Here is a 101850-nt window from a genome sequence, read left to right on the forward strand (position 1 = left end):
CGAGACACAGAGAGAGAGCGAGACACAGAGAGAGAGCGAGACACAGAGAGAGAGCGAGACACAGAGAGAGAGCGAGACACAGAGAGAGAGCGAGACACAGAGAGAGAGCGAGACACAGAGAGAGAGCGCGAGACACAGACACACAGAGAGACAGAGACCGAGTGACCCATGACTCAGAGGGTGACCTCTGACCTGGAGAGAAGGGTCCTACACCACTCCGACAATCATGTGAATTTGTTGGCTCATTGAGTTTGCTGACAGGCCAGAGCTGGGGCTGGATTAAGAGCCTGGAGGTGACCACTAGGAAATGGGTTCCAAGTCTAATTTGCCTTGTTGGGTGGTGGTGGTGGTGGTGGGGGGGGGCTTACCAATTGAGTCTATTACATTGATATTAACAAACCCTGTGTGTACTACAACTCACTCACTCATGGCACTCATTGCTGAGTATGCCCCTCATTGTCCTCACAGACCCTGGGCTTCACATACTCAAACTTCACTTCCAACCTTCCAACATGTACCCCCCCCCCCCCATCCGATCAACTCCACTGCCAACCACAGAACACAAGTCTCACATCCATAATGTCCCCTTGAATACAAACATATTCAATTCATCCCCTTGTTCAACATATCCTTTCAACTCAATTCATCCAAATTCCTGAGATCACACAGACAGACAGACAGGATAGACAGCGCCCGTCCCAGAGTTTCCTGCACAGGACCTACCCACACCACCCAGAGTGTGTAGGGAATAAGTCCAGCCTCACGTGATATAAGATTATAGGAACAGGAGTAGGCTACTCAGCCCTTGTGCTTGTTCCACTACTCCATAAGGTCATGGCTGATCCAAGGCCTATTTCCAAATCCCTTATTACTTTTGCCAAGAAAAAAAGGTATCTCAGATTTAAAATTAACTGATTCAGCATCCCCGCTGCTGTTGTGTTCCAAACCTGGACCCAGCCTGTGTGCATAGAAGCACTTCCTAACATCTGGCCCTAATTCTTAGCCAGTGCCTCCTAGTTCTAGAATCTCCACCCAGTGGAAATAGTTTCTCTTTATCCACCCTGTCTTTTCCTGTTAATACCTCAGTAGCAATATTAATATATCATGCAGCTGCTGTCACTGGAAATCTCAGTCTCTTATTTGGCACCTCATCCCAAATGGACATGAGAACGTTTCTCAATCTTTCTGACAGTACAGACTGAGTCTTGGTTCATCTGAAAGAGTGCATTGCTGACACTATGGCTCTGTCTCAGCGATTTACTGAAATGTCAGGCTGCATTTTGGAAGATATTTATTTTTATATGGAATCCGGAACATTAGCTACTGAGATACACCGACAGTATAACTCGTCACAACCCCAGTAGGTATCAGTGCTATCTGATCAGTTCCAACAGATATGGAGGAAAAAGTTATTCAGTAGAATAGAAACAGGTTGCTCTTAAAATGATACGGTGGTCTTTAAGTCATGAAGGGATTGGCCAGAATTAAGAAACTATCTGCTAGCAAAGTGGTCAGTTACTAGAAAATAGAGTTACGATAATTGATTAAAAACAGAGGTGATAAAAGACAATTACTTAGTGAGCTACTGGGATCAGAAAGCAGAGACTGAACGGATGGGCAGGGCGTGGCCTGGGATGGAGCACCCTTTCGTGATGAGGAGAGGCTGGATAAGCTCAGGCTGTTGTTTGGAGCAGAGAGCCAAAGGGGGACCTGATCAATGTGTAAGATTACAAAGGGCATGGAAACAAAGCAGCTGATTGCCCAAGTTGAAGGGTCACTAACAAGGGTGTACCATTTTAAGGTGAAAGGCAAGAAAATGGAGGAAAATGTTTTTCACCCAGAAGATGGTGGGATTCTGGAATGCGCTGCATGGGAGGGGAGTTGAGGGAAACCTCAACTTTTGACAGTATTCAGATGAATGTCATAACATTCAAGACTATGGGCCTAGTGTTGGAAAGTGGGCCAAGTGTGGATTTACAGTAATCTTTGTCAGAACAGAGTCGATGGGCTGAAGGGCCTTTACTGTATGATTCTATGAGTAGAGCAATTAGAGCACATCCAAAAATCCAACACAGACTCAATGGGCCAAATGGTCTGGTGTTGCATCTTGGATTTTGAAGAGCAGACTGCCTGTTGCAGTTAGTAACTGTCAATCATGTGCATAACAAAAACTCTGACTCCTTAGCAAGTTCCCAGTATTACTAACATCTTGGATTTTAGTTTGCGGAATTGTCTATGACAGAACTGGAGTCACTGGTCACAGCGAAGGAAATAAAAAAGGTTACTTTCTCTTCTCCAAGTAGCCCAGGCTTTCCAGATCTTTCACTTTGGACTCAGATTTTCTGGGAGTTCACCGAAACTGCTTATCTGCTGTTGCAAGGACACAATGCAGTAGAGAGCCAATGTGAAATATTTTTAAAAAGTTGTATTGAAGTAGACACCAGGATTTATGGTGCGATTGCTGTCTTATGTGGAAGAATTCACTCTCTGATAAATGGCGCATGTCACACCGACTGAAACTTGATGGCAATGGCAGGTTCTGTTTGAATGTAATCGAAGTCTGAGTGGCAATGTAAACATTCTGGACTGGAAATGGGAGTATTAAGTGAGAACAACATGATGAAACAGCAAGTGGGAGAAGCATGTTGGAAAGATTGAGGATGCACTGCTTTTGTTGTGTGTGGAGTGACTGGGAACTGGCCACCAACCACTTCAGTCTGCTCAGTTTGGCTGAAAACTCAAACAACATTCAACCATTTCCCAAGGCAACAAATACTTTCTTAACTCAAAAATATTCAACTTTAATGTGCTTATCAGATGTGAAATATAATGTAATCTGAGTTTGGCAGATTTTAAATCAGTGATGGGCCATTGCAGCTCACAATTCGACCCTCAACTGGTTTTGTTGAAAGGTTTTATGGTTGATGCTGCATGACAGAATCTGCACACCAGAGGGCAGTGTTACTCCACAGGATGAACAATGCTGTCCAGCCACAGAATGGCCATCATCAGGTTCAAGGAAAATGGTCCCCATTAGCAGCTATCGATTCTCAGTCCTTTGTTTGCCCAGCTGCTGTTCTTAGTCTCTCTGGTCTCTATTCCCAACTATTATTTACTCCCTCCACACCACCTTCAGTGTTTATACCAACCTTATCCCTACTTCTGAGCCAGGTTCAAGTCCCATCTGCTTCCGCGAGGGGTCATGACATCCTTGAACAGACAGATTAGAAAACATCTCCAATGCAATTATTTACTTTGCTGTTTAAAAGCCAGTGTCCAGTCATTCTCTAATTGAATCAGAACTATAAACTGTTTTCAAAAAATGGCCATGGACTGATTTCACCGTCCTTATGTGGAAGGGGAGAGGTTTTCAAACAAAGGCTTCAGTTTCTGAGCAGCACCATTAAAGATACTGTCTGCACACCCAGGTTAGAGAGAACACTGACCCTGCAACATCTACATAAGATGCGAATGGCAGTGGGCTAATGGATTTGTTGCTGGATTAATTAGTGCAAAGGTACATGATCTAGGGTTCAAATCCTTCCATGGCAGCTGGGGAATCTAGATTCTATTGAAAGCTCGTATGATTAACGGTGAGCAGGAAACAGTCATTGATTGTTGTAAAAACCCACCCGGAGTTTATTAGTGTCCTTTAGGGAGAGAGATCTGCCATCCTTATCCTGATCTGGCCTATGTGACTATAGTCACACAGCAACATGGTAGACTTTTACACAGCCCTCCGAAATGGCCCTGCAAACCACTCAGTTTAAGGGCAATTAGGGATTAACCTTACCAGTGACAAAATCACAGCACTTACTGTCACTGTGAAAAACCACAGAACAACGGATTTTCAAATCATCTCTTTATTTCTGTATATTCTAAAAGGAAATGTACATTCTACAGTTATAAAAGAACCTGGACATGCACATCAACCTATACAGCTTCCTGTGTACCAGAATTTTTCCATAGGAATTTCACCAACATTTACAATTCATAGTTATTACTGTACATACAGCTCAAATCATTGCAAACCGTTATGTCCACCTTGTCTTTACACTGTGCAAAATCCTCAATAGATGCATTGGCAAAATAAAGCAGAAATAATAATAAAGATCAGGTTTCACCTCAAGAATCTGAGTAAGACATTTAGATATTGGTCCCTCACCCCCCAAATTAGCTTAGGTTTGTGGATACAGCATCACTTTGGAGACCAGCTGAACTGGTGCCTGTATTGTTCAGAGATAGTGGTTTCCTAAATGACCAAGGCCATTTCAGCTCCGTTGTGTCTCGAGAGGTGGTTGCATCCCTGCTATTTGGCTCTGTATGAGACTGACCACTGGCTTGATGGGATGTGGAAAATGGCAGTGCCCGAAATGCCGAGAACCAATGATGCTTTACTGAACGGGCTTGGAAACCATCCAAACCTCCACAAAAAAAAAACTAAACAGGAAACAAAACCCAACATTCACCAGGATTCCACCATTGGTCAGAATCAGAATAGTTACATCAGTTTGCAATCGCTTTCTGCAAGTCCCTGACAGATTAGCTGACATAAGAGAAATTTATAAACCCAGCACAGCAAAAGATAATTAACCTGCAAAGAAAAACTTGATATTTACAGATTCTTCTCTAATATAAACACAAATCACCTCGGTATAAATAAATAAACATCAATGTATTCTCTGTGGAACTCTCCAGAATCTAGCGAGCAACAAATCATCTGAATGACTGATTAGTTTCATTTTATTTTGAGAAAGCCAAAATTAGACTGATTTTAAAATGTTCAGAAAAATAAAAGTGGGATCCTTGGCTCAGTCTGAGTGGGAGCTTACCAAAGGTGTTAATGTGGTTGGGAACATCAGCACTTTGGCATGCATGAATGACAGGTCAGGAAGGCTCGCTATCACTTTGGCTGCTTCTGTACTGAGAACTTCCTCCTTTCTTGGTTTCCTAAAGAAAATAAATAAGTTATTATAAATTTGAATACTTCAGCCAAGGAATACTAAAAAACATTCAACATTATTTTTGAAAGTCAGAGTAATGCATAAAGTCCAGAAGTCAAATATTCAAAGATCAGTGTAAAACAACATCAAAAGCTTTACTCCCTTGAAAAAGCTGGAGATTATAAACGGTGTTTACACAGCACCTTCTCCATGCCAAAGCAATTCACATGCCCGGATAGAAGGCAGTCTCTCCGATCCAATAACTCAGTCACAGGGATAGATTTGGGGGGGTGGTGCAGAAAAGATTAAGAGTCCAAACAGGTGAATTTACAGGAGTCAATGGTGGAAGCGTGATCCAAATGGGATCTGCTGCATCAAGGCAAAACAAGAAGAATGGAGAGATCAGAGGCTGAGGGCAAGAAAGAATGAGAGAGTTTTAAAATCAAGCCACTGATGATCTGGAATTCACAGGTCAGCGGCGGGGGGGGGGGCATGGAGAATCAGGAAGGAAAGGCAAAGGCAATGGCCTAGGGGCATTATCACAAGACTATTCACCCAGAAACTCCAATCATCTCCCGGCCCCAGTCCCCACCAGATGGTGGAACTTGAATTCAAAAAAAAAAATTCTGGAATCAAGAATCTACTGAAGACCATGAAATCACTGTCGATTGTCTAAAAACCCATCTGGCTCAATTATGTCCCTCAGGGAAGGAAATCTGCCTTCCTTACTGGATCTGACCTCCATATGACTTCAGACCCACAGCAGTGTGGGTTAACTCTTAATTGCCCTCTAGGCAAATGGGGATGGGCAATAAATACTGACCTAGCAGTGACACCTCATCCTGCTAATGAATGAAGAAAGGAGCTAAGCAGCAAAACATTGGATCAACACAAGTTCACACTGGGTGGGAAACAGGAAGCTGCCAGAGAAAGCTTTGTAATAGCCAAACCTAAAGGAACGAGGGAAGGATGGACAAATGTGGCAGAGGCAGGTGATGCTGCACCTACTGGGACACTCATTCTTACTGATGGGGAGGATACCGAGATCAAAAACATAGCTCAGGGCCTAAACAGCTTGGCATGGCCTGGGACAATGACAGAATTATTGACCAGGGAATGGAGATCAAGGAGAGTCAGAGACTGGGCACACTGCACTGAATAACTCCCCAAAGCCTGTCCACCATCTGAAAGGCTGGTGTACAAATCTGGAATACACCCTCCTTGCTCCATCAACACTCAAGCAGCTTAATACCAACCAGGACAAAGCAGCCCATCCACAAATATCCACTCCCTCAACCACTGACACTTAGGAGGAGTGTGCACCACTTTCAGGATGCCCTGCAGAAAGTCACCAAACTGTCCTAATAGCAGGTTCCAAAACCCACCAACTCTATACAGAAGGACAAGGCAGCAGATACATGGGAACCCCACCACCTGCACATTTCCCTCCTAGCCACTTACTTCGCACTATGTCATGCTCAGTCAGTGTCAGTGGGTCAAAACCCTGGAGCACCCTAACAGCATGCCGGGGTTACTACAGCTTATGGACTCTGGCAGTTCAAGGCAACAGCTCAGCACCACTTTCCTGAAGGAATTCAGGATGGGGAGCAGATGTTGGCCCAGCCAGCAATGCTCATATGGCAGGAATTAATCAGAAAAGGCAATAGTCTTGGCCTTTTAATGTGACATAGGAGGAATACTATATTCACCCAGGGCTGGAGGCAGCCATGGTGATATGAGAGAGATAGCAGAGGAACCGAGAGCTGCAATGAGGGATGCGACAGTGGCAAATGTTGGCAGCTCTCTATGAAACCTACTGAGTGGGCAGTGCCATGGAAAAGAGGCGGGGGGGGGGGGGGGGGGGGAGAAGAGGAGGAAGGTATAAGGGAAGAATGTTGTAGTCAAGTCTGTTTAAACGTAAGTGACAGGGGGTGTGTCAGGAACAAAGAGCAAGGATAGTGCACTGCGATCACAAACACATCACAGATTACTGCTGAGTTTTAAATGTAGTGATGAGTGAGGTGAAATAAGCAGAAAAGGGATTGAAGGATTCAAACTGAAATAACAGCAGAGGCATTCGACCTCAAGGAAAAGGTCAGAAGTCATGTGACACCAGATTATAGCCCTCCAGGGGGTTTATTTGCTGCTTCTTCACGATTTCACCTGAAGGGACAGTGCTCCAAAAGCATGAGAATTCAAATATAACCTGGTGTCATGTGACTTCCAAAACCATCCACCCCAGTCCACCATTGGCATCTCCACAAAGAAAAGGAGAGACACAAGGCTATAGATAGGAAAGAATGTGAAATATACAGGTCCCATCTTCAGAGCAGCTACAAATATTGGAAATGCAACGGTGTCTGAATTGGATGGAAGATGATCCCATTGAAATAGTTTCCAAGACAGCTGTGCACTGTCAACACGGAGTTACATTGGAGAGTCTTTGTTCAGCTATTCACAAAGAAAATCTCCAGTTCAAAGAAAATAAACTGGAATACACTTGAGACACTTTCAAGAAGCAGTTCACTGTCAAGGTTCTATTTCTGGGGAACATGTAGATTAGGCACTTTAAATATTAATACAAAATTATATTTTAATTTTTAATCAGATACCCAACTGTTGTGTACAATGCACCATCCCTGGTAAACCTACCTGCTGGATGGGATTTCAAACAATGCGATACCTTACCTGGTGGATGTGCTAGTCTTCTCTGCTGTCAACATGAGCCGAGCAAACGCATCAGTCATTCGGTTTACTGTACCAGAGTCTTCCAGTTTACATGTAGTCAGCTCATACAGTTCTGGGTCAACACCTGCAAGATAATGTGGAACTGAATCAGAGGAACCTTCCTATAGCCACATGGAACTCAGCTACACAGCTACCAATATAGCTCCAAGCCCAGGGTTCTGGTTTCTGTAAACATCTGAAATACTTATATCAAAAGTACCAAACTGTTAACAAGTTTCAATCCTTATTATGTCAGCTGCAATCTCACTGAAGTTTCCAATCGCGCACAGAATTAGCCAAGTCACCGCTGAGGAGTTTAAATGGCGACATTGTTTTGCATGACAGAACAGATTCTGTAAATGTGGTCCATGTTTGCACACACAGTGCGGATTGCTTGAAATTTAAAGGAAACTCTCAATATTGAACAGTTTCCACATTGCTCTCTTCCCGATAGATAAATACTATTTTGGTTAGTGATAGTCTTTGCAACTTAGCTGCAGCTGAAACCTGGCCTTTTAAATACCTTGTACAATATTGACTAAATGATTTGAAATACAGTCAGAGTTGTACAGCACAGACATATCCTTTGCAACTGATAGCAAATGAGTTCTTCCTATTTTGCAAACTCTTGATCCTGGGACTACCACTAAAAATGCAGACAATAAATTTTACCTGGCAAAGTATTACATGATTAATCCAAACTACAGAAATGAAAATTACTGCTGTCAGCAGAAGCAAATTTATAATCTTTGAAAATGGGTCATCTAAGATTAGAACAGTACATCAGAAAGAATATAAAGTGACAAACTGTAAGAAAGTTCAGTCACAGAAGCCAGAGTTACAGGCTGACTTGAAGAAAAGTCAGGCTATTCATGTGTAAAGTCCAATATTTGTAGAAACACAAGAACTAGGAGGAGAGAGTTGTTCAGCCTCTTAAGCCTGCTCTGCCAGTTCAGGAGGTCATGGCTGGCTTCATTTCAGCCTCAACTTAACCCTTTAATCCTTCTCCAATTTCCCGACATCCCAGCACATGCCACACACTGTGGGGGAGTGAATCTCACATTCACATTGCTTTGAGAATCAATTGCTCATCATCTTGGTCTTAAATCCGCTATCCCTTATCCTGAATCTATGACCATTTGTTCTAGATTGCCCTGAAAACAAAGCATGCTGGGTGATCACAGCAGATCAGGCAGCATCCATGGCATTGCTACTATCGATGATTTTTCATCAGAGCCCTGAACCATAGACTCAGAACATTAGCTTGTTCTCTCTCCATGGATGCTGTCTGACCCGCTGTGATTTCCAGCACTTGCTATTTTCAGTACAGATTCCAGCATCTGCAGTAATTTGCTGCTATGTTCCAGATTGTCCCATGTAAGGGAACATCCTTTCTGGGTCTTCTTTAGAAATCTCCTTTCCGATTTTATATATGACGAATATACTTCCTCTCATTCTCCTAATTTCTAGACAGTACAGGCTTAAACTGCCCAATCTCTCTTCATAAGAGAAACTCCTCTTCCCTGGAAACAACTTAGGGAATCCTCTCTGAGCTGCCTCAGATATGAATACATCCCTCGTAAAGGGGGTCAAAATTGTATACAGTCCTCTGGGTGCGGTCTGCCTGATGCCTTGTACTCTCTTCCTTTAATAATAAATGCCAAAATTTCATTTGCCTTCCTTATTAGCTGCTGTAGCAACATCTTTGTTTTCGGTGAAGAATGCATGAGTACATCTATTGCACAGAACCACTCAAGTTTCTCCCCATTTAGACAATAAATGGCAACAGACTATAACTGCCAAAATGAAACATGTCAAATCTCAGCTCACTGTGACTTGCAGAAGACACAATGTGAAAAAAGTTATTAAAACTAAAGGCTACAACGTGTACCCAGGAAACAGAAACATAAAAATATTCAGGTTCAAAGAATTCAATAGTGTCTTACAAGCAGGTTCGAGTAAGCCCATTCACTGAAACTGTGTGTTTTTCAAAGTAAAGAAAGCAAAGAAACAGCTCTGACCTTTTCAACCTACAAGTTCAACGTGTTGTAAATCATTTGTTAATCCTATTTTCCTGGGAATTTATGTACACACACTGGCAAACGTACAAAACCATTAATTTTGATTCATCACAGTCTTGAATATCTGAGTCTGCAACTTCCAATGGAGCAAATAATTTCAGAATTCATCTCAAGGTTACCAGTCTGCTTTCAACTTCATTAAACTAAATTTGCTGACGAGACAAAAATGTGAACCTGCCCCAAGATGAAGATCACTTCGACTAAACTAAGCTAGAAACATAAGCAAGATGATGGCCCCTGGAAGTGGCAGAAATGCTCTTTGAAAAATAGTCAAAATGTTGTTATTTGAGTAGACATATCCACCATTTAAAATGGTACAGTTTTGTACAATATCTCCTGGTTAAAACAACAAATTGTGCAATCTGTAGCTCAGCAGACTCAACTCCTTAGTCAGCAGAAGCATCACTTGATATTGCGCAGTCAGACTGAGACCCAAATGGGCCCAGCTTGTACTCCCAATATCCCACAGTAAGCAAGCTGATCCAAGACATGGTTCTGGCAGAAATACCTCCGTGCCTCAAAGTGAAGGAACAACAAAAGAGTAAGTTTCTACTTCCTAAATTGGAGACAAAATTTTTCAAATTGTTTGTTTTGCCGTCATGGTACGTACTCATGAGTGTCTGGCATATTTTTTCCCCAACTGTTTCTCTGTACCCCCCCCCTCTCCGATCTACCACAGAAATATCCGTCAGTACAGAATAAGAGGAATTGATATAAAGGATAATTATATTCCATTTTTAAATATGTTTGTTCCTCTGAGCTACTTAACACGAGACCTAACATTAAACATTCATGCCACACAAATACCAGCAATGACCACCTCCAATAAGAGATAATCAACCATCAGCTCTTGGTAATCAACTATGCTCCCATTACTGATTTCCCAACATCAACATCCTGGAGATTACCATTGAACAAAAACTGAACTGGATTAGCCACTTAAATACTGTGGCTTCATAAGCAGGTCAGAGGATAGGAACCCCGCAGCAAACAACTTACCTCTTGACTCCCCAAAGGCTATCCATCATCTCCAAGGTACAAATCATTTGCCTGAATGGGTGTAGCACCAACAACACTTGAGAAGCTTGACAATCCAGGACAAAGCAGTCCACTTGATATGGCGCCACATCCACACATTCACTCTCTCCACCACTGATGCTCAGTAGCAATAATGTGTACTATTTACAAGGTGCTCTGAAAATGTTTAGACAGCATCCTTCCAAATCCATGACCACTTCCACATGGAAGGACAAAAGGCAGCAAAGGTCACTCAGTGTTTAGCACTGCTGCCTCACAGCGCCAAGGACCCAGGTTCAATTCCAGCTTCGGGTGACTGTGAGAGTTATTTGCACATTCTCCCCAGTTTCCTCCGGGTGCTCCGGTTTCCCCCCTCAGTCCAAAGATGTGCAGGTTAGATGGATTGGCCATGCTAAAATCGCCCGTAGTGTTCAAGAATGTGTAGGTTAGGTGCATTAGTCAGGAGTAAAAGTAAAGTAATAGGGTGGGTTACTCATCAGAGGGTCGGAGTGACTTGTTGGGCTGAAGGGCTTGTTTCCACACTGTTGGGATTCTATCAAATACTTGGGAACACGACCACCTGCAAATTCCCTCTAAGGCACTCTCCATCCTGATTTGGAAATATATCGTCGTTCTGTCAAAATCCTTGGACTTTCTGCCTCATAGCATTGTGGGTGTCCCTAAATTAAATGGAACTGGAGCAGTTCATGGAGGCAGTTCGCCCCCCACCTTCTCAAGGGCAACTAGGAGTGGGCAATAAATGTTGGCCCAGCCAGCAATGCCCACACCCATGAACAAAGACAAAACTATGTCCAAGAAAGGTGAAAACGAGTGGACAGTGGCATATCATCACTGATCCCCTTTCTACCTTATTTGTAAGATCACCTGGTCAACGTTACCCCTGACAAAATGCCAAACATGAGCTTCTTGACATGGCAGTGTGATGCTTCTCTGCAAACACTTGCAGCATGCTGTGGTACCTTGAAAGGAACAGACTGCTGTTTGATTGTACAATCAAGCCAAATGGCCAAGTCAGAAACTGCATCTGTATATTGTTACTCATCTCTCCATCAGGAGATGGAGCATTCAGAATAAAGAAGTGTTCACTGTAAAGCTGCATGACTGCTCACACTGGTAAATACAGAGCATTCATTCTCAATATAGGTCTAAAAATAGCTATGCTCCAAAAATATTCAAAGAATTAGGCCATGTACAAGAGCAAGTAAACCCAAAACCAGTAAAGCAGCGGCAGAACATAAAGATCAACTGCCAACTGTAGAATTTCTAGATTACTGAGAAAACTTGAAGATAATTTTGCCTCAGCATCCAAAACCAAAAGGTTAGGTAGTGCAAATTACACTGAATTGGAATGAGCTAATAAAGTAAGTTCAGTTCAGAGAGAATGACCTTAAATCAGCTCCTCCAATAGCTTGCACGTGTTTCTAGTTAGCTGCATGGGTAAATCACATGTATCTGCCCAACAGCATGTAATACTAAAAGGTAGTTCAGGTTTAATTTCAACCCTTATGAACATCTAGAAAAGTTCTGAAATATTTCAGCAGCTATATGTATTCAGACTTTTCTCCAAGTGCAAGGCTATTATCATTTCTACATAAGCAGCAGTGACCAATTGTAGTTTTGCATCAAATCAAAATGGCACTTTTCAATTACATGACAACAACTAGCTCAGGGGAATTCAACATCCTTTTGAGATTGCATTCACAGAATTCACCTGATGAAGGAGCGTCGCTCTGAAAGCTAGTGCTTCCAATTAAACCTGTTGGACTATAACCTGGTGTTGTGAGATTTTTAAACTTTGTACACCCCAGTCCAACACCGGCATCTCCAAATCTTCACAGAATGTGGTGTTGCATTTAATTGCTCACCCTAATTACTTTTAAGTTGTAATACAGCTCAGTTACTTGGAAATAATTTCAGCGCAGTGAATAACATATCGGTGTGGGACTGGAACCTCTATCCTAAATAAATGATGGAACACACAAAATCAGAACATCTACCCTTTCAGAATCTTGAATGTTTCAATGTTCATTCAGCCTATCACAGAATAACCCTTATGTGTAGGGCCAACCTAGTGAACCTTCACAGTACAGTCTTTAACATAAGCATATCCTTCCTTAAATATAGTGACAAACACTGAACACTATTCTCATTGTCACCCTGCAACCTTCTAGGGAGGCTTCTTTATTCTTGCATTCCAAGCCCCCTGCAAACAAACAGCAATATGCCTCTAGCCTTCCTAACAGGACCTGTTTACTAGCTTTGTTTTCCTTGTACATTGTTTCTGAACACTTATGATATCTCAATAGGAAAGTAACTTTTATTTTGCTAGATACAATAACATTTCAGAAAGTTAATAAATTAAATAAACTACAGAGACTATTCCAAAACTAATCCTGGATGATGATCAGGGGTTATATGGCTTCTTCCTACTCCCAATTCAAAGGGCTTTCATTGGTGCCATGGTAAAGCCATTGCATTACTTTCATAATACTCAAAGCATCTCATTTGTAAACCCCATACAGAGCATGGTTTCCAAAATCATCTGTTGTATTTGAAGCAGTAGTTCCTAATTCTGGTAGCGGAGAGAAAGATAGGCTGCCCCTTTGTAATAGCAGTAGAGTTTGTGGGGCTAGCTCTCAAACACTAACCACCTGAATCAGTAGCCAGGATATAGAATGAATCATTTTTTAAAATGGAAGCATGTAGGTCCATGACATGTGTTTTAAACTTGAATAAAGGCCATCATGATACTATATGACTACAGTGACCAGGAAAACTAGGTCAAAAAAAGATAGGAAAATAGATTTGCTATGGAAGACTTTTAAGGAGGTATTTAACTACTTTCAGTAAAGATTTATCCTAATTAGAATGAAGGAGAAGGATCCATGGCTAAGAAAGAGATCAAAAGAAACACTGTACACATTTCCAAAGATGAAGTGGGTGAGAGAATTGGACAGAGTTTAAACAAACTAAGCCTGACTAAAAAGAGAATAGAGAGACTTAAAACAGACTGGGAGAGAAAGCAAACAAGTAATAAACATATTAAGAGCTCCCACAGGACCAAATGGCTAGCATCCTAGTGCCTTAAAAGAAGTGGCTGCACAGAGAGGAAATGAATTGCTTTTAATCTTCAAAAATTCCTTAGATCCTGGAGTGGCTCCAGCAGATTGGAAAATAGCAAATACAACCCCTTTATTGAATGAAGGAGGGAGGCAACAGTCATAAGTATTAGAATCCAATGCTGAGGTTACAGCAGAATACTCAAATTTACAACATTATCAGAGTCAACGTGACTGCATGTAATAGAAAACCGATTTATCTACTCCTTACAGTTTTTTTGACAAAGTAACATCTGATGAAGAGAGGGAAACTAGTGGATGTGGTGTACGTGGATTTTCATTAAGTGTTTTAAAATATATCAAAGGATTTTGCACAAAATAAATGCATATGATACAGAGTATCATGTTTGTTACTACGAGTTCATTGGATGTGGATATTACTGGTTAGAATAGGTACTGGCATTTACATTTATTCAGGGGTAAGTTAAGTTCAGAGCTATGAAGAACTGACAGGAAAGGTGGAGATTATGTCACAACTAGATCAGCTCGGATCTTATCGAATGGCCAGCTCCTGCTCCCAAGTCTCTAGATGTTTGTAAGGAATGAAATTCAAACCTGCTAACTACCTTCAGTATTGCACGCTGTAGGGCAGATATAGGTGAGGGACCCATGCAACTAACTAGAAACAAGTGCAAGCTTTTGGAAAAGCTGATTTAAGCTCATTCCTATTTTCTTGAGCTAAGGCTAAGGCTAAAAACTTATGCAGCTGTTAAGCAATAGTATAATGCTATTTTGCAATGGGAAAATGTAATTAATTGCAATTTTGAAAGATGTCACATTTTTATTACACAGTAGTTATATTTCAGTAAGTGAACAAGATGGTAATGCTAGTTTCAATCACAATGCATTTAACTTCCTTGTATGGGCTACATTTCAGTGAATTATCCAAAATGCTATCCCTACAATAATTCACAATTGACTTTATCATGAATAATGTTTAAAGAAAGCATCAGCCAATTGTTTGACATTAAAGTGAGTTGCATCTTCAATTACCACCCTTCTTTTGAAACAGGAAAACCTTTGAGCAACATTTTAACAATAGATTTACTTCAGTGCCACCTTTTAATAATTTTTCAGGGAAACATTGGCAAAATAAAATCCAAAAGCCTTCAAGAAACTATGAGCAAGAATGATACAAAGATTTTCTCCTTCCCTACAGTTTTGTTACCTAACTAAACAAACTAGACAATTCGCTGGAGTTGCATTGTAAGATTTAACTGATGTTATGGCTCAAGAAAAGGGGAATCATTAGCAGAAAGTCTGGGAATTAGCATGAGAATGTTACCAATTCTCTGGCCTGCAATGTTGAACAGCAGGCATGGGATAGGTGACGGAAATGGATTTACAATTAGTATCTACAGTATCACTAGAAAAGATTAACTACAGAATGACTCTTTTCAAACTAGACATGTTTTTGGATGGTCATCAAAGAATTGGCTGATTTCAACAAATCATGATAGTGAGTCATTCCAGTTAATCTTCTGATAGTGCAGAGGAAAAGGAGGCCTAAATACATTTACAGTTGCTGCAGCTGAATGCTACTTGTTCGAGATATACATAAGACTAAAATGCTGCCTGTGTGCTACAGTAAACACAGTGTGGTGAGTACATGATAACATGATAGTTAGTTGGTTCACTGGAATTACACTACTTCATTCCAATTAATGTTCCCGTAAACAAAGCACAGAAACCAGAAATAACGATAAAAATGTCTTAAAACAAAATTTCAAATGGAAAACAATTAATGATTCTGCCATTTTGAGTTAATTAACTGTGTTGACTTTTGTTTCTCAAACACTGATATAAACCTCAAACTATGATGGGTCTATTTGAGATCATACAATGATAACAGCATAAGAAGTGGCCAGTCAGTTTGTCATGACTATGCTGGCTCTCAGTAAGAGCAATTCAGCTCAACTTCTAAAGAAATGTAGGTTGAATGTTAGGAACATATGAACACTGCTGAGCTAGTGGCAATGCCCATCACTGGAGCATCTGAATGAAATTTCAACACTTGCTCAAATCTCCCTCTTGCAGATGTTTACAGAATATTATGATCACCAACTAGAGATGGAACAAAGCTTTCAAAGGGTTTTTCCCCCCCCCATTCTACACTACTTCAAAGCTGAAGCCTTCAGTTTCCAAGCTCCAATCCCTGAATAGGACTGATCCAGTATCTACCTCGCCCCAAGATAATTTCTTCAATACTAAAAAGCATGGCCCCCACATTCAATTGTTGAAAGTTAATCATCTCAGGTTAAGAATGATTCCTGAAGTTTAGAAACTTACTGTTTTTAAACAATGAAACAACTAAGATCCTGTTTCGTTATAGCCCTAAAGAGACGACAAACCATCATAGGCAGTGAATTAGATGCTGCAAGCTAAGCACTACAGCACAGCACAAGCAGCAGCCCTTCCCTTAGAAGTACAGTCCACATCACTTGAAATGTTTTAAAGAGATGGTTATTTCTATCAGCTGAAAAGAGAGAAACATTGACCCTTTGTGTTAATAATAAGGTATTAATAACAAGGTTGCACGGTGTTCACTCATTAGTTCATACCTCAGGCGCACTGTACATATTAAAACAGCTTTCTAATTCTGAAATTTTCCAAATGTGAGCTCATAATTAAACAATTATGAAGCCATGCTATTCCACTAAAATAACAAGGTGTTATGTAAATGCAGTGACCTCACCTCTTGCTTTTGACACACAAGAGAGACAGTGCTGAAGCTCAAAATACAAATTGATTTGCTTATAATTCCAAAGACATCTAATGTGAGTTAAGAATGAATGTTAATTAATGCCTGACAAAACAGAACAAGAATATTACTCTCATTAGTACTCTTCATTCCAAGAAAAAAAATACCTGTATTGGATAAAAGATTTTTAATGTTAATATCTGCCTGTGTGAAGTTTGCACGGGTTTCCTCTGGGTGCTCCGGTTTCCTCCCACAATCCAAAGATGTGCAGGTCAGGTGAATTGGCCATGCTAAATTGCCCCATAGTGTTCTGTGCATTAGTCAGGGGTAAATACAGAGTAGGGGAATGGGTTTGGGTGGGTTACTCTTCGGAGGGTCAGTGTGGACTTGTTGGGCTGAAGGGCCTGTTTCCACACTGTAGAGAATCAAATCTAATCTAATCTAAAAAAAATATCTCTGCTGTGTTGTAAAGGCCATAACTTGTAGTAGAAAAATTGAATTTGTATGAATGTACCTGTTATAAGCAATGGGGACTGTATGTCTAAAAAGATAAGCCATAAGCACAAAGGTTTTAAAAATAAACCCATCACATGCAGAACAATAAAAATTTCTAAGTTTTCAGGAAAGAAGTGACATGACTGTCACAAAACTACTGCGGACTGAAATCCCCAAGATGCCAAATAGGACAAAAAAAATCACATGTTCTGTTTTCTGTTAAAGAACATGTGTATAACATTGCTGCATACAGCATCTGAAAAGGTGAAGGTGGTGTGGGGACAGGGGAAAATAAGATGTTTATCAGACAAAAGTCACAAAACACATCAAGAATGAAAGGAACTGAATGCATCCCAAAGAAAAGGGACACACTTGAAAATAATTTTTTTTGTGTAGCTTTCTCAGAAGTGGAGTGGAAAGAAATCCAAAACCTTTTGCACCATACAAGGGCCACACTGAACATTTCCAACAAGACAGACTCTAACCATTGCTCCTTGATGTTCAGCATGACAATCGTAGAACACCCCAATATCCTCATGGACTTACATTGACCAGAAACTGAACTGGAACAGCCACATATATACAATGGGTACAACAGCTAGGTCAGAAATCACATGATGCCAGGTTATAGTCCAATAGGTTTATGTGAAATTACAAGCTTTCGGAGCACTGCTCCTTAGTCAGGCTGAAAGCTTGTGATTTCAAATAAACTTGGACTGTAAGCTGGTGTCGTGTGACTTCTAATCTTGTCCAGCCCAGTCCAACACCTGCATCTCCACATCACAGACACAGCTAGTTAGAGGGTAGGCATCCTGCAGCAAACTGACCTCTTGACTCCCCAAAGCCTGTCCACCATCTGCCTTGTGCTTTTGTAGGAGTGTGGTGGAATACTCCCCATCTGCCTGAATGGGTGCAGCTCCAACAACACGCCAGAAGCTTGACACCATTCAGGACAGAGCAGCCTGTTTGATAGGCACCACATCCACATTTAATCCATTTACCAGCTATGGTCAGAGAAAGATACATTGCAGAAATTCAAGAAAGGATCCTTAGACAGTACCTATCAAACTCAAGACCATTACCACTCGAAGGATAAGGGCAGCAGAGATATAGGAGCAGCAACACTATACTGACTTGGAACTACATTGTTGCTCCTTCATTGGTGCTGGGTCAAACTCTGGAACTCCATCCCTAATAGAATTTTGGGTCTACCTACAACAAATTGACTGCAGTATTTCAAGGCAGCTGCTCACTGCTACTATCTCAAGGGCAATAGGGATTGGCAATAAATGCTGGCCCAGCCAGCAATGCCCACACCGCTGAATGAATTATAAAAGGAAATGGTTACAGACAGCATGTCCTACAACTTAAAATAATGGAAGGAGAAAACATGTATCCAATGCAAACTGCAGAAACTTCAGATAGAAATAATACTTTGAAATAGCTATAAATGTAGTCAAGCTATTACAAAGGACAACTGCACACCAAATAGAAAAAGAACAGGCTATAGAAAGAATGTTATGGCCCTATAAGTAATAGGTGTGCACTGCAGCCCCACAATATCCAGTCATGAATAACGTGGTTAACCAAGAAACAGCTGAACGCTTCATCAGCACATCCACCTTCAACTTACCATGTGGAGTACAAAGACTAAAATGTTTCCAGGTATTTAAGATCAGATTGCCTATTCTAACGGTTCCCTACTGTGATCAGGATATTTTTTCCCCTTTCACTCCATGCAACAGGAAGGTGATCAGCCCAGCTAGTGTATTGTAGACCTAGGCACAGGAGCTAGTTAGCTAACTTACTTCAGTACACAGTTAGGAAACTGGTATCTACCTGGCAATGTAAAAGATTGCCAATGTCCTATGCAAAAAGTAACTGCTTCATTTGACCATTGTATCGTTCGCCCTTTCCCAAACATCAGTCAATGAATAAAGGAGTCATTAACAAGATCTTAAAGTGACACCTACTCAATGCTCAGTACAAATGACACCAAAGACATTTGGTTGCAGATCCTGTCACTGACAATCTTAAAAAGTCATTGTCTCTATATTAAGACAGCATTTAATGTGATATATATCATAAAGGGGATCCGAGCAAAGCTACTGAATGAGGAGTGTCAAAGGTAAACCCTCCAGTTACGGAGTCATATTAGACACAAAGGAAGATGGCTGTGGTTATTAAAGACCAGTCATCACAACCCCAGGACATCTTTGCAGAATTTCCCCTGGCAAACATCCCAAATTCATCCATCTTCAGACATCCCCAGCATCACAACATTAGTAAAGCTGTTTATTAAAAATTGCAATGTTCTGCTCCAATCATAACTCCCAAGATACTGAAGCAACTCATCGACCAAGAACAGGACTTGGAACAGTATCGAGGTTTGGGTTAATACAGGATTACTAGCACTAGATTTTGAATATTTTGATAACAGAAAGTCCAGAGACCTCACTTTTAACTTTCAATTGTATTACCACAATGACAGGTCACCAGCAACCACAGCCTGAAATCAATCAGGAAGCTTACAAGAATATTTATAGGAAAGTGTACCATGAAGGCTCACTTCCTGACCCCTTAAAACCACTCTTCCATCCACAAGGGTCAAGTGAAGAGTGTGACAAAATACTCAGTACTCATTTGGAACAATTCAACAATAACATCATTCGGGACAGAATGTCTGCTTTAACTGTTGACCTTGCCACCAAGTGATATAATTCACTCTCTCTCTACCATTGGTACACTGTCTGAAGTATGCATGGTACTCAGCAAGAAGTAGCCAAAGGTACTTTAATAGCAACTTCCTCTTCAGGATTGTCTGAACCTAAAACACTAAGAAAGGCAAGAGCAATAAACCACGGAAACAACACTGCCTCCTGAGCTTCCCTCCAGGTAATGCACGATGATCCTAACCTGGGCAGGTATCCTCAATCCTTCACAGTCATTTGACTGGTGCCCTGGAAATTCCTATCTAACATTACTGTGAAAGCATCACTCTTATAGGTGTGCCAGCTGTTCATAAGGAAAGCCCATCATTAACTCCTCAGACAACTCAGGATGTACAGGAGGAATAATCATCCCATTCCAACAAAAAAGCAGCAAGCCAGGAATCAGAAAGAAAGCCAAGATCATCTAAATTTTCCTGGTCTCCGAAGAAATACATTGCTAAAGTAAATGGACTTCAGCTTAAGAATACTGAAACACACAAATAAAGACAAAAGGATATAAATGCCTAAAGAAAGCATTATGTTGGTTGATTTCTGATTTGCAACACTTAAAAATTAAACTGTCGTAATTGGATGAAGGATACCATTGCTTTCAATAAAACAGATCTGATTCCAATCAGACAAACCTGGTTCATGGGAAAAGAGTCACGTGATCACAGTGTTTGAGGCCTAACCATGTAGTTAAGAGTCTGCTGACCTGGGATTATGTAATTGTTGCTATCCACGGGTCCAAAGAAATCGAGGGGTTTAGAACAGTGGAACCTCCATTAGTAACCATGTTGGTAAGTAGTCATACAGAGGGTTAACCAGGGAAAGGAACTGATGAACGACAAGGGGACAAGACAAACTTCAACATGCAGATTCTCATTACCACATACTATAAACCTAAGCATTCAAACATAAGGATTAATTACCCAAGCTAGCTAGTCAGTCAGTCAGTCAATCAATCAGTTCTACAATGAATATTAGTTACAATACATAAGCAATAAAATGCACAAAATATTGCAGCTTAAATAACAATGAGGGAATGCACTTTCCTCAACTATGTGACTGACAGAATTTAATTTGAAATGGAGCCTGACAAACAAGTCACAAGCACAAGGAATCAATCATGAAGTAAGCAGGAAGATTTGACTGGGTTGTTAATGGACACCAAAACAGAGAGGATGACCAAAGTGGTCTTTCCACTTTTAGACAAGGTGTTTGTGGGATGGGACTTGGATTTGACCCACATGATTAAGCCTTGGAGCACTATAGGAAGACCAATAAAATAATTCTCATTTTAACTTTAGCAGTTTACTAAGTTATGATTTTATAGATCTACACGTTCAGACACACAATACTTCAAAATTTATTAAACATTGTCATATTTGGAACCTAAATACTTCAATCACCTATGAAATTCAGTATTCAACAAGTTAAAAAAGATTACACATGTAGTACTGCCAAATCCACACGAACTTCTTTCTTAAAATCAAGCCAAATGTTAGCAAGTCTTCTATAACTACACAAATGCTTAAATCGGTTTTGATGTGTTAGGTAGTATAACTGACATTAGGTACCATGCAACATTCAAAAACTAACTTGAGCAAGCTGGTCGTCTTATTCTATTTGTTATAGCAAACTTAATCTTTCTTGCTTAAGCAATTGTGCATTAAAAGAAATGTAAATAAAATGAGATAGAGAAAGTAGTCTGCAAGAGAAGTCCTCTTGCATGTGAACTTTTAAGTTTTCAGAGATTAGCAAGTCTGACAGTCAGAATAATTTATTATAACTTGCAATAAATTACAATGATAAAAAATGATTCATTGAACTTGCTTTTGTTCAGTTAAGTAACATGAATTTTTTTTTCCTACATACATACAATTCTTTAAAAATGCACTCTCTGGTTTAGGGCAGGACTTATTTTAAAAAATTACAAGTAAACACATTGCAGCTCCCCACAAAAACTGCAAACATTTTCATGAGTTTGTTAACGGGAAGTAAGCTTCCAATGTTGATTCGGCAAACTACTATCGTTAATGCAGTTATAAAATCAGCTATTTTAGGTAGTACAATTCAAAACATTAATACTGCATAGTTTTGTATGATTATTATAGGAGGGAAAGAATTGAAACTGTGAAAGCCAGGATGCAATGTTAGCATTATAATGCTCATCTACAGTATTTATTTTCGTGTCGAGGCACTGTCATAATGCACTAAACTAGATTACGAAAAAGCCAGGATTTCCATAGTGAGAAATAAATGGAAAGCAAAACAAAAGAAAAATCAGGAGAGAGAAGTCTGTCTGAACTTGGTAAGTTTCTTAACTCTAGTTCTGGTGCTAAAGGCTCTATGCAGGGACGTACCATCAAGAGGATTAGTAAGGCCACTGCTACTCCAGTCAAACTGAACAGGTGGGACGTGCTCCTATGGAGAAAAGAAAACATGACATTACACAGGAACGCTGACGTGTACTGAGAGGAAGAGAGTATCCGGCTGCAAATTAATATCAAAGCAGATAGTTTTGGTATTTCTTAGCTCCATTGCAATTGTGCATAATATTCAACTCTCCAAGTTTTACATAGTGTTAAACAAAGACACTGCTATTTAAATCAGTAATGAATATGACAAAGTAAACATCTCCAGATGAAGCCACCAATCGGTTTCCCAACCTCTGTCTCATAACTGCAGAGAGTTCTCAAACAAGCAAGGTATTTCCCATGGACAGTGAGATGACCAGATAGCAATGTCATTTGAGCAGACAGATGCAGAATAAAATAAATCATCGTTTTCAGATTTCAATCCACCATTCAGCAAGGATGGAATAAAACATTAAGCACAGTGGAAAGTTTATTAAAAGGCTAGGCAATAATTAATTTATAGAGCAAAGTTTGCCTCGTCAATCTTCCTTCTGCTCCCTACAACTTACTACCCAGCAAATAAAGCTATTTACAAGCAAAAAAATATAAATCATTCGATATCCTTTAGTAATGAAACAAAATAATTTATAATTACTTGGATTTCATCAGATGCAGAACCACACATTTCTGAGGGGGTCACACTTGCAGTTGAAATTTGACCTATTGACGCTATCTTCTCTGCAGCCGATATTGGTTTTACTGGTTCTTTAGTGGGTTCTAACATGCCCTGAAACAAAAGAAATCAAGATACATAAAGCAGGTATACTCTAACTGGCAAATTTTGAGATCATATGCTCTTGGAATTAAGCCTCACCAGGTGCAAGTGCATAATTGGAAAAAGTGGGTGCAGAGCCCAGGTTTTTCTGCTTAGCAACAGAAATTCAAAGTTGTTCAACGCACAATTTCCTGATTATACTTTCAAAACGTGAGCACTCATGTTAGCAGCATGCACTTGCAAAATTAACCTTTTAGGTTCTCAGCCAATGACTGAAGTAAAACTTTAAGAGCAAATGAAAAATATACTGGGTTATATTACTGATGATACTTAACCTGACTACTAAACATTAACGATTTCCACACATCACTTAAGATACCACACCATGGATTGCAATATCGTACCTACATAAGAGGCTTGAAGTGGGGAAAATAAACAAAAACCAAATGTTGTGAACTCCAAGGCAACAATGGTTACTGTGATTACGTTAATAGCTACAAGGTCCAGTTTAAATCCTTGCCTTTATTTGTAAAGGCTTTGTACATGGTCTAACTGGGGACCTGACAGGGTAGATACTATAACATGTTACCTGTGTGTGGGAGAGACTGGAACAAAGGCGACTCCATTTAAGAAGAAGTAGTCTCCTTTTCAAGACACATGGGGGGGGGGGGGGGGGGGAGAGAATAGTTTTTGCTCAGAGGGTTCTTAATTGTGAAATTTTCTTCTCCAGACAGTTGAGAAGCCCAGGACATTGAACTCCCTCAAGGCAGAATTAGACAAATTATTGATAAACAAGGGAGTCCAGATTGATGGAGGCCAACAGGAATGTGGGGTTGCGACACTAAGCAGATCAGCCATTCTGTCACTGAATGTGGAGCAAGCTCATGTGGCCAGATGGCCTAACCCTGCTCCCAACTCCTGTGTTCCTACGGTTGGAATGGGTGGTCTGATTCTTGTCCTGAAAAACCCAGTGGAAAAAGTAAATACCTTTTTCTTAAATACTGAGCAGTCTAAAGAGATTACCCCACTGTACACCCATAACCCTGGGGTGACCTGCTGTCATAAGGCCACATGGTAAGATTTGGGAAGCCCATACTACGTTAATGGTTCGAGGAATGGAGCACCATCACTGTAAAGTGCAATACTGTATTGCAATTAGATCAGCAATGATTAAAACCAGATAGACCAACTTGATCCTTATTTCTCATGTCAATGAAAGCTTTCAGAATGATTAGTGATCATTTGTAGTTCAATAAAAGTACTGCAAATAATGATTTGGTCAAAATCTGAAGGCTTCATGATCATAAACAGGATCTGAACTGAGAATGAGGGAAAACAAGATTTGTTTGTTATTTGCTTTTCATAATACAAAGAACATAGGGACCAAGCTAACCCAATGCAAGAATAAAAAAAATCACTTTCCATCTTCTATATGTACAGCTAAACAAGCATAATAATTACCATGTATATTCTGGAAATCAGCCTGTTAAAATGAAATTTATCATGAACAGAAAATGTACTTTACACTGTGGGCAATTTACACAAGATGATTCTGTCCACTACTTTAGTTTGATAGACATTTTCAGTTTACAACCAAATCTACCATATCAGATTGCTAGAAGATTTCTGCATCTAGTTTGCTTGAAAATTTGAAATACCAATAGGATAAAATTTGTTGGATCCATCAGACTTGCCAAATACTTCTCATTATATGAATGTTTAGGATATTTGAACAATAAAAATGATAGAATTACATGTGCAGGCCATTCTTGTTTTTGTGCTTCCATGCATAGAGATGAAATGAAGGTTATTAATGCATCATAATATACAATTACTGTTGGGACTTACCAGACCAGATGCGTATGCAGGAACAATGACAGGTTGCTTCCTCTGCCCTGTAAATAACTTTCAAAACAGAGACAATTACAATCATTTGGTTATTTTATTAAACCTGAAATGAAGTGAAAATATCAGAGTTTTAGTGATAACAGTTTGCAGTTCTGTTTCTAAAGTACAATTTAAAATCTGACCTTTGTTTTGAAGAATTAGAAATTGGCATTGCACTTAAAGTTCTGACAGCTTAGTTCAGTTGGTGATAATTCTTCCACTTGGTTATGAGTTTCAGTTACATACAAATGTTTGAACTCATAATCTAAACTGAAATCTCCCTGCCGTACTCAAAACTCACCACCCTAATCAGAACTCAAACTTTAGAGGACAAAAGGCAGTTTCAAAAACAAGGTAGCGCTCCTTTCCCCACAGCTACCACCAAATGTATTAAATGTCTATCTCACAAACAGCAACCAGAACATTGCTACCAGAGTGACTCATTTGCCCTTACAAGAGTCAGCACGTTTCAGAAAGAATGAATTAATGAAATATAGTTGTTTATTGGAAGTAAGCCAGTTGCATCAAAAGACAGTGACTTCTTTCATTTAAAAAAAATCTATTCATGGAAGGTGAGCATCACTAGCTGAGGCCAGTATTTCCTGCCCATCCTAATTGCCCTGGAGAGTGTGGTGCTCTGTTGCCTTCTTAAACTTCAACAATCCAGGTAATTATAGGTATAGCCACAATGCTGTGAAAGAGAGTGAATGTACAGCAATATATATAAAGTCATTTCCAGGTGAGAGACTTGGAGGGGAACTTGCATGTGGTGGTGTATCTACTGTTACAGGTTTGTACAGCAGGGAAACAGGCCCTTCAGTTCAATTCGTCCATGCCAACCAGATATCCTATATTCATCTAGACTCATTTGCCAGTATTTAGTCCACATCCCTCTAAACCGTTATGATTCATATACCCATCCAGATGCCTTTTGAATATTCTAGTTATACCAGTCTCCACCACATCCTCTGGCAGCTCATTCCATACACACCCCACACTCCACAAGAAAACATTGCCCCTTAGGTCTCTTAAGTATTTCCCCCCCTCACCCTAAACCTATGCCCTCTAGTTTTGGACTCCCCGACCCCAGGGAAAATACTTTGTCTATTTACCCTATCCATGCCCCTCAATTCTGTAAACCTCTATAAGGTCACCCCTCAGCCTCAGACGCTCCAGTGAAAGCAGCCCCAGCTTGTTCAGCCTTTCTTTATATGTCAAATACTCCAACCCTTGCAACGTCCTTGTAAATCTTTTCTGAACCCTTTCAAGTTTCACAACATTCTTCCAATAGCAGGGAGACCAGAATTGCACGCAGTATTCCAAACGTGGCCTAACCAATGTCCTATACAGCCCAACACCTGTACTCGATACTCTGACTAATAAAGGAAAGCATACCAAATACCTTCTTCATTATCTTATCTACCTACAACTCCACTTTCAAAGAACTACGAACCTGCACTCCAAGGTCTCTGTTCAGCAACACTCCCCGTAACATTATCATTAAGTGTATAAGTCCTGCTCTGAATTGCCATTCCAAATGCAGCATCTTACATTTATCCAATTAAGCTCAATCTGTTATGCTTCGGTCCACTGGCCAACCTGATCAAGATCCCATTGTACTCGGAGGTAACCTCCTTCACTGTCCACAACACCACCAATTTTGGTGTCCTCTACAAACTTACTAACCATACCTCTTATGTTCACATCCAAATCATTTATATAAATGATGAAAAGCAGGGAATCTAGAACCGATTCTTGTGGCACACCACTGGTCATAGGCTTCTAATCTAGAAAGCAAACCCTCCACCACCACCCTCTGCTGCCCTTGCCCTTCTAAATGGCAGTAGAGTCAGAGATGTACAGCACAGAAACAGACCCTTTGGTCCAACTTGTCCATGCCGACCAGATAGCCCAATCCAATCTAGTCCCACCTGCCAGCACCCGGCCCATATCCCTCCAAACCCTTCCTATTCATATATCATCCAAATGCCTCTTAAATGTTGCAATTGTACCAGCCTCCACCACATCCTCTGGTAGCTCATTCCATACACGTACCACCCTCTGGGTGAAAAAGTTGCCCCGTAGGTCCCTTTTATATCTTTCACCTCTCACCCTAAACCTATGCCCTCTACTCTGGACTCCTCAACCCCAGGGAAAAGACTTGGTCTATTTATCCTATCCATGCCCCTCAATTCTGTAAACCTCTATAAGGTCACCTCTCAGCCTCCGATGCTCCAGGGAAAACAGCCCCAGGGAAAACAGCCTCTCCCTAAAGCTCAAATCCTCCAACCCTGGCAACATCCTTGTAAATCTTTTCTGAACCCTTTCAAGTTTCACAACATCTTTCCAATAGGAAGGAGACCAGAATTGCATGCAATATTCCAACAGTGGCCTAACCAATGTCCTGTACAGCCACATGACCGCCCAACTTCTGTACTCCATACTCTGACCAATAAAAAAAAAGTATATCAAACGCCTTCTTCACTGTAGCGACGGGTCTGGAAGGTGCAGTCAAGCTCTAACACAATTCTCCTTTATCACCCAATCCCATTAACTTACGATGTTTCTGGTATCAATTCCCAGAGAAATTAGAAGCTTTTTGTTGCTGTGAGAACCACCCCACTGGTATCTCAGGCCGTGAGCATCTTCCATATCTTGTAGCTCGGTCCACAAAGATAACAACTCCCTGCATGATCCACAAGAAATAATAAAGCAATTCAGCACAATAAAACACATGACTCAGCTGATTAAGCACTTTGATTAAAATATGCTGTTTAGAGTAGAGTTTGTTACAGATTTTCATTTATATTGGCTTCATCAAGCACACATTTGGATTTAACAAAGTTTTGTTGCTGCAGTATGCAAAGAACATTTCAGTTGAATCTTCATCAGCTCAACTTTTAGAGCTTTTATTCATAATAATAAGATTAATCAATCATTTTCAGTGCATTTAACCATGTTTTTACCAATCTATTTCAAGTGAACCCTCAGCAATTTATGTACTTGTTCACAGTCTTACCCATTGTTTGCCTTGACCTGGTCTCCCTTCTCCAGTCCAGACTGCAGCAGTTGCCCTAGGGAGCAGATTTCTTCTTTGGTGACTTTAACAGCTGGCACTGGAGAAAAACAAGTTTGGAAAACTCGCTCCAGACGCTTTAGCAAAGACACCTGCATTAAGCAAGCAACAGTTGGCATTAGTCTGAATTATCTTCTGCTCTGGTATAACCAGATGCACAAAGTACATTTTAATCCAGTTAAGGGACAGGATGCTTCAAGCCCACTGTGGAAGTATAAAGATAATAGTGAAAACACTCAGCTTGGTGTTCAGGTGGCACATTTTTGGTGTTTAATCATTCTGCCTTTCACACTTCCCCAGGACACATCCTTCACTTCCTTGCTGGCTCCATTTCCATTGTTTTTGTATAATTATGTCATTTTACACCTAATCACAGATACTTTGTTTGGTTCGTTTCATTGTTGAAAACCTAATACATTTCTAACTTTTACCAATTCTGATGAAATTTCATTAACCTGAAATATTAACTGTTTCTCTCCAGCAACTACCAGCCTCAGGAGTATTTTCAGCACCTTTTTAAAATCGTTTCATATTGGCAGCATCTCCAGTCTTTTGCTTTGGTATTGCCAATCCATGGCAGATTGAGTGTGATTGGTTCACATTTTCCCAGCCATTCCAAGTACAACTTCCATTCAGCAAAGCAAGAATACAATATCAACACTTTAGCAGTGGACTCAATACAATCAGGCTCAGAGTTACAGTCAATTTGTTTACAAAAGGACAAAAAAAAATCCACGATCAGATACAATACAGATTCCTGATTTCTATGCAAATTAGATTTTCTGGAAGCAGATAAGAAACTATGCACCACAAGTGAGTGAGTCAATTCTCAACAGAGTAAGAGTCATTGTGGCACAGGTGGTGGTCATTTGGCTCTTCAAGCCCTTGTGCTCATAATGAGCACTGCTTACTTTGGCAAGAGATCAAGGAACTATTGGTCATTTGCATCACTTTACCTCCAGATCTATCACCAACTCCAGGGCAAGAGTCAGGAACCACACCCTGGCATAAATTAAAACCAATTCAAAACAACTCAAACAGCTAAAAACAACATACCAGCCTCTATTTCCATATCTCTGATGGGCTGGAACCAAAGGAGTAAAAGAATAAGGAAATATTTCTACAATTCTATGGAGCATGGGTGACACCACTTCATGAATGTAAGAGACTTTGATATCCATACTTAAGGATATACTGTTATAATCCTAGCTGGGCAAGTCAGCTCCCAATTAGATCATTGGTCACCCTTACTCTTTGATAAAAGCATGGGTTGCTCACTGAAAAAAAACAAAGATTGTTGAATTGGTTTTAATAATAAAACATGCTCATTACACACAACTAAAAATGAAATTAAACATATCAATCTACATTTGGAAGATTTCAAAAGTTCATTGCTTTTAGAAAAAAAAATTTTGCTTTTCAAAGAAAGCAACAGCTAAAACAGAACTGATCCATACTAGGAGGGAAATTCTTCATTGGATGGCAGATTCAAAACATATTTTCCTCTATTCATTAGATTAATAGAAGTGAATTCCCATAACCAACTGAGAATAGATTTCAAAAGAAAAAGACCTCCTCTAAGAACTTCTGTCTAACTTTTTCCAGCTACCACACTGGTTAAGTTCGGATGACTCCCTGTACTTTCAGATTAACTCGCATGGTGCATGTGCATTTTTGCCTTTAAAATCAACTTAGTAAAGCTCAATCTTAATTTTGCTCTTTGCATATCAAATATTTCCATTCACTTCTGTTACCCCAACAAAAATAATTTGCTTTTCTTTGGGATATGAGGGACTGGAGTTAAAGGACATTAAGAAATTAGAGTAGGCCATTTGGCCCATCAAGCCTGCTTCACCATTCAAGACAATCCTGGCTGATTGGGTAGAAAAATGGAATTAAGAGTGACAATCTCCACATCCTCAATGTCCTGAAGGGCCAAAAATCTGCCTATTTCAGCCTTAAATATATTCAGCAATGTAAGTACACAATGCTGTGGGGTACAGAACTCTAAAGTGAAGTGAATTTCATCGAGTGAAAGACATCCCGCGATTTAGACTCCCCATCCAGGGGAAACGCATTTCAGTACTTTAATTCGCCATATAAAGGACCTTGTGGGTTGCAATAAGATCACCTCACTCTTAAATTCTATTAGAGGACCACTGCTCTGGCATGGCCATTAACCGACTTGTCCTCTTTTTAAAATTTGGAAGCTAAAGACATGCTGTTGGAATCTTTGTTTTGCTGCCATCCTGGATTGTGCAGTTGAGACTGATGGAATGAACAACCACCACAAACTTAACACTCGGGCTTATAAAATGTTAGAAAACTAACCTGCACCAAGGAATATTCATCTTGGAGGAAAAACTATGATGGCAAGCAGAAGGATTTTCAAAAATTAATTATGGCAATTTGCCTCAATTTTACTTTCTTGTAATTATGGATATGGAAATTTCATTTTTCTACATAACATTTTCTTATGGCTTTAGTATCTGATTAATACATTTCTTACTTCTTCCTCTGTTACTACTTTGTGAACATGAAATTTAAACACCACAACTGGAACAGACTTGTGCGTATACAGATCCCAAAATGTGACACAGGAAGTATGCCTCATACAACACTGTACGTTTTCGCAGAACTCTTGGGCATTACAATCAACTAAAGGATGCGTCACAGACACGCAACTGTTAGCTGGCATTGAAGGAGGAATCTTACCATCTGTCGTCTTTGTTTAGCTCCTTTTAACTGGGAGCTGGTGGGTGTTTGGGGGAAAAGTGTGCTGCAGAGAAAATCAAGCCAGGTGGCCCAATGGAAGATGCAGGGCATTTTGAGCAACAAAATTGGATCAGCAGTACAAGGGGAGTTAAGGTTCTCTCAGGCTGCTGGTATAGGGTGAAAAGTGAATTATCAAAAGTCAGGTCTTGGGTGTCTAAAGCTGTTTAGTAACACAGGGCCTTTTTAAAACAGAAAGGTCTGCAATGTCCATTCATGAGGGCCAAGATTCAATCCCACATTGCCAGCCCACCCGTCCCACATTATGTAAGACCTCAAACTCCGATCTACTGCAACACACTGCACTACTGATTGCTAACCTCTTCAGGCCTGTATTTTGAACATCGAACAGCACAGAAACAGGGCCTTTGGCCCACCATGTCTGTGCCAAGCATGATGCCATCCTAAATTAATTCAATCTGTCTGCACATGGTCTCGATACCTCTATTTCCTGACTATACATCTGTCTAAGTGCCTCAAACTTTGCTAATGTATCTGCTTTGGACTCCTCTCCTGGCAGTGATTATCAGGTACCTATAACCCCCCCCCCATGTGTAAAAAGTTTCCTTGCACATCACCTTTAAACGTTACTCCTCTCACCTTAAACTTATGCCTCTAGTATTTGACATATCCACGCTGGAAAAAAAGACTCCTAACTCTCCAGCCTATCCATGCTGGTCATAATTTTATATTATTCAATCAGATCACCCCTCTGTCTCAATACCGTAGCGAAAACTATCCACGTTTGTCCGACCTCTACTTCAAGCTAATACATTCCAATCCAGACAATATCCTGGTCAAGCTTTTTGCACCTGCTCACTTGTCATGATCCAACATGACAGTCCTCAAAGGGTGCCAGAAATGACTTACTGAGCACTTCAGCACCTGCAGCAATGTAAAATTTGATAAATCTTCATTTTTCCCTCCAAGATTTTCTCAATTCTGTTTTCTCTTTACAGTTCCCTATCTCATCAGATCCAACTCTACCTTATTTGCTTTCCCGCTTACAGCTAGATCAATGCACATAAGATAAAGATTAACTAGGGCAGGTTTCACCAGTAGGCAGTGGCAAGATATGGCAGATTTAGGGTAATAGAATGTTAAGAAAAGGATGTTACTAACTTTAGGATACAGTAGACAGAAAACATGTTTGCAGTTTGTTATTGACAGGGTGGTAGAGAAGTCTGAGAGGGAGAGGGTTGTAATGGGGCAGAAAACAGAAGAGGTCACAGTGATGGAAAGGAATGGATATATACCACAGGGCAAAAGTTATAGTTGGGAGAAAGGCAATGAAGATGCAATTAGGCAATACTTAGGATGCATAGGATGGGCACAGTCGAAATGTGGAGCTTATTCAAGGAACAGCTACTGCTGATTGCCAAGCCTTTGGTTTTGATCTTTATGTCATCATTGCCTACAGGAATAGTGCCAGAAGACTTAAGGATAGCAAATGTCATTCCCTTGTTCGAGGAGAGTAAAGACAACCTTGTATAATTATAGACCTGTGAGCCTTACTTCGGTCATGGGTAAAGTGTTGGAAAGGGTAATATGAGATAGGGTTTAAGATTATCTAGAAAGGAATAAGTTGATGAGGGATAGTCAACACAGTTTTGTGAAGGATAGGTCGTGCCTCACAATCCTTACTCAGTTCTTGAAAAAGGTGACCAAACAAGTGGATGAGGGTAAAGTGGTTGATATGGTGTATGTGGATTTCAGTGGTGTTTGATAAGGTTACCCACAGAAGGCTATTGCACAAAATACAGGGGCATAGGATTGAGGGTGAGTCAGCGCTCACCTCCACTATACAAACACTTTTCAAGTACAAAACAGCATATCACCTAGCTTTTGAAACCAAATACTGCCAGATACAGTAAGTGGATTGAGCCATATTGGGGCATAACAGTATAGGAAGGGTCCTGGGTCCAGCAACACAGATGGTAACAGACGAATACTGAGATTTAGCACAATAGGACTCCTGACATCTGATAATACAAGCAATGGATCTTACAGTTAGCAGTTGGACTTGTAGCAGTGAAACAAGCATCTGATCCCAATGGGTTAGTCTGACTCAAGGTGGTGTCGTACCTAACTAATGAATTGCAAAGCATTTCTCCAGAATCAGTGAATTAAGTGTTCTCATTAAAATTAATTTATTAAACAAATATTATAATTGCAAACTATTAATATTTAAACGGTTAGCAGAATAGTTAGCAATTTTTGCAATGTTTGGGCAAGTATGTAATGTTAAGAGATTACATTGGAATATCTCTCTGGATATTCATGTACTATTAAAGGGTTAAACTGCACTGACTGAACATTCTGGAATTGGGTGGGGATGACATTCAGACAGGAATGCAGATGACTTTCACTCCAGTCATTTACTACTACTCCCCTATTATTAGGGGAGCACGGTGGCACAGTGGTTAGCACTGCTGCCTCACAGCGCCAGAGACCCAGGTTCAATTCCCGAATCAGGTGACTGACTGTGGAGTTTGCACATTCTCCCCGTGTCTGCGTGGGTTTCCTCCGGTTTTCTCCCACAGTCCAAAGATGTGCAAGTCAGGTGAACTGGCCATGCTAAATTGCCCATAGTGTTAGGTAAAGGGGTAAATGTAGGGGAATGGGTGGGTTGCGCTTCGACGAGTTGGTGTGGACTTGTTGGGCCGAAGGGCCTGTTTCCACACTGTAAGTGATCTAAACTAATCTATTATCAAATCAAATGACCATTCAATCTCTTCCATTCAGAAATGCTTTCATCACCATCCCCCAAAGCTAGGGCATACCACACCGGCATTGTTTTGGGGAATCACTGAGTCAGGAAATCGTCTGCATAACAATTCCCCAGGATTAGGGCATTTACATTTGTATTATCTCAGGAGGACAACCTTATCCTAGCATTGTCCCTGGGGTAACGTGGTGGTGGTGTGTTGGTAGTGGATGAAGCAGAGTTCCTGTGAGCATTTCCAACTGACCTGTATAAATCCTCCAACATTCTTGTAAATCTTTTCTGAACCCTTTCAAGTTTCACAACATCCTTCCCATAGGAAGGAGCCCAGAAATGCATGTAATATTCCAAAAGTGGCCTAACAAATGTCCTGTACAGCCACAACATGACATCCCGACTCCCACCTCTCACCAATAAAGGAAAGCATACCAAACACCTTCTTCACTATCCTATCTACCTGCGACTCCATTTTCAAGGAGCTATGAACCTGCATTCCAAGGTCTCTTTGTTTAGCAACACTCCTAGGACCTTACCATTAAGTTTATAAGTCCGACTGAGATTTTCTTTCTCAAAATGCAGCATCTCACATCTATCTAAATTAATCTTGATTTGCCACTCCTCAGCCCATTGGCTCATCTGATCAAGATCCTGTTGTAATCCTGAGGTAACCTTCTTTGCTATTCACTACATCTCCAATTTTGGTGTCATCAGCAAACTTACTAACTATACTTCTTATGCTCACATCCAAATCATTTATATAAAATGATCAAATGTAGTGGGCCCACCACCGACGTCAGGCTCACTGACCTATAGTTCCCTGGCTTGTCCTTACCACCCTTCTTAAACAGTGGCACCACGATAGCCAACTGCCAGTCTTCCGGCACCTCACCTGTGACTATCGATGATACAAATATCTCAACAAGAGACCCAGCAATCACTTCACAAGCTTCCCAGAGTTCTAGGATACACCCGATCAGATCCTGGGGATTTATCTACTTTTATGCGTTTCAAGACATCCCGCATATTCTCCACTGTATTAAGTACATTTTTCAAGCTGTCACCACATATTTCCTGACATTCTATATCTTCCATATCCTTTGTCACAGTAAGCACTGATGCAAAATACTTTAGTAACTCCATATATCCTATTGCTCCACACAAAGGCTGCCTTGCTGATCTTTGAGGGGCCCTACACTCTCACTAACTACCCTTTTGTCCTTAAATGTATTAGTAAAAACTCTTTGGATTCTCCTTAATTCTATTTGCCAACACTATCTCATGTCCCCTTTTTGCCCTCCTGATTTCCCTCTCAAGTATACTTTTACTTCCTTTATACTCTAAGGATTCACTCGATCTTCCGGTCTATATCTTACATATGCTTCCTTCTTTTTCTTAATCAAACCCTCAATTTCTTTAGTCATCCAGCATTCCCTATACCTACCAGCCTTCCCTTTCACCCTAACAGGAATATACTTTCTCTGGATTCTTATCGCATTTCTGAAGGCTTCCCATTTCCTGCCTTCCCTTTACCTGCGAACATCTGCCCCCAATCACCTTTCAAAAGTTCTTGCCTAATACCGTCAAAATTGGCCTTTCTCCAATTTAGAACTTCAACTTTTAGATCTGGTCTATCCTTTTCCATCACTATTTTAAATCTAATAGAATTATGGTCACTGGCCCCAAAGAGCTCCCCCACTGACACCTCAATTACCTGCCCTGCCTTATTTCCCAAGAGTAGGTGCAAAACTTGAACTTCTCTAGTAGGTACATCCACATACTGAATTTTCAGAAAAATTCAAAAACTTTTTTTCTACACACAAATTCCTCTCCATCTAAACCCTTAACACTATGGCAGTCTCAATCTATGTTTGGAAAGTTAAAATCCCCTACCATAACCACCTTATTATTCTTACAGATAACTGAGATCTCCTTACAAATTTGTTTCTCAATTTCCCTCTGACTATTAGGGGGTTGAAAGTACAATCCCAATAAGTGAGCATCCCTTTCTTATCTCTCAGTTCCACCTAATAACTTCCCTGGATATATTTCCAGGAATATCCTCCCTCAGCACAGCTGTAATTCTATCCCTCATCAAAAACGCCACTGCCCCCTCCTCGCTTGCCTCCCTTTGTCCTTCCTGTAGCATTTGTATCCTGGAACATTAAGTTGTCAGTCCTGTCCATCCTTGAGCCACGTTTCTGTAATTACTATGATATCCCAGTCCCATGTCCCTAACCATGCCCGGAGTTCATCTGCCTTCCTTGTTAGGCCCCTTGCATTGAAATAAATGCAGTTTAATTTATTAGTCCTACCTTGTCCCTGCCCCCCGATGTTTGACTCACCTTTGTTCTCAACTCCTCCCATACACCAGCTCCTCAGCCATACATTGATTTGCTCTATTCTCCTATTCCTGCCCTCACTAGCTCATAGCACCAGGTGTGATCCAGATATTACTACTGTCAAGGACCCCCTTTTTAAATTCCTGCCTAACTCTCTGTAATCCCCCCTCAGAATCTCAACCTTTTCCCTTCCTATGTCATTGGTTCCACTGTGTACAATGGCCTCCTGCTGGTCCCTCTTCCCATTGAGAACATTCTGCACCCTGAGACATCCTTGATCCTGGCACCAGGGAAGCAACACACCATTCTGATTTTTCACTGCTGGCCACAGAAACGTCTGTCTGCACCTTAGACTAGAGAGTCCCCGAACACAATTGATCGCTTAGAACCCAACGTACCTCTCATTACATTAGAGCTAGTCACAATACCAGAAACTTGACTATTTGTGCTACGACCCCCTGAGAATCCATCACCCCCTACATTTTACAAAACAGCATACTGTTTGAAATGGGTATATCTACAAAAGATTCCTGCACTAGCTGCCTACCTCTCTTACCCTTCCTGGAGTTAACCCATCCATGTGTATGTGAGGCTCCCCCCCCGCCCCCTTCCTATAATTGCCATCCATCATACCCTCTTGCTCTTGTAAATTCCTCATTGCCTTTAAACAGCCTCTCCAACGGATCCATTCAATCTGATAGGATTCACAACCAAAGGCATTTATTGCAGATACAATCCTTAGTAACCTGTAAACTCTCCTGTAACTCCCACATCCGACATGAAGAGCATATCACTCTACTAAAGGCCATTTTTGCTTCTTTAATCTACAGACCCAGAAAATAGCAATCTCATCCCTCTACAAAACACTGCTCCAGGCTAACTTAATACTTATGGCTTATATTTTAAGTTTAATCAAGAGACATATTTCAACAAAATAATCAAGGAAGAACCCAGTCTACTCACTACTGCAGACTTATTTTAAGGCAATGCTTATCTACTTCTGTGCTGTGACTTCTCCCAGACAGGTTCCTCCAAGATCAGTTGAAAACATCACTTTAATTTTCCTAGATGCACTCCAATGTCCAGCGACACATGAATTCAACAGCAAAGGCAGTAACTGCTAACTCTGTCAGTTAACAATGTACGTTTCTTTCTCTCTCTCTCCTGCACTGACCTCACCATGTGCTTCCTTAGTCTGTTCTTCTCCCTTTTAAAAGTGCTGCGGTTTTGACTTTTTTTTTCTCCAAAGTTTCAAAACAGTGCAACAGCATATAAAAAACAGTAATTGCTGCTCCTAGAATTCAAGGAAATCACCTCCAACACCTAAAATACCACAAAATAAAAAACAAAAAAAGGAGCAGCTGTTACAGCCAGAAATTTTTCCGGTCCTCCATCTTGGGTTACCCAGAATCCTCCCAGATATACAGCACAGAAACAGAGCCTTCGGTCCAACCCGTCCATGCCGATCAGATATCCCAACCCAATCTAGTCCCACCTGCCAGCACATGGCCCATATCCCTCCAAACCCTTCCTATTCATATACCCATCCAGATGCCTTTTAAATGTTGCAATTGTACCAGCCTCCACCACTTCCTCTAGCAGCGCATTCCATACACATACTACCCTCAGCATGAAAACATTGCCCTTAGGTCTCTCATATCTTTCACCTCTCACCCTAAACCTATGCCCTCTAGTTCTCAACTCCCACACTCCAGGAAAGTGACTTTGTCTAGTTATCTTATCTATGCCCCTCATGATTTTATGAACCTCTATAAGGTCACCCCATTGCCTCAGACGCTCCAAGGAAAACAGCCCCAGCCTATTTCAACCTCTCCCTAAAGCTCAAATCCTCCAATGCTGGCACCATCCTTATGGATCTTTTCTGAACCCTTTCAGTTTCACAACATCCTTCCCATAGGAAGGAGACCAGAATTACATGCAATATTCCAACAGTGGCCCAACCAATGTCCTGTACAGCCGCAACATGACCTTCCAATTCCTGTACTCAATACTCTGACCAATAAAGGAAAGCATACCAAACACCTTCTTCACTATTCTATCTACCTGCAACTCCACTTTCAAGGAGCTATGAACCTGCACTCCAAGGTCTCTTTATTCAGCAACACTCCCTCAGACTTACCATTAAGGTGTATAAGTCCTGCTAAGATTTGCTTTCCCAAAAAGCAGCACCTCGCATTTATCTGAATTAAACTCCATCTGCCACTCCTCAGCCCATTGGCCCATCTGATCAAGATCCTATTGTAATCTGAGGTAACCTTCTTCGCTGTCCACAACACCTCCAATTTTGGTATCATTTGCAAACTTACTAATTGTACCTCTTATGCTCATATCCAAACTCATCTATATAAATGACAAAAAGTAGACAACTCAGCACCGATCCTTATGGCACTCCATTGGTCACAGGCCTCCAGTCTGAAAAACAACCCTCCACCACCCCCCTCTGTCTTCTACCTTTGAGCCAGTTCTGTATCTAAATGGCTAGTTCTCCCTGTATTCCAATGAGATCTAACCTTGCTAACCAATGTTCCAATGGGGAACCTTGTTAAACTCCTTACTGTAGTCCATATAGATCACATCCACCACTCTGCCCTCAATCATCTCAGCTATTTCTTCAAAAATGAAATCAAGTTTGAGAGACATGATTTCCCACATGCAAAGCCACATTGACTATCCCTAATCAGTCATTATCTTTTCAAATACATGTATACCCTGTCGCTCAGGATTCCCTCCAACAACTTGCCCACCACTGATGCCCAGCTCAATGGTCTATAGTTCCCTGGCTTGCCCTTACCACCTTTCTTAAACAGTGGCACGTTAGCCAACCTCCAGTCTCTGGCACCTCACATGTGACTATCAATGATACAACTATCTCAGCAAGAGGTCCAGCAATCACTTCCCTAGCTTCCCACAGAGGTCTAGGTAACACCTGATACTTTGCTACTTTTTTTAAAAATGCATTAATATAATAATCTCACAGTCACAAAGGAAATCTGATATACTGCGCAGGAGTTTCCTCCAATTTCTATGCCCAAAATTACAGTTAAACATTTATGGATCAGTCTGGAGCCAGGCTATTTACTGGCGTTCCTCAGGGATTTTTTTCCCACTATTTTCCACTTTTTATTGATGATCAAGTCAGTAAATTAACTGCGTGATTTGTGAAAGGTGAAGACTGTAGTGTGTTTTGGTGCAACACAAGAACAGGCTATACAAGGGCAAATAGCTTTTACCCTGTACAATGCAGTCAGACATTCATACGAAAACAGGGAGCTATAACTGAAAGTTCTTAAGATCATAAGAAATAGGAGGCTGCTTTTCAACCGAGCCCATTCCACCATTCAATAAGATCACAGCTGATTTGATTTTGGCCTTAAGTATAGATTTCAAGCTATCCTGATAATCTTAGACTCTTGTTAGTCAGGGATCTGTCATGTCACTGACAAGCAGTCTCAGTATATTGCAAAATTGAAAATATGTAACATTTGGCTGTGAAACAAACACCTGACTTTTGATTGCGATGCTTTCACAACAGCTCAAATTTAACCAGCTTACATTATGTCCTAAGATACTAAAACCCAATCGATTTTGAATTTTACTGTTTTGCCAACATTGAACCAATAAATGATCTGATGTCTGGGGGATAAAGAAGCCGGAATTTTGAGAGTTAGCCAAAGAGAGCAACCAACTACCATCATTTGAGTAACCAACAGCAAAACACACCTTTTTCATATGAAACATCCTACAGCAAAAGACCAAAGACAATCCAGGGAGATCTACAGCCAGGGGAAGGAGGATGCTGGAGACGATATTAAATTGATGTAATTTTAATTCCATTGGTTATTGGAACAGTAGGTGGTTATAGAGTTGGAGGCAGATAACAAGCAGTCAGGAGACAGGAGGCTTGGAGCTATAAATAGCTGCTGTTTAATGTTCACTTTTAAAGTTAAAGAATAAATTGATATTCCTTCACTCATGCTTGAACAAACAGATTACGAGGCGAGCTGAACTCTTCTGGATGTTTGGTTTAATTAGCAGAGGGGTTAACTGCCATGTTGTAACAAAATAAATGAAACCCCAGCATTAATCAGTTTGGCACTGAATTTGTGACACCCTGCCAACTCAAAAGTGACTCATTCATGCCTATTCTTTGTAATCTTCAGGCTAAGTGACCATCTAATTATTCATCCTAATGTACGCACCTGCACGAAGAGTTTTTATTTTTGTAGTAAACTATGCTGTGGCACTTTTATCAAATGCCTTTGGAAATCTCGGTATAGCTCATACAGTTTCTCCTTTATCTACATTGTTGGTTACTTCCTTAAAGAATTCTAATAAGTTAGTTAAATATGAATTCTTTCAGAAAACCATGTTGACTCCTTTTTAAATAATAGACTCCAGGACTTCCCCTATGATTAGATGTGGAGTTAACTGCCTGTAGTTTCCTTCTTTCTGGTTTCCTCCCTTTGTGAATTGGGTAATTTGAGGCTTTTCAATCCCTGTATAGGGAATTTTGGAAGACTAAAACCAGTACAACTATTATATCGGCATCAACTACTTCTCTAGGATGGAGGTCATCACTTTCAAGGGATTTATCAGCCTTTCAACCAAATACACTGTATAGTTTTCCCAGTACTTTAGATCGAGTGATTGTGATTGCTCCAAGTTCCTCCCTCACTCTCTCCCCACTCCTGCTTTACTACCATTCTTAGAATACACTGTCATCTACTATGAAGACAGATAAAAAATACTTGTTTAAAGTTTGTCATTTCCTATTATTAATTCCTAGTTTTACTCTTTAAAAAAGGTACCCACTCAAGTCTTTTATTCTTGCATTTTCAAAAATTATCTGCTAATTTTTTTCTACTTGGTGAAACTGCAGTTATTGTCCATCCTTAAATGCCCCTAAGAACAGAAGTGAATTTTTCTTGAACCACTACAGTCCTTAGCATCCAGATTGCTGGTAGGAAAAGAAACTGAGCTAGCTACAGTGAAGAAACAATATATTTCTCTCTCAAATGGATGTATGGCTTGGAAGAGAACTTACAAATGGGGGTATTCCTCTGTATCTGCTAACCTGTTCCTGCTAGGTGGTCGTGGAAGGGGGTTTGGAAGGCACCAAAGGACCTATATTTTATCCTGTTTCCAATTCCATTTTCATGCATTCATATCCTTGTAACTGTCTTCTAGAGTAAGGCATTATTTTCCATATCTAAATTTCTCAACTACAACCTGAATGGCTTTTACCTGTTCTACATTCGAGCAAGTTCTGATCACTCTTACCACAAGGATCTTTCACCGAGGTAAATAACTAACCCAGTTATCAGTTAGCAGGTCTAAAACAACTTGTTCAAGTAGCTCCAACTACACTCTAGGAACTCATTTGATTGGAAGATTTCTACTCTGTCCTACAATGTAGTCACTTGAAGAGCTGTATTCACCGAGGTAGGCTAAAAGAGTTCTACGCTTATCTGGAAGAGTCCAGTTCCAGCCAATTCAAGCTACTTGACATCACTCAGGACAAAGTAGCATACTTGATCAGCACCTGAAATATTCACTCCCTTCGTCACCAGCACACACGTGTTAAGGTTCCACCAATAGCATCTGGCAAACTCTACCATCTACAAGAACAATGGCTACAGACTACCCATAAACTCCCCATGTCACTTGTCATCCTTGGCTGTCACTTGGAAGCAAATCACTTTTTAGTAATTTTTACTGGGTTAAAAATCCCTAATAAGAGTCTGGGCATAAAAGTAGCACCTCAAGGTGTCTTACCACCATCTTCAAGGACAATGAGGAATAGGTGATGAATGATGGCCCCGCCAGCCACAATCAGAACCCATGAAGGGATTAAACCTTAGCCTGTTTACTTCAAAACAGCACAGATTTAGAGACAATATTAGTTAGCATAATTTGAAGATAGGAGGTGTAATATTACTTGAAATAGTTACCCAATGATGGCTAACTACATAACAGCACAGGTTTTCAAATTTCTGATGGCAAAGAGCATAATCTGCAAGAGGAGCAGCATGGGAATCGGAGATTAATGGAAATCAGGACATTAAAAGACAGTGGTCATTTAGTTGGATCAGAAAACATTAAACCTTTAACTTAAAAACAAAAATTTAGAAAACTATTTATGGAAAATCTGCTCATAAATACCTAAAGTATTTGATTCCAGGTGGAAAATACTTGAAGCTGAACTCAAGGAAGAGACTTAATGGAAATAGACAGAAGTCAAAACGCAGTACATCTCTAAAAATACAAAGCTGAGCTTTAAAAGAAAACAGCAGCAATAGAAAGTGTCAACAACCATAAACAGCGCTAAACACAAGCAGACAATACTAACTTGAGTGGCAGAGATTTCTCATCCAATGGAAGTTTTGGAGCCAGTCTTTTAGCAACTATTCATCTGCCATTCCACCATCCTCCCTCAATTAGCTGCAAATAATCAAGCTTCAACTCCTTCTCTTTGAGAAAGTATGTGTCCCATTCTCTGTTGAATAAGACTTCGGCCCTTTACTTTCAGCCCCTGACAAGCATGATCCCACATGCTTGAAACATATCCAGGTACAAAATAAGGGAATAGAAATGGAGTAAACAGTTGTGGACTAAAAGTCAAGAAAACAAAAAAGAGCTCACAAATATCAGCAAGGGTCCCAGGGAAAAATGAATGCATGAAAAGAACAGGAGATATAAAACAAAAGCACCCATATGTCCAAATGAGAAAGAAGCAACTTCACTCCCTATCTTCAGCCCTCTAAAAGGAGATGGTACTGTCCTCCTGGTCCAGATGCAGGGACATTACCATGCACTTGAAGAGCCCCTGCCCCAGTGAGCATTTGTTGCTGCCCTTAAGCCACATAACTGACCAGGAGTGGAATCACCACTGGATTCCACCTACCCAATGGTTGCATTTGCCATTCCAATGCCTCCAAAAAAAGATTAAGCACTTCGCTGCCAGCTAGACATCAGAACCCAATTAAAGAACCACAGGTTTTTGTAGAAATCAAGTTCCATCTTCACAATGGAGAAAGTGAATGTGCCCACTTTCACAATGACAACATCTGCCAACCTTGCGATTTGGAACTCAAACCTGGGCAGGAATGAGGGGCAGTGAGTAATCAGCAACATTAACCACAACCTACAACCATTCCATGAATTACTTAGTGACCATTCTTTTTAACTCCTCCAAAGCTCTCCACAATCTCAGACGCCAATCTTCAATGAATTTAATTCCCACTGTGTCATCAAGAAATGGCAGAGTGCCTTCAACACAACAAAAACTATGGGTCCCAATCACATCCTAGCTGCAGAACCGATGATACCCCAAGCAGATTTTTGCAGTGCAATGACAACACTGGTTGTCACAGATAGTGTGGAAAATTGCCCTGTTGTTACACTCAGTCTACAAACGCAGGAAACCTCCAAAATGTTGATAGTGGGAGTCAGTGTTGGTAATACCATAGAATGTCAAGGGGCAATGGTTGGAATGTCTCTTTTGGAGATAAGCACTGGAGCTATTTGCCCATTCCTTCAAACATTTGCCATTCCCTTTTTATTGGCTTTGATTTTTTCATGTGATTAGAATAGCAAGGTTGTTGTTTCTGACTGGTATAGACACATATAAGCCAAACAAACAGTCATTTTATGTGCTGCAGATTACCACAAAATACAGGACTTGGGAGGTCATGTTGCAGCTGCATAGGACATTGGTTAGGCCACTTTGGAATAGTGTGCACAATTCTGGCCTCCCTCCTATATGAAGGGCATGGTGAAACTTGAAAGGGTTCAGAAAAGATTTACAGGGATGTTGCCAGGGTTGGAGGGTTTGAGCTAGAAGAATAGGTTGGGGCTATTTTATCTGGAGTGTCAGAAGCTGATGGGTGACCTTATTGAGGTTTATAAAATCATGAGGGGCATAGATTTGGTAAATAGACACTGTCTTTTCCCTGGGGTGGGGGGATTCCAAAACTCGAGTGCATAGGTTTATGATGAGTGGGGAAAGATTTAAAAGGGACTTAAGGGGCAACTTTTCCACATAGACGGTGATACGTGTGTGGAATGAGCTGCCAGAGGAAGTGGAGGAGGCTGGTACAATTATAACATTTAAAAGGCAACTGGATGGGTATGTGAGTATGACTATGAATAGAAAGAGTTTAGAGGGATATGGGCCACGTGCTGGTAAACGGGACTAGAGTTATATAGGACATCTGGTTGGCATGGACGAGCTGAGCTAAAGGGTCCGTTTCCAAGCTGTATCTCCCTAGGACTCTACAGTTAAATTTTAGTACAACTTGTGCTGAAGAATTCTATAACTTTCCTATTTATGTTTCCAGCATTAATGCAATATTTATGATCCCGTTACTAATTTGACAATCTATACACACCATTTTGCTAGATTTGAACTCTTCAAGATCCTGTGAACCTTTTCTGCCCCTTTTCTTAGCTATAACTAGTCTTCCATAAGAAAATGATCAAAAATAATCCAGCTGCAGTTTAAACAATTGAGAGATTCATTCTAATACCCTACCTTTCTATTCATTACCTCTCAGCTGCAAAATCCTAACTCCACTCGTGGTTCATACCTCTCATCTCACTTCTTATAGTGCATTTAGAGTGCAAATGCAAGATCGATGCAAAGTTGCTCTGCTTCACATTGTCTCAGCAGTCAGCATTAACTGAATCTAAACTTCAGGGTTTGTAGCTGTCCTGACACTTTAGCAAAGGCAGATAACATTCCCTGAAGCAAGCACTCCAACTCATTCTTGACTCAGTGGAGGCCTTAACTTCAAAATTCACAATATACAATTAGAAAAGTACAAAGCAGAAAACAATCAGCAATGTTATAAACTGTAGTCTAAATGAAACCTCAGACACATTCCTGCCCCACCTCTGCGCATCAAAAACATTGAAGCCCACAAGGCAGGTACATTCTCTGTTAGACTGATTATTCAACAAACAGCTTTATCCTAACTGACATCTGTACATCTCATATTTCAGAAGATCTGACCCATAAAACATTACAAAATACCATGGGTGATGTTCTCAAACATCTGGAGACTTTTGCTGGCTCAATTCTCAATTTCTAACAATACTACAAATGACTAATTAATAAATCTTCATAATGCATTTGGAGACACAGCATGTCAGTGCAGTTTTGTAGTAATCCACACTGGCAAGATGAACTTTGCATCCACAATTCTCAGATCTTAATTTCCCTATTACACAAATAGAAGTCAAACAACCTCTGAAGAGTCATCTAGACTCGAAACATTAGCTTGCTCTCTCTCCATGGATGCTGTCTGACCCGGTGTTATCTCCAGCATTTGTTTTCAGTACTCTCCCTCAGGAAGTGATTAAAACTATTAGGTGAACTATTCTCAATTACTGTTGCATAGCCCCTCATATTCAAATATAAAGCTTAGCTTTGGGGCCTTTGTACAGGTTGCTCGCCAAACTGCATTTAAAAGCAAAAGAAACTGATGCAGAGTTTTAAAACATTAATATTTGTATGTTGTGGTTCTGTTCACCGAGCTGGGAATTTGTGTTGCAGATGTTTTGTCCCATCTAGGTGACATCCTCAGTGTTTGGGAGCCTCCTGTGAAGCGCTTCTATGTTGTTTCTTCCGGCATCTATAGTGGTTTGTGGCTGTCCTGACACTTTAGCAAAGGCAGATAACCACTATAAATGCTGGAGGAAACAACACAGAAGCACTTCACAGGAGGCTCCCAAGCACTGAGGATGTCCCCTAGACAGGGGACGAAACGTCTGCAACACAAACTCCCAGCTCCGCGAACAGAACCATAACAACGATCGCCCGAGCTCAAATCTTCTCAAACTTTGAATATTTGTATGTATCAATACTTTAAAACAAACAAAAATCAACAAAGTTGACTAATTTGCAGTTCAAGTGCCAACATTTCAAAATCAGCAACACTTACTTGTGACAGAGGTTCTTCAAATGAACTTGTATTTTTAATTGTCATTTCTTCTCCAATGTGTTGAACAGGAGTAGAGCCTACCCAGCCAGTTAAATGTTTAACAGTTGAAAGGGCAACTTCTGTCCTGCTGCATTGGCTAATTTCTTCTTTAAAGGCACCAACAGACTGTTCTTCACCAAAGGATGCCCACGATGTACTTTCAGCCATCGAATCCCCAAAAGCATTCCACTCAGTGTTTTGCTCAGTTGTAAAGTCTTCATCACTTTTGAATCCTGCAAACTCAGACTCATTGTTAACTTCCTGAATAGACCCAAATTCTCCAAAATCCTCATCATCTGCCTTTGTAATTGTGGTGGTAGTTCCATGCTCACTAAACTCCAGGCCATCTTCATGATAAACAGCAAGTTCTGCGTGAACATCCTTTTTTGCTGGAGATTCAGAAAAATTAGCAAATGTTTGTAGGGAGTCAGCGCCCGTACTGCCAAAGTCACCAAATTCATCTTTAACACCAGCTTCCTGAAATGTAGCAAACTCTTCTGTTGCCAACTTTGAGGATGTTTTGTTGTCAGAGTTTCTACAATGCATAGTAACTGTTCCATCATCATCCACAGCAGCGGAATTCAACACTGGACTAAAAGTAGCAAAATCAACATTGCGTAAACACTTGCTTCTTGAAATTTCAAAGTGATCTGACTCAATTTCCTCTGTCCTTTGCCCATCAGTCACCAGTGGCTCACCATTGACTGCATGGTCTTGCTCAATCATGGAGGTTCTATGTGCAACACTGTCTGAACAAACACCAACATCTTCCTCATTCGGAGTACAGGTTTCCAAATCTATTTCTGCTCCAGCTTGCTTTTCACTATCTGATTGATTTGCCTTTAATTGAACCTCCGAACTTTCTATGTTAATGGCTTCTTTCACTATTCCCAAAAATTCATGAACTGGTTGTTCAGCATTTTGGTTCTGAATTTCAATATGCTCCATTGGTTCTGATGAACTCCAGTCATGATTAGGAAAGCTTGCATCAGCTGAAGTACTAGGGTCAGAGGAGTGGCACTGGGTGTGTTCTATGGCTGCATTTGTCCCATTCCCACCCATGCCATTTGAAGCAACTTTCAGCTTATCACCAGCCACTGTAAAGTTCGAACTGACTTGAACATCTGGTAGTTCCCCCAAAGCTGAATGATTGCCAGCAATATGTTCTCCTTTGAGTGGCACTTTGCTGATAGTAGATAGAGATATACTTGATGTTTCTCCTGTTAAATCAGGTTCTTTAACATTTGAAAATGCAGAGAACTCTGTAAAGTTCTCAATTGGTCCAGGCATGGACTCTGACCAGAGATTGGAAATGTGAGCATTTGTAGCTGTTTGTGCATTTTGATCATTTGTGTTGACTATACTTTCTATTCCCTGAGAGTGTGTTATATCATTTGTTGGGTACCCATTTGTCAGAATTTCTGGATTGGCCTTTTTATCATTGCTGAACTCTTCTGATTCTAAGTCTATTGCACAAGCATCCTTGGCCAGACTATCAAATCTAGCAGCTACTTCTGTCAGTTTCATGGATTCCATTGTTTGTTCTGTTGCTGTACAATCAAAAACATTTATTGAAGGTTTCGATCGAATTACATCCTTATCAGTACTTATAGTCATGTCATTTAACATTTCTTCTGCAGGTCTGGCGAAATCTGAAAGAAAGACTTTGCTTTTACTGGTACTTGCTGAATGAAAGTCAGCAAACCCATCTGGATGACTGGAATATGCATGGCCAGGCACAAAATGGTTCGGGGGCATAAAATTCCCACGGTGATCTTCTAAGTCAAAGTCAGAATAATCAAGCGTTGAAGTACCAACTCCTGAAAAACCACCAAATTCACCAAACTCATCATCAATTTCAGTTCCATCGTCTAGTGGCGGAGGTGAAGAAGAATACATTCTAATCACATCTGGCTCCATGATGTTTCCCCTCAGTTTGTAACACCTAAAGAGAAGGAGAGAAGTTAAGAATATTAGAAACCTAAAACTTCATATCTGGGATAAAAATATTACATAACCACTGTTACCAAAACCAAAAATTGCTGGAGATCACATTGGGTTAGGTAGTACATGCATGGGGAGAGACAGCAAGCTAACATTTCGAGCCAAGATCAGAGCTCTGATGAAGAGTTATCTAGACTCAAAACGTTAGCTTGCACTCTCTCTATGGATACTGCCTGATCCGCCATGATCTCCAGCATGCTTTGTTTTTAGTACAGATTCCAGCATCTAGAGTACTTTTCTCTTCTATAATCATTGCTAATCAGATCAGTATAAAACATAAGCATGCTGGAAGTTGACAGCACACAATATTGATATCCCACAATACACTTTCCATGTGAAACTAGGGACAAATACGACAACTAAAAACACTTACTTTTCCATTTAAATAAGCAAATGCACAACTCTGTTTGAAAGAAATAACTGAATTCTACAAGTAAATCCTTACAGATAATTACTGATCTTCTGCAGAATTATACACAAAAATCAAGACTAATACTAGTTTTCAGGTAGAGTTAAAGGATGGATCTAACTGGACAAGAAAAAAAACAATTTTGTCTAAGATATTCACTATTAATATTCATAATTTAGCTACAAACATAACACTAACAAAAAAGCAATGTTAGTTTATTCTAGTAAATAAAACAGATTAACAGAAAACAGACTAATTCTGTTTTAACATATTCAAAACAGTGCTTGGAATTAAAGAAAATCTTCAGAGAAACCGCAAGAAAATGAAATATAAAGGATGTTCTGACAGAACTTCTTATAACCCTGCATTTCTGTTCCAGAGCTACCTGCACAGTTAGTTTGCCAATTCCCATTCCAACAGTCAAGTGAAAAGCACTGGAAAGGTGCATCTTGCCTGCACAAACATGTCCAAACTGCAAAACGGAGAGCAACAGTGGCGACAAAGCTCAAAAATATGGTCACTCATTTGATAGGAGACTAACCAATTATAAACATTACAGTCAAGAAAACTTGACAATGCTGAAGTGATAATAAATAATGTATAAACAGTCTGAAGTAATTACACTTTATAAAAGCAGTCAGGTTGGACTGGACTCTTAGTTGCGAGAAGATACTGTTAGAAGGTAAATGAGATGATAATGCTCGCAAATTAATTCAAAGTGATTTGAAGCATTTAGAGCCTAACTAATCAGAGAAAAGCAAATTAGGATGAGCAAAAGATTTTAAATTGAACAAGATTGTCTAATTTTAGTTTACAAGGAGCAATTAAAATACAACTAGTTAGTGTAATGGTTAATTGCTCAATTCATATAAAATGCTGAATATCTTAGTTGCGCCGCCTACACTTTTATATGAAATTTGTGGGTTTCTGCTGTGCTACAATGCAAGTGGGAGACAATTTTACAAAAATGTGCCAGAAGTGCAAACTACTCTGCAAATCAGTAAAAAAAATCCAAACATCAAAATAGCTCAAACACTTCCTGTGGCAAAAACAGCATTTCAGCTTATTCAGTATGGTTATTTCAGCAACAATGTTAGAAAGAAATGCATAAACAAAGTACATAGATTCTATGAAGGCAAACCCCTTTTTAATTGAATATCCTGAAATGTTACAATGCACTTTATTGATGTGATTTTATCAGTTTAACAATGCTAAACTACATATTCCTACATTTTCTATGTCTTTTCTGCAATTAGAGTCAGAGTCATAGATGTACAGCATGAAAACATACAACCCACCGTGTGAAAAAGTTGCTCTTTAGGTCTCATATCTTTCCCCTCTCACCCTAAACCTATGCCCTCTAGTTCTGGACTCCCTGACCCCAGGTAAAAGGCTTTGCCTATTTACCCTATCCGTGCCCCTCAATTTTGTAAACCTCTACAAGGTCACCCCTCAGCCTCTGACGCTCCAGGGAAAACAGCCCCAGCCTGTTCAGCCTCTCCCTGTAGCTCAATCCTCCAACCCTGGCAACATCTTTCTAAGTCTTTTCTGAACCCTTTCAAGTTTCACAACATCTTTCCGATATGAAGGAGACCAGAATTGCACGCAATATTCCAACAATAGCCTGACCAATGTCCTGTACAGCCACAACAACATGACCTCCCAACTCTTAGGAACCCAACACATCTCTCATTACATTAGAGCCAGTTTCAACACCAGAAACTTGGCTGTTCGTGCTACGTTCCCCTGAGAATCCATCACCCCCTTCATTTTCCAAAACAGCATTCTTGCTTGAAACGTGGATAGCCACAGAAGACCCCTGTACTAAGTGCCTACCTCTCTTATCTTTCCTAAAGCTAACCCATCTATGTGACTGTGCCCCAGGCTTTTTTCCCTTCCTATAACTGCCATCCATCACATCCTCTTGTAAATTCCTTATTGCCTCTAACTGTCTCTCCAACCGATCCATTCTCTTATAAGCTTCGCAACCAACGGCATTAATTGCAGATATAATCCTCAGTAACCCGTAAACTCTCCTAAACTCCGAAGAGTATATCACTCTACTAAAGGCTATTTTTGCTTCTTTCAATCTACAGATCCAGAAAATAGCACTGTCTTATTCCTCTACAAAACACTACTCCACGTTAAATTGATACTTATGGCTTGTATTTTTTAAGTTTAATGAAGAGACATCTCAATATAACATTGAATCAAGAACCCACTCTACTCACTACTGCAGACATACTGTAAAGCCATGCTTAAAATATCCACTTCTGTTTCTCTGCTGTGACCTCTCCCAAACACGTTCCAAGATTAGTTGCAAATTTCACTGTTTGTTAATTTTCCCAGACAAACTCAGAAGTCCAACAATACATGAATTCAAATCGTAAAGGCAATGAATGTGCATGGTTCACTGCTGTGTCATTTAGCAATGAGCGTTCTCTCCCTCTCTCTCACCTGCACTGATCTCATCAAATGCTTCCTTTGTCTGTTCCTCTTCCTTTTAAACATGCTGTTTTGATTTTTTTGTCTCCAAAGTTCCAAAACAGTGCAACAGCACATAAAACAGTAATTGCTGCTCCTGGAATTCAAGGAAATCACCTCCAACACCTAAAATATCTTTTAAAAAAGCTGCTCTTACAGCCAGAAATTTTTCCTGTCCTCCATCTTGGATTACCCAGAATCAACATGCACAGATTTCTGCACATTTCTGATTTAACATGCGCATGCTCCGTTAACCCAGATGGCTCAGAGCCTGAGTAACTGAGTCAAACAAGAAAAATCTCAAACTCAGCATTATGCCTGTACACAATCTGGATGACTGCAGGTGGTGCAACTTGCCTCAATGCCCCTGCAGCAGGTTAAGGAAGGGGTTAATGTTTACCAAAATGGCCATTCTGATTGCTACTCAACAATCCATTGGGCATATGCACAGCATTGAGAACAAGATCAGCCTGGCTGTAATAGCCCATTCCTTAGGAAAGCACATGTAGATGCATTTGAAGTAAAACGATAAAACCAGGATACCAACAGGCTGTTAAATTTCTAAATATTAAAGATATCAAGGTATATGGAGATGCAGTAGGGAAATGGTATTCAGGCTGATCAGCCAAGATCTATTTGAATGGTAGAATAGGCTCAAGGGGTTGCTTTGCTCTTGTTTCCTATGTTCCTTCTATAAAATCAATTATTTATACACTTGCTTGTATGTTTTACATTGTTATGCAGTAGAACCTGAAAAAAACACATTCAAATTTACACAGTGAACTTTATAATACATAAAATGTAAATTACATATTAATCCTGATGAAAGTCAATGCAGACAAATGCATTCTTTCTTTCAGAAGAAAATTAGATGACACATAACTTCATCCTTATATATTCAAAGAGTAAGAGGCAATTGCATTTATATTAAAGTGAAAGAACAAACTTGGCTTTCTATAGTTTGGTTCACATTTGTAGGATCCTCTGAAGTGCTTCATGGCCCATACTCACTTCTGAACTGTGGTCAACAATGTAATCCAAAGAAAAACAGCAGCCAATGTATATGCAAGATCCTCCCAACAATATAAGGATAAACAACCAGATCACTTCTTGTTTCTCCTGGTATTGGTAAGGAATAAACACTGGCCAGATAACAGGAATACTCCCTATCTCTTCTTTGAAGAGTCATGTGATATTCTGTTTACAAACTGTGAGCTTCCTTACATCAACTTTGGGCATCGAGTTTCTTGTTGACAGCTTTATGCTGATTTGAGAGTCTGGTTACAGGTTCAAGTTTGGCTTTACTGTGACTGAGAAGGTTGTGTGCTCATGCCTCATGACAGAACTCAGTCCATATACCAACCTAACAATCCTGCAGTGGTAAGGGAGTGTGGCATTGTTGGAGGTAGCAAACATTTCTGTGCCTTCACAGACACAAAAGGTTTTGGACCGTGTTTGAAGAGGAGCAGGAAATTTTTTCTACAAATTTATATGGCAGCTTTGTATAGGTGTTGCCTTCAACTTTGGCACAAGAGGCCAGAATCAGTTGAGTGCATAAGTGAGCCTGACGTCGATGGTGGGCAAGTTGTTGGAGGGAACGCTGAGGGATATGATGTACATGTATTTGGAAAGACAAGGATTAGGGATAGTCAACATGACTTTGTGCATGGGAAGTCATGTCTCATGTTCTTGATTGCATTTTTTGAAGTAACAGAGGATTAATGAGGGTAGAGCATTAGATGTGATCTAGATGGACTTCAGTAAAGCATTCGACAAGGTTCCCCATGGGAGACTGGTGAGCAAGGTTAGAGCTCATGGATTACAGGGAGAACTGGCCATTTGGAAACAGAACTGGCTCGAAGATAGAAGACAGAGGGTGGTGGAGGACAGAGGGTGGTGGAGGGTTGTTTTTCAGTTTGGAGGCCTATGACCAGTGAAGTGCCACAAGGATCGGTGCTGGACACACTAATTTTTGTCATTTATATAAATGAATGTGACCATAGCAGATGACACCAGAATTGGAGGTGTAGTAGACAGCGATGAAGATTACCTCAGATTACAACTGGATCTTTATCAGAGGTGCCAACGGGCAGAGGAATGGCAGATAGATTTTAATTCAGAAAAAATGTGAAATGTTGCATTTGGGAACAAATTGTCGCAGGACCTAAATACTTTATGGTAAGATCCTAGGGAGTGTTGCTGAACAAATACCTTGGAGGCATATTCATAGCTTCTTGAAAGTAGAGTTGCAGGTAGATAGCATAGTGAAGGTGGCATGAGTATGTTTACCTTTATTGGTCAGAGCATTGAGGAGTAGGAAAATTGACTTTTCGGGCAAAAGCTCTTCATCAGGAGAGGAGGAGAACTTCTTCAAGGTAAGCATCCTTGCAAGAGGATTCGCAGTAAGGTTAAAATCAACTAGACAAAAAAGTGAGGACTGCAGATGCTGGAAATCAGAGTCTAGATTAGAGCATTGAATACAGGAGTTGGGAGGTCATGTTGCAGTTGTACAGAATGATGGTCAGGCCACTTTTGGAATATTGTATGCAATTCTGGTCTCCTTCCTATCGGAAAGATGTTGTGAAACTTGAAAGGGTTCAAAAAAGATTTCCAAGGATGTTGCCAGGGTTGGAGGATCTGAGCTATAGGGAGAGGCTGAACAGGCTGGGGCTGTTTTCCCTGGAGCGTCGGAGGCTGAGGGGTGACCTTATAGAGGTTTATAAAATCATGAGGGGCATGGATAGGATAAACAGACAAAGTTGTTGGAGTCCAGAACTAGAGGGCATAGGTGGAAAGATATAAAAGAAACCTAAGGGGCAACGTTTTCATGCAGAGGGTGATGTGTGTATGGAATGAGCTGCCAGAGACAGTGGTGGAGGGTGGTGCAATTGCAACATTTAAAAAGCATCTGGATGCGTATATGAATAGGAAGGGTTTAGAGGGATATGGTCCGGGTGCTGGCAAGTGGAACTAAATTAGATTTGGATATCTGGTCGGCATGGACAAGTTGGACCGAAGGGTCTGTCTCCTTGCTGTACGTCACTGCGACTATATGACTCGGAGGCAGAAGGGGCATCAATTTAATATCTCAATCTAAAAGTCAACCACCAGCACCAGTTGGTGTTTTCTCGGAACTGTTCAGACTGTACACTCAAACCTTGTGCATGGGCTCAAATCCCCAACTTCTGACCTTGAAGAGAGCACAACCTTGAGCCAGGGCTAACAAAGCTGACAGCATTTCAAACACACAAAAGATGCCAGAGGAAATTAAGCATAAGCTAAATTAAATCTGAGCCAATGGAGATAGCCATGAGCGAAAGAATTGGGGGTAGGAACTGGGTCTCAAGGAAGGATTCAATAGAGGTGAAGACGACTGTCAAGGAGCGATTTCTTGACTATATTAACCAGGTGACTGAAGGCATGGCAGCCAACAGTGGAGCAAAAGTCAGGAGACCAGGGATCAGGATTCCACAAAAAAGTTAATGAAGCAGAATGTTCAGTACTCTTACACAAAGACACAGTTAAAGATCACAACACCAGGTTATAATCCAACAGGTTTAATTGGAAGCACTAGCTTTTGGAGCGCCGCTCCTTCATCAGGTGGTTGTGGAAGACAGTTATAAGGCACAGAATTTATAGCAAAGATTTACAGTGTGAAGTAACTGAAATTATACATTGAAAAACACCTTGATTGTTGAGTCTTTCATCTGTTCAAATACCATGATAGCTTCATTTCTTTCATGTGTAAATCAAAACTTTTCTTAAAAAGTTGCATTGTCAGTTAACTGTAACAATTGGTGTTAGCCAGACAATATGTTGAAGGTGTTAGCCCCCTGTGTTCTCTGTCTGTGCTATAATATTTACATTGATTCTAACCTAAAAAGTGAATTAACAGAGTTTTACATGAATTCATGCAGTTTTTGAGCAAAGTACAATGTAACTCTGCAAGTACAAATTTACCCCACAAACGTATATGTATGCATGTCTGTCTGGGCAGGGGGGTTTGAGAGTGTGAGAGAGAGAGAGTGTAGAGTGTCTTAGGTCTGTGAAGAGGGTGCATGAGTGAGTGTGGGAGTGTGTGTCTGTGTGCTGGTCCATGTGTATAGGAGTGCCTGTGTGTGTGTGGGTATAGTGCAATGGTGGTCACCTGTAGTGTAACATGAACCCAAGGTCCCAGTTGAGGCCCTCCCTATGGGTAGCGAACTTTGCAATCAGCCTCTGCCCGGCCACTTTTTGTTGCTGCCTGTCCTGAAGTCCACCTTGGAGGATGGTCACCCGAAGGTCCGAGGTCGAATGCCCTGGACACAAAGACCCACATGCACACATATACATATGCACTGTTATTTCTAACCTAAAAAGTGAGATAATAGAGTTTTACATGAATTCATGCAGTTTTTGAGCAAGTACAATACAACACTGCAAGTACAAATTTACCCCACAAATGTATATGTAGGTGTGTGCGTGCGCGTCTGTCTGCGTGTGCCTGTGTGTGTACATGCTTTACAATTGTGTCTTCCACAACAACCTGATGAAGGAGCAGCGCTCCAAAGCTAGTGCTTTGGACTATAATCTGGGGGGTGTTGAGATTTTTAACTTTGTACACCCCAGTCCAACACCAGAATCTCCAAATCATGACAAAGACGCAGAGGAAGATGCAAGTTTTCATGCAAACCATGATTTCATTAAACTCTTACGTAGTTTACCAATGGAAAATGCTAGATCACACATTTGTACTTGCACACACAATATATGATGTTCTTTTATATCACACTAGAATAATTCTATAGATATATAGAAGCATAATCCCCACACTCAGGTAATTCTGCAAAGTTTACAAATAAATGAATAGAACCATGTTGTGTTGTCCAAAAATCTGCACATACATCATGAAAATCTGACTTAAAAGTCTTACAAAAATATTTAGGAGGTACTACATTGCATTATTCATCCTTTATTGCAATGAACAGAGACAGAAGGACCATGTGCGGGACTCCACATAAACTATCAGCAAAACACTTGACAGAAAAAGTGCAGCATGGTAAAATCTATAAGAATCACAGCATTTACCTGATAATACCTCAACAGAAAAACTACAAATTCACTTTGCACTGTAATCTTGCTTCCTTATGCATTAAATCTGGAATTCAAAGTGCCCATGCCAAACAGTCACTTTTAAACTCAGGGAAACATTTCAGATCTTATTATTTCTTCCAAGTTCTTACATTGAAAGTGGTTGACGATGTAGGCTTCAGCTAATGTTACTCAAACCCCAACAAGAAAATACCAATGTACATTCCAACGTATCTACCCAAATCCTCCTTCCTCCCTGTTCAAAGACTTCAAAAGACAAACAAAGTAGGTTTTTAAAAAAAGTTACTTTTTCTTCCTCAAATGCATCAGGGAATTATTAACAGATTCCCATGAAAAATGTGTCATAGCCAAAAGGGGTGAAAAGAAATCTCAAAAAATACTATATTTTTCTCATTTCCCTGTTTACATTCAACTGCATTTCCAAGTGAACCACCTTACTGGACTCAAATGGCTGAGCCTGATCAGATGAGTATTACTGATTACATGATTATTTCCAGAAACTTCTGAACCTCCTGCATTGCATGGACTTTCCAACTAAAGCTGACAAAGGGACTGGAGATGAGAAATTTGTCTCTAGCCAGCTCTGGATAAAAGAAAAACAGCAAGACACATTGGCTAAAATAGGGGTCAAGGCTGTACCATCACATCACAATGGAATCTCTGATGGAGGAGGTAAAGCTACACTGTTAACTTAGCAACTTCCAAATGAGCCCAACAAGATGGACTCTCAGCACATGAAATGCCAGTCTTTAACACATGACAAACTTCATGTTGTAATGCTTGATCACATAATTTGAGGATTTTTGTCACTTGTTGGGAAATGAGGATTCCAGGCTGCATGTGCAGGCTGCCTCAGACCTCCATCATTGTTTTCAAGCTGTTATCTGAAAGAAATCTACAGTTGGCTTGCCAGAAAGGAAACTACTAGATCCAGTTCACTGAGAAAATTGTTAATGGACACTGAACACGAGACGTTGCAGTTCACACAAACTGACTTTTTTTTAAACACACCTCTGCATTTAACAAAATTTGTAATTTTATAACTTCTCTCTCCTCTTCTGCCCCATCTTCCTTAGTTTCTTGAATGCTTGTATGTGAATGGAACAACAAAGCAGTTTCCTTGAGAGCTGAATGCCTTGTTAATAAATTCCATCTTTGATTTAATCTTAAAAGATTGTGTTGGGGATTTATTTCAAAAATAGGAGTCCAAAAGCCAGTGTTTGTGGGAACCTACCTTAGGAAGGGATGGAGTTTGAAAAAAAATAAAAGGAAGAAATAAATCAAACAATAACTAGCTGTGCCCAGATGGAATTTCACATTGGCCCAAAGATCCCGTACTTCCCGCAGGAGACTGTGCTCCACAACCTCAGCTGCCGTCAGAGTTTTAGTTTTGCCCCTTTTAGGGACATAAAACAGCAGGCCCTGTATAAACTGCTGCTGCACACGGTCCATCTCTTTTCCCTCATCTAGAGCCCGGACACGCCTTGGCATGCCCATTTGCCACCGGGCGGTGGAGATCCCCAGTGAAGGGCTCTGTATGCAGTGGTCCTCCCCCTTTCTCTTGGGGATCTGGGGTGGAGGGTGCTGCACGCAGCGATCCCCTGCAACCGCAGAATGCAATGGTTCATGGACTCCCAGCCCAACTGCTTGTTCTGTGGTGCTGTGGAGTCCAGGGACCATGTATATATTGGGTCTGGGCATTTGCACCTCCTTTTTGACTTTCTTAAAAATCTTCTCCTCTGCTTTTGGTTGCACTTCAGTCGCCCGCTCCTGATCTTTGGGCACCCGGTACAGGTGGGGATGGCAGGTTTGAGGACCTCCTCGTGGGTCTGCTCCTGCACCTGGCCAAACTAGCCATAAACAGGTCCAGACCCTGCCCTCCCCTTCACTGTTTGATCACGCAGCACCGCCCTTTAACGAGAAGGGTACTGCTCGTCACTGGCCACTCGGGTGTTTCCTTTCTTCCTGATGGTGGAATATCAATAAAGATTTACACACTTCTTGTTCTCCACTGTGTCCTACACCTGCACATACACTACAGGGGTGCTGGTGAAAAATAAGCATTACCCCAGTTAGGTGGTAGTGTGGGGTAAGAAAAAGCAGACATCCTAACATGTTTGTTTCTTAATTACGTTAAAAAATATTTGCTGTCTCGGGCTTAAAAGAGGAGAAAAGCAATCAATATAAATTCAGTCCCCCCTTTATCAGTGACAAATACACAAAGATTAAACACATTTCTACTGTGTCTACAATGGAAAATAAGTTCTACACTTTTTAACCTGTCTACAACAAAAAATTCTAATTTGAATTAGATACAAACTAAAAAGTACTTGGATGAATAGCAGGTAACATGCCATGCTTGGATTACAGAAAATATAGAATGAATTTTAGAACAAGGTAACAAAGTTTACAAGAAACAAATATTCATACAGCTGAATTCAACCCACAACACCAAGGAGTTTGCAGCTACTTTTAATGCTTTCAAAGTATAGTATAGCTTCAGGTCGCAGACAATGATGAGTGCTCTGCAATGGTGACAGAGGAATTGAGAAATTCAGATATTACATATGACCACAATAAAACCACCATCCTTCTGAACCCCCAAAATAATATGAGGGCATGGTCATTTCCAAACATCTATGTTTTGATTGATGTTTGTGGGTATTGTTTCTTTCAGCAGAGATGAGGAGTACAAACCGATGCGCCATTGTATAATCAATGCAGTCATTGCAGTTTTACAAAATAGCAACCAACCATTAATTGACTATATATATACACACACACACGATGTATAATAGGCAGTAAACACACTTGCACGAAGACACTTGTATACTCAAATAGGTATTTCAACTGAACAGAATGGTGTGCAACCTGTCACAGCGAGAACGGAGGGCTACAAAACAGAGGAAAACACTTGCTTAAAAATTATGCAGACTTCTTGTACACAGACATTATAAAAGATAAGATTTCACTTTAGAAATAATTTCAACCTGTTAGATCTGACAAAGGGCAAGGTGAGAAAGGCCCAATTGTACTCAATCGATCAGTCAAAGTGTACGTAATTATTGCAGCATGAACTAAAAGGAAGCAGTGGGGGGGGGAAAACAGCTGTATGAATACTTCTTGTAAACTTTGTTACCTTGTTCTATATTTTCTGTAATCCAAGCATGACATGTTACCTGCTATTCATACAAGTACTTTTTAAGTTTGTATCTAATTCAAATTAGATTTTTTTTGTTGTAGACAGGTAAAAAGTGTAGAACTTATTTTCCATTGCAGACACAGTAGAAATGTTTTTAATCTGTGTATTTGTCACTGATAAAGGGGGAATTGAATTTATATTGATTGCTTTTCTCCTCTTTTAAGCAGAGACAGCAAATACTTTTTAATTTCTTAATTTCAGTTAAGACAGTCTCCAACTCAAGCACATTCCAACAAACAATCTAGCACCCATTTCACCTCTTAGCCTCACTCTTCTTTCAAACCCAGCATATATCACATGAAAACTTACAAGCATTTAACGCTGAAGATTGCAGTTATTTGTGACATATTTAATTGGTAAACTGTGTCATAAAGTTGCAAGTATCAGAGTTATTATCTGGGCTTAAAATCTGGCAAGTGCTCTGGCCTAAAACATAATGGCCAAATTAAATTTCTATAGCGAGTTAAGAGCAGTTGTACCAATAAAAATGGTTTACCATTAAATGTAGTACAGGAGACAGGCTACTGAATTTCCAGTTGTGGAAACTGGGAGACAATTGTATGTCGCATGACCAATCATATCAAACTTAGAAACTTTGACAAGAATACCAATGACTTTTTGCACCACTTGCAACACCAAGGAGGGCAAACCATATATTGGCAGCTTGATTGTTTGTCAATTCATTTTTGTAAGGAATTGATATGACCGACACTATAGAGGAAGGGTGCTACCTCAACAAACACATGATGTATCAACTTATTCTTTCATGGAATGAGCGCATCGCTTGCAAGCCCAACCCTTGTTAGCTGCCCTAACTGTCCTAGAAAGGAGTAGCTTGCTGGATCATTTCAATGGGCAATTATATTCCTGAAGGTCAGGACTCTCATGCACACCTGAGCATACAAAGACACTATTTCCATCCCTAAAGGACATTAGAGAAATAGATGTATTCTTATGGCAAACAACAACAATTCCATGGTCACCATAACAGAGAACAGTTTTCAATTCCACATCAAGTTTGAATTCCAACAGCTACTCTGGGTAGGATTCGAACCCATGTCCCTAAATTATTATCCTGCACTTGAGGATTGCTAGGCCAGCAACATCACCCACACCACCACTTCCCCTGACTTACTGAGATGACAACCATTGCTGGTGCAGCATATTGTTTAGATCTGGTCCCATAAGACAATGTACTTTATGACTGACAGAATTACTCAAATCTAAGGAGCAATAAACAAGAAACTTCCAAAAGAAATTAATTTTATTCAAAATTCCAAAGATAGCATTTCCAATGTCTGAAAATCTTATGCTAATTACTTTAATGATGCACAGCAAAGAATACACTCAGCACTTTGTGGCTAACAACCAAACTGTACAATCAATTTTCATTATCAAACTGTGGCCCAAACAAGAAATGGGTCCGCTGAGAAACCTTACCACATATGATCATTTACATTTTTCTTGTTCCTATTTTTCACTTTTTGCTGAAACTTCTGTAGGTTTTTTTTTACTGCAGCCTCCTTCCGAGCCCTTTTTCCTGTATTCCCATTTTTTAAAAAATGGCTCTCCTTAATTTGATCTCCCCACTACTTTTTATTGCTTGTAAATATTGGGGATCAACCAACAATATTTGCTTCTCACCTCTGGTTAGATATGTCACAAAGTGGCTCAACTGAAAAGACATTCTACTCAGTGGTTTTATATAAAATATTTAGCTCATGCTTAGAAGTGACTGGGCTATCTAGTTGATTCAGAATATTGAGCATAGAAACATTAAAACATAGAAAATAGCTGGAGTAGGCCATTTGCCTTTCGAGCTTCCAACACTATTAAATTATAATCATAGCTGATCACGCAATTTCAGTATCCCATTCCTACTTTCTCTCCATACCCTTTGATCCCTTTAGCCGCGAGGACCACACCCTTTTGAATATATCTAATAAATTGGCCCCAATAGCACAGATGAAACATGGATCAACATATTCAAAACAATCATGTGGAGAGAGCATCTCAAAATACAACTCAATCATATTAAAGGCATACGCTTTAGTTCACACACACAAGTTTTAATAATCCTACATGCAATACAAAACATTTATTTTAAATCAATTTCCACAACAGAAATCAAACAGCTACAACCAAAAAAACTGTATTAAACTCCTCTTCGGACAATTATTATTTTTCAAATGATTCAATTGATTCAACTAGTTATCAAGTTACTGAAAATTTCAGCATGTGTAAATATACACACTGCTCCTTCAACTAGAAAAGGAATCTTTTACTACTGCAATACTGTGTTCTGCATAAGGCCAAGTGATGCATTCAGCAACATTCTTTTTACTGCCATCAGGTCTGTATGCTGTAAAATGTCAATCACTTGTCCTATTGATAAATGTGTCACTCAGAAAATTGAAGTTTCAGTGCAATGCTCACTAATTTTGAAAATTGACACTTGTTGTTCTTAATCAACTGCAAGGACCTGCTTACAAACATTTCAGTTGTGCTTTTCAAGGACAAAAGATCTTCCAAAGAATTACCAGCGACTCTGCTACATTTTATCCTCTACATCTCCACAAAAGCTCATAAATGGTTGGAATTCTCCCACTGATCACCACACAGCCTTTATTCAAATATCAAGTTGCTGCAGGATGGGAGGTTAACAAAGAGTAACGCTATCCTCTACAGCCCCAAGCACTCTGCTGGTTGACAAATCCACATAGTATTTAATTTGCACAAAACTATGCTATTTGGACCCAGAATATACATTTTGACAGGGGAGGTACACCCATAGAAATGTTTTTCTAAATTGTATAATGAGATTTGGGAACCATTGACAAGGCCAACATTTGTTACCCACTCCTAATTCCTTTGACTTGAGTGGCTAACTGGGCCATTTCTCAGGGCAGAAAAGAGTCAATCCCATTGCTGTAGCTCAAGGCACATATAGGCCAGACCAGAGAAAGATGGCAGACTGCTGCTCCTCTGATGCTGCCTGAACTGCTGTGCTCTTCCAGCACCACTAATCCAGCATCGGCAGTCATTGTTTTTACGTTCCTTCTCAAATGGCCCAGTGACATTACCACTATGCCAACATCTCCCCATTTTCAAATTACTTTGAATTAAGTTTATACAGATAAAAGTTTGGATCATTCTGATCAAGTATGTTCCTCATATAGACTGAAAAAGTGTATATTATAAAAATTGGGTCTTGTACATCACTGTCAAAAATTACCTACCTGCATACCATCAGCCAGTTTCACAATAAATTATTAACTAAATAAGGTACTCCTGTTTTAGCACGCTGTTTGCAAAGAGATGTTGCTATTCATCAAAAAAGGTGGCATTTTAAAATTTTATAAACATTCTCTAAACGGCTTGAAAAGTTGGGATCAATATAAACAAAATGAACATAAAAATACCACCGTCCCTCGAAGAGGCTGTTTGACGAAATGAAAACGTTTTTAAATTAGTTTTAACTTCTTCGTTCCGCATTTGTATAGAGACGACGACTTCAAAACAATAAAAAGGCATTTCAGGTGCACTGATCAGCACGCACTGAAAAGTATTTGTCCTGCTCGTTATTTTGGCTCTTTACAAAGTTTATAAGTAACAGCTTCAGGGAAATGCAACATTTTTGCAAGAAGGGATTTGATCGGAGACATCATGTAACACAAAATGTGCAATTCGTTTAAACAAAAGTCAATAATTAACCTGCAAAAAGCCATATATATCATATATATACACACAGAGCAGTGGGCACGTTAGGTCAGGAAAAAGCTTTAAACAATAACTTGTGTCAGGTTACTTTCGGCGTCACTCTAGAGCCGGGGCTCCAGGCTGAGGTGTGAAACATTTGGGACAACTCAGCCCCGCTCCGAGTTAGACAGCCCCCGGGATACAGACAGGGTCCGGCACAGGGAGACCACAATCCCCACCCCCCCATCTCTGGAGAAACCGACAGGAGCCGAGCGCCAAGGCCCGGGGATCCAGGGGCGGCTGACAGCACCAGACCCGGCGTCACTGCAGCCCCTGACAGCGCCGGGCACAGGCCCAGGGAGTTAGGCCGCACTGACAGCCGGCCCCGGGAACGCAAGCTCGGAGGGGGCGGCTAGGCCGCACTCCAGGCCTCCCGGACACTCGCTGCCTTACCTCAGGATGCGGGAGACAGCCGCCTCACACGGCGGTGGCCGCACTGTGCCCCGGGGATGGGGCAGTCCCGCCCGCTCCCATTGCCGATCGCGCCGTCTCCCTCCCGGTCTCCGACTGAGCTCCGGCCGCCCCTCCCGCACCAGCCTGGCGACCCCGTGTAGGACCGCCCACCCCTCCCAACACGCATGCCTCGCAACTCCCCCTGACGTCATGGCCACGCCTCAGGTGACGCAACATCACGCCCATTGGTGATGACACGGGATTGCCCTCCATCCCAAATCCGGTTTGTGATGTCATTTGACCACGCCCCTTCAACGATAAGCCCCACCCCTGCTCGGACGCGCCTCTTGCACTATACGCCCCGCCCCGCGGCTGGTCACGCCCCCTAGATGGACACAGTTAAAAATGACACAACACCAGGTTAAAGTCCAACAGGTTTAATTGGAAGCACTAGCTTTCAGAGCGCTGCCCCTTCATCAGGTGGTTGTGGAGTATAAGACAGTAAGACACAGAATTTATAGCAAAAGTTTACAGTGTGATGTAACTGAAATCATCTATTGAAAAAGACCTGGATTGTTTGTTAAGTCTTTTAGAATGACCATCTTCAGTTCTTTCAAATGTAAATCCCAGAACTTTAAAAAAATGTTATATAATCAAATGAACTTTAACAGTAGGTGCCATGTCGGCCCAGATAATACATTGAAGGTGTGAGGTACCCTGTGTGAGGTACCCTGTCTGTGCCCCAATGTTCAGACTGATTCCCATATAAAAAAGGGATTTACAGAATCTTACATGGATTCATGCAGTTTTTGAGGAAAATAAAATGTAACTCTGCAAGTACAAATTCACCCCACAAACTTATGTGTGTGCATGTGGGTATGTGTGTGGGCGCGGTTATGAGTGTCTATGACAGAGTATGCGTGTGTGTGAGTTTAAAGGGGTAAAGGTCTGTGACAGGGTATGTGTGTGAGCAATGAGTGTATGTGTGAGCATATGAGAAAGAGCTTGTGTATGAGAGAGGGTCTGTGTGAGTGTATGGGTCTGTAGGAATGTCTGTGCGTGAGTGTATAGTGCAGTGGGGTCATCTGTAGTGTGACATGAACCCAAGGTCCTGGTTGAGGCCATCCCCATGGGTGCTGAAATTGGCTATCAGCCTCTGCTCAGCCACTTTGCATTGTTGCCTCTCCTGAAGTCTGCCTTGGAAGATGGTCATCCGAAGGTCCAAGGTCGAATGTCCCAGACTGGGAGGGGACACTCCTGTCTGTTGATTGTTGTGCGGTGCCCATTCATCCGTTGCCGTAGGCTCTGCTCGGTCTCGCCAATATACCTGCAACATATGAGATAGACAACATTGGCCAAGTTGCTGCACACATGGTGGGAGGTGTCCCCACACATAATGGTGGTATCAGTGTCAACACCTAGACACGTCTTGCAGCGTCTGCTGTGAGAAGGACATACGGTGTTGTCCTGAAAGCTGGGCAGTTTGCAGCAAACCATGATCTGTTTGATGTTTGGTTCAAAGGCGAGAAGTGGCAGTGCGGGGAAGGTCTTGGCGAGGTGCTCATCCTCATTGATAATGTGTTACAGGCTGCGAAGAACATGGTGTAGTTTTTCATCTCCTGGGAGGTGCTGGACAATAAAGTGTACCCTGTTGGTTGCAGCTCATGTCTGTCTCCAGAGGAGGTCATTACGGTTTCTTGCTGTCGCACGTCGGAACTGGCGGTTGATAAGTTGAGCATCGTACTCCGTTCTTATGAGGGTATCCTTGAGTACAAGTGCCTGTCATGTACCTCCTCATCTGAACAGATCCTGTATATGTGTAGGGCTGGTCCATAGGGCTTATGCCTGAAACATCAATTCTCCTGCTCCTTTGATGCTGCCTGATCTGCGCTTTTCCAGCAACACATTTTTCAGCTCTGATCTCCAGCATCTGCAGTCCTCACTTTCTCCTGGTCCATAGGGGATGGCTGTTTTAATATGTTTCGGGTGGAAGCTGGAGAAGTGCAGCATTGTGAGGTTATCCATGGGTTTGTGGTAGAGTGAGGTGCCCATCCTTTTTGGAGATGCATGTGTCCAAGAATTAGACAGATACTAAAGAGTAGTCCATGGTGAGTTTGATGGTGGGGTGAAACACATTGATATCACTGTGTAGCTGTTTCAGTGATTCCTCGCCATGGGTCCAGAGGAAGAAAATGTCATCAATGTACCAAGTGTATAGTGTTGGTTGGAGGTCCTGTAAGAGAAGAAGCCTTGTTTGAACTTGTCCATGAAACTGTTAGCATATTTGGGTGCAAATGTGGTCCCCGTGGCTGTTCCTTGTGTCTTGTTGAAGAACTGGTTATAAATGTTGTGGTTGAGGATAAAATGGATGAGTTGTAGGACGGTACTCGGAGATTGGCAGTTGTTGGTATTGAATACTGAGAATACATTGTGGGGGATGCTGGTGTAGAGTGCTGAAACATCCATTGTGACGAGGAATGTTCCTGGTTTGACTGGTCCGTGGGTGCTGAGTTTCTGTAAGAAATGTGTAGTGTCATGACAGAGGCTGGGGGTCCCCTGTACAATGGGTTTCAAGATGCATTCAGCATAGCCAGAGAGGTTCTCACATAGGGTCCCATTGCTTGATACAATGGGATGTCCTGGTGTGTTAGCTTTGTGTATCTTTGGAAGTCACCACCCATATGTCTACCAACATTGTCTATCTCATACGCTACAGGCAATGATGCCAGGGGCAAATACATTGGCGAAACCAAGCAGAGGCTATGATAACGGATGAATGGGCACCACACAACAGTCAACAGACAGGAGGGTTCCCTCCCAGTCGAGGAACACTTCAGCGGTCAGGGACATTCAGCCTCAGACCTTCATGTGACCATCCTCCAAGGCGGACTTCGGAAAGGCAACAACGAACAGTGACTGAGCAGAGGCTGATAGCCAAGTTCGGTATCCATGGGGATAGCCTCAACCAGGACCTTGGGTTCATGTCATACTACAGGTGACCTCATTGCACTACACACACACACACACAGACACACACACACTCCTACAGACCCATACACTCATAGAGTCATAGAGATGTACAGCATGGCAGCACGGAAACAGACCCTTCGGTCCAACCCGTCCATGCTGACCAGATATTCCAACCCAATCTAGTCACACCTGCCAGCACCAAGCCCATATCCCTCCAAACCCTTCCTATTCATATACCCATCCAAATGCCTTTTAAATGTTGCAAATGAGCTATGGGGAGAGCTTGAACAGGCTAGGACTGTTTTTCCTGGTGCGTCGGAGGCTATGGGTGACCTTATAGAGGTTTACAAAATTATGAGGGGCGTGGATAGGATAAATAGACAAAGTCTTTTCCCTGGAGTAGGGGAGTCAAGAACGAGAGGGCATAGGTTTAGGGTGAGAGGGGAAAGATATAAAAGAGACCTAAGTGGCAAATTTTTCACACAGAGGGTGGTATCTGCATGAAATGAGCTGCCAGAGGAAGTGGTGGAGGCTGGTACAACTGCAACATTTAAAAGGCATTTGGATGGGTATATGAATAGGAAGGGTTTGGAGGGATATGGGCCGGGTGCTGGCAGGTGAGACTAGATTGGGTTGGGATATCTGATAGGCATGGACAGGTTGGACCGAAGGGTCTGTTTCCGTGCTGTACATCTCTATGACTTTATAACCTGGTGTTGTGTGATTTTTAACTTTGTACACCCCAGTCCAAGACGGGCACCTCCAAATCATGACTAGTCATTTAAATGACTTCAAGAGAGTCAAGGGGCAGACTCTCTTGAGTGTAATGGCCATCACTTAGGCACAGCTGGAAGGTCTGATGATGGATATATTGCCTAGATCAGATACCCCAGAGTTCTGCAGGAGATAGCTGAGGGAATTGTAGTGGAATCACTGGAATCAGGGAGGACCCAGGAGGTTGGAAAATGGCTAATGTAACACCCCTGTTTAAGAAGCATGGAAAGCAGGAAACTAGGCCAGTTAGCCTGACCTCAGTCCTTGGTAAGATTTTACAGTCTATTAATAAAGATGAGATTGCAAAGTACTTGGAAGTATGTGATAAAATAGGGCTGAGTCAACATGGCTTCATCAAGGGAAGGTCATGACTGACAAATCTGTTAGATTTTTTGAGGAGGTAAAGAGTAAATTAGACAAGGAAGAACGTGGGAATGTGACCTGTTTGGATTTCCAGAAGGCTTTTGACAAGGTGTCACTCAGGAGGCTGCTAAATAAGATAAGAGCCCATGTTATGGGGGAAGGTACTGGCATGGACAAAGGATTGGCTGACTGTTAGAAGGCAGAGTGTGGGATAAAGGGATCTTTTTCAGAATGGCAGCCAGTGACCAGTGGGTTCTGCAGAGGTCAGTGTTGGGATCACAAATATTCACGTTATACATTAATGATCTGGACAAAGGAACTGACAGCATTGTTTGAAATGACATAAAGGGCAGGGGCAGATAGTGTTGAGGAAGTGGGGAATCTGCAAAAGGACTTAGACAGGTTGGGAGTAGGCAGAGAAGTTGCAAATGGAATACAGTTCAAGAAAGTGAGAGGTTATGCCTTTGGTAGGAAGAGTGGAGGTGTAAAGTATTTTCTAACTGGGAAAATACTTTGAAAATCTGAAGCACTTAGGATTCTTAGTGTAGGATTCTCCTAAGATTAACATGCAGGTTTGGTTGGCAGTTAGGAACGCAAATGCAATGTTAGCATTCATTTCAAGAATGTTAGAATAGAGCAGCAGAGATGTACTGGTGAGGCTGTGTCAGGCTCTGGTCATACTGCATTTGGAATATTGTGAGCAGTTTCAGGCCCTGTATCTAAGGAAGAATGTGCTGGCATTGGAGAGATCCAGAGGAGATTTACAAAAATGATCCTGGGAGTGAATGGCTTGTCACATGAGAAGTTGTTAAGATCCCTGGATCTCTAATCAATGGAGTTTAACGGGATAAGGGCAGATCTGAATAAAACTTTTAGAATACTGAGAAGCCTGGATAGAGTAGACATGGAGAAGATGTTTCCACTGGTAGAAGAGACTAGGACCTGAGGGCATAGCCACAGAGTGAAGGGACAACATTTTAGAACTGAGATGAGGAGGAAATTCTTCAGCCAGAATGGGGTGAACCTGTGTGACCCATTGCCACAGAGGGCTATGGAGGCCAAGTCATTGAGTGTATTATTTAAGCCAGAGATAGATAGTTTCTTGGTTAGTAAGAGGATCAAGGCTTACAGGGAGAAGATGGGAGAATGGGGTTGAGAAACACATCAGCCATGATTGAATGGTGAAGCACACTCGATGGGCTGAATGGCTTGTTTCTGCTCCTGTACCTTATGACCCATGGTCCCTGGCCACAGGTTTGTCTGAGATAATCATTTTGGATCAGCAGGACTTACTGCTCCTCCATTTCTCATCTCCAGTCACTTTCACTTTCTCACAGGAGGGATCCAGCCTGGTTCACAGACTGGATAGACTGGAGAGTTGGATGGAAAAGTGACAGGTGGATTTCAATCCAGACAAAATGTGAGATGATGCATTTAGACAAGATTAATCCTAGAGCGAACTATACAATGAAAGGAAGAGCCTTGGGAAAAGTTGATGAACAGAGAGATCTGGGAGAGCAGGTCGATTGTACCCTGAAGGTTGCTGCACAGGTGAATGGAGTGGTGAAGAAGGCATATAGTATGCTTGCCTTCATTAGATGGGATATTGAGTATAAGAGCTGGCAGGTCAATTTAAAATTGTACAAGACATTGGTTTGGCCACATTTAGAATACTGTGTACAGTTCTGGGTCGCCACATTACCAAAAGGATGTGGACGCTTTGGAGAGGGTGCAGAGAAGGTTTACGAGGATGTTGCCTGGTATGGAAGGTGCTAGCTATGAAGAGAGGTCGAGTAGATTAGGTTTATTTTCATTGGAAAAAAGGAGATTGAGTGGGACCTGATTGAGGTTTATAAAATCATGAAGGGTATAGACAGGGTGGATAGAGACAAGCTTTTTCCCAGGGTGAAGGATTCAATAATGAGAGGTCACGCTTTCAAGGTGAGAGGTGAAAAGTTTAAGGGGGATACACGCGGCAAGTACTTCACACAGAGGGTGGTGGGTGTCTGGAACGCGTTGCCAGCAGAAGTGGTAGAGGCAGGCACGGTAGAGTCATTTAAGATGCGTCTGGACAGATGCATGAGTAGGTGGGCAGCAGAGGGATACAGATCCTTAGGAATTGGGTGACAGGTTTAGACAGTGGATTTGGATCGGCTCAGGCTTGGAGGGCCGAAGGGCCTGTTCCTGGGCTGTAAATTCTCTTTGTTCTTTGTTCACAAATTCTAAAGCCTCTGATTTATTGGTGAGAAGCGACAGCTCACTGCAACTGAAGGGAAAATGAACTGGCTTTCTTCGGGAATCTGTTACTGAAAGACAGACACCACCTCTCTTTGTGGCAGTCCAAAGGCTTCTGACTGGATCATTCCCAGCCCAAACTCCTCAGCGATCTGGAACCCAATCACCTTGTTTTGCAAGCAGAAGGTCTTTGTCATTGACAACAGGTCACCACTCGACAGACCAATCAGCTATCTGCTGCCATCTGAATCACCCCTCAGCTCCAGCTCATCAGCAGTTACACTGAGTGTCAATAACCTTCTTTTACAACATGCAGTAATCCTTCAACAGTCTCTGGTTTCTAATGAAAAGTCCTTTTCCAATTTCAGTCTACAAACAAAAGTACAGAAAAATATAGAGGTATGGCCTTCAGACTTTGTATATTTATGTATATGATAATAAATGGACAAAATATATCCAAGACCTTAATAATAGTGGCATTGAGGACAAGGGAGGCTCCGCTGAGCCTGTACAAGGTACAAGTTCAACCTCAGCTAACCTTGTGTAATGTGGCGAGTTCCAGGCATCACACATTTGGCACAAAGTGCAGAAAAGATTTACAAGAATCATTCTGAAGATCAGTAACAGAATCATAGAAATTTACAATGCAGAAGGAGGCCATCCTGTCTGTTCTAGCTCCTGAAAGAGCTACCTAGCTAGTCCCACTCTCCAGCCCCAGCTCTGTAGCCCTCTAACTTCATCCCTTCCAAATACATACCAAACTCTCTTTTCAACACCTCAGTAAGGTCACCTCTTAATCTTCTCTGTTCCAAGAAGAATGAGCACAATCTCTCTAAACTTTCCTTGTGTCTAAAATCCCTCATTCCTGGCATCATTCTAGTAAATCTCCTTTGAATTCTCTCCAGGACTTTCACATTCTTCCCTAATTAAGGTGCCCATAACTGAACATAATACTCCAAATGTGGTCTGACCAATGATTTGTAGAGGTGTAGCACCACTTCCTTGCTTTTATGCTCTATGCTTCTATTTATAAACCCAATGATTATATAAGCCTTCTTAACAACTGTTTCGATTTACCTGGTTACCTTCAGCGACTCATGCAGTGAACCTTGCGGTCCCTGTGCTCCCCTCAAAATTGTCTCTATTGTCCCTCCATGTTTCTGAGACTAGAACATAGTCCCTCACATTTCTCTGCTTTGAAATCCATCTGCCAGGTGTCTGCCCATTTGGACAACTTGTCAATGTTCGCCTGAAATCGCCCAGCATCATCCTCACAATTCAGTATTCTCCCTAGCTTAGTATCATCTGCAAATTTAGAGATTTTGTCCTCAACACACATCTGCAAATGGTTTATATAAATCAGAAAAAGGATCCCAGCCCCAATCCCTGAGGAACACCATTTTCATGTCATCTCCAGTCTGAGAAATGCCCATCTCTCTCTACCTGAAATGTTAACATTGCTTTTCTCAACACGGGTACTGCCAGACCTGTTGAGTTTCTCCAGCACTTTCTGTTTGTATTTTAAATTTCCAACATGCATAGAATTCAGCTTTTATTTATGACAGTGATTCAAAGACCGAAATGTCTCAGTTATGAAGATAGAGTGAAAGAGTTGGCATTGATTGGAAAGGAAGAAACTAAAAGGATAATTAATTGAAATTTTTGAAATCATGAGGGGTTTGGGACAGAAGGTGGGGAGAAAATGTTCCCAGTGCTGAATGCAGTACTCCCAATAAGACCAGTTTCTGGATTTATTCTAACCTTCCAGGGCCTTCATGCAAACTTTCTCAAAACAAGAGTCTGACAATCAAGAGACTTTATCAAAATCCTCTAACAAGCACCAGGAGATTTAAAGGGTATGGAACTCAGACTGGTTGTAAATCCTTCTAATGGTGTTTCCCACCCATCATTAACCAATCAATCAAACTCCACCTTCTGAAGTACACTATAGATGGCTATTTCATGGGCAACATTCCTCATTATTCTGGTTTGTAATTCAAGGATAATTCAAGAGCAAATAATTACACCTTAGCAAATGTGGCTAAAGGAAAGAATGACAGTCATTCAGACATAACAGCAGCTGTGTAGCATTCTTGAGTGAGAAAATGTGCACGGTTAATAATATTGCAATTGATTACTAATTAACAGTTCACATCTACATTGTAACTTATTTGTTTAAAAAGCTAACACAGGTTCTCATAAAATTAAAAGCAGACACAAAAAATTGTGATTATATAAAAAAAGGGCAATGTAACAGCAATAAACCGCGTAAAGGGCTGACAGTGAGGGTCAAGGAAGCCCATAAGCAGTGATTGTTTTATGGACCACAGCAGAATAGAGTTCAGAGAAACACAGGCATTTCCAGCTTGGTGAAGCTAGCTGTCTGTGCTGAAGCTAAAATTGGGCTTGTGAGCAGATGTAGGAGAAGCACAGCAGGTCAGGTGGCATCCGAGGAGCAGGAATATCAACATTTCGGGCAGGAGCCCTTATCCTTTCCTAATGAAGGGCTCCTGCCTGAAACGCTGATTTTCCTTCTCCTCAGACGCTGCCTGACCTGCTGTGCTTTTCGAGCACCACTCTGATCTTGACTCTGATCTCCAGCCTCTGTAGTCCTCACCTTCGCCTAGCAGGTGTTGGAGTACAGTTTCCAGAATACAAGGTAGCACTATCTTGCCTGGGAGAACGTACTAGTAGAACATGAGCCAGGATTGAAGCAGACCATGATGGAAAAGATTTTGAGGAAGTTGCAAAGATTAGCAGATTCAATGACCTGAAGTGTCAACTCTAGGGTTTGCTGAGACACCATGAGATCTGTCTTGAACACATTTACAATATGATGTGCTGTGAGCAGTGTTCTGTTTTATTTGTTACCCAGCTCAATCACAAGCTAATTCTGGATCTTAGAAATCGATTGTAAACATATTGTAGATTGTATTATTGTTCTAACTTTTTATAATAAAGTTTATTGTTTGTTCAAAACCTTGCAATCTTGTGGCTTCACTCTTTTTAGTAAGTACCTGAGCTCTCATGCTTTGTCAACATTCGAAGAAAAGTTGCTGGTCTCCGGTGAGATCAGAACAGAAATTTGACAATCTGTCTCAGGATTGTAACAAAATGTAATCTCCAGACAAAAGGTATAAACAAAGAGAGAATGAGGACATGGGATTGCAACGGGAAATTGATCTCAATCCCATCGATCATGCAGGGTGAAAACAAACAGAAACAATCAACTCTTCATTTAAAACTTCCAAAATAATAACTCCAAACAATGAAAACATTCAGCTTGACCCAGGCGCAATGACTTGAGAAGAATGTGACCTGTTCTTTTTGTCAGGTAAGTGACCCTGAAAGCTGCTAAAATTATCACATAAAATATTGCTTAGTGTTTCAGTTGTTGGAATTTCAGTCATGATTCAACAGAATGTTAATTAAGGCCAAATCTTACTTCTCATTGTAATCAAAACAGGAGTTTCAACATTTACAAAATATTTTTATTTCCGGTCTCCAGCATCCACAGTACATTGCTTTCACATTTATATGTTTCGTTAACGTGGAAATTCCAGAAATGTCCAAGATATCACCATGGTGCTTGGAGTGATTACTGCTCTCAATGTAATAAAAGGCTTTAATTTTCTGCCTTGTCGTCGGAACTCCCATAGAACATAGAACATTACAGCGCAGTACAGGCCCTTCGGTCTTCGGTACTGTGCTGACCTATGGAACCAATCTGAAGCCCATCTAACCAACACTATTCCATTTACACCCATATGTCTATCCAATAACCATTTAAAGGCCCTTAAAGTTGGCGAGTCTACTACTGTTGCAGGGAAGGCATTCCATGCCCCTACTACTCTCTGAGACTACTACTCTCCTTTGACATCTGTCCTATATCTATCACCCTTCAATTTAAAGCTATGTTCCCTCATGCGAGCCATCACCATCCAAGGAAAAAGGCTCTCACTGTCTACTCTATCGAACCCTCTGATGATCTTATATGTCTCAAGTCAGCTCTCAACCTTCTTCTCTCTGATGAAAACAGATTAGATTAGATTAGATTAGATTACTTACAGTGTGGAAACAGGCCCTTCGGCCCAACAAGTCCACACCGCCCCACCGAAGCGTAACCCACCCATACCCCTACATCTATATCTACCCCTTACCTAACACTACGGGCAATTTAGCATGGCCAATTCACCTGACCTGCACATCTTTGGAGTGTGGGAGGAAACCAGAGCACCCGGAGGAAACCCACACAGACACGAGGAGAACGTGCAAACTCCACACAGTCAGTCGCCTGAGGCGGGAATTGAACCTGGGTCACTGGCGCTGTGAGGCAGCAGTGCTAACCACTGTGCCACCGTGCCGCCTCAAGTCCCTCAGCCTTTCCTCGTAAGACCCTCCCTCCCTATAGGCAACATCCTGGTAAATCTCCTCTACACCCTTTCCAAAGCTTCCACATCCTTCTTATAATGTGGTGACCAGAACTGTATACAATATGCCAAATGTGGCCACACCAGAGTTTTGTACAGCTGCAGCATGATCTCATGGTTCCGAAAGTCAACCCCTCTATGAGTAAAAGTTAACGCACTCTCTGCCTTCTTACCAACCCTGTCAACCTGAGTGGCAACTTTCAAGGATATATGTACCTGGACACCAAGATCCCTCTGCTCGTCTACACTACCACGAATCTTACCATTAGCCCAGTACTCTGTATTCCTGTTGCTCCTTCCAAAGTGAATCACCTCACACTTTTCTGCATTAATCTCCATTTGCCACGTCTCAGCCCAGCTCTGCAGCTGATCAATGTCTCTCTGTAACCTACAACATCCTTTGTCACTATCCACAACTCTACTGACCTTAGTGTCTTCTGCAAATTTACTAAGCCATTCCTCCTATGCTCTCGTCTAGGTCATCAAGTGCTGAACCTCCGACAGTGCAGCACTCCCTCAGCACTGACCCTCCAACAGTGTGACAGTCCCTCAGCACTGACCCTCTGACAATGAAGCACTCCCACAGCACTGACCTCCAACAGTGCCTGCTCCCTCAGCATTGACCTTCTGATAGTGTGGCACTCCCTGAGTGCTGATCCTCCAACAGTGCAGCGCTCCCTCAGTACTGGCCCAATGACAGTGTGGCACTCCCTGAGCACTACCCTCTGACTGTGCGGCAGTCTCTCAGTACTGGCCCAATGACAGTGCGGCACTCCCTGAGTACTACCCTCTGACTGTGCGGCAGTCTCTCAGTACTGGCCCAATGACAGTGTGGCACTCCCTGAGCACTACCCTCTGACTGTGCGGCAGTCTCTCAGTACTGACACAATGACAGTGTGGCACTCCCTGAGCGCTGACCCTGCAAGATAAGGCTGAAGCAGTTGCAGCAATCCTCACCCAGAAGTGCCGATTGAATGATGGATCTCAGCCTCCTCCAGTGGTCCCCAGCATCACAGATACCAGTCTTCAGCCAATTCCATTCACTTGATGTGACACCAAAAAATGCTTGGAGATACTGGATACGGCAAAGCCTGGGATGAGACTCAATGTTGATCGGTAAGCAGAGAGGGAGGGGTGAATGACCTGAGGATAAGTTTGGATAAAGAGAACTGTATTCTATAGAGAAAGGGAGGGGAACCATGTCTGGATGGGAGAAGGAATGTGTGTTTTTAGCAGCAGACGGGCTGAGGTTGGGTTTGATTTGAACAATGATTATCTGACTCAGTCTCCACTTTTATAACATTGTATGCTGCAATGAGATGATGACATGTACTCCGGCACATCATTAATTTTACAAAATTAAATGTATCAGATTATCAACTCTGTCTCATATTGAAACACTGGCTACAAATTTATCAATATCTGCATAATTTCCAAATATGCATTAACAAAGGACATTTTTTCACATGGGTCAGTTCATATTTTAATCATTGCGAAGTCACTGTATTATTTGAGTAAAAAGCAGCAGATGTTCAGAAATGTGAAACAAAAGGAGAGGCTGGGGCCTGCCAGCAGGTCAGTCAGTATGTTCCCAACTGGGGACACATTTCAACCAGTCTACTGTCTATCGCTGCTCAAAATTCAAACTATGTCAAGCAGCAGGAGAATGATTAACCAGTGGACGATGGGGATGGGGGAGGCGATGGACTACTGGTATTATCAAGGTGGTAAAAACAATAACTGCAGATGCTGGAAACCAAATTCTGGATTAGTGGTGCTGGAAGAGCACAGCAGTTCAGGCAGCATCCAACGAGCAGCGAAATCGACGTTTCGGGCAAAAGCCCTTCATCAGGAAGGGCTTTTGCCCGAAACGTCGATTTCGCTGCTCGTTGGATGCTGCCTGAACTGCTGCGCTCTTCCAGCACCACTAATCCAGATACTGGTATTATCACCAGACAGTTAAACCAGAGAAATTGAGGACTGCAGATGCCGGAGATTGGAGTCAAAAGGTGTGGTGCTGGAAAAGCACAGCAGTTCAGGCAGCATCCGCGGAGCAGGAGAATCAACATTTCGGGCATAAGCCCTTCATCAGGAGTCTGTTCCTTGAATGCTGCCTGACCTGTTGTGCTTTCCCAGTGCTATACTTTTTGACTGTTAATCCAGAGACCCAGGTAAAGGACTGTGGATGAGGATTCAAAACACACCCTGGTAGATGGTAGAATTTGAATTCAATGAAAATCTGGAATTAAGAATCTAATGAAGACTGTAATGCATTCCCGATGGGGTGGGGGTGGGGGGGGGGGGGGGGGGGAGTGGGGGGGGGCGGGGAGAAACCCATCTGGCTCACTAACATCCTTCAGGAAAGGAAACTGCCATCCTTATCTGGTATGGCCTCAATGTGACTCCAGACCCACAGCAAAGTGGGTGACTCTTAACTGCCCTCAGGGCAATTAGGGATGGGCAATAAATGCTGCCAGCCAGTGATGCCCTCATCCCATGAATGAATGAAAACAAAGGGCACTGTTTTATGATCATCCCAAGGTGGCCAGTGCTGGGGGCAATGGGGAAATGTAATTGCATGGAGCACGTTGTTGTAATCTGGTCTGTAGGGTGTGAAAGAGATGGAACCAGATTCAACAGTAACTTACAAAAGGGAATTGGATGAATCGTTGAAAGGGATTATTCCTGAAACGTCGATTCTCCTGCTCCTCGGATGCTGCCTGAATTGTGGTGCTTTTCCAGCAACACACTCTTCGAAAGTAAAAATCAGTCAGGCAGTGGGGAAGGAGTGGACCGTGGGCCCTAATAGTCTCCTTCTGTGTCATGCTCACTCAATGGTGGCTCAGTTTTAAAATTTTCATCCTTGTTTTCAAATCCCTCCATGACTTTGATTTGGAGATGCCAGTGTTGGACTGGGGTGGACAAAGTTAAAAATCACACAACACCCGGTTATAGTCCAACAGGTTTAATTGGAAGCACTAGCTTTCAGAGCACTGCCCCTTCATCACAACCACCTGCTTCCAAATACACCTGTTGGACTATAACCTGGTGTTGTGGGATCTTTCCCTGTGTACTCGATGACCTTGCCCTGTCTCAGTTATTTCACTGTCAGCAGCAGCTGGGCCTTCAGCTGCCGACCTGCTGAGCTCTTGAGGACTTTCTCTCAACCTGTATCTCCTCTTTTCCACCTTTAAAACACTCCTTAAACTCAACCTCCTAGGCTGAGCTTTGGGTCACCTGTCCTGATATTACCTCTTGTGGTTCAAGGTGGTCCTCGAGGTGGTTTACTATGAATACAAGTCACTGGGGTTAAGGGTGTGATGTAAATGCAGATTGTTGTTGTTATCAGTCATACAGAAGTCTCCACTCCTTCTCATGTTTCAGGAATTACAGGGAGTGCCTGCCACTTTATTCTGAACATTCAGGTACAAACCCTATGGATCCTACACCATTACACAATTATTCACTCTTGGAAAAGTTGCATTTAACACTAGAGGGGTAAGTGGGGGATTTATCGAGGACCAGATTGGTATGGGGCCTACTACATTGCTCCATGAGGAGGGTACCAGGGCTGGGGGAGGGTAGACTTGCAGGATGGTTTGGATCCATATCTCCTGGTTTTTGTCATAGTTTCCAGCTCCAACCCTGAATGATGTTCTCCCGTGGAACAATGTTTAAGACATTTGTTGGATGGATGTTTCTTGTGACTGGTATCAGATCGCTCCAGGCATTCTGGGAGTTGGGAATAACGTGCCAAGGTCACAGTGTGACCTGGTGTCCTACACTCAGCCCCAACGAGCTGCGAAGCCCTGTCCTAGAGTGATCATTGGTCAGCATGCTCCTACCCAGAGGATTGGAGACGGTGCACACTCCTCACCAAGTGAGTGCTGTACTGCAGCTGGGACAGAGTGGGGTCTGTGCTAGTCCTCAACTGGGACAGAGTGGGGTCTGTGCTGGTCCTCAGCTGGGACAGAGCGGGGTCTGTGCTGGTCCTCAACTGGGACAGAGCGGGGCCTATGCTGGTCCTCAGCTGGGACAGAGCGGGGTCTGTGCTAGTCCTCAACTGGGACAGAACGGGGTCTGTGCTGGTCCTCAGCTGGGACAGAGCGGGGTCTGTGTTGGTCCTTAGCTGGGACAGAGCGGGGTCTGTGCTGGTGCTGCCAGCTGGGGCAGAATGTGGTCTGTGCTGGTGCTGCCAGCTGGACAGAGCAGGGTCTGTGCTGGTCCTCAGCTGGGACAGAGCAGGGTCTGTGCTGGTGCTGCCAGCTGGGACAGAGCGGGGTCTGTGTTGGTGCTGCCAGCTGGGACAGAGTGGGGTCTGTGCTGGTCCTCAACTGGGACAGAGTGGGGTCTTGCTGGTCCTCAGCTGGGACAGAGCGGGGTATGTGCTGGTGCTGCCAGCTGGACAGAGCAGGGTCTGTGCTGGTCCTCAGCTGGGACAGAGCAGGGTCTGTACTGGTCCTCACCTGGGACAGAGCGGGGTCTGTGCTGGTGCTGCCAGCTGGGACAGAGCGGGGTCTGTGCTGGTGCTGCCAGCTGGGACAGAGCAGGGTCTGTACTGGTCCTCAGCTGGGACATAGCGGGGTCTGTGCTGGTCCTCAGCTGGGACAGAGCGGGGTCTGTGTTGGTGCTGCCAGCTGGGACAGAGCGGGGTCTGTGCTGGTGCTGCCAGCTGGGACAGAGCGGGGTCTGTGCTGGTCCTCAACTGGGACAGAGCGGGGTCTGTGCTGGTGCTGCTAGCTGGGACAGAGCGGGGTCTGTGCTGGTGCTGCCAGCTGGGACAGAGCGGGGTCTGTGTTGGTGCTGCCAGCTGGGACAGAGCGGGGTCTGTACTGGTCCTCAGCTGGGACAGAGCGGAGTCTGTGCTAGTGCTGCCAGCTGGGACAGAGCGGGGTCTGTTCTGGTCCTCAGCTGGGACAGAGCGGGGTCTGTGTTGGTGCTGCCAGCTGGGACAGAGCGGGGTCTGTGCTGGTGCTGCCAGCTGGGACAGAGCGGGGTCTGTGCTGGTGCTGCCAGCTGCTGGCTCTGGGTGAACAAGACCATGTGCTGGTCGCTGTAACCTCGCTGTAACCTTGCTGTACATTCCTGGAGGTGTTTCTTATAGATAATAACAAGTTCTTGATGATTTAACAACAGTTCAATCAGCCATGCCCATCAGACAGTGTCTGAATTGTATTATTCATTCCAGAAATAAACTGTTTCAGAAAACTGTATCAGGAAGCAAACAGGAAGCAATTTCTTGGCTGACTGGTTCACCTGTCACCATAGTAACCACAATCCTATTTCCCGAGTGATGGAAAACAAAGACATTGCATTGATCCAAGAATCCACGACAACATGAAAAGAAGTGGAGAGTCAAATTGGTGCAAACCTGAGTTCCCAGTTATGGTCGAGGTACGAGCCATTCCCACTGGATAAGTAGCAAATCCCTGATAAACTGAACATCCAGACTCCCAATTCTGGAATAACCAAAGTTGCAAGTCACCGCTCCAACCAAGCAGCGTGAATTTAGACCATGCTCCAGTATAATCAGAGGGAAACTGTTCTCCACAAACTGTCAGTGAGTATAAGACCATCAGGTACAGGATAGCTAAAGCTGTGGGAAAGGTGACAGCAGCAAGTGATCAGTCATCTCAGCTCCAGGATATCTCTGCAGGAGTTCCTCAGGGTAGTGTCCTCGGCCCAACCATCTTCAGCTGCTTCATCAATGACCTTCCCTCCATCTGGTCAGAGGTGGGGGTGTTTGCTGATGATTGCTCAGTGTTCAGCACCGTTCTCAATTCCTCAGACATTGAAGCAATCTATGTTCAAATGCACCAAGATTTGGACAATATCAAGTTTGGCCTGAAAAATGATAAATAACATTCACGCCACACAAATGCCAGGCAATGACCACCTTGAATGAGAGACAATCTAACGACCGCCCCTTGATGTTGAATGGTGTTACCATCACTGAATCACCCACTATCAACATCCTCGGGGTGACATTGACCATAGCCCTATTTGTATCGCTTGCCTTTATTGGTCAATGCATTGAGTACAGGAGTTGAGAGGTCATGCTGCAGCTGTACAGGATATTGGTTAGGCCACTTTTGAAAAACTGCATTCAATTCTGGTCTCCCTGCTACAGAAAAGGTGTTGCTAAACTTGAAAAGATGCAGAAAAGGTTTACGAGGATGTTGTTGGGGCTGGAGGGTTTGAGCTATAGGGAGAGGCTGAATAGACTGCAGCATCGAAGGCTGAGGTTTATAAAATCATAAGGGGAATGGATGGGATGAATAACCAAGATCTTTTTCCCCGGGTGAGGGAATCCAAAACTAGAGGGTATAGGTTTAGGTTGAGAGGGAAAAGATTTAAAAGAGACCTAAGGGGCAACGTTTTCACACAGAGGGTGGTACATGTACGGAATGAGCTGCCAGAGGAAGTGGTGGAGGTTGGTACAATTACAGCATTTAAAAGTTACATGAATAGGAAAAGTTTAGAGGGATTTGGGCTAAATGCTGGAAAATAGAATTAGATTAATTTAGGATATGTGGTCAGCATGGATGAGTTGGACTGAAGGGTCTCTTTCCATGTTGTACAGCTCTATGACTCTATAAACTGGACTGGACTAACCAGGTACATGTTGTGGTTACTGGACTAACCAGGTACATGTTGTGGTTACAAGTGCAGGTCCATGAGTTCTACAGTAAATAACTCAACTCCTGTCTTCCCAAAGCTTGTCCACTATCTACAAGGAACAATTCAGGAACAATACTCCCCACTAGCCCTGGATGGGGGCAGCTCCAACAACACTCAAGAAGCTCAACACCATCCAGGACAAAGCAGCCCGTTTGATTCATAAATATCCCCTCCCTCCACCACCGACGCTCAGTCGCAGCAGTGTGTGCCATCTACAAGATGCCCTGCAGAAATTCACCAAGGCTCCTTCCTCTGGACATTACTTTCCAAACCCACAATCTCTTCCATGAAGGACAAGGGCATCAGATACTTGGGAACACCACCCCCTGCAAGTTCCCTCCAAGCCACTCCCCATCCTGACTTGGAAACATATCGCCGTTCCCTCACTGTCACTGGGTCAAAATCCTGGAATCCCCTCCCTGAGGACATTGAAGGTCTACCTACAGCACATGACTGCAGCAGTTCAAGAAGGCAGTTCACCCCCACCTTCTCAAAGGGCAACCAGAGACAGGGAGTAAGTGATGACTAGCCGGTGATGCCCAAATCCCCCGAATGAAAGTTTAACCCCACAGTCCATTCTCCTGCCCCTCAATTTCTGACCCTCCTCTCTGAATATCTTTGGATGTTTACAATGCTGCAGTGATGCCAAGACTTTAATAACCAGAAAAAATCGAATTTTCCAATAATTAGCAAAGTCTCACTCAAATTCTGGCAGAACAAACAAGAAATCTATTGATCAAGAAATCACCATAAATCTCTCTCTTGTCTCATGTAAACCCTGAGCCCAAAGAGGGGCAAGTAATTTAACTAAAATATCTGTTCACTGTTTATGGGCTGCTGCAGTAGAAGGTTAGATGGAGAGAGAAATGACTGTAAGACCATGTTTGAATATTCTCAGGAAATATCTCCCAGTCAAACAGGGAAAAAACATCATTTAAGCCTGCATCATCATGTTTCAACAATTGTGGCGTTAGCAGAATTGCTCTTGTTGGGTAACATTGTCGTGTGCCATAATTGCCAGTTATATTGCAGCCTATATTGCAGGTTGTTCTTGTGATGGGGTCCGGTCAGTCCATTGTAATGAAGTCTGAGCTTCACTGACGGGGGACAGTGAGGACTGTAGATGCTAGAGATGAAGGGCTTATGCCTGAAACATCGATTCTCCTGCTCCTTGGATGCTGCCTGACCTGCTGTGCTTTTCCAGCACCACACTTTCGACTTTGAGTTTCACTGACATCTGCCTCCCTTTGCAGGCAATACAGGTTCTGTTTGGGGTCTTGTTGAGTACAAAGAACTGTTATAGTGGATCTACTTTACATATTGACCATGTTGGAGGGGACAAATTCAAGCCCTAGTGAAATACGTTTTGTATGACAGAGCTGCTATTAATGGTGAATGTTTTGTTTGAGATACAACTCTCATCAGGTCCTGAGAGGACAGCATTGTGTGCTGAACTGGAATGGTGGTGGGTTTGACCCTGGCTGTAACAGGCAGCAGGTTTTGGTGAAAAGTGAAAACCTGAGAAATATCTAAAAGGCGCTCACTGTGAGGGTGTACGCAGGGAGCAGGCAAGCCCTGCATACTGCAACAAGTCAATGTTTACAAGGCAGATCACAATTGTTTTTAAAATTCTTACACTTGATGAAAGAAAATAAAGTCACCGTAGTCCCACTCTTTCATTAGAGAGAGAGAGAGAGAGAGACAAGGTGGTGGGGGGGGGGGGGGGGGGTGGTTAAACCTGAGGGTCACCCCATCTCGAATGAGGTTGAGGCAGAGTCCATCTTGGTTACGTCAGCCAGTGCAGGAATTGAACCCACACTGCATCGTAAACTAGCTCACCAGGCAACTGAGCTCACCCTGACTTTAAACCAAGCCCCAGTCTATTCTGTCAGGAGGTTATGGAAAATCCCATGGCTTTGTCTCAAAGAAGAGTGTAGAGAGTGTCGTGGTCAATGATTGTCTCTCATTAAACATCACAAGAACACATCTGGCCATTATCACATTGCTGTTTGTGGGAGCTTGCTGTGCATAACTGACTAGCTGCATTAGAACAGCAACCGTCCTTTAAAATGTATTTCCTTCGTCCACCCGGAGGTCATGAAAGGTGCTACTGAAATGCAAGCATCAATTTCTTGGGAAACACTTAACATAATGTATGAAATGGGCACAGCAAGATCCTGCAAACAGCAAACTTGATCATCTGTTCTTATTGACATTGGTCAAGGACAAATTTTAACCATGACACCAGGAGATCTCCCCTACTGTGCAGGGTTATGGACAAAGGTCAGACAGTGAGATTAGCGGAGGTGCTGTTGCAGAGTACTGGATGGAAATTGAGGGGCTCACTGGCCGCCTCAGTGCTGTCACCATTGTATTTCTATAGCACTGTGCTCTGTGAGAGCAGGAGGGGCTGATCCAAAGGATGGAGCCAGTCAGCAGGATGTGACCAGTGCTGTTGTATGAGGAACTGTGAAGGCTCGCATGGTGCTGTGGTAGTGTCCCCACCTCTGAACCAGGAGGCCAGGGTTCACGTTATACTTGCTCTAGAGGTGTGTGATAGCATATCTGAATAGATTGATTCAAACCAGCTACAAGGACTGAGCTGGTGTGCTAAGTGTTCACCTATTTGTTAATGACTGAGACATCAGGAGAGATAGCCACTTATCGAAATTAGCCAACGACACAGAGATAGACAGGATTGCATACACTGTCAGTGGAATCATAAATTACAATGAAGTATTGATCAACTAAAGAGTTACACAAAAAAGTGGCAAATTAATTTTAGTGTGGACAAATGTGAGGGCATCCACTTTGGACGTTAAAATCAGAACATTTTCTAATGGAGTGTTTCCCAATCTTTTCCTCAATGCGACCCCAATTCCGAGGCTGGAAGATTAGTGTGACTGCACTGAAAATTGAGAGAGGGGAAGTGACCTGGGGTCCTGGGGTCCTGGGGTTGGGCGTGGGATGATTTATCAGAAATGTGGGGAGAGGACAGAGACCTGTGACAGTGATTGGGAGGATACCATTGCTGAGCTCATAACCCCCAAAATTGCAGCTTGTGCACAACCCCCCCAGTCCCCTTGGGGTGTTGATGCCCAGTTTGGGAAACCCTGTCCTAAGTGGTGAAAAGGAGGATGTGCCCAGTGGTGCTATAGCAGGAGCTGTGAGGGCTCTGATGGTCCAGTGGGAGCAAGAATGCCACTGGGATTCAGAGGAGGTCCAGAGAGATTCGGTGGGGGTGGGGTCAGGGTCAGGGTCAGGTTACTCCAGCAGGAAGAACAAGAGGAAGTGATCAAAAGACAAATGAAATGTTGGTCTCCATATCTGGAGGGGGAGTGACATGGACAAGGGGGTATAAATTGGTTCTCAGCTTCTCAAAGCCCTGGGTACATCACACCTGGAGTTACTGAGAGGAGTTCTGGATGTCATTCCTGAGGAAGGAGACCTTGGCCTTGGATGATACCTGTACTCCCAACGAGGACATTACACTGGCATTGCTTTCCCTGGAGTGTAGCAGGTTGGGAGGTGATTTTCTTTCTTTATTCCATTCATGGATGGATGAGGGTAGCGTTGGCTAGGCAGCATTTGTTGCCCATCACTAATTGCCCAGAGGGCAACTAAGAGTCAACACATCGCTGTGGGTCTGGAGTCACATGTAGGTCAGATCAGGTAAGGATGGCAGTTTCCTTCCCTAAAGGACATTAGTGACCCAGATGGGGTTCTCTTCATAATGGTCATCATTGGAGTTTTTTTTAAATTGGATTCAAGTTCCACGATCAGCCATGGTGGGTTTCGAACATCACCACTGGGTCATCATCTTCCCATGTTGGTTTTACCAAGATATAGAGAGGAACAAAGAGTTTAGGGGAACTGTGAGATTAGGGGAGAAAACCAGACCTTTCACAAGTGAAATTAGGAAACATTTCCAAACACAAAGACTGATAGAAGTTTGGAACTCTCTCCCATGGCAATTGATGCCAGATTGACGACAGATTTTATCTCTGAGATTGGTATTCATTTCTAAGCTCAAAGTGTCATGGGGTAAAGTGGGGAGGGGTACTTACATGGAATGAGGTAACAGATTAGCCATGATCTCAGTGCATGGTGGAGTGAGGCTGAATAGTCTCTTGTTCTTACATTTGTAGGATGCCCCAATCACTTGTAAAAGCCTGACTCAGCAACATCCCTGGTTATTTTGAACAGGCTGTGCTGCTGCTTCCTCTGCCACAGTGAATCTGATAACAGATCCCTCCGCCTCACCCCAGAATGACAGTCAGATTCAGATCTAGACCCCAAATACAGAGTTGTGAAACTGGCTCGCTAATCCAGCCACAGGAGGGCAAGCACCAACAATTTGTTTAATCAACCCATCATGAATGAAATGTAATAAATGTAAAATGAAACAAAAAAAGCTCTGAGTATGGAAGAGGATTTAGTTTCAAATATGTCATTGTTTGTTGAATAACAACAGGCAATGAAACAGCATTTAATCTGTATGGTTGTACCAATTGTTCAGGTGCCTAATGATATCAGGGTAAAACTGTAACATCTGCCCAGGATTATAATCAGTTTTAGTCACCAAGACTGACTCAAACTGTGGCGGTGATACAGGGATTTGTTAGAAGGGCAAATCATAGAATCCCTACAGTGTGGAAGCAGGCCATTCAGCCCATCAAGTCCACACCAACCTTCCAAAGAGGCTCTACCCTTGTAACCTCACATTTCCTACGGGCAATCCACCCTAACCTGCACATTTTTGGACTGTGGGAGACGGGGAGAACATGCAAACTCCACCCAGTTGCCCAAGGGTAGAATTGAACCCAGGTCCCTGGAGCTGTGAGGCAGCAATGCTAACCACTGAACCACCGTGATTCATGTTTAAGTGATTTGATTGAGTTCTTTTGTTGAGTTAACAGAAAGCGTTAACGAGGGAAACGAAGCTGATGTGATGTACATCTTCCAAAGAAACGCACAGTGGGCTTATCAGGCAGCAACGAGCTTTGAGGGGTGGACAGATGCAGGAACAGTGTGGGAGTGGAATTGAGTGAGGGACGGTCCCAGGGAGGTTTATAGGATTCCGCCCCCTCACCCCAGACCCAGGAGTTGGGGTTAGGACCCTCGTTTTCCTTCAGGGACATGAATGAGCTCCACTTGAATGTTCAGGGCACGATTTCAGCATTGACAGTACAAATCCTGGAAGGATTGTGAACTTTGAAGAGGGCAGTGATAGACCTCAGGAGGACAAAGGCAGGCTGTGGGGAATAGATGGACACATGAGACAGCTCAAATTTAAAATCCCCTTGATTCTTTACAAAACTGCTTTTGGTCACGTAATGAGTCTCACAGTAACCCAAATGATACTCTTTTCCCTTCAGGGAATTGGAAAGGCAGAATATACAACTCAGTAACCAGGAGATGTCATTCTTTAACCATAAATTAGAACAAATGAGCCCAATCAACTGATAGATTTCTCTTGAGTGTATTTTTAATGACACACCTTAAAGTGGAAAAATTGCACCATCATTCAGATTTAGTTGACATAATCAACACTGACTTGCGTGCGCTGTTTGTTCTCCACCCTGAGAGATAGAACATACAACTCCCAGTAAGTTGTGTCAGACAGATACCGAGTTCAAATGAAGAGTTGAGTGATATATGTGGAGGCCTGATTGTCGTCTCTGTGGAAGTCACCTAATCTCTGCTAGTGTTCTTTCACTGAAACGTGACCAAGATTCAAAAACTAATTACCACTTGAGCTTGTTCGTCAGCACAAATCTCAGAAAACTGGCTGACAATCCTCAAATCTCAGGATAAGCTGACTTTTACAGTCTTGTGAAAGAAACAATATGAAACATCCCCCAGTCACTAAACTCATTTTACCTGGTGATCTCCTCCACCCTGACTACCTCCAAGTTCATAGTCCCCCCAATCCCGTACAGCCCGTTTCTACCTCCTTCCCAAAATCCATAAACAGGACTTCCCGGACAGACCCATTGTTTCTGCCTGCTCCTGTCCCACAGGACTCACTGCTTCCTACCTCAACTCAGTTTTCTCTCACGTTGTCCAGTCTCTATCCATTTACATCAGTGATTCCTCTGACGCGTTACTTTAGTTTCAGAATTTCCAATATGCAGCTCCAGCCACCTCTTCACCACGAACGTTCAATCCCTTTACACGGCCATGCCTCCATCAGGATGGTCTCAGGGCTCTCCTGGATAAAAGGCCTGGACCATACCCAGCTCCCACTGGCCTCCTCCGCCTGACCAAGCTCATCCTCACCCTCAACAACTTCTCTTTTATACTCCTCTCACTTCCTTCAGATTGAAGCTGTGGCCATGGATGGCCCCAGTTATGACCGTCTCTTTGCAAGGCCCATGCAACATTCCTTATTCCAATTCTACTCTGGTCCAACCCACAACTCTTTCTCTGGTTTATCAATAACATCATCAATGTTGCTTCTCACTCTCATTTGGAATTGGAAAAAATATCCATTTCACTCCTAGTTTCGCGCTCTCATCTTCACTGGGTGCATCTCTGACTCCTCCCTTCCCTTCCCTGACATCTCTGTTTCCATTTCGGAGGATGAGCTGTCCATCAGCATCCATTGCAAACACAGCAACCACAGTCATTCAATCCAATCTACTGTTTCCTGCTGTGATCTCCTTTACATTAGGGAAGTCAAGCATAGACCGGGTAACTGTTTTGCAGATCACCCATGTTCTGCTGCAAAAATGACCTGAGCTTCCAGCTGCCACCACTTTAACCCACCACCCTGTTCCCTGGCACAGTGGCTCAGTGGTTAGCACTGCTGCCTCACAATGCCAGGGACCAGGGTTTGATTCCAACCTTGGGCGACTGTCCGTGTGGAATTTACACATTCTCTCCGTGTTTATGTGGGTTTCCTCTGGATGTTCCGGTTTCCTCCCACAGTCCAAAAATGTGCAGGTCAGGTGAATTGGTCATGCTAAATTGCCATAGTGCTAAATGCGTTAGTCAGGGGTAAATATAGGGTAACAGGTCTGGGTGGGTTACCACTTGGAGGGTCAGTGTGGACTTATTGGGCCGAAGGGCCTGTTTCCACACTGTAGGGAATCTAATCTCTGTCTCAGGCTTGTTACAATGCTCCAGTGAAGCTCAGTGCCAGCTGGAAGAACAGCACCTCATTTTTCAATTGGGGAGCGCAGAGTCTTCAGAAATCAATATTGAGTTCAATAATTTTAGGACCTGAACACCTCCTCCCATGCCCTTACCCCAGGCCCCCCACCAGGCCATCACATGATTACCACCACAAATGACCCATTGACAGCTCTAATAGCCCCCATTAGCATCCATTGATTCTCCCAGACTGACTTTTACCAATTCCTCTGTCTACCCGACTGCTTCTCGTGCTCTCTGGATTCCATCTCCACATTTATTCCTCCCCACTCCCCCCAGTCCCATATTTACCAACCTTTTCCTTGCTATAATTAGTTCTATAGAAGGATCACTGGACAAAATGTTAACTCTGCTTTCTCTCTCCGCAGATGCTGCCAGACCAGAGTTTCTCCAGCAATTTTGTTTTGTTAGATTTTAGATTAGATTAGATTAGATTACATTACATTACAGTGTGGAAACAGGCCCTTCGGCCCAACAAGTCCACACCGCCCCACCGAAGCGTAACCCACCCATACCCCTACATTTACCCCTTTTTACCTAACACTACGGACAATTTAGCGTGGCCAATTCACCTAACCTGCACATCTTTGGACTGTGGGAGGAAACCAGAGCACCCGGAGGAAACCCACGCAGACACAGGAGAACGTGCAAACTCCACACAGTCAGTCGCCTGAGGCGAAATTTGAAGCATCTTCCTCAGTTGCAAATTTATCTCTTTGTGACTCCATCCACTTAGTTTTCTCATTGATCTCTCCCTTTCTTTCGCAGTAAATGGCTTTGACTTTCCCTTAGTCTAAAGGATATATTTTTACTGGAGCTAAATTGTTTCGGTAATGCTCATCCTTTTTTGTCACATCACTCAAACCAATCTGTTCAAAATAGAGAGTTCTTGGATGGAGGAGTCTACCAGAGTTTTGTTCTGCAGAGACACATGAGTATCTCTCTGTCTAAAGCTTCTGAAACCAAAAACACTTAGGAGACACCACACCCTTTAAAAGAAACCAGTTAGGCTGGTACTGGGAGTGTTTGGGGAGCATGTTAACCGGTTTTGGCCAGCTCACAATAAGCACAAGTTTGTACCTGGCTGTGTCTACAGTGATGAAAAATGGGATTGATGCTCTCAGCAACAGTTTGTAGTGGCCTACTCCTGCTCCGAATAATAATAGGGGAGGAGGAGAAAAAGGAAAAAAGAATAGGGAAATTATAAATGTTTATTTTTAATTTTTCTAAAGATTGATCTAAACAAAATGAAGTGCCTGACACTTTTACCAACATTACATTTCGAAAGACATCTTCATTTGTTTACATACATTGACACATTTGCCAAAGTATCGACCAAGTAATCCAACATCAAGAAAAGTATAAAATAATGAGATATGAAGTGTAACAATTAAGCAGCAAGTTCTGTTGTCAATTCAGTCTTCACACCACAATGAGATCACATCACCAATATCTCCTGGTTATTGCTCGCTCCCAGAATGGGACAAGGTGATCAGCCTGAAATGAACATTGTCAGAATGTTTGAGTCTCTGTCTGGCAGTGAAATGTGCAGACTCAGAGGTGGATACACACTGCACAGAGGGGCTTGTGAAAAAAACACTTGACAAATGCTGCAACAGGAAGGTTCAATGGAAAACGGCCAAGTGTTTCTGCTCCATGTGACAGACATACTCGGATCCTGAATGCAATACTCACAAAATTAATGCGTCTCTGACAAAGTATTTTATCATAAAACATAATCAGTAATCTCTTTGCTCATTGGATCTATCAATTCTCAAAGTCTGTTCTTTTCCCTGGTAAATAACAGTGACTGAGAGCAAATACTGAAAATATGTAAAGTATTAGATATTCAATTGTCCCTTGAAATTAATCTTTTTACATTTAGAAATTTGTGAAATATTATGTAAATTACAATAACTTACAGAAAATGCAGTTCCTGCTGATACCAATCGATCAAATTAAAAGCTCAGTTTAGCAGATTAATTTGAAACACGTTGAAGCAGAAACTGCGAGATATTCCCCAGAAATAAGAACTTTATGACAAACATTACAGATTATGTCTCTTTATTTTAGAAGTGATTATTGATTGGAAGCAATAAAACATGTGATCTTATCAATAAAACTATTAATAAGTTAAGAGTATCAAGAAATATATCTTTAGTTTACAGAATCATCTAAATCCCTAATACAATCGCTTGCTAACATTCCAATGGTTAATGATTCATTAAGACTAAAATGCATGATGTATATAAATAAGTATCTAGTGTCATACAGAACACAAACCACACCATCCATGTTACATTCTACAAAAACTATTTACAATCTAGACAATACCCTGACTAGTTCTGCTCTTTGTTTTAAAATATATATTTGTTAATGAGTTGTGCTGTCATTTCAGTGCAGAGACTGTAGTGCATGGTATAAACAACACACAAAAAAAAACACTCCATTCAATGCCCTTTTCCTCCCTCCTTACCCCTTGGTGCAGATGTCCCACACACAAACCCAGCAGAATAAATTATGCTAGCAGGCTCAGAGCCATCTCCAATTGGATTTTACTTCTGTTATGAGTGCTTCCCCCAATTCCCCAAATCAGTGACATTGGCAATGTCTGAACAATGGTTCCATGTTTCTGTTGAGACAGTAGACAATGGAGCCTGACACCGAGATAGCTCAGACCCAGATGGCTCTGCCACACAATGTGACGGCGAGTCTTTGACAGACTGATGGAAAACGTCACAGTTCCTCCTGACAATCCCAAAAGTATCCTATCCCAGTTTGGTCAGCTGCAAATCTCCGAAGATTTTTATCTTGTCAATTCCTGATAAGTCAGAGACACGATGGTGAAAATCAAAGAGCTGGTGCCCATCGACAAATATACGGAATCGTTGGTATTCGCAATGCATCTCCAGCTGTAAGGATGTGCCAAATAAAGAAAGGGCAATTCAGAAAAGGTCCAATTATCAAAAACAAGTAGAATCATTAAAATATGCGGCATTTACCCAGAATATCAAACAGATAAAATATTAGCTATAATTTCATGGGAACAAGAGATCATGACTGAGCTGTGACCTAACTCTTACACACACACTTTTGCCCCAGCTTCCAAAACCTGCAAGCTCAGATTTCACCTTCACAACTGGTGGTAGCATCAACTCCTTCCCGCAAACTTCCATCACCCTCTGCATACAGAAATATTTCATCATTTCACTCTTAAAAAGGTCCATCCCTGGAATTGAGGCTTCGTCCTTGCTATTTTAATTCACTTGACCATCTACAGTACAATAATACTTCAAGTAAATTCCTTTAACCAGAGCAGTGGATGGAAGTAATAATAAGTGTGGTACAAAGCCAATCAGACGAGGTACACCCCGTGTTTAATGCCAAGTGTGATCTGTCCAATCTCCCTCTGGTCAGCTCCCAGTTCCTTATGCTGGGCAGTGCTGGCATGTGGAGGCAGTGAGACAGTAACAATGCTTTCCACAGCTGGAATGATTGATTAACAGTAATTGTCTGGCTTGACATGAATGACAGTAATGTGGGTTGGGAGGGACGAGGGAACTGCCAACAGAAGATGATATCTGTGCTTTTCAGGAATGGAAGGACAGAAGGTGGAAAAAGGCAACTTTTCCTTTAAAGAAATCAACACTAATGTTAAAATTTAGCATTTTTCTCCCTCCACAAATACGACGTGTCCTGTACTCAAGTCATGTACATATCCTTCTTTTTGCAAGTGTCAACCATTACCATGTTTAACAGTAGTTTATAATCACATTAAAACATTCTGTCAATGTATAATTCCAAACGAGCACTACTTTCCTGTTTGCACTATTTGAATGGCAGTTGCTATCAATAATAAACCACCTCTATTTCTGTGCAGTAACAGCCACTGAGCGCAGGAGAATACAAAGTCACAGGAAGCAATGGCCTTTGGTCTGTTACCAGCAGTGCTCAGAGACCGGGTTTTGACAGGGTCGAGACCTTGTAGAAACCTGAAGGGGAACTGTTATTGTGTAAAGTTATTCTGATCCTAGTTAGGTAGCCCATATATGACATGTTATACAGTAACTCAGGGGTAACGCGAGATGGGCAATAAATACTGGCCCAGCCAGCAACACCCACATCCCATGAGTGAATTAAAAAAAAACTCTGTCCTTAGTACAAACAAAATCCAGTATTTATGGAAAGTCATGAGACACAAGTTCCAAGTCTCAGCTGGACAATAACGAATAAAGTAATTAAAAAGTATGTATTAAAATACTGATAACGAAATTGTTTAAATATTTTAACATGAGCTTATAACAATTAATAGTCTTTCTGCAAGTTGTGGAAATGTTTACAGTTTCTATATTTTTACTTTACAAAGTGGGTCAAACATGGTAATTCACTTCTGTGTAATCTCGGGAAGTGGTGATGTATCAGAGTAACCCAGACATCCCTGGCTAATGTTCTCAGACATGGACCCCAATCTCTTCAAGGCCAGTGGGGAGATTTGAATTCAATACAAGTGTAGAGTTGATAGCTGATCTCATAGCAACCATGTACCAACTGTCGATCACTGTGAAAACCCCTCTGGTTCACTAACGCCCTTTAGGGATGGAAATCTGCCTTCCTACCTGGTCGGAGAGTCATAGCAGTTTACAGCATAGAAACAGGCCCTTCAGCCCAACTTAGCCAGTTTTCACAATTAAACTTGTCCCATTTGCCTGGGTTTGGTTAGATCCATCCATGCTGAAAAATGTGTTGTTGGAAAAGTGCAGCAGGTCAGGCAGCATCCAAGGAACAGGAGCATCAACGTTTTGGGCATAAGCCCTTCTTCAGGAATGAGGAAGGTGTGCTAAGCAGGCTAAGATAAAAGGTAGGGAGGAGGGACTTGGGGGAGGGGCGTTGGGAATGCGATAGGTGGAAGGAGGTTAAGGTGAAGGTGATAGGCCGAAGAGGGGGTGGGGGCGGAGAGGTTGAGAAGAAGATTGCAGGTCAAGAAGGCGATGTTGAGTCTGAGGGTTGGGACGGAGATAAGGTGGGGGAGGGGAAATGAGGAAGCTGGAGAAATCTGCATTCTTCCCTGCATGTCCTTGGCGGAGTGGGAGGGGGAGTTGAAGTGTTGAGCCATGGGGCGGTTGGGTTGGTTGGTGCAGGTGTCCCAGCGGTGTTCTCTGAAACGTTCCACAAGTAGGCAGCCTGTCTCCTCAATGTAGAGGAGGCCACATCGGGTGCAGCGGATGCAGTAAATGATGTGTGTGGAGGTGCAGGTGAATTTGTGACGGATATGAAAGGATCCCTTGGGGCCTTGGAGGGAAGTCAGGGGGGAGGTGTGGGCGCAAGTTTTTCATTTCTTGCGGTTGCAGGGGAAGGTGCCAGGAGTGGAGGTTGGGTTGGTGGGGGGTGGGGACCTGACGAGGGAGTCACGGAGGGAGTGGTCTTTCCGGAACACTGATAGGGGAGGGGAGGGAAATATATCCTTGGTGGTGGGGTCTGTTTGAAGGTGGTGGAAATGACGAAGGATGATACGATGTATCTGGAGGTTGGTGGGGTGGTAGGTGAGGACCAGTGGGGTTCTGTCCTGGTGGCGATTGGAGGGGCAGGCCTCAAGGGCAGAGAAGCCAGAAGTGGAGGAGATGCGGTGGAGAGCATCGTCAACCACGTCTGAGGGGAAATTGTGGTCTTTCAAGGAGTCCATCTGAGTTGTTCGGTATTGGAATTGGTCCTCCTGGGAGCAGATGCGGCGGAGGCGAAGGAATTGGGAATATGGGTGGCATTTTTACAAGGGGCAGTGTGGGAGGAGGTGTAAAATTCACCTGCACCTCCACACACATCATTTACTGCATCTGCTGCACCCGATGTTGGGGAGACAGGCCGCCTACTTGCGGAACATTTCAGAGAACACCTCTGGGACACCCGGACCAACCAACCCAACCACCCCGTGGCTCAACACTTCAACTCCCCCTCCCACTCCGCCAAGGACATGCAGGTCCTTGGCCTCCTCCATCGCCAGACCATGGCAACACGACGCCTGGAGGAAGAGCGCCTCATCTTCCGCCTAGGAGCCCTCCAACCACAAAGGATGAATGCAGATTTCTCCAGCTTCCTCATTTCCCCTCCCCCCACCTTATCTCAGTCCCAACCCTCAGACTCAGCACCGCCTTCTTGACCTGCAACCTTCTTCCCGACCTCTCCGCCCCCACCCCCTCTCCAGCCTATCACCTTCACCTTAACCTCCTTCCACCTATCGCATTCCCAATGCCCCTCCCCCAAGTCCCTCCTCCCTACCTTTTATCTTAACCTGCTTAGCACACCTTCCTCATTCCTGAAGATCTTATGCCCGAAACGTCGATTCTCCTGCTCCTTGGATGCTGCCTGACCTGCTGCGCTTTTCCAGCAACACATTTTCAGCTCTGATCTCCAGCATCTGCAGTCCTCACTTTCTCCTCCTATCCATCCATACTTGTTCCATCCATGCACCAGTCCAAATGTTTCTTCAATGACAAAATTGTACTCGCCCCCACCACTATCTCTGGCACCTCATTCCAGACACTCCCCACCCTCTGGATGAAACAACTGCCTCTGTGGACACTTTTGTATCTCCTCCCCTCTCACCTTAAACCTATGCCCAGTCTGGTCACTCCAGACCCACAACAATGTGGTTGAGTCTGAACTGCCCTCTGAAATGATTGAAGGAGGATATTCAGATCTAGGGCAATTAGGGATGGGTAATAAATACTAGCCCAGTCAGTCATGCCCATATCTCATCAAAAAATTTAAAATAATTTAAAATTTATTACTATGTCCTCACATAATGAACCCAATTGTTAATCTGCTCATGCATGGGTTTTTAATGAGTTAAAATGGGGACACATGTATGCATTGCTTTGTATCCACTCCCAGCTCTCTCCCAACCCAGTCTTTTGCCACCTGAGTCCCAAGAGAATTATTACTCAAGATAGTGTATTACATTGCTGTAATGCCAAGTTATTTCACATCATTGCATTCGCACGTTCCACCATGAGCAGAGTCAGAGCAAAACAAAGGACAGCACTAATCCTTGGGTGAGGAATACTGTTGTTAATTATTGTGTGGAATCAGAATTAGCCATTGTGTCTCTCTCTCACTCTGTGGTTTCCACCAAACTTTCAGGCAGCACCTTGACCATGACATGTCACTGTACAATCTTGTGTCTCCGGTCAGCACTGGCTCGTTGCCATCACCTTCTAAAACGTTTCTGTATCATTCAGTTTAAATAGGGAGGATGGACCTTCACTGATCTACTTCCAAACACTATCACTAAAGAGAAACACAGTAAAGGTGACTGTGGGAATCAATTTGAGAATGTCAGTTCCCAGACTGCTCCCTAAACCCGCAGAACACCATGTTCTCATTGTTTGATCAAGGCAGAAGTCCCAGTGTAGGCTAGTGAAGTGTAAACTGGCCATAAACCAGCTGGAAATGGCAATGGAGGAACTTTTAGATAAATTAACTTAAAGTGACCAAAAATACATTCATCTCCTGAACAATCGTGTCATAAAGATTAATTACATCTGGTGTTGTTTAAGTGTCACAACTTGACATTCAGTGGTTGATATAATTCACATTTAAAAGGCAAAACTGGTTACAATAAACTTGATTGCACCAAATAAAACAAATCTTATAGTAGTTAGATTCTGGAATGTTCTTTAGCCCTTCCAGAACCCTTAAATTCTGTTCAAAGAAGCTTCTTGTGAATTCACTATTTGATTGGTGATTTTGTTTTGTATTTACAGCACCCAGTTTTGGTTTCCTTCACCAAATGGGAACATTTAGTTGAGGATCTCCCTCAATTTTGAAGGACATTTGGAGACCTCAATTTGCACAAGTCTAAAGAAAAGCTTCACCTACTCAGTCAGGGCCGACCAGACCAACCTGTCCGCGCTGACCAGATATCCTAAATAAGTCTAGTCCCACCTGCCAGCACCCGGCCCATATCCCTTCAAACGTTTCCTATTCATATACCCATCCAGATGCCTTTTAAATGTAGTAATTGTACCAGCCTCCACCACTTCCTTTGGCAGATCATTCCATTCACACACCACCCTCTGCATGAAAAAGTTATCCCTGCAGTCCCTTTTAAATCTTTCCTGTCTCACCTTAAACCTACATTATCTAGTTTTGGATTCCCTCACCCTGGGAAAAAGACCTTTGTCTATTTACCCTATCCACGTCCCTCATGATTTTGTAAACCTCTATAAGGTCACCCCGCAGCCTCCGACGCTCCAGGGAATACACCTCCAGTTTTTCAACTTCTCCCTATAGCTCAAATCCTCCAACCCCGGCAACATCCTTGTAAGTCTTTTCTGGACTCTTTCATGTTTAACAACATCTTTCCTATAGTGGGGAAACTAGAACTGAATGCAATATTTCAAAATTGGCCTAAGCCAATGTCCTGTACAGCTGCAACATGACCTCCCAACTCCTGTACTCAATGCACTGACCAATAAAGGAAAGCATACCAAACATCTTCTTCGCTATCCTATCTACCTGCAACTCCATCTTCAAAGAACTATGAACCTGCACTCCATGGTCTCTTTGTTTAGCAACATTCCCCAGGACTTTACCATTAAGTGTGTAAGTCCTGCCCTGAATTGCCTTCCCAAAACACAGCACCTCATATTTATCTAAATTAAAGTTCACCTGCCACTCCTCGGCCCTTTGACCCACCTGATAAAGATCCCATTTTAATCTGAGGTAACCTCCTTCGCTGTCCACTACACCTCCAATTTTGGTGTCATCAGCAAACTTACTAACCATTCCTCCTATATTCACATCCAAATGTTTAATTTTTCATGACAGTTGTAACTTCTCAATTTTGGTATAGTTCTGTTTCAATTTTTTTTGTGTCTCCTGCAGGGAAATTATCCCCAGATTTATCCAGTGAGGCCGGAGCTCCGAACTGTTTCAAACAGATACTCACCCTAAATGGCTGATCTGGGATGAAGGGGAAATATGGAATTGAAGTCTCCTCCTCTCCCCATTCTCCAGAGACAAAAGCATTTCGGACAAACTGTTGATCAGGAAATCTTGCCTGGAGTTCAACGGCAACGTCAGCTGGTGATACATCAGAGTCTCCACAGCACAGGCTGATCTCAAAGCTTCAGAAAAGGTGGGAAAAATCTCACTGTCAGTGATTGAAACACTCAAACTGAGGTGGTGTCTGGATCAACAACATACTTTTACACAGCAGCTACTAAGGTGGCATGTTATCCCAAGGTATTCCAAAAGAGTCATTATCAAAAGGTTAACACCAAGCCATGAGAGAGCAAGAGTGAGTGAATTCCAAAGCTCAGGACCAAAGTAGCTGAAGACATGGTCCCTGGAAGTGGAGTGAAATAGGAAAAGGATTGTTTGAAAAATCAAGGATTGCAGAAGGCATTGCTGCAGTTTTAAAAAGCAAGTGACTGAAATTTATTGTAAGTGGCATTTACACTGCTGCTTTGTTGAAGCTGTGGGAGAGGCGGTTTGTACACAGGCCAGCACCAGCAGGTGGAGAGAAAGTGAGACTCAGCCAGGAACAGGTTGCTGATTGGTTTGTAGATGGCAGAAGCTATCGGCCTGACAACAATGATCTGATTGGCTCCTGGGTAGCTGAACAGCTTGTGGGTGTCAACAATACTGGCAGAAGCCTCTGAATAGCTGCAAGGGTAAGGTAATGTGTCTCTTTCTCCAGCAAAGTACCTGAAGCAAGCCAGTTTATTTTCCCACACCAGTTGCTGAAAACTGTGGCCTTTAATCAATAACTAAGAGACTTCGCAGTTAATGTCCCCATCGACTGTGCCTCCTGAGAAGTGAAAATAATGTGGAGAGAGATTAAAGAACAGAAAATTCTGGCAGGTAGAAGGATTATTTTGGTGAACCCAGTGCACTGGGGCCGTTAAACTGGTTTACTAGTTTTGTTTTCACTTTGGCCCATAACACCAACATTTTTGCATGTCTGTCCGTGTGTGCGCACATGTACATCTATCTCTCTATGTGTGCACTTGTGTGGGGAGGGAAGTCATGTTTTGAAGAGGGTTAGAGTTTAATAAGTAGAGATACATATCGACAGTTCTTAGTCCTGGAGGATCATCAGACGGTGAAAGATGCTCTTTGGTCTGCCCGAAACCTGTTGTCCCATTTGGCAGCACCCGGCCCATATCCCTCCAAACCCTTCCTATTCATATACCCATCCTATGGTCAGAATTTATTTACAATAAATTATAGTTCTTGCTAAGTAGAGAAATGTGGTCCATGTTTCCCATTAACCTGCTAAGCTGGGAATTTTACTAAGTAGATGTTTTACCTTTGTAGCAACTCTGGGGATAGTGGGGCTTGGTTTCCACAATGCTATCCCAGAGAGATGTAACAACATTAACAAATACTTGTCTTTATACAGTGCCTTTCACATTAAAAACAAATATTCTAAGGAGCTTCACGAGAGCATTATTAAAATTTTTAAAAGACACTGAGCCACACTGGCTTTATAAACGATATAGTTAAAACTGGGGATGGACAAGAGGCCAGATTGGAGGAAAGGAGAGACATTTGAGGAGATCCCAGAGTTGGACACAAAGTCATGGACAGATTTAAAAGCAACAGTGAGAATTTTAACAAGTATAATATACAGGAATCTTTCAACACACAATATACAAAAAAAAGTTTAAATAAAGATTCTGCAGTATCAAGTTAACATGGCCACAATCCAACCAAAATATCTCTGACATAACTCTGTGTATGGACTGATTGTAACCAGTTTCTGAACCACATTAACCAGACTGTTAAAGGTCAAACAACAAAACTTGAATATCTCCCACCTATAATGCAGCTCCATATTTTTGTCTATTGGAATGACACTGCATGAAGAGAATAATTTCTGGAGGCAATTCCTTTTCTAACTGCATATTTGAAATATTTGTCGAAAAAAAAAACAAGATCGGTCCTGAAATGTCTGAGAAACATACAAGTTAAATCAAATGATTGATATTGAGTTCTTGTGGAAAACTAAAGACTGGGATTTATCATTGACTAGAAATGGAACAGGACTTATTATATAAAAGTGGCTATAACAGCAGGCCAGAGGCTGGGAATACTGCAGCAAGAAACTCACCTCTTAACTCTCCTAACTAAAGCCTGTCCACTATCTGCAAGGCACAACTCAGGAGTGTAATGGAATACTCCCCATTTGCCCTGGATGGATGCAGCTCCAACAACACTCAAGAAGCTTGACACCATCCAGGACAAAGCAGCCGTTTGATTGCACCACATCCACAAACATCCCCTCCCTCCACCACTGACACTCAGTGACAACAGTGTGCCTGAACGACTTTAGGCCCTGCAGAAATTCACCAAAAATCCTCAGACAGCACCTTCCAAACCCACAATCACTTCCATCTAGAAGGACAAGGGCAGCAGATACATGGGAACCCCACCCCCCATGTAAGTTCCCCTCCAAGCCAGTTACCATCCTGAGAAATCACCATTCCTTCACTGTTGCTGGGTCAGAATCCTGGAATTCCCTCCCTAAGGGCATTGTGGGTCAATCACAGCACATGGACTGCAGCAATTGGCGAGAAGGGCTCTGCCTGTGAGATCCTTTATGTACACACAGTCGGTCTGTGCCCCTGCACGCTGCCTTTGTAGTGGCTGCTTGGGGTGGGGGTGTCAGAGACTGCCACACATCTCCTTCTGGAATGTGCCTTTGTAAAGGAAGTCTGGAGGAGGATGCAGTGGTTTGAGTCACGGTCCATTCCACGCAGCTCTGTGGGGTGGGACTCTGTGCTCTACGGTCTGTTGCCCAGGACACACACCGAGACAAACATCGCATGTGCCTGGAGGATCATCAGACGGTGAAAGACGCTCTTTGGTCTGCCCGAAACCTGTTGGTTTTCCAGAACAAGAGCCTGACCCTGACTGAGTGTTACAGACTGGCACATCCCAAGGTCTGGGGCCACGTGCTGAGGGGGATGTACTAAAGACTTGTGCAGCTGTTGCCAAGGCCCAGAGGGGAAAGACCACCATCTGAGGTCCTTCAGTAATCAGACCCTCCCCAAGGCCTCAGTTAAAAGCCAAGTGTTTAATTGTAAATATAGAGAAAGCCAAATCCCAGTGTTTGTTTTCCTCTAAGGTTGGAGGGGAACTTACCGGGGATGGTGTTTAGATACAGGAAATGGAGCAGCACAGGCTTGGAGGCTGAAGGGCCTGTCCCAGTGCTGGAATTTTCTTTGTAAGGAAAGACAGTATATATCTGAGCAGCTTCATGAACTGTGGATGTACATAAAGATTTCCTTCTATGAATAAAGTATATTTTTGAAATAAAACACATGCCCTGCAGTGGGTCAAGAAGGCAGTTCACCATCAGCTTCTCAAGGGGTAACCACATCCCAGAAACTAACCATAAAGTCAGTACCTTGTAGGGTTGGGATCCACAATTCCCATTATGACGATCTTCTTCCCTGGTCTCATCCCTCCCTTTATGGTCCCACCAAAAGGAACAGTCTTAAAAAAGGAAGGAATTCACCTTTGTAAGTGTAACACAATGCTAATGACAGAGCAGGAAATCACAAAGAAAAAACATTGGTGAAATAAGTTAATTGTATGAAAAATTCTTTTACCAAACGTGGAAAATCTTCTGACTCTGGAGAGCTGAGGGAATTATTCAGGTGCAGTCCATCCTCGGTCTAAAACAAGAGCAAAGTGGAAAGTCTCAGGGATGATCAGACCAGCCCTGGATCAGTAAATATCCACACGACAGGGACAGGGACAGGGACAGAGGGACAGGGACAGGCAGGGGAGACGGGACGGGGATTGGGGTAGCGGCTAGGACATGGACAGGGCGAGGGGACAGGGGGATCACAGCCGAGCTCCAGAACCTGCCCGCTCCCGGTATTTCCCTCCATCACTGCGGGGTTTCACTGGGACCTGAAACTGACTGGGGATTCCTGCAGCTCCACCGTCAGAGCGGGAGCAGCAACTCCCAGAGATATCCTGGGGGGGGGGGGTGTGATCCCGGCGTAGAGGGGAATTCCCCACCCCCACATCTCCGCCTGTTCTCCCTCCCTGCTCTCTCCCTCCCTACCCCCCGCTCTCTCTCCCCCCGCTCTCTCACTCCCTACCCCCCGCTCTCCCTCCCTACCCCCCGCGCTCTCTCCCTCCCTACCCCCTGCGCTCTCTCCCTCCCTACCCCCTGCGCTCTCTCCCTCCCTACCCCCTGCGCTCTCTCCCTCTCCCCCCCCGCTCTCTCTCCCCCTACCCCCCGCTCTCTCTGCCCCTGCGCACTCTCCTCCCCACCGCGCTCTCCCCCTCTTTCCCCCTGCACTCTCTCCCCCTCTCCCTCCCACACTCGCCCCCGCCCCCGTCCCCCTCCACCCTTCTCTCCCTCCCACCTCTCTTCCCACTCCCCCCTCCCATTCCCCCTCCCCCACTCCCCCTCCCTTTCTCTCCCACACCCCCCTCTCCCCCTCCTCTCTCCACTGCCCCCCCTCTCTCTCCCCTGCACCCCCTCTCTCTCCCTTACCCCTCTCCCCCTATCCCCCCTCTCTCCCTCCCCCTACACCCCCTACTCTCTCCCCTACACCCCCTACTCTCTCCCCCACCCCCCCCCCTCTCTCCCCCACCCCTCCTCTCTCCCTACCACCCTCTCCCTCCCCCTCTCCCCCTACGCCCCCTCCCCCTACGCCCCCCTCCCCCTCTACCCCCCCTCCCCCTACACCCCCTCCCAAACCCCTCTCTCCCCCTCCTCTCCCCCGCCCCCACCTCTCCCCTCTCATCCGCCTGCTCCCCCCCGCCCCCTCCCCTCCTCCCCCCCCCTCTGCCCGACCACTCCTCCACCGCCCCTCCCCCCTCCCCCACCGCCCCCTCCCTCTCACCCCTCCCCCTCCCTCTCACCCCCCTCCCCCTCCCCCCCCTCTACCCCCCTCCTCCGCCGCCCCCTCCCTCTAACCCCCCTCCTCCCCCGCCCCCTCCCCCCTCTCCCCCGCCTCCCCTCTTCCCCCCCCTCCCCCTACCCCCCCTCACCCTCTCCCCCTACCCCGCTCTCCCTCTCCCCCTACCCCCCCCTCTCCCTCTCCCCCTACCCCCCCTCTCCCTCTCCCCCTACCCCCCTCTCCCCTCTACCCCCCCCCATCCCTCTCCCCCTACCC

General features: G+C 42.7%; 2 protein-coding genes across 2 annotated transcripts; both read right to left on the reverse strand.

Moving 5' to 3' along the window:
• Positions 1-3847: 3847 nt before the first annotated feature.
• LOC140483362 (aftiphilin-like) lies at positions 3848-63266 on the reverse strand. Its single transcript, XM_072581564.1, has 9 exons — positions 63096-63266; positions 45715-47698; positions 27857-28005; positions 27397-27523; positions 24799-24855; positions 22831-22962; positions 22182-22242; positions 7632-7755; positions 3848-4950 (listed from the first exon to the last, which is right to left on the reverse strand). Exons 2-9 carry the CDS (start codon positions 47671-47673, stop codon positions 4812-4814), a joined length of 2748 nt encoding a protein of 915 aa, XP_072437665.1. The 5' UTR covers positions 47674-47698; positions 63096-63266; the 3' UTR covers positions 3848-4811.
• A 25633-nt stretch (positions 63267-88899) lies between these two features.
• On the reverse strand, positions 88900-100389 carry lgalslb (lectin, galactoside-binding-like b). Its single transcript, XM_072581565.1, has 4 exons — positions 100324-100389; positions 100119-100207; positions 96651-96828; positions 88900-90618 (listed from the first exon to the last, which is right to left on the reverse strand). Exons 2-4 carry the CDS (start codon positions 100172-100174, stop codon positions 90475-90477), a joined length of 378 nt encoding a protein of 125 aa, XP_072437666.1. The 5' UTR covers positions 100175-100207; positions 100324-100389; the 3' UTR covers positions 88900-90474.
• Positions 100390-101850: the final 1461 nt, after the last annotated feature.

This window comes from Chiloscyllium punctatum, chromosome 11 (assembly GCF_047496795.1).
Source record: "Chiloscyllium punctatum isolate Juve2018m chromosome 11, sChiPun1.3, whole genome shotgun sequence".
NCBI classification, from domain to species: Eukaryota; Metazoa; Chordata; class Chondrichthyes; order Orectolobiformes; family Hemiscylliidae; genus Chiloscyllium; species Chiloscyllium punctatum.

Coding starts and splice junctions, on each gene's coding strand:
- LOC140483362 (XM_072581564.1), bottom strand. CDS start 47,673: ATGGAGCCAGATGTGATTAGAATGTATTCTTCTTCACCTCCGCCACTA. Junction 24,856..27,396: donor GAATTGATACCAGAAACATC/GTAAGTTAATGG, acceptor CTGTTTTGAAAG/TTATTTACAGGGCAGAGGAA. Junction 22,243..22,830: donor CTGCATCTGATGAAATCCAA/GTAATTATAAAT, acceptor TTTTCTCCATAG/GAGCACGTCCCACCTGTTCA.
- lgalslb (XM_072581565.1), bottom strand. CDS start 100,174: ATGAGACCAGGGAAGAAGATCGTCATAATGGGAATTGTGGATCCCAAC. Junction 96,829..100,118: donor GTGGATCCCAACCCTACAAG/GTACTGACTTTA, acceptor CCTTTTCTGAAG/CTTTGAGATCAGCCTGTGCT. Junction 90,619..96,650: donor TCCCAGATCAGCCATTTAGG/GTGAGTATCTGT, acceptor ACATCCTTACAG/CTGGAGATGCATTGCGAATA.